The sequence below is a fragment of the Pleurodeles waltl genome, chromosome 1_2, assembly GCF_031143425.1.
Source record: "Pleurodeles waltl isolate 20211129_DDA chromosome 1_2, aPleWal1.hap1.20221129, whole genome shotgun sequence".
Lineage (NCBI taxonomy): Eukaryota > Metazoa > Chordata > Amphibia > Caudata > Salamandridae > Pleurodeles > Pleurodeles waltl.
In genome coordinates this window covers 1,223,683,964-1,223,805,859 of record NC_090437.1, presented here as the reverse complement: position 1 = coordinate 1,223,805,859, position 121,896 = coordinate 1,223,683,964, and the positions used below count along the sequence as shown (strand labels likewise).

At 45.0% G+C, this 121,896-nt stretch overlaps 1 protein-coding gene across 2 annotated transcripts; it reads right to left on the bottom strand.

Moving 5' to 3' along the window:
- Positions 1–1,732: 1,732 nt before the first annotated feature.
- Positions 1,733–87,767, bottom strand: SPON2 (spondin 2). 2 transcript variants are annotated; one of them, XM_069204180.1, is made up of 6 exons: positions 87,679–87,767; positions 53,002–53,228; positions 52,397–52,620; positions 23,765–23,956; positions 19,342–19,516; positions 1,733–6,216 (listed from the first exon to the last, which is right to left on the bottom strand). In XM_069204180.1, exons 1-6 carry the CDS (start codon positions 87,699–87,701, stop codon positions 6,038–6,040), a joined length of 1,020 nt encoding a protein of 339 aa, XP_069060281.1. In that variant the 5' UTR covers positions 87,702–87,767; the 3' UTR covers positions 1,733–6,037. The 2 variants fall into 2 exon arrangements, with proteins under 2 accessions (XP_069060281.1, XP_069060287.1); XM_069204186.1 differs by lacking the exon at positions 87,679–87,767 and adding an exon at positions 54,029–54,154.
- Between the last annotated feature and the right edge of the window lie 34,129 nt (positions 87,768–121,896).

Here is a 121,896-nt window from a genome sequence, read left to right as displayed (position 1 = left end):
AGAGACTTGAGAGACTGTGGCTTTGCACTCCCCAGGATGGTACAGTGGGCAACCCACCCACTGTAGAGACTTGAGAGACTGTGGCTTTGCACTCCCCATTATGGTACAGTGGGCAACCCACCCACTGTAGAGACTTGAGAGACTGTGGCTTTGTACTCCCCAGGATATGGCAGTGGGCAACCCACCCACTGTAGAGACTTGAGAGACTGTGGCTTTGCACTCCCCAGGATAATGCAGTGGGCAACCCACCCACTTGTGAGACTTGAGAGACTGTGGCTTTGCATTCCCCAGGATGGTACAGTGGGCAACCCACCCACTGTAGAGACTTGAGAGACTGTGGCTTTGCACTCCCCAGGATACATCAATGGGCATGGAGCCCCGTCGTGCATGTGGCGTGGTGCTGTAATCTGGCTGAGGTGCCCCCCCTTCCCTTCGCCCTGAGGTGCCTGTTGTATTTCTCTCTGATGCCCCTGCAGTGTTCTCTCCGTTTGTGGACAGGTATCTTGTGTGGGCCTCGCCCATGCATTTTTGGCCCAGTGGTGCACGGACATTGATATGTGCATATCTGCACTACTTCTCGTAATGTATATACTTTTGAATGTGTTTATATATATCTGTATATATTTTGTACATGTATTTTGATACATTACAATGTTTGGACTGATTTCCTTTTGTCTTTGCATTCTTCCGGGGGGGTTGTGGGTTGTTACTATGATGTTTGGAAATGCATCGGTGTGTCTGTTGTAGTGTGCGAGGGTGGGGGTGGGGGTGTTGCGTGTGTCCCCCCCTGACTTTTGCCTCCCCCTCCCCTATGTCGTAGGTAAGTACTCACCGTTGTCTTCGCCGCCGCTGGTGTTCGTAGATGAGTAGGAAGACAAGGGCAGGGAGGATTTGTAATTCCGGCTCCATGGTGGCCTCCTTCCTCGTGGGATGTGTAGAGGTGAGCGTTTTCCCATTGCAAAAGCTGTTTCCGCCGTGTTTTTATCCACGGTGAATCCACCCCGGAAAAGGTGGCGGATTGGCGGGTTGTGATACTGTGGGTGGTACATTGTCTTCCTCCTGTCTGTTGGCGGTGACCGCCGCGCTGCTTGTCTGTACCGCTGTGGCGGTCGGAGTGTTAAAGTGGCTGTCTTTGTTGGCGGTTTCCGCCACGGTCATAATTCCCTTTTTTTTGTCCTCCGGCCTGTTTGCAGTATTACCGCACCTTTAACACCGTCCGCCAGGGTTGAAATGACCCCCATAAGTGTTAAACTGCAACAAATAGTATTGTTATTAAAATTGGTATGTTTGTTCATTTTAACTATTTTAGCAACATGAATCTTCTTCTATTAAAACAATGTATGCCCCTGTAATCTTCGGTTGACCCATTATTAGCAAAAGTTGTACATCAGCTTTTTGTCAACTGACTCAAATTGGGTCACAGCAATTGTGAACGGTTCATTGATGGAAGGTATCGTTCAGAATACATTAAAAATATCTTTGCTATCTCTGCTACTAAAGAAGACTGGTATAAACCCAGAGATACTTTCAAACTACAGACCAGTCTCTCAACTGCATTTCCTAAGCAAAATCCTGGAAAAGCCAGTATTTCATCAAATACCTGCCTATGTGACTGCAAATAATCTCTTGCACCCAGATGGAATGGGATTTGGAGAAGAGCATAGCATGAAACTGATGATTGTAAAGCGCTGGACGAGCTAAAGTGTATGGCAAATAGTGATACACAGGCTGCTTTGATACTGCTTGATTTAATGACAACGTTTGATATCGCTGATCGTACTATTCTCCTTACCACTCTTGAAAAGATTGGGATAAGAGGAACAGTCTTACAATGGTTTAAAGACTTTTGGATCAAACATTTTTCTTCAAGTTAGATAAACACCTTACACATCTTTACTTAGACAAAAACTTTTGTTTGGCAAGGTTTACCGGTTCCAGCTGATCTATTATAGTAACTTTATCACGTTTTGGAGGTAAGGCACCCATGTGCCTCTTCAAACATGGCGATTATATGGTGTACCAAAATGTTGCTATAGTCTTTATAAAATTTGACAGCCCGCTACTTCCAGGAGCTTTGCTTCCAGTCATATCCGCTTTTGACAGCTTGATATCCTACATAATTACAGACTGTGATATGACCTCACACTTCCCATCTTCAAGCCAAGTCATTGTAACCCTATAAAGGAAAGCAGACATTTCAGCTGCTCATGCGGTGGACTTTCAAATGTACAACTAACTGACCTTTCTAGTCTGTGAATGCCACTACGTTGTCTAAAGTGCCATATTTTGCCTCTCCTTTCCTAAGTATAATCTCTGTCACCTCATTAGCTACCCCTTGAGGTTGGATAAGACTTGATAGGTCCTGTGGTGTTGTGTTCATACTATCTAGCTACCACATATTTATCTATGTAACTTATTTTATGATCATCTTCCTCATGTTATTTAAGAAAAGTGGCATACAACTTTCCAGTTGTGGCCTTTTCATGCCCATCTGCATATTTATCCTCTGATTCCATGACTGATTGATCCAGGCAAGCTAGCCTGTTGCAGCTTGATTTGAGTACTCCTGTGTGTTTTGCAATGCAAATGCCTCTGATGAAGGTTTTAAAAGCTCCAGTGCCATTCCAGATTTTGTCACTGACTCCATATTGAATCTAAAATGCTCCTTTACATCTTGTTGTACCTCCGTCCTAGACACTGTATTTTGCAGGATATCTGATAGGAAGCACTACTTGCCCCTTCTGGAAGTCCAAAGGGGAGTTTAACCTCCATCAGCTGCTAATCATGGGAAACTGGATTTAAATTTAATCCTCGGCTTAGCGTACTATGAATCCACAAAATCTCTGTTAGACTTGACATTCTTGGTGTACTTTTCCCACAAATATTTTGCTTCTCTACTCGTTTTGCTGAATTTGTTTTTGTTGGCTATAGAACTTTGCACACTTTACCACTGCTAACCAGTGTTAAAGTGCTTGTGGTCTCTCCTCTAAACACAGTAAAATTGGATTACACCATGATGGTACATTTAATTTATATGTAAATCCCTAGTAAAGTGGTACTGCATGTACCAAGGGCCTGTAAATTAAATGATACTGGTGTACTGGCAGTACTTATTGTGCCACCCGCTCAAGTAACCCTGCCATTTGCAGCCTCTGTCCAGTTTAAACAAAACCTTTCTCTTCAGTACATTTAAATCACCCCAAAGGTAGGGCCTGAACATCTCATAAGGCAGAGTGCATTTTATTTAAAATGTTGGGCATGTACTTTTAAGTTTTACATTTCCTGGCAGTAAAACACTCCTAAATATTTTTGTTCAACTACTGCAAAGCCGAATTCTCCCACAGAACACTGGATTACCTTTTATATTTAATAAGTGATCACTTTTGCTTGGGAACAGGTAGAAATGTCACGTGTGGTCTCTAAAGAATTATAATTTTAAATCCTCTCTAATAGTAAAGTCGGATTTTAAGTCACAATTCTGAAAATGCCACTTTTAGAAAGTTAAAATGTTCTTGTCCTACCCATTTGGTACCTGCAACATGTATCCTGAGTCACATGACTAGGTGTAGTTGACAGTTGGCCTTTGTGTATTCTCCCCATCAGTATCACAAACGGGGGTGGGCCATCCTGTCCAAATGGGTGCACCGTAGCTGTCACCTGCCACACTTATACTATAAAAGGACGTCCTCAGCACACACACACAAAGAACTTCAGACTAGCCTTTTGTGACTCCAGACATCATGGGACCAGGGTAGGGGAAGGGAAGAAATTCCAGAACTAGATGTGGGAAAGTTTCTCCCACATCAAAGCTGGAACCAGGTATCAATATTGAACACTCAGACAAACTTCAGTCCACTCCTGGCTCTGTGAACACTGCAGAGGAAGGACTGCCCTGCTGCCAGAGGGCTGCCCTGCTGCTTGAACCCTGCCCTCAGAGAATGGAGACTGAACCTGCTCCCTTCATCGCAGGCTACCTGAGCGATCAAAGGATGAGCTGGCTGACCTCTTTGTCTGATCTAAAGGGGCACAACCAGCTCCATAGGTCTCCCTGCAACTAGCCAGCTGACTTGCTGCACTGGACCTGCAACAGGACCTATATGAGCCCTGCTGACCTCTGCTAAAGTGAGTCCCTGATCACCAAGAGGCACCTCCCCACATCCTGGGCCCTTGGTTGGCATATGAGTGCACTCCTCTGAATTCAGAGGGAGCAGTCCTGAGGCTTTGGTCTCTTTGCAAATGTGAACGGGCCTGTTTGCTCCAAGATATTTCTGCTTGCACCGACTGCCAATGAGAAGATTCAGTGACCCCGAGGTGCTAAAGCGGCCGCCAGCGACGACTATCAACACAAGATCTGCACCTCATGCTACAACATTGACAGCCTAACTGCCAATGAAAAAGCTCCAGCCACGACCGTCCGCGGTGCCTCACAGGATCTTCCAGCTACAGTGACAAACTTCCACGATGCCCAGCCTGCACTGCAATGCTCTTTTTGCTCCTCACGGCTTCCTCCACTGTGAACTGGACTCTTTGCGCTGGACTTTGAGAAAGACACAATTTCTGCGGAACTAACCTGGTCCTTGTATCTGGCCCACGCTCTATAGTGGTCAGCCTGAACTGTGACTTTCACCCGGTCTAGCAGGGCCAGATGACTGTGAGTGGCCCTTAGAGCTTCTAGACGCTATACTCACCTTAAATCTTTTAAGTTGCATATCTCTGGTTCTACTGATTGAATTTTTGTCACTTTGGTGTTTAAATATTTTAGTACATTTTACTCTATTTAAATAGGTGTGGGATTTTTTGTGTTGTGTTTTCACTTTGGTACAGTTTGTGTGCTGAATGAATACTTTACACATTACTTCTAAGTTAAGCCCAACTGTTTTTGTACCAAGCTACGAGACAGTTAAGCACAGGTTAATTTAGTGACTTTTCTGTTTCACCTCTTCCAGGATTGTGGTGGTTTCTTGAGTAGTTCCATTCCCCACTATCAATAACCCAGTTTCTCACAATTTCTATGTGCCAAAAAAAAAATGCGTAACAGTCTGTGTCAGCCCTGAAGCAAGGTGCTCATTATCTAAAGCTGTCAAAAATAAAATGTGAACTCTGCCTGTAACTCAAATCTAATCCTCCCAGAATAAAGGACAAACCAGCTTTGAGTTCAGAAATGGATGCCCGTTTAGTGGCTAAATTGCACAGTGTGAGACTGGAAATAAATGGGAACAATCCTGTCTTCTCTGATTGCCCAAACTGTGTGATCGTTGCCAAATACTTTATTTCACAAGCCTATTTTTTGTTCATTGTCACTTATGAGAGCACCTTCAAAAATGTGAGCTTGGGATGTGCGCTGTACCAAAAAACTTCTCTTGTGTTTGGACTGTGTAAGATTTAAGGTAGACATGGCCACTGAGTTACCTGTTAGTTCACTATTGGCATTGTCATCCAGGTGGGAGCAGGTATGTTTCTCAGTTCATGTTTAAAAATTCTCCCTTTTAATACATACTTTTCAAATATTCTGATGTACTAAAATGAAGCGTTTATGCCTGTTAAAGAAATACTCTCTTGAAGTTTGAAGGGACCCTTCATTTTAACATGATGTTGGTTGCATGATTTACAAGCCAAATATTTTCAGGGCTTGGCTCTTGCATGTACTCTTGGCTCGGCTTTCTCTGTTTGTTTCCTGGCTCGCCCATTTGTACTGCTAATAACTTCTTAAATGTGCAAGTTTTCACGACCTCTGGGTTTTATGACTGAACCTGTACTACGAAGATTAAATGCGTGTACAAAACATCCCGATAGCTGCCACAGGAGGTCGCCACGTGAATTAGTTGTTATGACAATTGAACAGTTTATTATTTGGAGGCACTATGGTGTACAAAATCGTGAACAAGAGGGAACACTTTTGATGTAAACAACAGATCATTCATTTATACAAAAAAGTATTTTTGTTCAGTATTGCAAAATGACTAAGGATGACTGGCTGAAGTATGAAGGATGTAGATGATGTGTTGAAATCAGCAGTTTCTGTTATAGTTGTTGGTGTTTAGACGCAGTTATCCTGGACGCATTCTGTTTCTTCTTCAAGACTGGGACAAGGTGCTCCACTGGTTGATGGTTTGAAATGTATGTACCGAGTTCTGATTTTGGTAGCCCGAGTGCCGCAGCTGCCCCTACAGAGACCCCACGAAGACCATAAGGACACCTCGCAGTCCAGTGGTGTTTCTGCAATAAAGAGAGCACACGTTAGTATAAAGAATAGGAAACTGAAAACAACTCTCCATAAATTCTTACTCGCATAGAGAGCCCTGTTAATTCACAGTAGATTTCGGCTATCTTTCTTTAACCTATGGCATTTTCTTAAATGGCATGCGGTAATTCATCGAGTACTCATGGTAATCTACATTTCTCCCATTACACTGCCTTTCCTTAGTAAATGAGTGGTGTCTACCTAATCGAGGCATCAGGGGAAGTATTTTTATATAAAGTGCAATGGGCATGCGTGCTAGTTTTCTGCACTACTGGGGCACTTTCATAGTACAGAAGGGGCACAGGCACTTGCATGGCCATTTCTGTAATATGGATAGTCTGGTGCATATGCAGCACCAGCGGTATTCCCTCATTTGCATGGAGATGTAGGCCCCTGCAAATGAGGGTAACACTTTGGCTTTGCGCCTGTGCCATATTATGGATGCACTGCTACGCTCTGCAAAAAGGTGGCGCATAGTCAGTGTGACTTCCCCTCCCCCAAGAGCGCTCCCCTCTTAAGGGGTAAAGGTGGGGTCCTATGGACGCCCTATAAATTCCTCCTGCAGGTGGGTCAAATCACTCACTGCATCCATCTGCAAGGAGGTTTCTGTCCCCTTTTAAAATGCAGACCGAATGCCTCCTGCACTGTGAAAGAGGCACTGGCTGCTTTAATAAGTTTCTACGGCTTTCATAAGTTTACTGCTGCCGCAGTATCAGTAATAGCGTGCACTGTCCTTGTATGCGCCTGTAGTGTTGGGGGCCCTAGGCCGTCATGCTACTAAATGAGGTGATGCAGACACATAGTAGTAGGTTCGTATAACTGGCCCTTTTTATTAGCAGGGTCACCTGACTGGTGACGCCTGTGATGGATAAGTTTGGGGGTGAGTGTGGAAGCCAGGCCTCAGCAGTGTGGCTGGTGGAAACATTAGAACGTGCCCAGCAGGACACTACATTCCTCCCAAACTTTATTGAAAAGCAAACAACCAAGTCGAACCTGTGGGAGAGAAAACAAAAATAGCTGAGTCTCTTCAGGCGGCCTGCCGGACATGCTGCATGGAAGAGGTACAGCTGCGCACTCGGTATCATGACATGCCTCTGTAATTTAACCAGACTGCTCTAGACACAAATGGCATTGTGGATGAAGTCCATGTACTTCAGTCGCCTGTCCACAACATCACAGTTTGCTTGGGGACTGTCGGTCCTGTCCCGCCTGGGCTCACAGTGTAGGAGACTATATACACAGTTTGATGCTGGTGCATCAGGAGCAGTGGGGAGTCCACTTAAGGGATCTCTGGATTGCATTCTGGCTCCAGGGATGAGACACCTCCAAAGACTGCAGATGTCCTGGATGAAGAAGCGTTGTTTTTGAAAGCCTTGGTGCACTTTACGTCCATTGGTAGAGCAGCTGCAAGCTTCCCTCTCATGCCAGAACTCCCTCGGACAGGAGTCTCATCGAGGCCCTTTGGCGGGCTGCCACAGGACCGTGTGGACTGTGCCGGGGCCAAGCGAAGGCATTGCTGAGGAACTGCTCACAGGACCACAACCCAGTTGCGTATGAAGCCACAAGATTGTTTGTCGCAGGGTTGGCGTGCTCAGGCCGTCAGGACTCAGGTGCTCAGGCCTTAATGCAATAGACTTTGGGTGACCAGTCTCTGTCTGTGACCTCCGTGCTTCCCGGTGCCTGACGCAGAGCTGCCTCAGACATCTCTCGTGGTGGGATTCCTCTCGCACCGGAATTCCCTTGAGGCCCTTGCCCCTGGATTGCCACGGGGCCATGCCCAAGCCTTGTGCAACCCCAAGGGTGGGTGATCCAAATGGTCTGGTCTGCTCTTGTCGGCAGGTGTCCGGTTCACGGGGGATCATGGCAGGTATTTGGGTGATCAGCCTCCCACGGTGCCGGGATGCATTGTCAACTTCAGATCTTGCTGCTGACTTTGGCTCCACTCGGGTGGTCCTGTGCTCCTCAGGTGTTTTGGGTGATGTACCTCGTAAAGATGATGATCTTGCTACATTTTGCAGAAGATCAAAACGTGGTAGTATCTTCCATGGCAAAAGGATGACTTGAGGGACTTCATGGCCACTTATGGTTCTTGCCCGGCGTGTGCAGTTGGCAAAAGGTCAAGCAGCCAGTGACAGGTGACAGGATGGTCAAGCTGGGACGCATGGGGCCTTTACGCAGTTCGCGTATGCTGGTGGCTTACAGTTGGTCCACTCTTTCTATGTCCGCCCTTTATGAAGTTTTATTAATGATGGGTGCCAGCCAGTGTTAATATGTAAAAAAAAGAAGAAAAAAAAGTGCCATGGCCCAAGATATTTCACAGATGTCCTCTGCATTTGACACCACCCACACTCATGCTGTTATTCTGCTGAACATGTGAAAATGCTAATGTAGGAAAGTAGCCTCTTTCTAGCTTGGTTACCCCCACTTTTGGCCTGTTTGTCAGTGTGTTTGACTGTCTACTGGTAACCTGGTAACCAGGACCCCAGTAGTTATGCTCTCTCCCTTAAATTAGATTGTTAGTTACTGTTACCACAGTCCTTCACCCACAATTGGCATACTGGTGCCCCCCTATAAGTCCCTAGTATATGGTATCTAGGTACCCAGGGCATTAGGGTTCCAAGGGATACCTATGGGCTGCAGCAGTTATTCTGCCACCCATTGGGAGCCCATGCAGAGGGTTCTGCAGGCCTGCCATTGCAGACTGTGTGAACCGGGTGCATGCACCCATTTTCACTATAGGTCTCTACACCAGGTCAATATAAGTCACCCCTATGGTTGGCCCTCTCAGCCCAGAGGGCAGGGTGCATGTACCTGTGTGTGAGGGCACCCGTGCACCAGCAGAGGTTCCCCCACAAACTCCAGACCCACTTTGCTGGACTTTGTGAGTGCAGGGATTACCTAGGTCACTACATATGTCTAGCTATATAATGGTAACTCCCAAACCTAAGCATGTTTGGTATCAAACATGTTGGAATCATACCCAATACGTTTGAAAGTATTGGTTGTATGATTTCATGCACTCTGGGGGCTTACAGCCTTCTGAGGCTTTTCAGGCAGCCCCATCTGCTGCCACCTCACAGACAGGTTCCTGCCCTCCTGTTGCTCGAGCAGCTTGAGCCTAGGAAGGCAGAACAAAGGATTTCCTTTGGGAGAGAGGTGTTACACCCTCTCCCTTTGGAAATAGGTGTTACAGGCTTGGGAGGGGTAGCCTTCCCAAGCCACTGGCAATACTTTGAAGGGCACATTTGGTGCCCTCCTTGCATAAACCAGTCTACACCGGTTCAGGGACCCCCAGTCCCTGCTTTGGCACGAAACTGGACAAAGGAAAGGGGAGCGACCACTCCCCTGTCCATCACCACCCCAGGGGTGGTGCTCAGAGCTCCTCCAGAGGGTCCCTGGGTTTTGCCATCTTTGATTCAAGGTTGGCAGGGAACTCTGGGAGCATCTGAGTGGCCAGTGCCAGCAGGTGACATCAGAGCCCCCTCCTGATAGGTGGTCACTCAGCAAGGTAACCAATCCCCCTTTCAGGGCTATTTAGGGTCTCTCATTTGGGTGGTTCCTCAGATACGTATTGCAAGACTCCAGCAGGAATCCTCTGCATCCTCCACTTTGACTTCTCACTGCATCTGGACCCTCCAGAAAGCTACAAGCTACAACAAAGAAGCATGACACCTCCTGCAACATTGTATCTCCGCCTCCTTCCAGCAACTGCAACAGTTTCCCGGTTGTGCATCCTCTGAGGACAGCCCGGTTGTGCATCCTCTGAGGAAGAAGGAATCTCCCTTGGGGTGAAGGAGTCACTCCCCTGCTTCTGCAGGCACCAACTGCGATGACGACTGGCTGCATTGATCCCCTCTCCTGCTGAGCTGCATGGATCCTGCATCACGGGTGGTGGACTAAAGTGGTCCAGACTGTCCTCTCTTCCAGCTGTCCCACTTTGGTGGAGGTAAGACCTTGCCTCCCCACACAATACAGTACCCCTGTGTATCATGTAATTTGCAGCTGCCAAGGCTTGTTGGCATCCTTCCTCGAAGGTCTTCCAGCATCTTGTAGCTCTGGCCCCCAGCACTCTATCCTGCAACGCTCAACTTCCTGAGTGGTTTTCCAGCGGCGAGGGAGCCTTTGTGTAGTGCTGTGTGGGCCTCTTCTGCAAGTTTCTTGTCCCCGTGCTGTGGGACTCCTGTGTGCGCTGCCTGGTCTTCTGTGGGCTCTCTGAGTTTCTGACAGCCCCCTCTAATTCCCCCTCCTGGGTAGAGTCCACCTGGTCCTTCCTGGTCCCAGGCAGCGCCATTTACCGGTAACTGCAAGCTTTGCGTGTGCCAAGGCTTATTGGCGGACTCCGACGACACATACCCGACTGCAATCCTCCATCTGACGCGGGAAATCTCTTGCAACCTCCTGGAACCTGACTTCATCTTCCTGGGTGCAGTGCTTACTTTTCTTCTTCACTGGAGGTTCACCTTTTGCACCTTCATCCGAGTTAGCAGGGGCTCCTGCTGTTCCGGAACGCTTCTGGCAATCCCCAGGGGACCCTTGTCCCCCGTGCTGGAAATTGGGGTGGTGAGCGTGACTCCTGTCTTTTGTAAGACAGGAGTCATGCGGTATGGTAGGTTTAGCGTCAAGAAATGATACTAGGTTGGTTAGAGTCATCTTTTTTTACTCTAACCAGCCTAACAACATTTTTTGTTACCCCCTTCTCCTATACCGCCACCCCAACCCGGGTAACGTCATTTTCCATGACGTTAGCCCACCCTTTGCGCAGGATTGCGCCATTCCATAAATAAGACGCCCGGCCTGCGTCTTGGAATGTCGCTAGCCGGTGGTAAACGTTTTCACTCAAAACTGCATTAGTGCAGTTTTGCATGAAAAAGTATAAATATGGGCCTGAGTGTTTTCTTTCATGTGTGTCAGTGCTAAGTGTGACTACAGTGGTATTGCATGAGCTTTGCATTTCTCCTAGATAAGCCCTGGCTGCTCATCCACAGCTACCTCTAGAGAGCCTGGCTTCTAGACACTGCCTAGACTATACTTATAAGGGATAACTGGACCTGGTATACCATAGGTACCCACTACACACCAGGCCAGCCTCCTACAGCTAATAACTCAGGTTGCTAATGTCGAATGCCAGCACCAGCATTTACCTACTACTGATCACATTGAAACAAGTGTGGCATTTTGAGCTATTGCAGGTCACCTCAAATTATAGGGGTGACCAGGACCTCCTAGCTCTATCATTTGTGCATTAAACAGTTAAATCTTTCACTGATGTGTCCGTCTAAAAATAAAGCGACAGCGAAACTCTGAAAAATGTGTGTTTGTAATCTGTAGTAAATGCCAGTGCTGAGCATTAGAAAAGAGTGGCAGAAAATAAGCAGTGGTGCCAGCCATTCGGCTTGATTTAGTGATATCCATAACCCTTCTAGGCTATGGAATTTTCAGATGTTCGGGCTTTGCCAGAAACAATAGCTAAATTCACTTTTAGGACAGTAAAATCAGCCCATAAAGCATGGTCACATGCACTCATTCTTACTGACTCTTGTGTAGGTAAACTGACGGAAATGTCTTTATTGTGTAAAAGAATCCCTGATTTCAAAGTCTATTTTGATCGAAACCCTCTTGGCTGTGCGCTTGTATGTCAAATTATTCTTTGGCATACTGCCTCTACCTACCTTCACATCCTCATGGGGATCCTCTAACCGGCTACTCCAAAGATTGTTCTCCTTGTTATACTCTGAAGAAACAAAGGCTATCTTTGTGGTGTGTTTTGCCCCTTTGTACAGAAAGCTATACAAAAGATGGCTACTTGTAGTAAATACTCTTCACATCGCAGTTGTAGATAAAGCGATCTCCTTTATTTCGCCTACTATGAAAACTCTGCATTCCCTCCTACCAGCCATGATCAACTGACAGCCCAAGAACACCCGCTTCCCAACATTCTTCCCAACATTTTTTATTACGTGCTTACAACTCTAACAACTACACTACTCCAGCTCATCTGTCATTTTTGAGTATTATCTGCTTTCGGTGTGTATAAATCAGACACCTTGAAACACTTGCTGTATCGAATCTCCAGGTATCTGTTGTTTGCTGGGAAGAGTAGGACTAGAACTCTGATATTGGCAACCTCCTTCTTCGAAGCCAAGGTTGTTCTGTGACGGGACATGTGGAAACTCATCCTTTGTTATCTGCTGCAACTCACACTCTTCCTGTCTATCACTGAGCACTTCTTCAATTATTGCTGGGGAGCACAAATGTTTCTAATTCATGATCTAGAGTGGTTATATGAATTCTTAATAACACAACAAAGAGTACACTGTTCCAAGGGGAACTAAGGGAACCTAAAAGTTTAGGAGCAAGAGGAAAATATACCTTCCCAAGGAGCCTAATCTCACTGCTGTGGATGGTAAGCTCGTTAGTTTCCATTACCTTACATTATGGTCTTCATCCAGTGTGTTCACTTTTTTGGCACGGGTTGCGTTTGAATACACACTACCCACATGTTTGCTTTGATTTAATTACCTTTTTTCCTTACAGGGCAACCCTTTTTGTTTAGTTGACTGGACAGACAGCATACTTGAATGTAAGTGACTGTGTTTGAATTTTTTGCTCCCAGATAGACCTATCAGCGTCTATATATTTTTTGTGCTTCAGGAGAAGTTTCTTTTTGTTTTTTGGTCCTGACAAAGCGTCATTGGATCCGTTTGGACCGCTGGACGCGAAACATGTTGACCTGTGTTTAGAGGCAATGTGATATTTTCCTTGTCCTCCCCCATTAATAGAAAGTGGCTGAGCATTTTCTCTCATATTATCACTTTCATGTTGCTTTTAATCTTGGTCTAATCCTCTTACTTTTTGACAAATTAAATGGTGATGTTTGCTGAGGTTTAGAACCAATTTTAGTATTCTCTCTCCTGCTTGATTAGTGTCTGCCCGTAGGCACCACCACTGTACATTCTACCACAGCAGTCACCAAAAAGATCTCCGGCAAAGAACCCCCTCACGGGGAGCCCGTCAGACATTGCAGTGCCGGTCTGACGATGAGCACCCCGATGATGAAGCATGACATCCGCAAGGATGTGTGAGGGCTCTTGCTCCTAAACTCTTAGGTTCCCTTAGTTCCCCTTGGAACAGTGTACTCTTTGTTGTGTTATTAATATATTGGGAAACAGTACACTGGACCATCAAACTCCCTGTCCATCTTTGTTGATGTTGATATATGAATTCTTAATCATGAAATTTAATGTTCATATTTCTCAATTTATTCTTGGTTATGGTGTTCCAATGCATTGCAGATCTTTTTATTTATATAGAATTTAAACATTTTGGGCCTGATTTAGATACTGATGGAGGAGTTACTTGGTCAAAACGGTGACACATATCCTGTCTGCCGAAATCTAAAGCCCATAGGATATAATTGAGTTCAGAATTCGACGGACGGGATATCGGTCACCATTGTGACCGAGTAACCCCTCCACAAATAGTCAGAGATAGTTAGATCTATATTTTGGTTATTACCTGCACTGGGGACAAGTACTACATTTACACAAGAAAGGTGTGCAGAGGTGCAATTCTAAAATGAATAGCCTGCCATTAATTCACAGAGAATGTGTGAACATGTATGCGTTCTCATTCTGATCTTGATTGAAATCTAAAATAAGTGTCTGTCTCAAGTTACACAGAGAGTCTGCATGATGTATGCACCTCCTACAACCAAGCGAGGCTGTTCAAAACCAAGGGCCTTATTCAAGGTTGGCGGGCTGACTGTTGGCCCACCAGCCCCGTGGAGAGGCTGATTACAAGGTTTCCACTTGACTGACAGGCGGAAACTTCTGAAATCAGAGGTTTCCGCCAGTCAGTTCAGTGGAAACCATGCAGTGGCATTGGCCTTGGATACTCATGGAGCTGAGACCAATGTCATTGCACATAGGGTGCTGGGTGTGGGGGGCCCTGCACTGCCCATGGTCATGCCCAGCACTGGGTTTCCACCAGCCTTTTCATGGCAGGATCCCCACCATGAAAAGGCTGGTGGAAACTGAACTTGTGATCAGCATGGATACACTGAAATCAGCGCCCCGTGGCTGAGCACCACTCCGACTGCTGCCACCCTACAGAGAACCTTGTTCTTGGTGGTGTTCGCGGTCCCCTGGCGGTCTGATCGCTAGGGTTGTATTGTGGCAGTCAGACTGCCTGGAGTGTGGCAGTCTGACCGCCACTACTAGGCCGTCTCTCTCAAGACCGTCAGCCTCGTAATGAAGCCCTAAGTAAGGATCTCAGGGGAAGGTATTAGCGGATTAAGATAAGACAAAGTGTGTTCTTTATCTGAATTAATAGTCATTACCCAGAATTCAGTGAAAGGATGCATGAAACTAGAAATTCCTAAAGGAAAAATGAGAATTCTGCCAATAACATAATTGGGCCGACTAGGTATTCACCACTAAGTTAACTGCTTATGAAAATGTTATGCGTTTTGGTTAAAAGATTAATTAGCTGGTGCTGTTATACTGCTGAACAGGTGAAAATGCTAATAACTCAGGTTGACTTACCTTGGCTGCGGCCATAGAGCAAGACTCCCCATCTGTGATATTTGGTACAGTTCAAGAAACACACATACCTTAATAGCAACACAAATTAGGCTGATGCAATGTCTGCCCTTTTTCAAGCACCCGTTGAACGCTCACCTTGTGGCCAATGTATCCCAAGTAACTCAGTTTTTCTCATTGCCTGTTCTGAACTCTTATCTATTTCCTAATTCCAATGAATTTTTAATCTGCTCTGTTCATCATGTACTCTACTGTTTTATGGACCACTGCCAGTGCATGTATCAGAACACACCTGTCCTTTTCATTTCAATACAGTTACCTTGTGATCTACTGTTTATTTCCACATGTGTGGATCATTTTTCATGTTTCTTCCATAGTGCTTTGGTGCTCCCTGTATCTCGGCCCAGCCTACATTTTATAAAACCTCTACTAAATAAGTGATTAAACAATCTACTTCTGACCAAAAGGCTTCTGCTCTTCAAGACAAGCATACATGAGCTGGTAGTATATGACCATGGTCACGTTCCCAACTTAAGTATGTCTGTGAACCATTGCCGTTTCCATTTTTCCACCCTTTTTCCAGACATCCCTTGCACTCATTGTTTCTAAACCATACACCCCTATATACCACACAGTAGTAAAAACAATATAGGTATAAAACAAATGAGGTAATGCCTGACAATGTTGTACAAATGATGCAGTGGTTGGCAATGGGGTGGTGTGTGAAACAATAATATAGCTCCGCCTTAATAGCTCGTCAGCATGACTGGTCATGTTGTTTGGTGGTCCATACTGGAACCATTCAGGAGGTCAAGGAATTCCTGAATCTGCCCTTCGTAACCTATTCTGGGACATGGCTGTTGAACCACTGGAGAGCCCCGCATTAGCTGGAGGCAGAAGTACTGCAAATCTCCTGTGATACCAGATCCCCATGGACTTCTTACATCAGAGTTATTACTATTGAGTTCACCTAAGACCACGAGCCTGAAAGGTAGCAGAAAGCCATGTTCTCAGCAAACTATAGAGCCTTCTATAATAATGAATCAGTGTTCTCTCAATCTAACCATGAGTTGGGGAAGGAGAATGAAAAATAAGACATTTTTGGAGACCATAATATTGGGAGACATAAAGAGCACAAGTTTTAGACATTTCTCAGTAACATAAATATGTACATAACCTTCCATGTACAGTATATTTTTAGGTTTCACCCCCCCACACAAACACAGCCCCATTTTACTGTTTTAAATCTGAAAACTAACTGTGTGCACACCTGGAATGAATAAAAGTAACCTCTGCTTTTGTAAAATACCACTCAAGCCAACCTGGAATGAATGAAAGAAACCCCTGCTTTTATTCATTCTATGTTGGCTTGGATGGCATTTTAGCAATCCAATGCTGTACTACTGTGCCTGGAGTAGTAAAAGGCGTTTGTAATTTTTCAGCATGGTGTGGATGGCACTAGCTAATCCTATGCTTAAAGACATTGTTGTAAAAATGGCAAAATATTTGACACTTTTTAGCATAGCTTGGATGGCACTGTGCTAATCCTATGCTTAAAAACTCTGCTAGAGAAACACATTTGAGGTGAGCAGATTCAGAGTGTCTGTGGAGCTGTACAGTGCTACAGTAGGAGCTGCTCTCCACCTAAACCTTGGGAACTACCCAGAGTTCCCTTCTTCCTTTTTTGCATAAGTTATGCATCGGTCTAAGCCTGGAAGGGTATGTCCTGATATATATATGAATACATATATATAACCTACTTGCTGTTGCCAGTAGGTAGTTCTAGTTAAGACCATAGAAAAAGCATTTTTTGTTTTGCCAATCACTTTGGCACCGTTTGACGATTCTTCCCGACATTTTCAAAACTAATAAGACTGTCAGTTCAGCTACTGCCTTCAAAATTTCAGGGAATCTGTGAGGCAGGGGCCAAAAAAAAAGGGGGGTCCCAAAACACTTTTTCCCCATTCATTTTCCCATAAGGTCTTTAGACACGTCTCCAACTGGAACTGCTGGATGGAATTACACCAAATTTGGCAGAAATTTATTTGGTGTAAATCTTTTGAGTAGCTTAGGACTTATTAAAGGTTGAAAACTATAGATATCTAGGGATGCGGAACCTCCGAGGAGCCAACAGTCCCTATGGTGAAATCTGATTGGCTGCCAACACTTCAACCAGGGAGTGATGGCAGTCTTTTTTGGGGCTCAGCTTCAGCCGAGTCCCAAAAAAGGCAAATGAAAAGAAAAGGAGGCATAGTAGGCATACCCTAACCCCCTTGCCTTTTGTCCTGGGGTTCCCCTGGAACTCCCCCAAGGCTGAAATGTTTTTTTTAAACATTCTTGGAAACATTTGTGGGTGAATCCACAGATTGTTAAAAAATTATTTTAAAAAAAGCACAGTCTCCCGCACTCTAAGCCATTTTGCCTGCTGGTGAGCCAAGTCCAGGGTCTTAAAGCCAATCTAATGGAGAAGGAGGGGGGCACCCGAGGCACTCCTACTATGGCTTTGGAGACCACCAACTCACCAGGCAACAAATTTCAATTATGAGGGGGGCCCCAAGGACCACCATCTCCCTGGGGCTATATTTTAAAAGTAAATGGGGGCTGTGCAGACTCCTCCATTCCCCAGGGACAACCACCTCCCCAGAGCTATAACCATTTTTAAAATCCTGGAGGGGCCATATACGGCCCTGGGGACCACCATCTCCCCGGTGCTGGCTGGTACAGAAAAAAGGAGTGGGTTGTGTGGCCTCCCTCCTGCAGCCATATATGGCCCTGGGGACCGCCACCCCCCTGGGCCAGTTCCTGCTACCTCCTGAGGTGCTCACCCTTGGGAGGTAGCTGTTTGCTTTTGCTTGGTGGGAGCTGTGACAGCTCACACCAACCAAAAGCATACATAACTCAGCTCTTAGCAAGCAGGAGAGTTAAAACAGCTTCCGTTTGCTGGGAGTGGAGTTTTCATCTCTTTCCCTGCCCCCTGTCATGCGGGCAAAGAAAATGATGAAAAGATTGCTCCCGCACGCATGGAGCTGCCCTTTCCGGAGCTTCCTGCGTGCATGCAGGATCGATGCGGGGAGCCGGCTGGGACATGCGGGTCTTGAGGCTCCCCCCGCAGTTCCTTCCATCACCACCAAACAAAGAATCACTTACTTCTGTGAAGTACAAATCATCCAAGTGTGTTTTCTTTGCAGTTCTATCTTGCTGACTTATCTGATGGAGAGGCTCCAGGAACAATCACATTGGCACACAAGGAAACTGGAGACATTACCTCTGCATTCTTTTCACAGCTGTAGTGTAGGAGATGCACTATACGTTTACCCAATGAGGTAGCACTTGCTAATTAGCCAGTAGAAAGTACTCCAGTTGGGTAGACATTCTGCAGAAAACGTGGCCCCTTCTTCGATAAATATGCAGTGCAGGATTCATTCTGGCACAATGCTCTTTTCACAGAAAATAAACCTCAACAGGATGAAGCTCCTTACTTCTGTAAAATACTAATCATCCTAACTTCGTGTGCATGGCCACGGGAAAGCAAGTGTGTTTTCTCTGCATTTCCACCCTGAAACTGTTATCAGTAAACTTTAAAGGAGGTGTTTGCATCCTTGTTTTTTTGAGTACAATATCTCATTTAGTGGCTGTGGGAAGTGGGATCTTTCTTGTCATCTGCTGCTGAGAACAGATATTGTGTTATCCCATTTTCAAGGAAGATGGACAGTTTACTAAAAGGACCTCCCGAACGCGTTTCCCACTGATTTTGGAGATACATTATTGATGAACAGGAATATGATCACAACTCCGACAAATAGAGTGCCGTGGGCCAACCCCTACCGTGAGTGGGATAGGGTTGGGTGGTTATAGGTGATTGTCTGCAGGGCCTCCGCCATACACAGCCAAAGGCGTTACGGAGCAGTGTTTGGATTAACGTATAGCAATTTAAATCACTATGCGTTAATAAAATGAAGAAATTCACTGAAACAACCAAGTGTTACAGGTACATTATAGTTAGGAAATAAAATTTTAAAAAAATAGAAATTCAACAAAAAAACAAAAGTTACATGTACGTTATAGTTGGTCTCACATTTTAAACATACAAAATCATTACCTGCCATAGTTAGAGTTATTTCAAGTGTGCCCTAAGGTAACTATAACTCACTCCCTTGCCATGCACTGCTAATTACCCCAGATATTACAGCACTCATGACAACTTTTATAACATCATTGATAATTTCACTGTAACATTTTCAGTAACATTACTGATGAGAAAACTGTGCATGGCAAGGGCACGAGTTATAATTACCTTATGGCACAAGGATGTTGGACAATAGCTATGCACAGTGGCAATTGTACAATTATGTCTGGCAGTTTGTCCATTTATCAGAAAATTGAGATATGTGAGGTGCTTATTCTATCTAAGATATTATTTTATTTTGTAATTTGTTCTGTTCATTCAGCCCCTCTCTCTATTTTGCCTATTCATTCTTTTTCTTATAACCATAATTAGTTCCATTTTCAGCACATCAAAGATAATAAATACATTGGTAAAGTATTATTTTGGAGACTTACCTAAGACAGAGTCATTTATCTCATTCCCTGCAGTGGTTAGGTCAGCATTGGTAGGTGAAAGAACAGCTTGTTTCCCTTTAAGCTTAGTTAAGGTCACTTTGGCAAGTGGGGGCAGGTGTTTTAGCCTGGGGTAAAAGAAGGAGTTTGCTGGATGGCTTGGGGAAGATGATGTTATCTAAGGATAGAAAGAAGTTTACAATGTTTTCTTAGCATGTCTAGGAATAAGGGGATTCATCAACATTTTGTTATCACATAGTACTGTAACGGCACAATAATTTTTGTGTATGAATTTTATTCCATTCATCTCTCACTTTTTCAATTTTGTCATTACAATTCAAGATGATGCTTCAGGAGCACATACAGTAGACCATGTTGCAATCATATAATTTGGTGCATGCTCTTTAAACAGAAAACACACTCAAAACATGTAGACTGGCTGTAAAACAAGAATAAATATTGCCACACCATCAAAGCCAGGGAGTGCAGTGCCAAGGACTGCTTAAGTAATAGTGATGGCAGTACCAAATTCCTCACAACTCCTCCTCTTATCCTCTCTCATCATAGTCAGTTGCAACCTCAATACCCACCACACCGAGGCATGCACCCTATTGTTTTTGGAGTTATATATTGATTAGAAAAGTAGTGTTTCATCAAGAAAAACACTGTTCATAGGTCAGTTAAGGTATAGGTGAAATATATTTTCCATACAAAACAGAAGTTGACCAGCAAAATGTAAAATTGTGTATCAAAATGTAACTCATGTTATTTTATGCAGCTACCTATGGAGTCAATGTAGGAATCATAATATCTGGAGAAGCTGATGAGCACACACATTTTTAGTATTACATTCTTATCATTATTTACTATAACCTATACTATTTTTTCTCTTTACAGTCATAGTGTAAGTCAATTTCTAGGTACAGTTGTCCTCCCACCAGTGATTTTATTCTACACACCTGTATGATTGCAAAGGATTCCTTCTGTCTAGCCGGGGACATCTAGAAATTGCACTGGATAATAATGTAAATTTGAAAACTCGTTTTATCTCATTAATGTGCATAGCTCTCTTCTTGATGAATCATAGACTTGTACCAGAACATTCTTACCTGAAGAATTATGGATTATGGATGCGAAAACCAAAACTGCCTGTTTACCAAATATGGGCTATCACTGTAGATAAAACCTCTCCTTTGAAAAAGTTACTTCCATCAGATAAGTCCCCAACTTGACCCACAATGCTAGGCACATGATGCTGGGGGGTTGTCTAGGAATCATTTGAAGCAGGCAGAGCAGGCCCCAATGCTGCTAGGATACACCTCAGAAGGAGAGGAATTGTACAGAATAGATGCAAGGATGTCAGAGAAAGAAGCAGGATGAGGTGGCACGAGTTGGGAGCTCCGCTAATGGCATCTGCCATCTTTGACACCCCCCAGGCGAACAACTATCTTTATTGATTTTCAAGTGATAAAACAAAGAACATTCCTCAGCTTTCAATACTTTAGTTCTTCAGATAGTGCCACAAAAAAATAACAACATTTCACAAGATCATCAAAAATATTGTGGTGCCACTTTTTCCAGGAAAATGTTGCCTAAAACATTGTTACTCACATGCACAAAAACACACAATGTAGTCCTCCAGAGAGTCCTAATGCCTGTTTTAGAGTTTGGTGGATGGAATACTCCATCAAGATATGGCAGATAAACATTGGCTGTGTTACAAGTGGCATAGGCATAATGCAGTTGTAATATAGCAGACAGGACATTGGCCACGTTTGTGATAGAGGGCCTTATTTAGATTTCGGTGGACGGGTTACTCCGTCACAATAGTGACAGATACCCTATCTGCCGAAATATAAATCCCATAGGAAATAATTGGATTTATATTTCAGCCGATGGGATATCTGTCAGCGGTGTAACCCGTCCGCCGAAATCTAAATCAGGCCTATATCCACCAAACTTTAAATTAGACCCCTAATGACCTTTATGCCCCCACTCTTCTCAGTAGGGAAGATGTTGCATGCACCATGATAGGATTTAGTAAGGGAATCCAACTTTTTAGAGAGCTTCCAACAAAAGAGCTAATAGGGAGAAGTTCAAAGATGTAGTGCGAAAAGCAACAGGGTTACAAGGAAAAAAGACTGAGGCATGTGGGTAAGACAGCTGAAAGCAACACTGGGACCATTACTCTTAATATAGGGGTGGCAAGATCAATTATAGCCAAAAGGAGGAAATGTTCTCCCTGTATGTCTGAATGTGTCTCATTTGAAGTCCTATAAACATTTAGTTTTTCCCTTCTGCAGCAAATAAATGCTCCTTTCAGGAATTAGTAGCTTTTGAGAGGGTGAGGCAAAACTCAGGGAAGACAAGCTAACAGAGCTCTGCTCCACGTGGCAAAGAGGTTAACCTGGAACCCTTGTGGCTTTCTGATCTAGAGACCCCCTGGTATTTGTCATAATTTAAGGGTTTCCTTTGAACCTTCAAGGCTTTGCAGAAAACACTCTCAATTCGCTTTTTCCAGCAGCTGTCCTTTGTTGTCCCTCAGTAATTGCAAAATGCAAGGCTGCATGTCCCAGAACTACTGTCATAGTTCTCTGTTCCTGCTGTGCATTTATAGTATTACAGTGCCTGCTGTGCCCACCAGGGTCAGTCATAGTGTTTTCTTTTCTCTTCTTCAGGGGTCATAGCTGGAGCAATTGACACCTCAGATGACGCAGCCCTATCTGTGTTTCACCATTCTGTGAACTTTGCACCTCTCTTTGTACCTTGGGACACTCCAGTGATTTACTTAAATGGTTATACTTCTCAAAGTTAAGGGCCCAACAGGAAGTATTTACCTCAATTCAAGGCAGCAGTTTTGCTGTTTTCATTGTTTCTACATTATGTTTACACCGTTCAGGAAAGGTGGCAAAGCATACATTACCCACTTATTCCCTTGCCACAGCTAGCCTCAAAGCTTCTCCCAGCTACACTCTGCATCATCTTGGTATCTCCTGTCTCAATTTCTGTGTGGGCCAGTGCCTAAAAGGTGTGATTCTCTCAGCATCATCTACAACTGGAGTTCCTCTCTCTCCTCACACACAGAGAATCTCCAGTAGTAAGGTAAACCTAGGTTTTTCCCTCTCCAGTTGGTTCAAGGTCTGATAGGAAGGTGGCACTTGTGTGCTTTTCAGCTGCCGTGAATACTGGTATAGATTCTTTGTTACAGCCTGGTCCAGGTGCGATTCATATGTTTTCACTCTTATGAACAGGAATCAGTAATCTATCACTATAAAGAATACTCTTAGACTGAGTACCCTCCCCTAAGAAGTCCATGCACACCCTTCACAAAATATTTTCAGTGCGCTATTAATGTGGTCTATTAGTCAATAGAGAAGGTCTTACTTTGTTCTTTTTGAGCAGATCTCCTTTAATGGAATGGTTAGGCATGGTATTTCCTCCTCTTTAAAGGGTGGAGGCCTTTTTTTCTGCAGTTTTTATATATGGCACCTCGACATGAAGGTATTGGAGCACTTTGCATGAGCACCTTTACATTACACAAGGACACTTTCATTTACGTTAGGGACTGGGAGAACAAGTGATTTCGCAGGAATCACAGGATGTTGAGCAGATGATGAGACTTGAACCTGGTACCCCAGCTCCAAAATCAGCAACTCTACCCATTACGTCACATCCTCTCCCCTTTTATCAGACCTGGTCTCATTTCCACTCTCCACCTCCCACCACAGTATTGTGGTTCCATAGAGAGGTACGTGGCTTATTTGCCTTGTGTGTTCATGTTGTTCCATGGGTTCAGATTCGAAATGTGAACTTCCTCTTGTAATCCATTAGAGATTGGAGACCAAATTTAACTCAGCCAGTAGTTCAGGAAATCTGCAGTAACCTCTTGTGGTGGCCACAGGAGATCAGCCTCTCGGTTTTCTCCATTTTCTCAACCTTAAAAGTTCAGGACACAAAGCCATACAGAGATCAGTTGCTTTATGTCTGTCAGCTACTCGCATAGATTGGTGGTCTCTCTAGCCTCTCCACTTCTGCTTCTGAAATTGATCCCTAATAAACTCTTTCAACGATTTATATCTATGTAATGCATGCCCCCTAGAATACAGATACAGTGATCAAATTGAACTCCAGTAAGCAGAATGGTAGTTGGTATGGTATTCAGAGCAGCAAAAAGATCATTTGAGTGGTCCATGAGTGACTGCTGGTATTTGGTTTAATGGTGATATTGCACCAACATTATTAACATATTGCACATTATTTTCTGACAAAACAATGACATCATTGGAAGCTGAAGGACCTGTGTACCATTCATTTAAAAAGAATGCAGAGAGGGGACACAATTTGAAACTTGCATTATTGCTGAAGAAGGTTGAAGCTGCAGATGATTGGGCTCCTCATCTAACAGTTCGTTGCTTTGGTGGCTTACCTGTGTCACAGTACTCTGAGGGATGGTAGCATAGTTTGGTGAAGAGAATGTAAATCCACTGTCTGTCCCGGCATCGTAGGGGTACAACTCTAGTGACATCTGTTCTTTCCAGTGGTTGCCGTTGCATAGGTTTAAACTATCAACGCCAACAAACCAGTCGGGACTGGGAACAATACGGACTATGAAGGAAACCTAGGAAACAAGAAAGAAATGCTAGTTAAGCACAGTACCAGTCCTTCAAAAATGACTATTTCCTCTACCGCCGCTAAATAATTTCAAACCTACTTCCTTACGTATAATCTATGCATGAAGTGTTATTTTCAAATATATTGTCTTCAAAAGAGTCGTGGAATGAAAAGCTGCTCCCTAATGGCATAATAATTTGATCAACAAAAAGTTTCATAATTTGTATCCCTAATCTATTCCCTAGTGTATAATTATTTTAAAACAGAAAATGTTTACAATGACACTGATACATTAAAAACATCATGAGGTTCAGATATTGAAAAAGCCTACTATAATTGAAGGTGCTGTATTTTTACAAATGAAAAAATATTAATTTTGAAGTAAATCTATATGATAATTAGCAGATTGGTCGTTGAATCTAAAATATTTTATCTGTTTGATTAAAAATGTGTAATTATTGTCGTCCTTTTCTTCCAGTCAATGCAGGTTTTCTATTGATGATTGTGTGATGCTTCATTGGAAACTCTTTTAAGAGTATTCTTTCTATATTTATAATGTGGAACTTATTGGCAATAAGTGAACTAGTTGGGAAAAGCACGAGTGGAGCCTCTTCACAAAGACATTTGTGAATACATAAAGTAGAACTCCTCTAGCACTCTTATGTACTCTTACACGCCGTTGAGACTTACCTACAATGCAAATGTTCGGGGACTAATCATATACAATCAGTACACATATGTAGGACTGCACCCTCGTTGCACTTTTACTAAGAGGGAGTTGAACATTCTGGGGATGATTTATAAAAGCATATGTAAAGGAGAAGTCCTGTATTACTACATGCCGTACTTATCTGTGTGTTTGTTTGCCTGCACATAACCTTCAAGTTAAGCAGAGATCTCAGCAGCGAGTACTTGAATGAGTGAATTCTTACTATACCAAATTGAGGCCTATCCGCAAACACATGCTCATAGGGAGGGAATATGAAAGCCCCACTAAGGAATAATGCTAAAAGAGCAGTGCCTGGATTCATTGTCAGAGGAAACGTGTACACCAACCAACTTTGTTTTCTGGAATGGTCTTATCACTCCTGATATTAGGAAATACAAAACTGGGATGACGACCAGTTGTTGAAGGCAAGAACCTTGCTCTCCAGTAAAGTTTATGATATCATTAACAGGTCTATGGCTTTCCTCCAGTTTGTTGATTACTGGATCTGAGTATCTGTTTTGAAAGTAAATCCACCTCGTTGTGGGGTTACCAATGCATTCTCAACTGGGGCAGTGCTATTCTAGCACATGTAGTCATGGTTACAGTGATGCATGTCTCCATGGTTGAGTCCATGCAAGTAATTGTAGCTTGGGCCTTCCCATACTGCCATTCACTTTCTGCTATGATAGGGGGCGTCATGTATGGAAACAACATTATTATCTTCTACACATGTAGCTCTTATGAAAGTGCAGGTGAAAGTATACATAATTTAGGAACAAGAGTGGACAACTGTGTCCTATTGTATAACTTTCAAATGCATGAAGGACGAGCAGAAACTTTTTCTTTACTGTCCTACTCAGTCGCGGCTCACCCCTATTTAAAGGGGCAGGGCGGGTGTGGCGCGTGGGGAATGGGAGGGATGGGGCGGAACAGTTAATAAAAGAGACGGCCGGTCAAACACACATATGCTCTGGGGGGAGTGCTCTGTGCACTCCCCTCCATGGCTGTCATCCCCAGTGCCCCCCCCCCCCTTTCAACACGAAGGGATAATAAACATAGTTTATTATCCCTTCGTGTTGAAAGAGTTGCAACTTCTGCTGCTGGCTGGGGGTGACGCTCCTCCACCCTAATGGAAGAGCTGCCCCTGGCTACTGTATCTATATACTGTGCGCCAACAGCACACACAAGGGCCAGAAATATAATATTACATACCCTTAATATACTCAAACATTGTTCACTTTCATTGTGACAACTTTTAATAAGATTAATTTAGGCCACAAGGAGAGTTGATAAAAATCTGTGTAATTCTATCTCGAGTTTCTAATCCTTTTTCTAAGAGCAAGTTTTGGTGAGTGTTGAAAATATACTATTTTCCAGCCATTGGAGTCACAACACTCTTGAAAGCCCCTTTCACCACAGAAAAAGTCAAAACGCAAGGAATAATACTGGCTAAATAGCTGTTGCTTAAACCACAGATCAATAGAGTTTCTAGACCAAGACATCTTGACAAGATTCTTCCATCTGAAGCACACCTGCAAATAGTTTTGGCGTACATTTTATCCAGAGCTGATTATTGCAACATATTATATCTTGAACTTGGTAGCTCTATTTGAGCCACGTTGTAAAGAATCCAGAACTTTGTCCACAAGACAGATGCACACCTCAGAAGATATGAGCATGCCTCTCAAGCCAGAACCTAACTCCAGTGACTCCTGATCAAGCCAATATCCTTTTGCATAAGATTTTTTATGACGCTCAGAAATTGTTGCTACATCTATATAACAGGAAGAACTCTGGCTCCATCTCCAACATCTGGTTGATTGCACCTCGATTTAAAAGGTCGCAAACTGCAGGGAGTTCCCTCACCCACGTGGACCCTCAACAGTGGAGCTTATCTTTATACCCTGCATCGAATTGCACAAAAAAATGGGAGCCAGAGCATCGTCTGAAAATCACTTTAATTGTCACAATGGCAATCTTTTTCTGTTGTTTTAGCATAGATTTACTAAAAAACTAAACTAAAATATAGGCAGTCGAAAGTACACTGACAAGTTGTGGTGCTGAGGAGACACCTCACAGGAGCAACAGGAGAACAAAAGAAGCTTACAAGCTACTCTGTCCCGGGCTTCTCTTCATTGGTGCTTTCTTACTGGTGCCTACCACTGAATAACCCTCACTCTCATTTGTATGTGAATGGAGTCAGATACATAAGATTATGGTGCGTGAGTTATAATAGAATTATAATAGAGATGAATGAAAAAATTCAGGGAGAAACCTGTTACTTTTAAAGTAAGTTGCATCCCTACTAAGGCCCTCATTATGACCTTGGCGGGCGGCTACAGCCGTCCGCCAAGATTTGACCGCCGGGCGGCCGCCAATGCGGCCGCACCCCCGCCGCAGTCATTTTGAGATCCCCGCTGGCCCGGCGAGCGGAAACCTGGTTTCCGCCTGCCGGCCCAGCGGGGTCTCAGTCACAACATAGGAGCTGGCTCCAAATGGAGCCGGCGGTGTTACGGCCGTGCGACGGGTGCAGTTGCATCCGTCGCGCTTTTCACTGTCTGCATAGCAGACAGTGAAAAGCTGCATGGGGCCCTGTCAGGGGGCCCCTGCACTGCCCATGCCAGTGGCATCCCCGTACCGCCAGCCTTTTCCTGGCGGTTCAAACCGCCAAGAAAATGCTGGTGGTAGGGGGACTCGTAATCCCCTGGGCAGCGCTGCGGATTACTACCGCCGGGGCCATTGTGGCGGGAAACCGCCAGCCCCGGCGGTGTGACCGCGGCGCTTCCGCCGCAGTCGTAATGACCAGAGAAGCACCGCCAACCTGTTGGCGGTGCTTCCGTCATTTCTGCCCTGGCGGTCTTGTACCGCTAGGGTTGTAATGACCCCCAAAGTATTAGAAAACTAAGGATATTTTATTATCCGTAGTTATGAAAGGTGCCTGCACTGACTACCAATGTTTTATTCCTCTCCTCAATTAGCTTTTTATTGCTGAGCATGGTTTTGTCATGAGGCCTGTGCATGGACTCACTATAGTTATGCCTCATTTCATAAAACTCTAGGCCCATATTTATACTTTTTTAGTGCCTCATTTGAGACATTTTTTGACGCAAAAGCGGTGCAAACTTACAAAATACATTTATATTTTTTAAGTTTGCACCGCTTTTGCGTAAAACAATTATGCAAATGTGGTGCTAAAAATGTATAAATATGGGCCTAGAAATCATGATGTCTTTGCCTTGCATTGGTGTACATTGCAATTTTTTTGTTTTGTGCCATCGTTTTGAAACACACTGTAATTTCACTTGCTGTGCATCTACTTTCCTGAGATTCTGTCTGTACATTCTCCGACTGCTCAGTGGGTCCAGCAAGTCCCAGGAGTTTTTTTCTGTCCGTCCAGCAATCATTCTTAGTCTTCTATAGACATAACACAGTAGCTTTTCACTGTATCAAGCTAAAGTTATGAATTAGGTCCAGTAGTTCTTATTTTAAGAGAAGAGGGTTCTAGCAGAGCTGACACGTCTGAAGAACTGATGCCCTCCGGGGCATGCAGCTTCTATAAACTGGGTTTACACTTCCCTATGAGGACCACTTGAATATGCAAACAGGGGTTTGGGGATCACAGCTCCCAGAGGTCACTAATAATGATAACAAGTCTTCCTGCGCATACAATCACAGGGTAGGCTCAGGCCACTAGATTTGGACTATTTGTGTTAGACAGTTTTCTAACTGCTATTCTGATTTGTATAATTATTGCCAGTATTGTAATAACATCTAATTTGCTTCATAGATGACTATGTTAGTTGCAATAAATATATTGTGTACTTTCATTAAGTCTTTTTTACTTCTGCTATGGCTATGACTGAGATAATGAATGAAAAGGACTGACTTGTTTTCCACTGTTCCTTGAGAAAGGGGACTAGAGTAGCGTGCCTTATGAGTTGCCCCAATTACTTGTCACTTTGTAAAGTTAGGAGGGCAAGTAAGGCACTGTGAGCTAGTCAGGTAGTTTGGTAAGACAATGCTGATTTGGCAGAAGTGGAGCAGCCCCTGCATTCTGAAGTTCTGTTGTTGCAAGGCACAGTTCTGCAAAAGCAGACTCCCTGCAATTATTTTATATATCAACAAATTATAGTCTTGTGTTCTTGATGCCGAGATGGCTTGCACAAGGTGAAGCTCACACTCTACACATAATAATTCCAATCAAATCAGTGTAACGAGCATTGGCAAAGGCGACTGTATTTGCTTTACAATTTCGTGTTCAGTTGCAACAACAAAGATGGCTGTACGTTGCTCTTGGCTTTGTCAGTGCTTGAACAATTGCAGCTCAAGCATTAACAGTCCCAATAGAGTTTCACATCCATCTAAGATTTGTATTTTGTATGCATAATTTATTATTGGTATAATGTTCCAGTATGGTCATTATGTTGCATACAGACAGCACGTCTTCATGCATTATCGTGGACCGATTTAACAGTGATAAATATGCAACAAAATGCAGTTCCAAGATGTATGCCTGACTCTATTGGTTTTTCCAGTGCTTACATTGCCATTGGAAAAGTACTGGAAAAGCCAATGCAGGTAGTGGAATTAGGCTGCCATGTCTGTTATGTCCAAGCCCCAACAAGGAGCTTGGATACATGGGAAAGTGGAGGATGCGGGATAGCAGTATTCAGACACAGAACGAATAGTAATGAGAGAAAGAACATGAATCTAGAGAAAGAGAGTGAACAGAGTATCAGCAGCAAGCCATATGGATAGAAAAATGAGAGGCAAGTGAAAAGGCATCGCACTTGGAGTGCAAAAAGTCTAACACCATAGCAAAAAACAAAACGAAAAATGAATCCCTGACATCAGCAGAGGTAGGATATACTGATCCTATCCAAAAGAGGGTGAAACCAAATTACTCCAGAGGTGAGACAAACAGAAGTGTAGGAAGGAAAGTCTTCCAATCAGGAGAGTGAATTGGAAAAGACACCAAAGACATCCATGGGGCCCTGAATATAAGTTTGGCGGGCTGAAAAGCCCACCTGCCAAACTCCCACGGTCGGGTTACCACCTATGCGGCAGCCCTCCCGCACCCCTATTACGGGTTTCCCGCTAGGCCAGCGGAAAAGAGCCCACAACATTGACGCATGCTCGTAATCGAGCCAGCGGCAGTGTTGCACTGCGTCGGGTGGTGCATCCCCCATTGCGCTTTTCAGTGTCTGCTAAGCAGACAGTGAAAAGCGTGGCAGGCTTGTCCATTGGGGTCTCTGTACTGCCCATGCCCCCGGCACCCTGTCTCCACCAGCTTTAACATGGCATGTAACTGCCATGTAAAAGCTGGCGGAGAGGGAACTTGTAATCCCCAGGGCAGCACTGCTTGCAGCGCTGCCCTGGTGGATTAAGACCGCTGGCACCATTGAAAAAGGGGCAGTGGCAGCGATCCTACCGTGGCGCTTTCGCTATGGTCATAATGTGGAGGCTGAACCACCGCATTGGCTGAAGTCCGACTGCCAGACTTGTACTGAGGGCCCCAGTCATGAACAAAGGCCTGACACAAAGCAAACTCTAACTATTAAAGTATTGATTAAAATGCTGCCTGTGGCCCAAAGAATTGGCAAGAGAATAGTGTTTGAATGCAAATTGTTTTCGAAATTCAATGTAATTACGCCAGATAGTCATGATTTCTTTTTTTTAAGCAGGATGAGACTTGACACTGACACCGGAGGCCATAGCCATTTTACATAGGTACAAAAAATAGGTCGTGTCAGTTTCATACAAAGACTTGGAGCTATTTTGTAAAGACAGTATAAGTTACATTCTATTTGGGAAGACAGAGCGCCTTATTATGATAGTATCACATGCCACACTACTGAAAAAGGAGGACATATGCACTAAGAGGAAAATCCCTTATTTGGTTGTTTAGCATCCTGAAATATAAAATAACCAAATGGTATATTTCACATATTAAGTAACTTACCTGCCTGACAAGCTGTGTTGCTCGCATAAGCACCAGCTAGACTGATACTGCTTACTGGACAGCACTGAAATGCTCTCCTCCGTATATTCTCTGATACTTTCGACAAAGGTAAGGGATATTTTAACAGCTAGTTTTTATTACACCATATGCTAATGCCGCATGGTAATATACGTCCTAGAATGGAGTATTATTCATTCTATCATTCTCTCTGCCAGAGTGCAGTAATTATCCATTCCAATGAAAACCCAGGCGAAATGAGAGCTCCTATGGGTTGGACCGTTGTTATATATTAAGCTACTGGTTGAGGGGGATGAAACCCTATTCAAGACACAATGATTACTTTTAGGGTGAAACCACAAGCAACCCCCAAATTAACCTGTGCTTAACCCTTTGATAGTTTGGCACAAAGCAGCCAGGCTTAACTTCGAGGCAATGTGTAAAGTATTATTCAGCATTGCACACTGTAATATAATATCACTCAATCAAAAAAATGTATAGAGCGCGCTACTCACCCGTGAGGGTCTCAAGGCGCTTTGGGGGGGGGATAAAGGAGGGGGCAGGGAAGGTCACTGTTCGAACAACCATGTCTTGAGGTTCTTTCTGAAGAGCAGGAGGTCTTTGGTTTTGCGAAGGTTGGTAGGGAGGGAGTTCCAGGTTTTGGGGGGGAGGTAGGAGAAGGACCTGCCTCCTGTGGTGGTGCGTTGGATGCGGGGGACTGTGGGTAGGGCGAGTTCGGCTGATTGGAGGTTGCGTGTGGGAGTGTGGAAGTTCACTCTTTCGTTGAGGTAGGTTGGGCCGGTGTTGTGGAGGGATTTGTGTGCGTGGATGAGGATCTTGAATGTGATTCTCTTGTCTATGGGGAGCCAGTGAAGGGATTTGAGGTGTGGTGAGATTCGTTCGTGGCAGGGGAGGCCAAGGACGAGGCGTGCGGCTGTGTTCTGGATTCTCTGAGTTTGCGTTTGAGTGTGGTGCCGGCATAGAGGGCGTTACCGTAGTAAAGTCTGCGGCTGATGAGTGCGTGGGTGAATGTCTTCCTGGTCTCTGGGGGAATCCATTTGAAGGATTTTTTTAGAGTACGGAGTGTGTGGAAGCAGGAGGAGGTTAGAGCATTGATTTGCTGTGTCATGGAGAGGGAGGGGTCCAGGATGATGCTGAGGTTGCGTGCGTGGTTTGTGGGGGTGGGTGCGGGGCCTAGGGCGGTGGGCCACCAGGAGTCGTCCCATGTGGTTTTGTTGGGGCCGAAGATGATGATCTCGGTTTTGTTGGAGTTGAGCTTGAGGTGGTTAGTGGTCATCCACATGGCGGTGTCGAGGAGAGCAGAGTGTAGGTTGGTTTTGGCGGTGGTGGGGTTGCGGGTGAGGGAAAGGATGAGTTGGGTCTCATCTGCGTAGGAGAGGATAGTGATTCCGTGTGCTCGAAAGATGTTGGCTAGGGGATCATGTAGATGTTGAACAGTGTGGGGCTGAGGGAGGAACCTTGGGGTGCAGGTGATCTTGGTAGTGTTGGAGTGGAAGGGTGGAAGGCGGACTCTCTGGGTCCAGTCGGTGAGGAAGGAGGTGAGCCAGTTTAAGGCTTTGTGGCGAATTCCTATGTTGTGGAGACGTGTGCGGAGTGTTTGGTGGCAGACGGTGTCAAAGGCTGCGGAGAGGTCTAGGAGGATGAGTGCGACGGTCTCACCTTTGTTGACTTTGGTCCTGATGTCGTCAGTGCAAGCGATGAGGGCGGTTTCCGTGCTGTGGTTCTTGCGGAACCCGGATTGTGAGGGGTCAAAGTGTTTTTTGCTTCGAAGAAGTGGGATAGGCGGGCGTTGACTAGTTTCTCGGCAACCTTGGCGGTGAAAGGGAGGAGGGAGATGGGGCGGTAGTTGGAGAGTATCTCCGGGTCGGCTTGTTTTTTTTTAGGAGAGCAGTGATTTCTGCGTGCTTCCAGGGGTCTGGGTAGGCGGCGGAGTCGAAGGAGGAGTTGATTATGTCGCGGAGTATGGGGGCGATGGTTGGGCTGGCTTTGTTGTAGAGCAACAACAAAAAAATCCCACATTAATTTAGAAAAATTTAATAAATTATTTGACACTACAATGACAAAAATCCATTAAGTAGAAACGGAGATATGCAATTTTAAAGATATAAATGAAAATAGTGCTTAGGAGCACAAAGCGCCAATTGTGATTATCTTTCATACCAGGCAAGGACAGGGTCACAAGTCAAGGCTGACAGCAATGGAGCATGTGCCAGATACAGTGACTGGGTTAGGCCTGCTGAACAAAGTACCTTGAATTCTGGTTGGAAAGCGTTGTGAGATGCTATGTTGAGGATGCCCCTCGCAGCGACTGTTCCAAGGAAATGTGAGGCTGTGATGTGAGGTCCTGTGTCATCATTGAGGATGCTGTCAATGAGGGACTTGCGATGGGAAGTCCTGCGTCAAAGGTGCGTCGCACACTGATGGTTCTGAAGAAGCTGAGCGGTTGCATTGTGGAGTCCCTCATCGTCTTTCGAGGATGCCATAGACGAGGGGCTTGCAATGCAAAGGCCTGCATTGAGATTGCGTTGCACTGCATCAGTTCTGCCCACATGACCACAGCTGAGCTGGCAGAGCACCTTCAGGCCCACTTCCAAGGGTAAACAACTGGGGTGGCACCAATTGTGAGGCAGGACTTACAGCAGACCAAGTGCTGAGGTCAGGGTGTTTGAAGCCTTTTCTGTCCCTGAGGCTCTGATCAGAAGGCCAGCCAACTAGCCATTGGAGTCACTGTGGTGGTTCTGGGATCAAGATGCTGGTCCAGTCCTTTCACTCAGGTGGCAGGGAAGCAAGGCAACTGAGTAGCAGAACAGTCCTTCTGAGTCTTCCACAGGTCCAGGGGTATACTGAATAGTTGGGTCTGAGGGTCCAACATTTATACCTGGTGCCGAGTTTGAAGTAGGAGAAGGTTCTAGAGGATTTCCCCCCCAGAGGTGTTTGGAATTCCCTGCCTTTGTGCCATGGTCCCTGCGTGTCTGGGGTCCCAGTAGACTAGTGTAAAACAATTTGTGAGTGTGCTCAGTCACAGCCTTTATGATATGCAAGTGTGGTAGGTGACAGATCCTCTCACTCATCAAGTCAGAGATGGCCCATCCTGCAAACACCTATCTTTCCTTTATCTCACGGTCTGGGGGCAGCACACAAAGTCCAACTTCCAGCTATACCTAGTCAAGTTATCCAGAATACAGGCAGCAGACACCAAATACTTGGGACCAGAAAATCTGTGCCAACTCCAGTTGTGAATGGTAGAAAGCTATACATAGTGGAGGCGTTGGCTGAATATTTTCAGAGAACCTTAGAAATTCATACAAAAACGAAGATTAAATAGATATTATAGTCAGTTATTGGTAATATTTGCTTGCTTAACATTAATAAATCCCCAAAATTCACTGTAAAAACAAAAGGTTAAAGTGACGTTACAGTTAGGTACGGTAATAAGATCTTAGCTCTTTTTTAAAAAAGACCCTGTATAGTCACTAAAAAGAACAAAGATCAAAGTAAAGTTATAGTTAGGTGTTAAAATGAGTTAAAAACTAATGCTTGAAAACCATTAATTTTTAACTCATTTTCACTGTTACTTTATATTTATATAAACATTTATTATTCACTGCTCCGGCAAGAGCACCCTATAATGCTCTGCAAGGGCTTTTTTGGCATATGTTGTGATCGTGGTGGTGCCCCTGGAAGGGGCAGGGGTGCCTCCATGTATTATTTTAATTTCTGGATGGCTACAAGGAGCAGAGTTGTATGTTCTTCAGTTGGAGTTCAAGGACCACTCATGGTTGGTTCTATGTCTCCACTTTATAGCCTGAAAAATGTTAAGAAAAGACTCAAAGACATTTTTTATGTTTTTATTTATTGAAACCATGTTGTAATTATGACTATTATTAGACATTGCAGTGTGTACATTTATAAAATATACATTTGATTATAGTTATTTATGACTTTTTGACAAAGCCAACAGGTATGCTTTACGTATGTTGATGTGCTGACCCTTGATTAAGCCAGTAGGCACTCAGCTATTTATATTTTGGTGTTTTGACCCTTTGACAAAACCGCTAGGTCTGCCTCACTTAAAATGACACTGTTTATCGCCCGCGGGAGGCATGGTGCCAGAGCAGAAGACACAGATAAGTGACCATTGACACACAAAACTATAGAAATTAAATTATGTAAAGGTGTGAGAAAACCATGAGGTTGTTAGCTCAAATAAACTCTTTCTTAACAAACCACAAAAACAGACAATTACATTTCAAAAGAACTCCATAAAAAGTCATCATATAGTTGATGTCTGCAGATCGACCACTGAGTACACCCTGTGTACTTCACAAGCCCGTTATGCTTCATAGAGATATCAAAGCAGGGGAATTCTCAGTGCTGTTCACTGTACCATTGGTGATCCTGGAAACATGTTGCCTATTTTCCTTTGGATTATTTAGCAGACGTGTTTCTGTTCACTAGCAGTTCAAAAACATTCAGAAGTGATACTATGGAACTGAAGAGGAAGATGGCTATTTAACTGCATGGGAGAACAGGGGACGGTTTTAAAGCATATAAAAACTGCATGTGTGAGTGTGTGTTTGTGTGTGTGCTCAAGCACGCAGGTGTTGAAAAAGCAGTTTTAATTATGAAACTATCAGTTTCTTGCTATATCACCAGAATTCCTTCTGGTACCCTTGCAGGTCTGCTTAATAGCACAAGGGTTTAAAGTGTATGAAACATATATTTACATATTTTTGCTTGCAAGAAGGTGTTGTGTTATTGGTGGACAGTTGGTAGCGCCTGCAAGGGTGGGGGGCCTTTACCAAAAGATCCCGTACCACAGACAAGAAGATGAAATTGAATAACAAGAATGGAGAATGTACAGGACTCGACTGACACTATACAAGCTGAGTTTGAGCACCCAGTGCTCACTTATAACTAAATTACTCGCCCCTCACCCTGTGTACTATATTATTGCTTACAATTTTTTTTTGCTGATGCCAAATTTTGAGCACTGTCTACTATAGGTGGTCAGAGAAACCCATGCCTGATTTTATTTCGAATTTCTTGGTAGACCCTTTTCCATGTCCACCAGGAGTTGAAAGACCTTCAGATACAGCTAAGGAAATAAGGCCCATATTTATGAAAAATGGCGCGCAACTGCGCTAACTCAGTTGTGAGTCATTTTTTATAGCAAGAGCTAACGCCATTCCATAGCACCATCCGTGCACCATATTTAAGTAGTGACGTATCAGGGCGCTAAGGAATGGATAGCGTAAAAAAAGATGCTAGCCAGGGGAGATGGGGTTAGGGGAATAGCACTAGTGGGGCAGAAATGACGTCAGGCTGGTTAGCTGCAAAATTTCTGCAGCTAATCAGCTTAGCGTCATTTTCTGATGCACAAGAAGCCAAAAAATGACTCCTGTCTAATTTGAACAAGAGTCATGCCCACCACCCCAATGCCCACCACAGGGAAGCAGTGTCCCCTGGGCAAGCCCAAACTACCCAGAGCCAGGCTGGGGGCCCCATGTAAGTGGCCCCCAATGGCACACCACACACCACACACATGCACAAACACCTGCAACTTACATGGTATGTACAAGAGTCCTCTTGTAGTGTCCCCGTGGTGTGGGTGGTGGTGTTGCTGGGGGTTGAGTTGGGCATATTTGTGCCCATTCCATGGTGTCCATGGTGTTCTGCACTCTAACGTCTGGTCTGACCCAGGCATTAAATAATGGTGCTAAGCTGGCTTAGCGCCATTATTTAGATCTGCCTCCTTTGTGCGCGACATTTCTGCGCCAGGAGGTTAATATGGCGCTGGGGTTTAGCGTTGTGTTTAGTACAGGAATGCCTACTTTCCATCTCTTTGACGCAAGGTGGGTTCGCTCATCCTAAACATGGCTTTAACTCCAATATTTTGACAATCTAGCGTCAAATATAAATATGGATTTAGGTTAGCACCGTTTTAGCACTAAAATAAATGATGCTAAAGCGACTCTAACCATCCATAAATATGCGCCTAATAGTATAATAGTCAGTGGGCATTACAGAAAGATTGTGGACCGGTATTAATTTAAGAAACCACATTACAAATATTTGTGTATTTTTAGGCCATTGTGAAAAAAATGTAAGGGACTGATTTATTTACTTTTTCATGCAACACAGTGGAGCAACTATGGATTCTGTGTTGTGTGAAAGGGAGAGAGCAGACTAGTGCCATATCTACAAAGATATGTATGTGTGCTGTACATTACAAGTCCTAAAAAAACAGAACTTTTCTCACAAACGATGCCTACCTCAAGGAGGTGTAATGTTATGACGTAATCACTGCCTACTTATTTAGTATATAAAAATTTGTAGCAAACATCATAGGTGACTCCAGTGGAACGTCCATGTGCCTCATATTGTAGGCCCCCTAGAAACAAAGTACCCCAATGTAGTGCATAGCATGGCTTTTGTACTATTTTCCAGCACAAGAAAAGAGTGGTGCAAATCTGGTGCTAAATTTTAGTAAATCTGGGCCTAAATGTCTGATGTATACGTCTAGCTCAGAGAATGACTACTATAATTCCGAAGACCAGTTGGAAAGCCTGCTGCATGGCTAATATACAGGTGGCCTCCACAAAAATCCCACTCTATATTAGCTGTGGCATACCATGCATTCATTTTACTGTTATACACATTTTATTTATAATTGACTCCAATAATTGTCTGCTGCATCTTAGCTTTCTGAGCACGTCAGCTGCACTTGAATTCTCAGAAGAGGCCTGTTCCATCTCATGATAACTGTATGAGAATTCAATTACAATCTGTATGACTATGGTCCCTACTCATAGGGGTGCTTGAGAGATATGGGTACATGTTTGTAATCTCCTAAAGACCTTTTGTTTAGTTGGTTAAAATTCGAAAGGTTTAGGACTAAGATTAGCCAATATGCCAACCGAGACTTTCCTGCAAATTTGTATTTCAAGATATTTAAACGGAGTCAGCCTTTTTGATGTTTGCTGACCAAGATTATTAACTGGAGCTCATCTCTAAAAAGCCATAATCTCCGGTGCTACGCATGCTCAGTGTGTGATTAGAGCAAACAGTTTGCCCGACTTAATTTCTTGCAAATGATAATGCCAGGAAATACTGAGACAATGATAAAGCTAAGCAGTATTGTATGTCATCCTTCCAAATACCGATAGATCAAAACTAAGGGCCTCCCAAGTGGCACCTCTACACCTGTAACACAAGTGTGTGTGTTTTATTTGAGAATAGAAGCTACAGCAGTTAAATATAGTTTAATTTATTATTGATAAAATGCAAACAGGCCAAATATAATTAGCTTCAAGGTGCATATTCAAGTTACTAAATAGAACGTTCTTTCTGTTCAAATAATTCCTTAATTAGAACATCATTCTTCATTCAAAATAAAGAACCATGACAATAATAAACTCCACAACTAAATTGCCCAAAATCATAACGCCCACAATACCCAATGACAAATAAAATAAATACTTCCAAAACCTCCCCAGTACTCTGAAAATGTAAATTATCAGGGAATAAAAACTCTTTAAAAGACTCCCACCCCCAAGTAAAAAATAAACTCAGCTGCTGTGCACGCTTTAACAGACATGCACACTCAAATCCGTCAGACAAGATTTCTATTGCAATACAGCAACTTGATTTTAGAAAGATCAGGACATCTCAAAAGCGTTTTGCCAGGGCACCCCGCAGCTTTGCAGAGGAAACCTCAACTTATCTGCCACCCTGTTTTTCTCTGAGATAGCTAGTAGCTAAAAGATTCAAGGAGAAGTAATTTCTCAATTTCATCAAATAATTAGGGGTAAAAGTCATGATAAATGTCCTCATTATAAACACCACTTTGAAATTCTGCTTGTCGGGAATAGTCAAACATACTAATTGCTGGAATTGTCAAATGGAAATATTTTATAGAGTTAAAATGATCCTGTTATCTGTGTTCTGTAATTTGAATAAATAGGACAACAATGGCTCTGTAATGTCCAAATAGATAGCCCTCCAATATTGTAATTAGGACAGAACAATGGTCTGTTCTAGTAATCATATTTATTCCATTGTTAACAATGATCAGGCTTTAAAGAGGCAGGGGAGAGTTTAGTGAGTAGTTTGTACTTCTACCCTAATCTAAAGATTGAAGGCAAGTCTACTATTAACGTCCAATAGAGATGGTACTCAGGTCATCAGGCGAGCTACATTGTCCTGTTACCAGCTCTGCACAACAGAGAAGCAGGACCTCAGTTTTCTCACCATTTCTTTAAAACAAACTGTCACGCACCCACGTCTGCACCACTGCAGGATCTCAAGATCCCCCGGAGATCTGTCAGAGGCTGGGCATTGTCTACATCACACAGATACCCAAAACCAGGCCCTTGAGACACACCACTTGTTACTGGTTGATGGGGAAACAATGACTGAGATGGAATTGCTGGGCTTTGCCCAAAAGAACGGAAAACCGCTTTCCGATTGGGCTGGAATTCCCATCACCTGTCACAGGCAATCTAGAAAAACAGCATGGTCAGGGAGAGTGAAGTTAGAGAGAAAGCGATCCAAGAGGGAAAAGAGAGAAAGAAGAGAAGAGGAAGATTCATGCAGACAAATCTAAAAAGTTAAATGTAGCATGCCTCCTTCTGTCTCTCAGATCAAAGCATTTCTCCCCCATGCCTAGCATGCCCTCTTTGGTCCCCAGGAGGGAAAAACTGATAAAGAGACAATAGCATATATTCTTCTTTAGCTACACTTCTAAATGGGCAGTGACCTCAGCTCAGGGCCAGACTGGGGAACCAAAGGCAGCCCTTGCAAAAATGTTCAAATCAGCTCCACTCCCTTTGTCTCCTCTCAGTCCATCCATCCATCCATCCATTTTCTCTCTCTCTATCCCTCTCTCCTTTTCTCCACTCACTTTTCTCCCTCTTGGATCACTTTCTGCTTTCACTCTCCTTCTCTCAGCCTCCCTGTGCCTGCTGCAATTAACCTCTGTGAGCTGGGTGACAGAGGCACCAGGAGCAGCCCTGAGCTTTCAAAAGAGGTCTCTTCAGGCTCCAACACAATGGAATAAAAGGTCTGTCTGACCCTTTCAGTGTATTTAGACAAATTAATTTGAGAGTCAATATTGGCTTAGTACTTGCTGAATTTGTAGAATTTCATTAAGACATTTTTATCAAAGGCAACACAATAGTTTGAATAAAAGCAGAGCAATAAAAGGTTCTCTCAGTCAATCAATCTACCAGGATTTCTAAAGCGTGGCTAATCACCCAACCGGTTATCCCGGCTGTCAGAAACGAAAAGTTAACTGCTACATTCAGGTCTTCAGCCAGAGTATCAAAATCAGCTGGTACGTTATCTAAGCAGGACAGAGATAATTTCTTCATCCATACCTGATTAGTGATAACGTTATTATATTATAATATTTTGAAAAATGTAATCGATAGACAGTTGACTAATTTAGTTGGCAGAAGTCAAAACTTCCCTATAGATTTTGCTATCAACATTGTTGAACAAAGAAGCCGGCAAGTGATCCACATGATTCTTGAACAGAATTTACTATCTCATTTTCATTCATCTGGGTATTTTAACTTTAACAGTAACGTTTTTTGGCTGTTATATATTTTTATGTCCCTTATTGTGGTTCTTGCATAGTGCAAAGACAGAGGTTTCTACCTTAACTAGTATCATGAGGCTTGAGGTAACACTGCAGAGGTTCCATAGACAAAACCTCCAGGTCAAACCTGGAGGCCTCCCTCTGCCAAGGTTCCACCAAGCACCTCCCAGCCACCAGTTACAAGTAGAACATTGGGACTGCAATACCACCAATTACAAGTAGACCATTGAGATTCCAAAACCACTAATCAGGTACCTCCATCAGCACGCTAAACACCCCCATTATCAAAATAAGGTTCCGGTCCTCAAAGCTTGAGTATAATATGGTATAGCATGGAAGAACAGTGGTGGTATAGCAGTAAATAACGCATTCTTGTACTGTGTCTCTCCCTTCCCCCTGGTGCAGCTAAGAGAAGAAGAGTTTAGCTCACCCCATAGTTTTCCTTAGTTTTACGTTCCTTCGTGTGTGCCCCAGGAAAAAGGGAAACCCAGAGATGCACACTATGGCCCGTATTTAAGAAACATGACGCACAACTGCACTATCGCTAACACCATCCATGTGCCGTATTTAAGAAATGAAGCACAATGGCGGTAAAGAATGGCTAGTGTCTCAAAAAAAGACGCTAGCACGTGATGGATGACATTAGGGGAAATGGCGCTAGTGGGTCAAAATATCTGCCATTAGTCAGCCCAGCGTCATTTTTTTATGCACAAGCAGCCAAAAAATGACTCCTGTCTAAGTAGAGACAGGAGTCATTACCACTACCCCAAGGCCCACCACAGATGACTAGTGTCTCCAGGGCAAGCCGAATATACCCAGTGCCAACCAGGGGGCCCCTTGTAAGGGGCCCCTAGTGGCACACCACACTTACGCACGTACACTTACCTGCAACTTACCTGGGATGGGCTCCATCCTCCTGTAATGTCCCTGTGGTGTCGGTGGTTGTGATGCCAGGGGTTAGGGTGGGCATCTTTGTGCCTATTCCATGATGTTTCCCCATGGAAATGGGTCTACCAGCACATTAACTCCTGGTCTGACCAGGCGTTAAATAATGACGCTAATCTGGCTTAGCGCCATAATTTAGGTCTGCCTCCTAGTTGCGCGTCATTTCAGCGTTGGGATTTAAATATGGCACTGGGGGGCTAGCGTAATTTTTAGGAAGGGAACACCTACCTTGCATCTCATTGACGCAAGGTGGGTTCGTGCTTCCTAGAAATGGAGCTAACTCCAATATTTTGATGCTAGACAAGTCTAGCATCAAAATATGAATATGGAGTAAAGTTAGCGCCGCTTTAGTGTCAAAATAAATGACGGTAAGGCAACACTAACTTTCCTTAAATATGGGCCTATATATATATATTAAATGGAATTTCTGGAGTTACACTTTTGGTTGGTGTTTTGGTAGTCCATGGAAAGAGGTTCTCCCAGCCCCTGACGAATCCGGGGAGGACCAGAAACAGCAGCAGGGAGGACTTCCTTTTTCTGTCACACACTGTCTACTCCTGTAATTATGAGGAAATATCTGTAGCTGTCGTGGGAAATATGACTCCGGTGTTTTGGATTAGGTATAGGTGTTTTTTGGTGTCTCAAAGGTCTAAATCTAGAGCCCAGTCATTCAACTTAACAAAATAGTGCATTAAGAGCATGCTTATGAACACATTTTGCAATCATTTTTTTCAGTAATGAAGTAGTGAGTGCATCATACAGAAGCAGTTGTTCCTTTTTATTAGAATCAAGGTTTTGAAATATTTCCACGTTTCTGTAGGTTACTCTAAAATTCTCTTAAAGTTCAATTTACTGTTAAAATAATTGAAATGTCTTAATTGGAATGAGGATGTCAGCCTGCTTCCGTTCTTCAAACTAAAGACAAACTGACTGATTAGACATATAAAAATGCAATATTGAAAAATAAGGATCTTACTGTTGTCAGCTGCAGTCTATGTTTATACCCACAAAAGTTTACATTTCACAAGAGGATTTTTACTGATTCACAAAATATGAGCAAATGATTTCCTTGTGTTTGCATTGGTTGTCAGTTGCGCATTTTCTAATGTGGGGCAAATTTAAAATGAAACTGCACAAATTACAAAAATAATATTTTGTATAGTTCTTAGGTTTCCTAACAGAATGACTGCCATTACTATTGCCCTGCATTTCGGTGCTTTACGTAGGGTGAAAAAGGCAGTGGCTCTTAAAGAGGTGATACATATAGAGCGTAAATATGAACGCTTCATGAAAGCTGTTGCCAGTGTGACTAAGGTTTGGCCTAATGCATGGGAAATAAAATCCTACGATTGATAGATTAATACAGTCTTACCAAACAAAAAATAATCGAAATCAGCAGTCAGCAAAATATGTTTTCATCCATTTGTATAGAACCATTCTCCTTGGCTATAAGCAATCAAAGACCTGACAACATAAATCTAAATAAAGGCCTTGCCTGCTTGCTATTGGTATCCTTTAGTAAAGCGGTGAAAGGGAATAACTTGGCTATTTATTTGAAAATAAATAGTATCTTAGGGCCAGATGTATCTAAATGCAATTTTATATTTCCTAAATAGCAACTCCATCAAAATTGATATTTAGGGAATGCAAATTGATAAGCATGAAATTGCTGATTTCCTAATAGCGATTCCTACCAGGTAGGAATCGCTATTAGCAAATCGCAAATAAGAAATCCCATGCAATTTGCCACAATGGGCCGGTTTAGCATTTCCAAAAAAGTGATTTCCTATTAGCAAATCACTATTTTGGAAATGCAAAACCAAGGATGACTATAGGCAAAAGGTCCCCGTGATGCACCCCAAAAATAGGGGTGCACATGTAGAGCACACGTATGCCCTAGGGTCATGTGTGTGCTCTATCGCACTTTAAAAAATCATTTTTGGTTTCTTTTTTTTTAAAGTGCACATTGTTACCATCGACTTGAAGTCAATGGTAATTGCATTTCCTAAATGTCCAATTCGTATTTAGGAAATTCTTTGTGCATGTGAATAGGAATCACAAATAGGTAATCCCTAGTTTGGATTTCATATTTATTGGATCGCAAATTGCGATTTCTTCTCGGTCTCACACACCCTGCACTCATAGGGGCCAGGCAACCACCTTGCACTCAGTGGGCCAGTGCATACACCAGGCTGTCCCAGGACCAAGGCCCAGGTATCACACAACTCCCTCAGTTTCATATTTGGAAATAACATGGGCATAAGATGGAGATGAACAGGTTTAACTAATTTGTTTCATGAAAAGACGTTCGCATATTTCAACAACAACATTGAGTTTTCATGCTGAAAGCGCACCGATTACAATGATAGTTTTAATGTTCACAGAATCACTAGGATGGCAAAATCTATAGTGAGACTATAACTGGGACTTTAAAACTATAAACAACACAGGTTAAAATGGCAGCGCTCATAGCCAAGTGATTTATGGATGAACTGAAGTCCGTTCTCAGTGATGACTAATATGAACAATGAAGGGAAACTATTTAAACAGATGAATACGAGTGTCTTTTTATTTTGCTGGCATTTGAGAAAGTCATTTAGCCGAAACGCGTCATGCTGGGCAAATGAACTTAGCTGCAAACCTTGAGAGTGCTCCTTTATGGCTTTAAAGTGAAGCCATTTTTGCTGGTATGTTTATGTGTATGCCACTTCCACGGAGGAGGCACCCATCGTTAAGTGCTCGGCATTGTCAGTGGCATTTGGAGAAACATATATCTATATATATATATATATATATATATATATATATATATATATATATATATATATTATTATTTTTTTATATATTTTTTTTATTTTTCAACTTGAAAAAAACAAAGGTTACAGGGACGTTATAGTTAGGCTCACATTTTAAACATACAAAACCACAGAAATTCACCTCTTATAGTTAGAGTTATCTCATGTAACTATAATTCATGCCCTAAGGTAATTATAACTTGGGCACCCCTGGACATAGCAGGAGCCGGCCCGGGTGGGGGGTGGCGGTCCCCAGGGCCATTATTGGCTCTACAAGGGGGTCGCGGCATCCCCCTTCACCATTAAAGTTAGCCTCAGGAGGTGGTGGTCTCCGGGGCTCAGGGACTGCAGCGAACCCTCGTCACTATGTTTTTTTTCAGCCCATGGGAGGTCGCCATCCCCAAGGCTGTGGGGGTGCGGCCCCCCTTATTGTGAATAAATTGCCCCAAGGCTGTGGCGGTACCCCCGTATGCAAATTCCATTTAGCACATGGGAGATGGCAGTCCCTGAGGCTCTGGGGCAGTACATACAGGCCTCCTCAATTGTTTTGACCTGGGGAAATGCCTGCTGCATATTTCTCAGTGATCATCCGGGGAGGTGGTGGTCCCCAGGGCTGTTGGGGGGCTGCACGATTCCCCCCGCATTCAGATTTCATTTAGCCCCTGAGAGGTGGCTGTCCACAGGGCTCTGGGAGAGGCCATATTGGCCTCCTCCACCTCAAAATATTGTTTTTCCCGAGGAGGTGGTGGTCTCCGAGGTGGGGGCCGCGTGGACTCCCGCATATTTCTCAGTGATCGTCCCAGGGAGGTGGCGGCTCCCCGGGCTGTGAGGGGGAGCACTCAGTCCCCTCCCCACATTCAGATTTCATTTAGCCCAGAGAGGTGGCGGTCTCCAGGCATCTGGGGAGGCAACACGGGCCTCCCCATATCAAGTTATTGTTTTGCCCTAGGAACGTGGTGGTTCCTGGGTTGCAGGTGGCCAAACGCCCCCCCTGCATTTTTGTCTCTGATTGCTCCAAGGAGGTGGTGGTCCCAGCGGCTAATACAAGCTCCAGGAGGGGAGTCAAGTGCACCGCCTCCTTTTAAAAGCTCCCAAAGCCTCCGGGACCTGGCTCCCCAGGGGCAAAATAAAAGAAATAGGGCAGGAAACTGGCCTTTTAGAATAAAAATAAATGTGAAAATCCGCAGATCCCGATCCGTGGATTTTTGCTGACATTTAAAAAAAATGCTTTTTAGCCTTGGCAGAGTCTGTGAGACCAAGACTAGGGACTCAGGGCGACCCTACCCTGGCCCCTTTTCTTCTCACTTTTTTGAGGGACCTGGCTTCACAACACTTCCTTGTTGAAGTGTAAGCAACCAATCAGAAATAAGCACAGGGACAGTTTGATCAGCTGAGGATCCATGTCCCTGGCGATCTATATTTTTGAAACTTGAATATCTCCGAAACTACCGAAGGGATTTACACCAAAATATAAAAAGCACACTTTCTAGACCAATAGCTAGCTTTCTGCCAAATTTGGTGTAATTGCGTTCAGTGGTTTGGGCTGTAATCATGTTAAAAAATCTGAAAAATCCCATTGACAGAGAATGGGGGAAAAAGTGTTTTGGGACCCAACCATTTTTGTTGGCCCCTGCTTGACAGATCACCCTGAAACTTTCAAAACAGCAGCTGTACTGACCAAAGTGAAGACTCATCAAACAGCACCAAAGTTTTGGGCAAAACAAAAAACACTCTATCGAAAAAATAGTTATTTTGCTTCTCTGTCGCCATGTTGATTGTATATGGAAGGAGGAATCCATTTGACGCTGTGAGCCCTGAAGAAGTCCTGAGGGACGAAACGCGTTGGCTGTGGCATTGTTTTTATTGCAAATAGAGTTTTATACAGACGTTTATAAATGAATCAATAAAAGTTTTTCATGACTAAAGAAGATTTGACTGATGGAATAACGTATACACACAATATTTCCCAAGGATGGATTGATATTTAAGGAGGTCTTTCTTTGCCTACATTTGGGATTAAGTTTGTGCTGAGTCTTAGTTCATTATATATATGTATATATTCACTGAACCAAACAATGGTTACTGGGACATTATAGTTAGGATCTGAATTTACTCGTACAAATCCACAGAAATTCTGCAGTTATAGTTAGAGGTATTTCAAGTAACTATATCTCGCGCCCTAAGGTAACTATAACTCATGCCCTCTAACTATAAGTGCTGAATTTCTAAGGTTTTGTATGAGTAACTTCAGACCCTAACTATAATGTCACAGTAACCATTGATTTTTTCAGTGAATTTCTATGTTTCTTTAAGGTTAAGTAATTTTAATTACTGTACATTAATCCAACCACTGGAGCGCACAACCTTTGGCCGTGCAAGGTGGGGGTTGGCTTCAGCAGCCAAGCGATTATAACCATGCAACCCTGCCCCGTGCACGGCCTTTGGTTGTGCCTAACGGGGGTTGGCCACAGGACCTGTCTCTGTCAGAGGATCTGTGAGTGGGTGCATGAGTGTCTGAGTGGGTCTGAAAGTGGCTGTGTGAGTCTATGAGTGGATCTGAGTGGGTGTGTGAGTGGCGCATAAGTCTCTCAGTGCATGCATGAGTGAGTGAATTAGTGTATGAATGAGTCTGTGAATGTTTTTTTTTTTAATTTTTCTTGTATATGCGAGAATATCTTTGGATATTCAAGAATATCAGGAATGGTGAAGAAAAATAATTTTAAACGCATAATTTGACCCTCAAAAACCTATATATCACACCCCTGAGGTCAGGGTATCTCCAACCTGACCCCTTATACCACTTATCATTCTTATTTACAGCCCCCTGGACCCTCTCTCATAACCTAAAATGGCTGTTGCAACATTTTAGTCAGGTTGTGACCAGCCAATTACAGAGCTTCTATTCATGTGCACATTCGCAAATAGTCAGGATTTATTCACAGCCAGAGATATACAAATTTAGATTTTCCTTAATTTCTCATAAACTACTGAACAGATTTACACCAAATATCTTAAAAAGAAATATGTGTACTGAAAGCTACCTTTCTGCCACATTTGGTGTAAGTCCTTCCAGCGGTTCGGGCTGTAGTCGTGTTCAAAACTCTTATGGGAATTAACATGGGAAAACGCATATTTTTTTACCCTCCCCCTTTCTCAGCCCCCGCTTGGCAGATCACCTGAAACTTTCCATGTGCAACAAGAATCACTGACACACGTTTTTTGGGGAAACTTTTGTGAAGATTTGTTAAACAGTGCCTAAGATGTAAAAAACGCTTTTTCAATGGAAATATGGTCTTAACAATAACTACCTACTGGCAATCGCCAGTAGGTAATAAACATATTGTTAGAAATGGGGTCTCTGGTTGGCAGTCAGTATGTACTCTGTCCAAGCAGGGACCCTCACTCTAGTCAGGGTAAGGGAGATACACACCTAGGATAACCCCTGCTCACTCCCTTGGTAACTTGGCACAAGCAGTCAGGCTTATGTCAGAGGCAATGTGTAAAGTATTTGTACCAACACACACAGTAACGCAGTGAAAACACCACAAAAGAACTCAACAGCAGGTTAGAAAAATAACCAAAAATGATCTTGCTAAAAAAAAGACCAAAACAACAAAAATCCAACTTACAAAAGTCAAGTTATGAATTTTTAAAGATCAAACTTCAATATAGCACTTTAGAAACACAAGTGCTTCCATTTGGTGATATCACAGCTTTATGATGGAGTCTTTCCCAACAATCCACGGAGCCCCGGACCCCCAGGTACAGTACCTTGTGTAAATGAGGAAACAAGTCAATTCAAAGAGTCGGGGATCAAGGGGTCGCTGAATCCAGTACGCGTCGGTTCCGGTGCTGTGTGGCGAAGGAGCGGAGGTGTTGCGAAGAGGCGTCGGGTCCTTGCAGCAGAGCGGTGGAGGTGAGGCGGCATCAGTGCGAAGCTTTGGATCTGAGCATTTCCGGCAGAGTTGACATCCTGCGGTCACGGCGTGGTGCAGCGAAGTCAGGTGTCACGGACGTCGGTGACACAGCACTTCGAGACTCACGGGGTCGTGGATTTCAGCAAGGCTGTTTGCGGCGTCAGGCCTGCAGGGTCATCGCACTCCAGTGGGACCACGGCTTCAGTTGCAGGCGGCATTGTGGAATGCGATAGTCCGGGGTTGTCCGAAGTCAGTGCACTTGGTTCTTCTTGGTTTTCCACCAACTTCTCCTTTCAAGAGCCCAGGGACTGCATTAGACACCACTGGGCAGGGCAGGAGCCTCAGCAGAGAGTCCAGGTGCTGGCACAGGGAGTCTTTGATGGCCCTGAGACTTCAGAACAGGGGGCAAGCTCAATCCAAGCCCTTGGAGATACCTCTCAAGCAGGAATATACCACAAAGTCCAGTCTTTGTCCCCCTTGTCAGGCAGAAGCAGTAACTGCAGGATAGCCCAACAAAGCACAGTCACAGGCAGGGGCAGCACTTCTCCTTCGGCTCTTCTCCTGGCAGAGGTACCTCTTAAATCCTTGAAGTGATCTAAAGTCTGGGGTTTTGTGTCCAATACTTATACCCCTTTCTGCCTTTGAAGTTGCCCAACTTCAAAGAAAAGTCTCTATTGTTTACAGGATCCTGTCTTGCCCAGGCCTGGCCCCAGACGCACACCATGGGGTTGGAGACTGCTTTGTGTGAGGCAGGCACAGACCTTTCAGGTGTACGTGGCCACTCCTCCCTCCACTCTAGCCCAGATGCCCCATCAGGATATGCAGGTTACACCCCAGCACCCTGTGTGTCACTTTCTTGTGGAGATGCACATACAGCCCAACTGTCAGTCTGACCCAGACAAGGAATCCACAAACAGGCAGAGTCATAGAATGGTTTAAGCAAGAAAATGCCTACTTTCTAAAAGTGGCATTTTCAAACTAACAATCCAAAAACCAAATTCACTAAAAGGTGTATTTTTAAATTGTGAGTTCAGAGATCCCAAACTCCCTATTTCTATCTGCTTTCAAAGGGAAACTACACTTTAAGGATATTTAAAGGCGGCTCCCATGTTAACCTATGAGAGAGATAGGCCTTGCAACAGTGAAACCGAATTTGTCAGTATTTCACTGTTAGGACGTGTAAAACACATCAGTACATGTCCCACATTTAATATACACCTCACCCTGCCCATGGGGCTACCTAGGGCCTACCTCAGGGATGCCTTACATGTATAACAAGCATTTGCAATTAAATGGGTCTTGCGTTTACTCGAGTCAGAGCTATTAGCATTTTAAACTCCTAACTGGACTTTTCTTGCCACATGAACTGAAAAGGAAATCAGTTTCACATAAGCGAGCCGACTGCCGCCATGAGCGCGAAGCAGACACACAAAAGGAAACAGAAGTTTGCTTGCAGTGAAACATATCGGCAAAGTGCAATTATCCATGTAACCGGCAAAACTGCAATTATCCATGTAACAGGGTTGATGGCATGCAAAGTGCTTTATTACTGCCCAGCTAGATCACGCTGATTAAGAAATAAAAAGAAAAAGTAGCCAAGAAACCATACAGAAAAAATAGAACCTCAAATGTTTTCAGTAGTTGGCCGATGCTCTTGAGGAGGGCTAAACACCGGAAAAGACATGACGTGTGCATGTCTTTCACTAATGAAATCAAGTGAATTTTAAAAGGCAAGCGCATGAACCAACCAAACTGATGGGCATGACATGGGTGTGGTTAAAAACCCATAGAAGGATTACATCCGGAACAGTGCGCTTTGCGCGCCCGACCCTAAGAAGGGAAGGTTTGGGCCTGGCAAGTGAGTACACTTGCCAAGTCTAATTGTCAGTTTAAAAACTGCACACACAGATAATGCAGTGGCATGTCTGCGCCATGTTTACAGGGCTACTCATGTGGGTGGCACAATAAGTGCCGCAGGCCCACTAGTGGCATTTGATTTACAGGCCCTAGGCACCTCTAGTGCATTTTACTAGGGACTTACCAGTAAGTAAAATCTGTCAGTTATGGAAAAGCCAATTACACATACAGTTTCACATAGGGAGCACTTGCACATTAGCGCTGGTCAGCAGTGGAAAAGTGCCCAGAGTAACAAAAACAGCAAAAACAGAGTCCAGCACACAGCAACAATCTGGGAAGTAGAGGCAAAAAGTTAGGGGAGACCACACCAAGGATACCAGGTCTAACACATATATAGTTAGGATGTATATATATATATATATATATATATATTTATATATATATATATTAGTCACTATTAGGTAGTTATAGTTAGGACCTAGTTTCTATAGAGAGGGCGTTATAGTTAGGACCTAGTTTCTATAGAGAGGGCATTTTTTGTTTTGCTAATAACTTGGGCGCCGTTTGATGAATCTTTTGTAATTTTCCCATAGAATACAATGCTCACTTCAGCATCTGTCTGGAAAGTTTTGGAATGATCTGTCTAGCAGGGGAAGAGAAAAAGGGAGGGTCCCAAAAAGCTTTTTCCCCAATGCATTTTTCCATGGGGATTTTGAACAGCAATAGTGCCCAAACCACTGAACGGAATTACCTGAAATTTGGCAGAAAGGTAGCTCTTGGTCCAAAAAGTGCCCTTTTTATTATTTGGTGTAAATCCATTTAGTAGTTTTTGAGAAAATAAAGAAAATCCAAGTTTGTATATATAGGGACACAAAGGCTCCGCAAACCCTCCTGATCTTGTGCTGAGATCTGATTGGCTGCCAACCCTCAAACAAGGAAGTGTTGGCAGCCATGTTGGGACCCGGCTTCAACCGAGTTAGAAAAAAAGATTAAACAAAAGAAAAGATGCCAGGGTAGGAATACCAGGGGTAAATGCGAGGAGGCCACCCGGCCCTCCGCAGCCCCGGGGACCACTATCTCCCCAGGGCTTATGTCTGTGGTCCCACAGACCACTGCCTGCTCTTAAAAAATGAAAAGAAAACTTTTCATTTTTTTATTTCGAAATGCACCCTTTAAGGAAAACCTGCTACATTTCAGAAAAAAATTGCTTTATTTGAAAAGCAATCACAGACTTGGTGGTCTGCTACCCCCAGTAGGCCACCATCCCTGTGAGTGCAGGCCATTCCCAATGGGTCGCAAATTGCGACCTGCCTCATGAATATTGATGAGGGAGGTTCTTTGCAACCCATTGGGGAATCACAGACAGTGTTTAAGTTACTGTTGTACATCGCATTTTGCGAGTTCCTAATGGCGAGTTGCAAAAAGTCACAATTAGGAACTTGCTAAATATTGCGATGATAAGTGTGGTCCTATACTTATACCAGTAAATAACAATTCCTAAATGGAAATTTTAATTAAATCACCATACATATAAATATTTTGTTGATTAAGGCTGAAGGCATAGGCATTGAAGCCAGTGTGTGAGTTATGATATGGAAAACTTTTGTGCGGTTGTGGTCCTAACCACAGCTTGCGTATTTCAGTTTCAATTCAAAACCATAACTGTACTTTAACTGTTCTTAGGAGGCTATTGCAGAGCCAATCATAATGCCACTTTAACCTTTGCTTGATATATGTCCAAACAAATTGTGCATGAGGAATTTTGGCCACTTACAAGGGCACTTTGCACCTGTTGCATTGTACACTTTTTACTTCTTGAACCTGTCCAGGAGTCCATGCACAGACCTATCATAGGTCTTTGCCAGTAAGGCATGATCATATTCTTCTAACATGTTTAGCACATATAACACCTTCCAGATTCATTTTGAGTTCAGAAAACCTTTGCGCGGGCAGTGTAGCAGTTTTACTCCACAGCAGATGTACAATAATTGTGTCTAAAGATGTACGCTCAGGGCCAGGCCAATTGCTGCGCCCTTCATCTAAACTGCTATGTTGAATAAAACCTTGATTTCTACGAGATCAAGATTAGTCAATGATGTGCCTTGGTAACTCATTTGAAGGTTCTTAGCTTTGTCCAGTTCTAAAGAAGCTTGTCTCATTGTTCACCACTAATCTCATGAACAATAATGCACAGAACACATGAAAAGTCAAAGCTGTTTGAAGAGACAGGCACATCAAAGACTCAGGAAAGATGGGTAGCCATAGCAACAAGAAGGAAGTGACACACAAAGCTTGTCTAGAGAAGTCAAGGACTCCCGTCCTCCCATAAAGAAGAGGGCCCCAGTTTCCTTTAGGCAGGAGTACCAAATAGCAAGAAGACCTATGCACTGTAGCATTTCCCAGTTGTTTTCGGATTGCTGAGGTTTTGATCGGGCTCAGACAGGACTCTTACTTAGTAGATGGAAGGTTAAGCACAGGCACGCATTTAAAGGGTTATGTAGACAAGGCATATAATATAGAATGATTGTAATTAATTCCAGTGTATGGTGTTCCTGCTTCATCACTTTGCTCGCTCCAGGTTTTGCAGAAAACATTACTCGGAGTTCCATATGTTCATGCTGATGTACTAAATGTACTTACCAACGAGTGCCTGGAATGAACTTCCAGCTCTGCTGAGGTCTGCCCTGTCCCGCTAGAGATGGCGTCTGCTGAAAAGATCCCATGAACACTTTGGATTTTCTCTCCAGCAGCTTCGATTTCCCTCATCAGTGACCACGCCTCACCCTTTTCAGCAAACTCCCGCACTCCATTGCTGGCGTATTCACCCTTCTGCCACATGTGGTAGTCGGAGCTATGCGTAGCGCCTGTGGGATTGGTGGGGAATAACATCAGCGATAAATGCATGAGAGCAGCAGGAATCGTTATTTGAATCTACTTATTAGATAGTGCATTCTATTTTCAGAAATAATAATTTTACAATTTTGCCAATAATCAGATGTTTATATTATATTGCATTACAAATCGTAAAATGTATTAAAACTTGTAGCATTCGTATACCTGTTAACAATGATGTCAAAACTACCAGAATTGTTTTTTAAAAGTTTATATGTGGAAAATATTGAATTCTGCTTATTTTTGTTTTTAAGTACACGGCGAGAAACCTGGTTTGATCGTGATACTACATGCTATACACATTCTTCATTTTTGACGTGTTTTATTATTTACTTTATAAGCATTTTACTTACCGAGCAGTGACGACCACTGAGCTGGGGGTCTGTACAGGGGATACTGCTTAGGGAAAGCCACCTGGCTCCATTTCCCCGTAAAGACGATGCTGTATCGTGCCAGTTCTTCTGCTGTGCAAAGGAAGTCCTCGCCCACAGGCAGACAGCTGGCACAGGTGAAAGCTGCTGAGAGGATAGCCCAGAAAACCTCACAGGATCTGCAGCACAGCATTAGGCTTTCCATTTCCCTGTCCACGGAAAGAGAACAGTGACCGGCCACGCACATGAGTCAGTATGGATGTACCAGATGGAGGACTCCAGCCTGCACAAATTACATCATTTCTGCCTGACATGAAGAGTAGACCCGCTGGACCTTACCGTGGAGCACAAACAGTGCTTTACATTCCTCAGCTCTCCTTAGGATACGCCGCCTACAATGCACACATTTCTGCACGGCACACATTTGCTCGCATACCTGCAGTCATTTTAAGTAAGATTTCCATTCGTACTATTTGTAGGCTAATATTTACAGATATTTTACAGTAACCTTTAAACGTTTCATGCAGACTTATGATGTTCAGTGGGACCTGGCTGATTTAAATTTGAGACGGTGTACAGCGCTAGGAGTTATGCAACCTTTTGTTTTTTACGAGAGAACATACCTTACAATCTTAGCCTCCGCTCTTCCAAGAACCGCATGTTGAAATGATTATATTTCATCATGCTTGGTCAGGAAATTAATGTTATATTGTTCGCTTCCACACTACATGCTGAATTTAGTTTACGTTCGAAATACGGTTTTCCTAGAAAAAAAAACATCGGCAGTCTGTTCTACTGGAATTGTTTCTCGGAAGATGGAATTTACCGCTTGAGAACATATTTCAAACTCAACACGGGCGCTACTTTCTGAAGGCGCTCTACATTTAACATGCATGCACCCATCACCTTGAAGTGCATATTACGTGCTACATGCTCTCCGCTCTGGGCAGCAGGTAAATTATTAGATCTAAATCTGAGAACGAGCAGTGGTCACAGTTCGGCTACTCACTGGTCTGGCAGCTGGAGTTCAGTCTTAGAGGGAGCACCTGCTTGCTGCTGGCAGCTGGGCTGGACTGCAAGAGAGAACACCAGCAGCCTTTGCTATTTATGCCCGAGGAGAGCCCCCTTTGTCCAACAGTGATTTTCACCCCAGCACCTTACACTTTACCAGAATGCAGAGCATCCCCCTGCGCCAGGAATCTGGAACAAATCTCAGAGGCGCTGCATGGCACTTTAGCAGGTTCCTATAAAAGCAAATCTTTGCTGCTGAGCAGACTCCGCGCTCATTTAACTGCCCCAGGTCATTATTGTCTTTCTCAAAACTCGCCAAGCAGTTTAGAGACCCTGGTGACGTAGCAGCTCTCTGGTTTTAATAATTTCATAATGTCTTGTATAAACTTGCTCTGGCTGCTTTGGAGACATACGCCTCCAGCAGGATAGAGGTATGGGCTTGGGTGGATAACTGAGCAGAATATTCAGTCTTTCTTCTTTTTTTTTTCGTTTCAGGATATTTTGTATATATCCTTTGTACATGATGTATAAAGCATAATATGGGTATCAACATAAATTAACACACAGCACAGGGGCACACACAAATATATACACACGAAGCGCATATGTTCAGAAAAGAAAAGGTTTATTGCAGCCAAAGAGTGGATAAGAAGAATTTTGCTTCCAAGACAGTTAATAAAAATATGAGTGCTATGGATACATGCCTTTTGTTTCCTGGCACTGAAGACTGCCGCTGCTTTTCATCACTGCTGCACTAAAAATTCAACTCACCAACAAGCAGCACCCAAAGGCAAAGGATGTTTTCAGAAATGGCGTGATCCTTCTTTTAAATTTTAGAAATCCCTTAACATGAACATCAAGTGATACTATTGGATGTCCATATTTAAGTAACGCAAATGCAAAACAGTGACTGGTGATGTACACGCGAAAAAAGATTCATTTCAACACTGAAAAGGTTATGCCCCCCACCTCCTTGTGAACAAAGCACTTACTGCTGGTGGGTTGCAGCCAGAAGTGTTCTTCAGTCTTAGGGAATGCACCTCTTCAGGAATGGGTGCTATTTCAGAAGACGCACATTCAACACAGGAACCCACCTAATTAGTATTGTGACAAGCCACCCACCATGCTGGAAATTTTAACTTGGCCATACGGATGTTGCTATTATGGAACATGCACAGGGCTCATACACCACCCGGAGGAATGAGAGAATGTAGGACTCCATTGAGGTTCTGTATATTTTGGACTGCATTCTATTCCTTGCCCGAGTTTGGGTGTTTGGGAGTTTCACTCCATTGAGAAGGCTTGGCCTTCTTTAACAGTCAGACGTGTGATCTTTTAGCCAGCCAGTGCAGCTAAAGAACTAAAGCCGCTGCCCCCACTAAGCCAACACATTTGTTGGAAAGTCATGGGAGCCTCTACTGATTGCCTTCAGTCAGATGAACTTAGTGGTGTAGACTGCGTAAGACCCCCTACATAAAGATGCAGCTTTGCTGCTGGGTTCAGACGTTCCTTGTGTTGATACAGGTTGTGGCAAGAAGGTTGAGTTTAGGATTTTGGTACTTTTGTTTGTTCAGCAATCTCTTTGGACATTCTCCTTCGTCTCAAGTACCCTACGAGCACCTTGTTGAGGGTAGCTATGTAGCAAGATTAGTCTTCTAACCAAATTCTTTTAGAATTTGTTGTCACATATGACATTTGCAACATTTTCCACCTGGCTAGAATTACTTCCCAACACTGAAATAATAGAAGAATTTCCACACTGAATTGAAAATAATAACCACCGGCTGGTAGTTCTGTCCTCCTAGGAACTTGCAAAAATTGTATCTGCTTGTTGGTTCTTAGGAAAGCAAGCTTCTTTCTTCTTTCCAGAAACATAAATCTCTGCACAACTTCATGAATCGATCACTTTCAGCACACAGAGGATTTGTTTTGAAATACACTCACATTCCTTCAAACGTGTGGTATCCAAGCACCAAGATGTGACTCTGTCTGTATTTCACACTTGCAAATTGAATTAATCCCCCTCTAATACAATTGGCCGGCTAAATACTGATCCTTTCCCAAATATGGTGAACTTTTTATGGCTGATCGGTTGACAGTCAGTTTTTGGGAAGAACAGACCATCTGGAGGTGCCCCTGAAATAATGTAAAATCCATACAAACAGCAGAAGCAATACCGACTGTATCTAGATTGCACCTGACCTTTACCCAGCACATCTGAGCCCCTATGTCAAATCAGAGGTATCAACACTTTTTAAGCATAATTGTTTGTTTAACAAAGTGCTCTGAAATTCATGCAAGGTAACAAATGTGACCTTATAGAACATTCCTAATGAATGAATACGGTACTATGTGCTTCCTTACCATCTTTCCACCTATTATATTTTGCCTCTGCAACATTACATTTGATCAAGGCCTCTGTTAAAAGGTTCCCCATATATGTATTGTGTGTGCTCCTTTAACGAAGACGCTGATAGAGGCTTGTACCAATGCCACTCCATCGCTAACCCGTCCCTGCATTTCCAAATAAAACACTGACTTATTTGTGCCTTTGACACTGATGACTACAATCACAGGATTCCCTCATGACATATGAGGAATGAGGTGTGGGAAGCTGGCCTGGTGTGTTATGGGTGCCTAAGGTACTTACACCTTATACCAGGTCCAGATATTCCCCTATTAGTGTATTGTAGGCAGTGTCTAGAAGCCAGGCTCTCTAGAGGTAGCTGTGGATGAGCAGCCAAGGCTTATCTAGAAGATATGCAAAGCTCATGCAATACCACTGTAATCACACAGCCCTTACACACATGAAAGTAAACACTAAGGGGGTCATTCTGACCCTGGCGGTAAAATCCGCCAGGGCCAACGACCGCGGGAGCACTGCCAACAGGCTGGCGGTGCTCCCATGGGCATTCTGACCGCGGCGGTACAGCCGCGGTCAGAAACGGAAAACCGGCGGTGTACCGCCGGTTTCCCGCTGCCCTGGGGAATCCTCCATGGGATTCCGACCGCCATCCTGTTCCTGTCGGTTTTGGCCGCCAGGAACAGGATGGCGGTATGGGGTGTCGTGGGGCCCCCGTAACAGGGCCCCACAAAGATTTTCAGTGTCTGCCATGCAGACACTGAAAATCGCGACGGGTGCAACTGCACCCGTCGCACCCCTTCCACTCCGCCGGCTCCATTCGGAGCCGGCATCCTCATGGAAGGGTGTTTCCCGCTGGGCTGGCGGGCGGCCTTCTGGCGGTCGCCCGCCAGCCCAGCGGGAAACCCAGAATACCTGCGGCGGTCTTTTGACCGCGCATTGGTATTCTGGCGGTTCCAGCCAGGCCGGCGGCTTTCACCGCCGGCCGGGGTCAGAATGACCCCCTAAGTGTTACAAAAATTAAGGTACTTTATTTTAATGACACAATACCACAAACTACTAGAGAGGCAACCCTCCAATAGGAGGTAAGTAACAAACACTATGGGGGTCATTCTGACCCTGGCGGTACTTACCGCCATGGCGGAGGTCGGCGGTAGCACCGCCAACAGGCTGGCGGTGCTCCGCCAGGCATTCTGACCGCGGCGGTACAGCCGCGGCCAGAAGCGGAAAGCCGGCGGTGTACCGCCGACTTTCCGCTGCCCATGGGAATCCGGCTGCGCCGCCATGGGGATTCTGACAGCCCATACCGCCATCCTGTTCCTGGCGGTTCACCCGCCAGGAACAGGATGGCGGTATGGGGTGTCGTGGGGCCCCTGGGGGCCCCTGCAGTGCCCATGCCAATGGCATGGGCACTGCAGGGGCCCCCGTAAGAGGGCCCCACAAAGAATTTCAGTGTCTGCTTTGCAGACACTGAAATTCGCGACGGGTGCAACTGCACCCGTCGCACCTTCCCACTCCGCCGGCTCCATTCTGAGCCGGCTTCCTCGTGGGAAGGGTGTTTCCCGCTGGGCTGGCAGGCGGACTTTCGGCGCTCGCCCGCCAGCCCAGTGGGAAAGCCAGAATGACCGCCGCGGTCTTTCGGCGGGAACTGCTTGGCGGGCGGCGACCGCCGTCCGCCGCAGTCAGAATCACCCCCATATATGCATATATATATATATATATATATATATATATATATATATATATATATATATAAATATATCTCTGCACTAGTTACCAGAAATAGGCATATAAATTGATAGAAAACAGTGCAAATGCAGTTTGACAATAGTGACCCTAGGGGGAGTCCAAACCATATACTAAAAAAATAGTAATGCAAACACAGGACGCCCACCTAGGTAAGTGGAATGTGTAGAGAGAAGCTGAGGGTACTAGAAAACACCAAAGGTAAGTACCACAGTGCCCCCTAGCGCCCAGGAGAAAAGGAGTAAGTTAGTGGATTTTCTCCAAACCACCCAAAAGGAAGGAAAAGAAGAAAATACAACACCCAGACAAGAGTGCAAGAAACAATCATTTGATTACTAAAGAGAAAGACCTGTGGAAGAAGGGGGCCGGGTCCAGAAGTCACTGAGGTGACCAAGAGGAGTAGGAGCTACTACCCACCCAGATGTGGATGCAGGAGTTGGTTGATGGTGGTGTGAAGAACGTCAGCACTCCAGCCCTGGAGTTGGTGAAGAGTTCCTGAGGGATGCAGATGATGTCCCACACTCGAAGAAGGGTTGCAGTCATGTGTTGGTGTAGGAATTCCACCAAAAAGCCTTGGCAAAGACAAATGTCGCCATTGGTGAAAAGTGGAGCTGCCGTGGACCAGCAAGGCCAAGGAGTACTCAACCCAGGAGGGGGAGTCAGAGGTGACCTTCAGCATCACAGAGAGCTCACAGCAGCAGTGGCAGCACCCACAGGAGGGGGACACAGGAGTTGCAGAAGAGCCCATGCAGCACAACTGAAGACCCACGCTGCAGGAGAACCATGCAGAGGGCTGTGTGTGACAGGAAAGAGTGCTGGGGACTGGAGCTACACGTAGCCAGAAGATCCCTTTGAGAAGAAGGCAAACAAGCCTTGGCAGCTGCAAGAGACGCAGCGCTTGGGGGTACTGTCCTGCATGGGAAGGTAAGGGCTTACCTCCATTAAAGTTGGACAGCTGGCAGAGAGGACCATGGGAACTACTCTGGACTACCACTCATGATGCAGGATGCACGTAGCTCAGGATGAGAGCAGATCCACACAGCCAGTTGTTGTTGCAGTAGATGCCTGCGGATTCAGGGGAGTGACTCCTTCACTCCAAGGGAGATTCCTTCTTTTTCTTTCTCATCCAGGCTGAAGACTTGCTACCCTGAGAGGATGCACAGCCGGGGAAATGTTGCAGAAGCTGGAAGGAGCCGTGGAAATAATGTTGCAAGAAGACTCTTTGTGGATGCAGATTGTCGGCTCCTGGAGGGTTCCAGTGGCTAGAAGTTGAAGTGGAGGTTGTAGAGGAGTCCTGCTGGAATTTTGCAAGCTGAATCTGAGGACCCACCCAATAGAGAGATCCTAAATAGCCCTGAGAGGGGGATTGGTCACGTAGCCAGGTGACCACCTATCAGGAGGGGGCTCTGACGTCACCTCCCTGGCCTGGCCACCCAGATGCTCCCAGAGGTCCCTGTCAACCTTGGATTCAAGATGGCAGTACCTATGGACCCTCTGGAGGAGCTCTGAGCACCATCCCTGGGTTGGTGATGGACAGGGGAGTGGTCACTCCTCTTTCCATTGTCCAGTTTCGCACCAGAGCAGGGACCAGAGGTCCCTGAGCTGGTGTACACTGATTTATGCATGGAGGGCTCCAAATGAGCCTTTCAAAGCATACCAGTGGCTTGGGGAGGCTACCCCTCCGAAGCCATGTAACATCTATTTCCAAAGGGAGAGGGTGTTACCCACCTCTCCCAAAGGAAATCCTTCGTTCTGCCTTCCTGGGCTTGAGCTGTTCAAGCAGCAGGAGGGCAGAAACCTGTCTGAGGGGTGGCAGCAGCTTGGGCTGCCTGGAAAGCCCTGGAAGACTGGTAAGAGCAAGGCTGGGGGTCCTCTAAGGAGCACCCAGAGTGCATGGAATCATCCTTCCAATACTGGCAACATTATTAGGGTATGATTCCGACACGTTTGATACCAAACATGCCTATGTTCGGAGTTAACATTATGCAGCTGGACATAGGTAGTGACCTATGTCCAGTACACGCATAAAATGGCGTCCTAGCACTCACGGAGTCCATGAAAATGACCTGGAGTTCGTGGGGGCACCTCTGCTAGTGCAGGGGTGCCCTCACACACAGTTCCTTGCACCCTGCCCTCTGTCTAGGATGGCCTGCCATAGGGGTGACGTATAGTGACCTGGTGCAGGGACCTAAGGTGAAAAAGGGTGCATGCACCCTTTGCTGCAGGCTGCAATGGCAGGCATGAGGAACACTTTGGATGGGCTCCCCGTGGGTGGCATAATACACGCTTCAGCCCATGGGGATCCCCTGGTGCCCCAATGCCCTGGGTACCTATGTACCATATACTAGGGACTTACATTGGGGTACCAGTATGCCAAATGTGGGTTGAAAGTGGTACAAGTTACCAAGTAAGACGGGAGCGAGCATCATCCCTGGTGTCCTGGTTAGCAGGATCCCAGTGAACACGGTCAAACACTCTGACAACAGGCAGAAAATGGGGGTAACCATGCCAAGAAAGAGGCTACTTTCCTACATGAGGCTTAAGAGAGTTTATCTGTACGGCGTTTGCTATCCATCTCTTTTAATCTCATTTGAGTTTAAGTTTTAGAAATAGTCTTTAATGCTTCGTAGGGATTACTTACCCTAACCTATGAAATCTCACTTTTCTTCCCTAGCCAAAGGAAAATATCCCATACTTTCAGATGCTCCATTGTGGTTAACCTTAATCCCTATACGTCTAGAGGTCACTATACTGTAGCAGGATTTTGGTCCAAGTTTTTTTCTTACTTTTCAGTTCAATGGAAGTCGTGTTCTTTGATAAATGCTTCACTGCCACTGCCCTTGCAGTGTAGCTGCTCATTTTCACTGTTTAGGTTGTCTTGACACATGGGTAGTTCCTTCATTTTTGCTAGGATATCTCTAGTGAATACTTAACAGTAAGTGAGTCGGTGTGAATCCACCTGCGCTTTTCATCATTCTTTGTTGCTCTTTTTTGTATTCCTTGTTTTTAACTTAAAAACATCCTGAGCCTTTTAAATCATTGATGGAGAATTAATATGGTTAGTATTATCCTGTTTCCTATCTAGACCTGTGCTAACTACTGAATTATATGATGTGGGCCAGGATGCCACTTTGACCTATTGTGCCATCCTATTAAACTCATTTAATGTCATTGACGAAGTCATGTGTTCTAGCACTGCACTTTCTTCCAAGGTTTACTAATACTTTGTGTCGGATTTGTATTAATTTTGCAAAACAAACCAGAGGCAAAGTATTCTGGTGATATTTAATTTCCAAGGTGAATTTGCATTGGAAAGCTGCCCAAAGTAATGCAAAGTAGTGCAATAGGCTGCTTTGCGTCACTTTGCCTCAAGGGGGGCATATCATGGGTGGCACATGGATGTTACTATGCAACTACCCATGGGTTTTGATGGAAATCCCTATATACTAACATTGGTAGACAGAGATTTGCATCAGAAACTCACACCTCCTCGGACTAGAAGTGTGGAGCAAGTTTTAAAGCTCTCCACATTTTTCCATATACTGTAAAGTGAGAAAAAATATTAAAGCATAGTTTTTGTACCGGAATTGTCCTCTGCCTGACTGAATGCTTTCAACCTTGCACCAAAGTGCACTGGTTTATTCATTGGCACATGCCAGCCTAAGGTGCACCAGCACAGCGAGGGAGTACAATAGCACCATATCGTAATAGACATGATGCTGTGCTGCTCTATCACTTTCACAGAGTGCAGGAACTTTGGTTGCTACGCTGCATTGCGTGAAAAGTTAGTAAATCTGCCCCTCTATCTCTGCGCATTCCCACCAATTGTTTGTACACAATCAATATAAAAGTCTGCTTGACCATTAATGCCACTTTAATATTAGTTAACAAGCATTACTGGTTCTAAATAATTTACAGTACTAATATCCGTTTTAAAGCTAATGTATATGCAGTGATGTGCATTATCACGCTGATGACGTTCTTTTGTTAGCACTTTCGCTGTCTTTTATTTAGTTGCCAAACCGAGGTTTCGGAATATGATAACTAAAATGGCATCTTCTGAGATGTGAGTACGTCATTGCGCTGTTAGATTTATTAAAGAAGTCTTTCAATAAATACAAACGTCAGCGGGAGAGAAAACAAATATAACTATCAAACTATCAGGTTTCCGAAAAATGCATTAGTTTTACAGAATATACTGGTGATTTAAGCTGTTTTGACAAATAAATAGGAAAGAATAGCCATCCAGATCATGCTGTTTTTATTGACTATTCAATAGCCTGTGACCAAGTTGACAGACAGACTCTTTGCCCAGCAGGGACTGCCAGTGGTCTGTTGACGTTGCTGGATGCCCTATATTCCAATACCATACACATGGTCTGAAGGGGGCTGAGAGGGCTTTCAGGAAAATGGGTTATAGCATTAAAAAAGAGGCCTTTCTTGCACCCACATTGTTTTCGTAGGCTTAACTTCCTTCTTTGCTAGAGTAAAATGTTTCCTCTGAGAGTAGGCAATTCGGATATTAATGTGCTACCTTATGTGGACGATATAGTTCTGTTCAAACCCACATCAGTCTACAATAGGGTTTAAAGTGTTCCCACTTCATTTTCACAGAGACACTTTTTTTCAAGCTCACAACCAAAGTAGTTGCATTCAGGAAATCTACAAAGAAAGTGGATTTCGTTTGGAAGACATGGAATGATGGCTTTGAGAGGGTGTTAGGGTTTACATTTATGAATAATGTTGACTCAATACTTAAGTAGCAATTGCCTGTCCCTAGTTTAGCAGCAAATACTCTTTCTCACAATGGTGTTGTAAATAGTTTTTTCACTGCTATGAACAGAAGACATGTCTCCTCTAGGACTAAACTGCCCATAACACCACTGTATTATTCTGAAATCCAGAAATGCGAAAGTATTAAGTGATTGGATAAAAGTGAACAGGAAGTTTCTCAAAAGGTTGTTTAGGTGAAGGTGTTAGTTCAGTCTACTACAGTAGAACTGCAGCACAGCTCATTAAGGGGGTTATTCTAACTTTGGAGGAGTGTTAATCCGTCCCAAAAGTGACGGTAAAGTGACGGATATACCACCAGCCGTATTACGAGTTCCATAGGATATAATGGACTCGTAATATGGCTGGTGGTAAATCCGTCACTTTTCCGTCACTTTTGGGACGGATTAACACCTCCTCCAAAGTTAGAATAACCCCCTAAGTGTTGAGGATTTTACCACCCTCAGCTGAGCCCTTGTTAGGTTTGCTGTTTTTATATGTATAATTTACTTTCTTAAAGGGGCTTTCAGCCACCAATGTTCATACATTGGTGTGTTGTGTCATTAACATTTTGCTTCCACCCACAACACCTTATAGCTTGGGGAAAGGGGTCAGCCTACTTCAGCCACTGGTTAACTTCACATTGAGGGACAGCATTTTGATGTTTCACAATGAGTACATGTGCACACAAGGCAGTTCCCATCAGTGCTGGTGTTTTTTAGGTCGAGCCTAGGTAGCGTGCATGTGCTATCTGCAAGACATGCTGTATTCAGTCTATGGGCTTTAACCACGCCCACTATTCCAATTTGTTATTTGTTGTGCTTGTCTTAAATGCTTCCTTTTTAATGGTGCATTTTTTAAATGCCCCTCCTATGTGTGCTACATTCACGCTTCCTCCTGTTACAGCGCGTGATGGCCCCTCCTCCACCTGCCCATCTGAGCATTGCAGCCTTAGTGTTCTTTTGGTTGCCCATAGCGATGTGTTCACGCCACACCAGTGAAAAGACCATGTTTAGAAAGACACCAAAGGTTTCAGGTTTAGTTTGTTCTTGTGCCTCTGCTCTGGTATACTTAATTGATGTTTTCCAAGCCAATTTATCCTTCACTACTGTTTTAAAAATAATTGGCTCTGTGTGCATGTTTTGCACAGGCAGACACACACTCATCCACTTTCAGTCTCATTTTAAAGTCCTTTAAACAGTGCTGCTAGCTGCTTCTCTAGCTGCCTCTCTGGTCCCAGTAGTAATTCATCTAGACAGTGCTTCTAGCTGCTTCCCAGGTCCCACTAGTAATGTCTCAATCTCAGTCCTGAAGACAATGCTGTACTAAGTACGGGGTCTCTGGTCCCAGAGGTAATTCCTCCTTCTAAGTCCTCTAGACAATGATGAAGCTGCTTCTCTGGTCCCAGTGGTAAACCCTCATTCTTAATCCTATAGGCAGTGCTGCTAGCTGCGTCTCTGGTCCCAGTGGTAATTCTTCATTTTTAGTCCTGTAGGCAATGCTAAAGCTGCTTCTCTGGTTTCAGTGGTAATTCCTAATTTTTAGCCCTCTAGCCAGCTGCTTCTCTGTCCCAGTTGTACATCCTCATTCTTAATCCTATAGGCAGTGCTGCTTGCTGCTTCTCTGGTCCAGTCGGTAATTCCTCATTCTAAATCCTCTAGACAATGCTGCAAGCTGCTTCTCTGGTCTCAGTGATAATTCCTCAGTCTTAGTCCTGAAGGCAATGCTGCAGCTGCTCCTCTGGTCCCATTGGCATTTCCTCATTCCAAGTCCTCCAGAGAGTGTGCAGCTGCTTCTCTGGTCCCAGTGGAAATTCCTCATTCTTAGTCCTCTAGAAAGTGCTGCTAGCTGCTTCTTTGGTCCCATCGGTAATTCCTCATTCTAAGTCCTCATTCTAAGTCCTCAAGCAGGTGCTGCTAGCTGCTTCTCTGGTCCCAGTGATAATTCCTAATTCTAAGTCCTCTAGACAGTGCTGCTAGCTGTTTCTCTGGTCCCAGTAGTAATTCCTCATTCTTATTCCAGTAGACAATGTTGTAAGCTGCTTCTCTAGTCCCTTCGGTAATTCCTCATTCTAAGTCCTCTAGGCAGTGCTGCTAGCTGCTTCTCTGGTCCCAATGATAGTTCCTCATTCTAAGTCCTCCAGACAGTGCTGCTAGCTGCTTCTCTAGTCCCAGTGGCAATTCCTCATTCTATGTCCTCTAGACAGTGCTGTTAGCTGCATCTCTAGACCCGTCGGTCATTCCTCATTCTAAGTCCTCTAGACAATGTTGTAAGCTGCTTCTCTAGTCCCTTCAGTAATTCCTCATTCTAAGTCCTCTAGGCAGTGCTGCTAGCTGCTTCTTTGGTCCCAATGATAGTTCCTCATTCTAAGTCCTCCAGACAGTGCTGCTAGCTGCTTCTCTAGCCCCAGTGGCAATTCCTCATTCTAAGTCCTCCAGACAGTGCTGTTAGCTGCTTTTCTAGTCCTGTCTGTAATTCCACATTCTAACTCCTCCAGACAATGCTGCAAGCTGCCTCTCTGGTCCCATTGGTAATTCCTCATTCTAAGTCCTCTAGGCCTTGCTGCTAGCTGCTTCTCTGGTACCAGTGTAATTCCTCATTGTAAGTCCTCTAGACAGTGCCTCTAGCTGCTTCCCTGGTTCCAGTGGTAATTCTTCATTTTTAGTCCTGTAGACAATGCTGCAGCTGCTTCTCTGGTCCCAGTGGAAATGACTCATTCTAAGCCCTCTAGACAGTGCTGCAGCTGCTTCTCTGGTTCCAGTGGCAATTCCTCATTCTTAGTCCCCTATTAAGTACTGCTAACTGCTTCTCTGGTCCCGTCAGTAATTCCTCGTTCCAAGTCCTCAAGGCAGTGCTGCTAGTTGCTTCTCTGGTCTCATTGGTAATTACTCTTTCAAAGTCCTCTAGGAGGTGCTGCTAGCTGCTTCTCTGGTCCCAATGGTAATTCCTCATTATAAGTCCTCCAGACAGTGCTGCTAGCTGCTTCTCTGGTCCCGTCAGTAACTCCCCCATTCTACGTCCTTTAGGCTGTTATGCAGCTGTGCCTCTAGTCACAGTGGTAATTCCTTATTCTTAGTCATCTAGGCAGTGCTGCTAGCTACTGCTTTGGTCCCGTCTTTAACTCCTCCATTCTAAATCTTCTGTGGAGTGCTCCAGCTGTCTCTTTGTTCCCAGTGGCAATTCCACATTCTTAGCTGTCTAGACAGTGCTGCGAGCTTATTCTCCGGCCAGGTCAGTAACTCCACCATTCTAAGTCCTCTAGACAGTGCTGCAGCTGCTTCTCTGTTCCCATCAGTAACTCCCCCATTCTAAGTCGTCTAGGCAGTACTGCAGCCGTGTCTCTGTTTCCAGTGGTAATTCCTCATTCTTAGTCCCTCTCGACAATGTTGCAGCTGCTTCTCTGGTCCTGTTGGTAACTCGTCCATTCTAAGACTTCTAGGCCAGTGGTTCCCAACCTTTTGACTTCTGTGGACCCCCGATTTTATCAGTACTTGAGCCCGGGGACCCCCACTGAATCATTATTGGAACCCGAGGACCCCCACTGAGTCATTTCTGATAGCTGGGACCTAATATTATTATATTTTTTAAGCAGTCGCGGACCCCCTGAGGAGGCTTTGCGGACCCCCAGGGGTCCCCGGCCCACAGGTTGGGAACCATTGTTCTAGGCAGTGCTGCAGCTGTGTCTCTGTTTCCAGTGGTAATTCCCCATTCTAAGTCCTCTAGACAGTGCTGCAGCAGTGTTTCTGTTCATAAAAGACATGGGTGGTCATTATGACCCTGGCGGTATTATAACCGCAGGGCCAAAACGACGGGAGCACTGCCAACAGGCTGGCTGTGCCTCCCGGCGTATTTTCGCGGTCGCACCGCCGGGGCCGGCGGTTTACCACCACAATGGCCCCGGCGGATGTAATCCGCCAGGGCAGCGCTGCAAGCAGCGCTGCCCTGGGGATTATGACATCCCTACCGCCAGCCTGTTTCTGGCGGTTTGCACCGCCAGGAAGAGGCTGGCGGTAAGGGGTGTCCTGGGGCCCCTGGGCGCCCCTGCACTGCCCATGCCACTGGCATGGGCAGTGCAGCGGCTCCCTAACAGGGCCCCGGCCAGCTTTTCACTGTCTGCACAGCAGACAGTGAAAAGCGCGACGGGTGCAACTGCACCCGTCGCACGGCCGCAACACCGCCGGCTCCATTAGGAGCCGGCTCCTATGTTGCGGCCTCATCCCCGCTGGGCCGGCGGGCGCATACTTGGTTTGCGCCCGCTGGCCCAGCGGGCATGTCGTGATGGGGGTGGCGGGACTGCGGGCGCATTGGCTGCCGCACGGCGGTTACTGCTTGGCGGGTGGCGGTAGCTGCCCGCCAATGCCGTAATGACCCCCATTGTCATTTACAACGCCAATAGCTCTAACTCTCAAATGCGAGAACTATTGCATTCTAAATGCTTGTTTAACTTTATAATTACTTTAGTTTTGCCTTTGTGTTTAGAGCCTGAGATGAAATAAGGCCACTTTCTACCAGATGGGAGCACAAGCCACATTCCATCTTTATCAATTTGTGTCTCTTGCCAATGGTGTTGTAAATTCCTTTTGAAATGTCTTTTGTTTGTCTTACTGCTGCTACTTCACAGCATAACGGGCTGCACCCATTTGAACCAGTTCTACGTTAAGTTGTTCTCTTTTTTTAGCATGTATGCAGTACACAAACCAAAAGATTCAATTTTATACATGTACATTCATGAGCAGACAATTCTTTAGAACATTTTTTCTGAACTCAATTTCACCAATGGCTCCTTAATAAATTTTGCACAGGAAGACAATCACCCTTTATTGTGAATAATTTGCAGCACTGTCTCTGTTCCTTTCCTTCTTTCTTTGTTTCTTTCCTCCTTTACTCCTTCTTTTCATTTGCCTTCTTTCTTTTTCTTTCTCCCTAGTTTTCTTTTTTCTTTCTGTCCTTCCTTTATCCCTTCTTTCCAGCTTTCTTTCCTTCTTTTGTTCCTTTCTTTTTCTCTTTTGTTGTCTTTCTTTTTTCTTCTTTCTTTCCACCATTCTTGCCTTCCTTCCTTCTTTCTTGCTTTCTTTTCTTCTTTTTGTTTTTTCCTGCTTTCATTCTTGCCTCCCTTCTTTATTTTTTACAGTCTTGCCTTATTCTTTGTCTTCTTTCTTTTTTGTTGTTGTTTGTTTCTTTCTTTCTCAAAGGCACGAGGTTGGCGGCCAGTGACAGAAGGATTGGCATTTCAGGTCTGTGTTAGCCAATATATTTTGTATTTTACTAAAATTATATGTATGGCATAGTTACTTATAGGGGTTTTCAGTCACACTTCATCCATTTGTGTGCGGTTGCATCATTCACATTTTTCTCCAACCCACTCAAGCATGCATCAAAGGGTAATGCATCAGCCCACTTTAGCCATTAGCTGACTTCACTATGAGTTATGGCATGCTGCCCTTTCACAATGAGCCCATTGATACACAAACTATTTCCCTTCAGTGCCTAGAAATACTACAGTAATGTGTGTTTTTTTTAAGATCGTAAACATTTTGCCTTTAGTCAATGTGTATTTTTACTTGACAAACAGCCAGGAGGTTCCTCAACAATAATGTTTTGCAAAAAACATGAAAAAAACAAACAAGAATTGCCAAAGGGATGGCAGAGGACACCAGACTTATTTGCTTTGCCTAAGTTCGTGTGATATTTCCAGCAGTTTGTGCTTAAACCTTCTTAACCTCATTTTCCTCAAAATATATCAAAGCCAAATTAGCACACAATACAACAAAGCCATCATCTGAACTGTGGTTTATAATGATTTTTCATTGCATACTGACCATGTATCGATTGATATGGTAAAATATAATGGATGAAATGGGTATAAAAGAAACCTAATAATTTGTTAAATGTGCCAGACTTGTGAGTTTATGAGTAGTGGTTATATGTACAACTCTGAATTTGGAGGTACACATAATACCATGCAACTCTGGGGGAATTTTGCAAAATGTGTTCATTCCTGCACACTGGCTTATGTTGGAAGCCGAAAAACCTGAGAAATTCACTTGATAGCACATGAGTTACCATTCTGTGTTTCTACACTTCTCCAGATACCTCACTTGTGTAGATAATAGCCACCAAAAGAAAAAGGTCCAAATGCAAGAAGGAAACATCAAGATTTTCCGTCAAAGTTATTCATTCTAGCAAATGGACTCAGCCAGGCCAGCACCCAGAAAAACCTACTAAACCCATACATTTCTTAGAACTAGACACAAGGGGAGTCCTGGTGGATCCTACTACAACTTCATACCAGGAATGTCCTTCAAACACCAAACACCAAACGTTGGCTAATTCACTGATTTTCCTCATATTTTTGTGAAGGAAAGTTTCAGTACCTTTGGGGATCCACAATTTTGTTTTATCACCCAGCCTTCCCACACTCCTTCCAATAAAAAGGGTACCCTATGTTTGTGAGTGGGGCAATCATCCATAGCAGGTACCTGTCAAAATATGGACTGTATGAAATCAATCTGCTGTTAATGGGAGACAGTGTTTCAATCAGATGCAGAGTGAGAAGGAGGGATGGTAAGACATTGGCCACTGGCTTGAAGTGCCTATGTTTTGTATCATATAAATATTTGGAGACATAGATCCTCATTACAACCCTGGCGGTCGGTGATAAAGCGGCAGTAATACTGCCAACAGGCCGGCAGTAACAAAATTGGAATTATGACCACAGCGGAAACGTCTCAGACAAACAGCCACTTTAACACACTGACCGCCACGGCTGAATATACAAGCACCACGGCGGTAACCGCCAACAGCTAGGCTGAAGACAATGTAACGCCGACACTATTATGACCTGCCAATCCACCACTTTTTCCGGGGCGGTACCAACGACATCAAAAGCCTGATGGAAACAGATCTCAGAAGTTAAAGGACTCACCTGCGGACACTCAGGGAAAAACCACGACTCCATGGAGCCCGAGTTGCACATATTCCCCATACTCGTCTACCTTCTGCTGCATTATGAACATCCGCACCTGGCGAAGACGACCACGGTGAGTAATGCCGCCTAGCACACAGGGGAGGGGGGAGGAAAAAGAGAGTGACACAGACACGCAACATGCAACACCCCCAACACCATACACACAAACAGATGCAGTAACATTACATATTCTCGCCGTACCCCCCAGGAATAATGCAAGGATAAAATGATTTGAAGAAAGTGAGTGTAATACGAAAAAATACTAGGAATAAGTGCATCAAAACGTATATACATATTTACAAATGTAGGAACACTGCCCAGTCCTCAATGTCTGTGGGCCACGGGGCCACATCACTTAGGCCAAGGCCCCACCTCACTCCTGCAACAACACAGAGAGAACACTGCAGGGGCATCAGGTCGAAAATACACAGGCACCTCAGGGGTATGGGGAATGGGGGGCACCTCAGCTGGAAGATGGTACAACGCCACTGGTTCTGGATGGGGCTACATGCCCACTGCTTGGTCCTGGGGAGTGCAAGGCAACAATCTCTCAAGTGGGTGGTTTGCCCACTGCTTTGTCCTGGGGAGTGCAAGGCCACAGTCTCTCACGTGGGTGGTTTGCCCACTGCTTGGTCCTGGGAGAGCAAGGCCACAGTCTCTCAAGTGGGTAGTTTGCCCACATGCTCTGGAGGGGGCAACATGCCCTGTGGTTGGTCCTGGGGAGTGCAAGGCCACAGTCTCTCAAGTGGGTGGTTTGCCCACTGCTTGGTTCTGGGGAGTGCAAGGCCACAGTCTCTCAAGTGGGTGGTTTGCTCACTGCTTGGTCCTGGGGAGTGCTTTTCCACTGGTTCTGGAGGGGGCATTATGCCCAGTGTACTTCAACCTGGGAAGGATGTGGTGAGTGGATGGTTTCTTCCACTGGTTCTGGAGGGGGCATTGTGCCCAGTGTGCTTCATCCTGGGAATGATGGGGTGAGTGGATGGCTTCTTCCACTGGTCCTGGAGGGGGCATTGTGCCCAGTGTGCTCCGTCCTGGGAAGGATGGGATGAGCGGATGGCTTCTCCCACTGGTTCTGGAGGGGGCATTGTGCCCAGTGAGCTTCATCCTGTGGAGGATGGGGTGAGTGGATGACTTCTTCCCCTGGTTCTGGAGGGGACATTGTTCCCAGTGATGCAGATCTTGGGGAGTGCAAGGTCACAGTCTCTCAACAGGGTGTCAGACCCACAGGATTTGCAGGACCCAGGCCGCACAGCAGCCCATGGATGCAGGACTACACACTGCCCGCCGGTGGTGGCGGCAGCTGCTCAGTGGTGGCAGTGGCGGTGCAGGTGTCGGTGCTGGCAGTGGTGGGGGTAGCCTCCAGCCCTTCCCTTGCAGCCTCGGACAGCTGCCCACTGGGGCTGCTGCTGCTGGTGACGGTGCAGGTGTCGGTGCTGGCAGTGGTGGGGGGAGGCTCCAGCCCTTACCCTGCAGCCTTCGACGGCTGCCCACTACGGCTGCTGCTGCTGGCGGCGGTGCTGGTGGCAGTGCTGGAAGTGGTGAGGAGAGGCTCCAGCCCTTCCCCTGCAGCCTCGGATGGCTGCCCACTGGGGCTGCTGGCGGCGGTGCTGGTGGCAGTGCTGGCAATGGTGGGGGGAGGCTCCAGTCCTTCCCCTGCAGCCTTGGACGGCTGCGCACTGGGGCTGCTGCTGCTGGCACTGGTGCTGGTGGCGGTGCTGGCAGTGGTGGATGGAGGTTCCAGACCTTCCCCTACAGCCTTGGGCGGCTGCCCACTGGGGCTGCTGCTGCTGGCGGCGGTGCTGGTAGTGGTGGGGGGGAGGCTCCAGCCCTTCCCCTGCAGTCTCGCACGGCTGCCCACTGGGGCTGCTGCTGCTGGCGGCAGTGCTGGCCGCGGTGCTGGCTGCTGTGCTGGTGGCGGTGTTGGCTGTGGTGGGGGGAGGCTCCAGCCCTTCCCCTGCAGCCTCGAACGTCTAAACCACCATGGTCCCAGCACCAGGCCTCTTATCCTTTTTCCCTGCTGGTGCAGGCCCCTTGCCCTTCCTGTCAACAGCTGGGGATTCCCCCTTGTCCTTCCCATTAGCAGCTGGGGGTGCCTCCTTGCCCTTCTCTGTAGCAGCTGGGGTGCCTCCTTGCCCTTCCCTGTAGCAGCTGGTGGTGCCTCCTTGCCCTTCCTAGACGCAGCTGGTGGTGCCTCCTTGCCCTTCCTGGTGCAGGCATCCTTTCAGTGTGGCTGCCTGGTGCCGGGGTCCTCTCCCACCTGCAGTAGCTGTCGACACTACTGTGGCCGTGGACTGGGTGGCTGAGGTACTTGTCCGGGTTCTGACCACACTGGCCCGATGTGAAGGACGGGGGGGATGGGGGTGGTAAGGAAGAGGTCAACGGTGAAGAGGAAAAGCTTCTTATGGACATTGGGGCAGGAAGTGGGTGAAGGTTTGGGAGTGGAGGAAGAGGAAGTGGTTGTAGGAGGTGTCTGTCTGCTGATTTTGGGTGCAGGTGCATAGGTTGGATGCTGTTGTGAGGTGGATGGCTGTTGGGTGTCTGAGTGCTTGTGTTTGTGTACTTTGGGAGGAGGGGCACAGACACAGTGGGAGAAGACACAGGGGACGTGTGCATGGATATGGAGGTAGTGACTGCCAGTGAGGGGCGTGTAGTGATAGGCGTGATGGTGGTAGTGGATGAGGATGTGGTGCATGCAGGTGTGAGTGTAGACGCTACTGAGAGGGAGGTGGATGACGAGGAGGGGGGGACACAGTGGAGGCAGTGGATGTTGGTATGTCTGATTCTGGATGGTGTTTGTGTGAGTGCCTGTGGGATGATGTTTGGTGCTTGTGTTTACCTGAACCACTCCTGTGTGTTGTCCTGTGTGCATGCTGGTCTGCCTGTGTGCTTGGGATAGGTTAGGGTTGAGGGGAATGGGATTGGGTAGAGGAAGTTGGAGGGGGGAGGCTAGAAACAGGGACAATGGCTGCCATCAGAGAGGAGGCCAGAGCCTGGATTGATCTCTGTTGGGCCCCCATGTCAGAGTGAATGCCCTCGAGGGATGCATTAGTCTGTTGCAAATGGGCTGCCAGCCCCTGGATGGCATTCACAATGGTTGATTGCCTAACAGAGATGGATCGCAGGAGGTCAATAGCCTCCTCACTCAGGGCAGCAGGGCTAACTGGGGCAGGGCCTGAGGTGCCTGGGGCGAAGGAGATGCCCACCCTCCTGGGCAAGCGGGCACAGGAAACACACTGAGGGGCTGCTGGGAGGGCGGTGCTGGTACGGGGGTGGTGGCTGTACCTGTAGTTGCGTTGGGCAAATAGGTGTCCGACACCACCAGGGAGCTTCCATCGGTGGAGGTATCACTGTCCGAACTGTCCCCTCCGGTCTCCTCCGTGGTGCCCCCCTTGCCATCTGTCCCACTGGTGCCCTCACCGTCGTTGGATTCAGCCTCTTGGGCCCTGTGGGATGCAGCTCTCCCCGTCACCGGTGCCTCTGCTCCTCCGCCAGATGATGCTAATGCACATAAGGACAGGGTGACAAAACAAAAGGAGGGGGGGAGAGACAAAGGATACACTTTGTCAATGGTGGCAACAACACCTGCGTTGGCGTACACAGCACACTCACACAGGGAACAGCCCACGCACTAGGCAATGTACTAACAGTCACAATGCTAGTCACCAGCCCATGGACAGGGACATCTAACGCCAAATGCAGCATACCTGAGACCCACAGACCCCTGCCAAGTAGTGGATGTCTACTAGCTTGGTGGGAGGTATTTTAAATCAGACCCCCGCCCAAATTGTGACCTACCCTGCAATGTCCAGGCTGGCCTAGGGGCACCCACAGGCCCACATTCCCCACCCGGATGCCACTCCACCACGCGCAAGTAGTAATTGGGGCACTGTACTCACCCCCTTGTGGTTGCTGTGATGCCCTCAAGCGCCCATCCAGCTCCGGATAGGCCACCGCCAGTATGCCGGCCATCAGGGGGGTCAGGGTTTGATGGGCACCCCTTCCTCGTTAGGGGGCCATCCCCAGGTGGGCCTCCGCCGTCTTCCGTGCCCAGTGTCTCAGGTCCTCCCACTGTTTCCGACAGTAGGTGCTCCCCCTGCCGTAGACCCACAGGGTCCGCACGTCCTTGGCGATGGCACTCCATATGCCCTTTTTCTGATGGGCGCTGACCTGCAGAGAAATACACATAGGAAAAGGTATCAGTCAGACCGTCCTGCCTGTTACACTCATGGCCCACCATAGCCCACACTTCCCCTTACGCACAGACATGGCCCACCATACATGCAGCACGCTGCCCATTGCCCTTCCACCAACCCCCCCACATGAGGCCTTCACACACACCACTCCATGCATTCATGCCCCATGCATCGTGCTCATAGTGTACACACCTGCTGGTCTGGAGGCCCATATAGCATTCAGTACTGGGGTAGGACCCCATCCACCAGTTGCTCCAACTCCGCTGCGATGAAGGCAGGGGCCCTTTCCACAGTGATACGAGCCATGGTAGGTTACAGACACAGGTCACAACAGCACATGCAGTGTAGGTCCTCTCCTGTTGAAGGTCAGGTAGCAAGTGAGTGAACAGATAGAAAATGGCGGTCACGTCCGCGGCGGTGCGTACCGTCACCGCCGGGGTACATCACCATTGGCCACTGTAACCCATAGGGCCCAATGTTAACCAATGAGGAGTTGCACAGTGGTTTTCGACCGCCTCCCGCAATGGCGCACAACGTCTGCAGAATTACCTCATTTCCACATGTCCCTCCTAACAGGACACGCGGACGCCATTTCATGTGGGGGTGCAGGCCATGGCACCTAACTGTGTCGCAGTACACATAAGCACAATTTGGGCCTATCCAACAATATACTGTTACAGTCACAACATACAATGAGGTGTAGTGTTTGGAAATATGGGATAGTGACCAGCTACTCACAGTTTAGCCCCCTAGATTGCAACCGCTGTGGATGAATAGAAGATGGAAACGTCCCCCCCGTGTACATGCCTCTGGTGGACTTTGCAGCAATGGATTACAGGCACATTATCCTCACCTATAGACTGGACAGGGCCACAATCACAGAGCTGTGCGCCCAATTAGAGCCTGACCTGATATCTGCTATCCATCACCCCACCGGGATCCCCCCCTCTTGTACAAGTGCTATCAGTGCTCCATTTCTTGGCAACTGGTTCTTTCCAAGTGACAGTGGGCTTGGCAGCAGGAATGTCACAGCCAATGTTCTCAATAGTGCTGACCAGAGTGTTGTCTGCCCTGATTAAACACATGTGCAGCTACATCGTTTTCCCCCAGGTGGAGGATTTGGCCACAGTGAAAGCTGATTTCTATGCAATTGGACATATCAACATTATTGGGGCTATTGATGGTACACATATTGCATTTCCCCTCCCCTCGGAGAAATGAACACATGTTCAGAAATCGAAAGAGCTTTCACTCTATGAATGTGCAGAAAGTGTGCCTGGCGGACCAGTACATCGCCTATGTCAATGCAAAGTATTCTGAGTCTGTGCATGATGATGCCTTTATCCTGAGGAAAAGCAGCATCCCATATGTGATGACTCAACTCCAGAGGCACAGGGTATGGCTAATAGGTGAGCCCTGGTTCCCACCCAGTGGATGTTGGTGTATGGGTATATTGTGGGCCCTAAGGCTGAGTGTGTGGCTAACAGCTGTCTCTCGATATTTGCAGGTGACTCTGGTGACCCCACCCTCTCATGGCTACTGACCCTAGTGAGGAATCACAGGACAAGGGCAGAGGAACGTTATAGTGAGGCACATGGGCGAACAAGAAGAATCATAGAGAGGACATTTGGCCTCCTAAAGGCTAGGTTTCATTGCCTCCATCTGACAGGTGGATCCCTGTGCTACTCACCCAAGAAGGTCTGCCAGATCATCGTGGCATGCTGTATGTTGCACAACCGTGCCTTACGTCGCCAGGTGCCTTTTCTGCAGGAGGATGAGGCTGGAGATGGCTGTGTGTCAGCAGTGGACCCTGTGAACAGATGAGGAGGCAGAGGATGAGGATGAGGACAACAGAAGTGCAGTAATTGGACAATACTTCAAATGACACACAGGTAATACAGGGTAACTTCACATTTAAATGACTGTTTTGTGTTTGACATTGTCACTGGCAGGCTGATTTTCCCATTTCTATGGCTACTCACTGTACCCTTTGGCATCTCTATTTGCAGATATTTGTGCCCCACTATCACTCCTGGTGTGTTGACTGCAGCCAACTACAGGTCTTTCTTATGTATACATTACTGTACAATTTGTATTGCAGCGTTTAAAGCTTGTTAAACGAATACCTAGTTCAATCATTTGACAGACTCCATTTTATTTTTCAAATGGTGTTTATTTAAGCGCAAATAAGTAGAGGGGAATGTGCAATGGGCTGGGTTGATGATGGAGGAAAGTCCAGGATAGAGTCCAGTCTATGTGGATCACAGGTGCATTGTCCAAGGGGGCATATGAAGTGGAGCAATGGCAGTTCAAGGTGGACAGGGTGACAGGGTGGGACACAAGGGTGACAATCAGGAGAGTCTTATCTCCTGGCGGGGGTCTTGGCAATAGTCTCTGGCTTCTGCCTGGATCACAGGGACTGTTTGCTGGGTGGCTCTCCTTCCGCAGGGGGAGGGGTGCTGGTGGCCTGTTGGTCCTGTGGCGGGGCCTCCTGCCCACTAGCAGCAGCAGAGGTGGAGGGCTGGTCATCGGTTTGGCTAGTGGTAGGGGCCCGGTGGGGTGCCACTGCCTCCCTCATAGTGTTGGCCATGTCTGCCAGCACCCCTGCAATGGAGACCAGGGTGCTGTTATCAGACTTAAAGTCCTCCCTGATCCCCAGGTACTGTCCCCCCTGCAGCCCCTGGTTCTCCTGCAACTTGTCCAGGATCTAGCCCATCGTCTCCTGGGAATAGTGGTATGCTCCCAGGATCTTGGTGAGTGCCTCCTGGAGAGTTGGTTCCCTGGGTCTGTCCTCCCTCTGTCACACAGCAGTCCTCCCAGCTTCCCTGTTGTCCTGTGCCTCTGTCCCCTGAACCGTATGCCCACTGCCACTGACCCCAGGTCCCTGATCGTTCTGTGTTTGTGGGGTGACCTGGGGACCCTGTAGTGGTGGACACACTGGTGATTGACGTGTCCTGGGAACAGAGGTATGGGCCTGCTGGGTGGATACTGTGGTGGTGTTTCCTGAGGGGGGGAGGCTCTGTGGTGGTATGGGACTGTGCCTGGGTAACCGACTGTCTGGAGATCCCTGTTGGGCCAGGTTGGTCATCCAGATCCAGGCGTCCAGAGCTGCTGTCATCACTGTGGGCCTCTTCTGGTGGGGGGGACTGGATGTTGCTAGCACCTCCTCTCCGGTGACGTTGGCTGGGGGACCTGTGGGGATGTAAATGCAGTGTTATATTTTCTGCATGTGACATCTTGTGCATGGGTGTGTTGCCCTCTAAGGTTGTTATTGCCCTGTCAGCTTTGCCTTGTGTGAGTAGTTATTTGATGGGCTTGCTGTTTCTCTCTTGTGTGCGTGCTTTAGTGATAGGTGGCCATGCAGGTCTGTGATGGGGTCCATGCATTGGTGTTGTATGCAGGGCTTGGTATTGGGAGGGGTGGGTTGTGATGGTGTGGTGTGCAGGAGGTGGTTGAGTGATGGGAGTGTGGGTAAGGGTGGGGGTTTGTGATGGCATGCAGGTAGGGGGGGTGATAGTAGTAAAGAGTTGACTTAACAGAGTCAAGTCCTCCTCCTTGTGGGGGAGGAGGAGGGGGTCCACCACCAGTCCACTGTACAGCTATTTGGTGTCTTGCTGCTGTGGAAATCACCTTCACCCGTAGGTCGTTCCACCTCTTCCTGATGTCATCCCTTGTTCTGGGGGTGCTGTCCCACGGCATTGGCCCTGTCCACGATTCTCCGCCATAGCTCCATCTTCCTAGCAATGGATGTCTGCTGCACCTGTGATCCGAATAGCTGTGGCTCTACCTGGATGATTTCCCCCACCATGACCCACAGCTCCTCTTCAGAGAATCTGGAGTGTGGTTGTGGTGCCATGGGTGTAGTGTGAGTGGTGTGGGTGAGGGTGTGTGGGATGATGTGTTGGGGTGTGTGATGTAAGGTGCGTGGATGGTGTATAGGTAATGGTGGTGTGTGGCTGTGGTCTTGTCTGGGTTCTTGCTATCTCTCTTGTGGCACCTGTTTGTATTCATAAAGGGTTGTGAGTACTGTGGGTGTGTGTTTTATAGTGGTGTGGTGTGTATGTGTGTCAGGTGTGTGTAGTTTGAATTGTCCAATGTGGTGTTGTTTTGTATGCGGTGATTCGTGAGTCATAATGTTATGGGCGTAGTTCTGTTGGCGTAATGGTGTGGGTTTTGCTACCGCCAGTTTATCACTGACCTTTGGGCTGGCGGACTTGTGTGTGTGGCTGTATATTGACGGATTGCTATGTGTGTGTCATTAGATGGGTAGCGGTGATACACCGTGGCGGCCGTATGTTGGCGGTAGTCAGCATTGCAGTAAGCAGTACTTACCGTCAATTTCATAATGAGAGCCATAGTCTTTTTTCACCCCTATTTTGACATTTGCAAGGCGTTTTTAGTAAGAAGACATACTGGGATCCAAGCAAGTCACACCACCCTGGACCTGCTCAAGTTTAAGGGTTTCAGAAATACCCAGGGTTGGTAGGCTTCCCTGGTTGCTAGCTAACCTAGAGCCTGAATACTACAGCAATACACCATGGCAAGGTAAATGAAATTGGGGTATCTTTTTGAGTAGCTTTCACACATGGGCCAGCCTATTCTACCTTCCCTACAGGCAGAAATACTGTCTGGTAACCAGGGGTGGGGTCTGATGCTAAGATGGACCAATTCCCCACTCAATACCTTTTCTCACTTTTATCACCTACCTGCCCATCCAAGGGTAGGGGTAGAGGGGTGGCAGAAAGCTCACCTTGTCATCATGGTAAAAAGTGATGATCAGAATGGGTGCAAGATTTGCCTATCCTGAACTTGCACTGTCGGCCACACCCCGGGGCACCAGACAGCCTTCCAGCCACCAGGAGCCAGAATGGGGGTACTAATCTCCTTTCAGCTGGCCAAACGTTAAACATATACCTAAAAGAATCAAAATTTCTTCTCACTTGACATGGAAATGTCTGCAATATTCAGACAGTAGGCTCCGTAAGGGTCAGAAAGACTGGTGGGCTTTAGGAGTGGGAGATATGGCTCATCACCCCATTAGTTATACTAAGACTAAATCTACCTCTGGTGATTGGCGGGCATTCTGCTTCCCAGAGGGGGGAAAGGCATATCCACAGGGGGAATAGGGGGCCATGGGTGTGGGGCGCAGCTTGATACAAGGATGGAACATCCTCACCACATTCATTTTTTCCTGGTAAGTAGTGTGTGTCCCTAATGAGGGGATGGCACAACAGACAGCAGACATAAAACAAATGGCAAAAGTTACCTTGAGGGCAAGCAGGTCATCTAGCCCAACCTCCACAGCCTAAACTGATTTTCCCTCCCTGAGGGTGGGGGTGATCAGCACGTTGGTCCCTTTTTAGGACTCCAAAGATGGTTAAGCCCCATTGGACAACAAGGAGTCTACTAGTGGGGAGATTGGCCTTGCCTGTCCCAGAGATCCACTCCAGCCAACACCTGCATACTTTCCCCTCCTCCTGAGGGATCAGAGGTGGGACAGCTCCAGGAGCTTAGGCTGTCAGGGAAAGAGCAAAGTCCATTAGGCACCAGCCCCAGAAATGCAGGGGGTGCGTAGAAGCCAAAAAGTGGCATGCTTTGTGCCAGGAACCCCAGCTTTCTAAAGCACATCCTTCTTTTTTGTTACACCAAAAGTTACCTCTTGAGTTCAGATGGCATTTCATGGCAGCTGAGGGGTGCAAATTTTGATGACAAAGTGGTTAGATATGTTGGGGTAGCTGGCCTTTTACAGGCCCACTCTATCTCTTGTCAGGGTGTATGCCTCTTCCCCACTGGCACCAGAATTTCTGATCTCTGTGACCGAGCTATTGCTACAATTTCACACTGGACGCTGGGTTTTAGCAGGTATCCTTAATGGTGTGGATGACCTGTCGCTGGATAGCAAGATGTACTCGAGGACGTGGACAGGCCAGACACTCCTAACCAAATTCCTGACATTTATGTGTTTCACAGATACGTGGCGACATAACCCACCCAGTTTAGATGGGGTTCACTTTCTTCTCTGGTTTCAACAAAGTTCATAAGGCCACACTGGGGGAGGAATTTGTAGGTAGCAAATGGGCAAAAATTGGAGAACCAATGGGACGTTTGATACCTTGAGACTCGTGTCCTTGAGTTGGAATCACAATATCTGCTTTCACAGGATCCAGGTACTCTTTGAGATTCACTACACATGCAATATAGATTTCTCAACAAACTCTGTTAAACAATGTAAAGACAGTGTGGCTAGCCACACAGAGTCAGGTTTATCAATAGAGGGACAAACCCAGCAGAACAATACATTGCCTCTGCTCCAATGCCATGTCTTGAAGTCCAATCTCTTACATTCATAATAAACAAGGGAATATAATCACCAGTGACCTTATCTGAACAGATCCACAGCCTATGACTCTAACCTTTACACATAGCCTGACCTGCAACCCCTGGAGGGAATGGCAGCCTTTACTGCAGATGTCCCCACTCGCAAAGTGTCCCACCAGCACTGCGCACTCCTAGGTGAGGAGACTATGGTGGAGTAATTGGGTGAGTCGCTTGGGAAACTGCAACCAGGCAAGAACCCTGGCCCTAATGGGTTCCCAGCAGAGTTCTATAAGCCTGCATGGTTCCACCATAAGAGTGCTGCTCTTGGGGGTGTTCCAGGAGGCATTAGGTGTGGAGGACTCTGTAGATTTATGCACAGTAGACATAGCAGTGATCCCTAAACCCGGTCTCCCCACAGATTACTTTCCCTCCTATCCCTCATATCTCTCCTCAGTATTGAAGTGATGGTCTGAGTTAAAACCTTGGCAAAACATTCACTAACGGTGTTGCCTTTGCTCATCCATTCTGACCAGTCAGGCTTTATGCTCAAAAGTGCCACCAGACGTAATGTGTTGTGACTCTATAATGCCCTCCCCCGTCCCACCCACTAGCGGGCCATCAGGCTCTGCTGCTAATCGATTTCTACAAGGCATTTGATACAGTGGGTTGGGGCTATCTCTTTGCTCTGCTGGAGAAAATGAAATATGGCCCCCTCTACATCAGCTACAATAGACAACTCTACACAGAGTTGACTGTATGTTTTTGGATAGGTAATAAAGTATCTAGAGTTTTTCTAGTTGTTTGACTTGGCCCTCTCTGCAGGGTCACCCCCAAACATTTTGCCTTCACCCTCCTGTTTTAGGAACCCGTTTCTTTTGGCCTTGAGGACACTATGCACTTTACCACTGCTAACCAGTGTTAAAGTGCTTGTACTCTCTCCTTTGAACATGGTAGAATTGGCTTACACCCAATTGGCACATTTAAATTACTTGTAAGTCCCTAGTAAAGTGGTACTGCATGTGCCCAGAGCCTGTACATTAAATTATACTACTGGGACTGCAGCACTTATTGTGCAACCCACTTAAGTAGCCCTTTTGAAACATATCTCAAGCTTGCCATTGCAGCCTGTATGTGCAGTTTTAAACTGCCATTTCGACCTGGCAAAATGAAGCTGTTAGCAGGCCTAAGCCTTCCTTTATAATACATATCGTTCCCCCCTAGGTTAGAGCCCAAACAGCCCAAAGGCAGGATGCAGTGTATTTAAAAAGTTGGGCATTTACTAGTAGCTTTAACGTGTATTGGCAGTAAAACTACTCTTAAATTTGCTTTTCACTACTGCGAGGCCCACCTCTCCCACAGGATAACATTGAGTTAACTTATTACATTTAATAAGTGATAACCTTCCACTAATCATTTGAGACCCAGACAAGCTGGGGCCAGGTCAGAGAGGCAGACACCTCTAGCAGTGAAAACCTCCACAACCTTCTCCTACTTCAAAGATGCCACCAGGAATAAATGTTGGACCCTCAAGCCCAACTCTTCAGTACACCTCTGGCCCTGTTGAAGACTCAGCATGACTGCTGTGCTGCAAGAAGAACTGCTACTTTGCTATCTTGCTACTCTGCTGCCCTGCTCTCTGCTACCTGAGTTAAATGGACTGGACCTGCATCTTCAACACAGAACCAAAAGAGTGACTCCAAAGGCTAGTTGACTGGCATCCTGATCAAAACCTCAGGGATAGAGAAGGCATCAGCCTTCTTGAACCCAGCCTCTGGACTCTTCCTGCTGTGTCTCTTGTCCTCCTAAGTGGTGCCATTCCAGTCCTGGATCCTTGAAAGTGGGCCTGAAGGTGCTCTGCCAGACTAGCTGGGGTTGAAGCAGAACAGATGCAGCAAGAACACATCGCCTCGCAGCTCTGCATCAGAACCATTCAGGTGTGACTCATCCCTGACACAGTACACCACAGCTCTTCAGACCAACTGCACTCCACAGCTCTTTGGACCTACTGCACTCCACCTCACATTCCAAGCCTGCAACTCCTCAGAACTGCTGCTGGCAACGCAGCCTTGACTCAGGACCTTGCATCGCAGCCCCGCAGCTCTCCAGAATCACCACTGTGCAACACATCCTCAACGCAGACCCTCGCATTGCTGCCAGCAGCCTATTGGAACTGCCGCTGTGCAACTCATCCTCCACGCTGGATCTCACAATGCTCTGCAACCCGGATTAAGGGTACTTTGTTTATCAGGCTAACTTGGTCTCTGTATCCAGCCCGCACTCCATCGCAGTCGGTCTGCACTTGTGACTTTTTCCCAGACTTTTTCCCAGTCCGGTGTGAGCAGATTACCACAGTTGGCATGTTGTGCTTTTAGGCGCTATTTTAAATTAAATTGGGTTTTATGATTGGAGTTTTGTCATTTTGGTCTCATATAATGTATTACATTTAACTCTTTTTTTCTAAATTGGTGTTGTATTTTCACTCTACTGCTTTTTTAGGTGCTGCATACATACCTTACACATTGCCTCTAAGTTAAGCCTGACTGCTTTGTGCCAAGCTACCAGAGGAATAAGCACAGGTTAATTTGGGGTTTGCTTGTGACTTCACCCTGACAGAAATTGTGGTCGCTGCTTGTGTAGGGTTTCACCCACCCCCCTTAACCTGTAATTCAATTTATTACACTAGTGCAGCAAGGCACTCGACAGGGGTGCCCATAACTACCCTTGCTCTTTGCTCTGCCCATTGAACCCTTAGCAGTGTTGCTCAAAGTGGACGCTCTGATTCTGGGGGTTGAATGGACAGACAGAGTGGCTTTCAATGTCATAATATACGCAGATGCTGTCTTAATCTTTTCGAAAAAGCCTTAATGTTTATGCCATGATCATTCCACAGATTCTGTGTGTGTTTGAGGAGGTATTCAGGTTTCAAATGAACTGAACCAAGTTTTCTATCTTTGCAATAGGATCATGCCCTCCAACATGGCTTGGTAGGGGAGATTCATATTCTCTGTGGGGGATTTTGCTATTTTGGGGAGTATGTCATGCAAGGCAGCACACCCAGATATGAACCTACAACCACTAACCAGAAAACTGACCGCAGAATTCTGGCTTTGGTCCCCCCCACCTTCATGGGCAAATTCGCAATTTTTTAAGATGGTTGAATTGCCACACCTCCGATACCAACTTCAAAATAACACTTACTCTAGCCACAGACCTTTCTTTGCCCTTATTGATACTATTCATTGGGGCTTATTATGAAATCAACATCCCTCAGAATTGTGTTAAACAAAAGTTTCAAATCCACCTTAGAGGGAGGCATAGTGACGCCAGACAAATTTCATATTAAAGTTGAAGCTCTTAATGAGTGGTGGTTTGATGGGGCCACTGACCAGACTGACGCCTCTCACATGTGGGAAATACAGGGGACCCAACTCCCTGACCTCCTATATGGGAAGGCACCACGGTAATCTCTCCCACTTGCCACAATTGTTATGCTGGAGACCTGGTGTGAGACTCTCAGGGCTCCGGAGTGGTCAGGACACACAATCAAAGACTGTCTGCTCTAGAGAGGCACCCGTCTCCCAGATGTGGCAAATGTAGATTATTTTCGAGCCTTAGACCTCATTGAAATTTCACATTTGGGAGACTTGATGAGGGGAAGTAATCTTAAATTGAGTTCTAACTTGCAACAGGAATACCATCTTCAGAGTCAATTATACAGGTGTTTGCAGATCCGGCATACCCTTTTGTCCTACATATTGGGCCTAGACAGCATTCTGGATCACACACCCTTGGAAGCCAGTGTGTGGTTACAGTAGCCCAAGACCACGAGCTTTCCGTCATCTACAAATTCCTTATAGTTAACTCCCCAGATACTTTTAGAGAGCTATGCGTGGCTAGTACCCGAGACCTTGGGCCTCTTAAAATTGAAAAACGTCAGGGTGCCCTGTCTTCTGGGAAAGGCTGCCATGACCACCCAGTTCCGAGCTATACAATTCAAGAATCTGCATTGGGTCTGTTGTACAAGACACAAGCTATGGAAGATGGGGTGAATGGATTTGGTCACTGTCTGCACTGTTACACAGAAAAGGTGATTTTCTACACACCATCTGGTCTTGCCACGTGCTGGTCCAATTCTGGGACCGACTACTTGCTTCCTGGTGGAGGTGCTAGCGGTGGAGGCTCCTCATAGACCCTTCATTAGTGGTGCTCCATTTTGCAGATGATACAAGTAGTGATAGACACCAGAGGACCTTTCTGTGACTTGGCTTGACTGTGGCTAAGTCAGACATTGCTAGGGCCTGGAAATTGACTGACGCCCTTCTCCGTGGAGACCTGGAGTAACGGACTGGGCCACTGTATGAGCATGGAGAAGTACGGTTTACCCCCCAAACATGTCAGTATCTGGTGGCGACTAGGCTCCTTACAGAGGGATTCGGTGGAAACCATTTCCAGACAATCACTGGATGATCAGATAGATCATTTCTAACCACAGGGGGAGGGAGGCAGTGACAAAATTTAATGGAAAAGATGTAGTGGTCAGACTGGCTTGTACTGCAGTTTGGGTTACCTGTTTGGTATCTGTATTGTGTGCTATGCACATGGGGTGTGCAAATGCGGTGCACTTGACTGTAGCTCTAATTTTCTCCCTTTGTTTCTGTTTTTATTATAAAATGCCAATACAATGTCTCATTAAAAAAATAAAAATAGGAAGTGTTTACCACACATGGTGAATACCTTATTATTTATTTTTGGGGAAGCTGCCCGTTCCTAATCAATGTAAAAAACGAATTGGCTAAAGGCAAAAATATTTTTTGGTCTCAAAAAACTACATTACCACAGTTATCCCTGGCACTGAAGGGAACCCCTTTGTGATTGTATGTGCTCCTTGTGAAAGGGCATCATGCCATAACCTTCAGTGAAGTCAGTTGTGGGCTGATGTTGGCTGATCCATTGCTCCATGATGCATACTGGAGTTGGTGGAAGAAAAATGTGAGCGACCCAACAACAGACTAATAAATGAAGTCTGTCTGACAACCCCTAAAAATAACCATGTAATACACATAAAGTTAGTAACAACAAAAGTGTCCCGGCTAACCATCAGACCTAAAAAAAACTATTGTTTTGTTGTTATATTGTTTTAGCCTTTTGCCTTTGATAATGTTATTTTGTAATATTTTTGTAAACTTCTATATTACAAATAGTGTAGGGCGGGTTCAAAAAAATAGGTAAATAGAAAGGCTTGCAAAGACAAATAGGGATAGATAGATAGATAGATAGATAAATAGATAGATAGATAGATAGATAGATAGATAGATAGATAGATAGATAGATAGATAGATAGATAGATAGATGGATCAGCAATGTTTCAGTCATTAATATAATAGTTAAATTTCAATACAAGCATGGCATACAAGAGCATTGGAATCAAACTAAAAACCCATTCAAGCAGGACAAACTAAATATGCTTGGAAGTATAAAAGCAGTCCTCACTTGAAATACATGCCACTGTGACATGGAGGAGTAGGGATATAAACCCACTTGATTGCGTGCATACTAAAAATATGATATCTTAATAATAAACAGTTTCAAATGGACACAATCTGGTATGCTTTGAAATAACAGCAGTCAGAAAATCAAAGGCTACTCCAAAAGGAATTTAAACATTAGCCAGAGGCAGGAACTGATAAACTGTAAAGTGTCTGTGCTCACATGATATGCAGGTAGAACGTGTTTTTATATTACTAAGGCAACACAAAAGTAATGCTGAAGGATAAAGAAATCACGCTTCCGAAGGGAACTTCAATGTGGATGTGCTTCTTGTAAAAGAGCAAAATGCAGTCACTTAAAGTGAAGTTAGCCAGTGGGTATAGTAGGCTGAGCCATAGCCCTCTGATGTGGTGGGAGGAAGCAAAATGTGAATGACACAAGAAAAGACCAGTGGATGAAGAGAACCCCCTTATGTAAGTATGATATAAATATTATTTTAGTACAATCAAAAGGTCTTGGCGAACGCCAGACCTAAAGAAAGGTTTGCACTGGTGGGGGTGTAGAGGACTTAAGTGTCTTGAGGTAATCTACTTGCAAGGTGCATTTGACTAAAATGGAATTAGTTCAAGTACTTAGAGCATCAGCTCTGCCATGTGTAAAGTTACGTATTAGGGTATTGTACTGTACCATTATACCTAGGACAAGTTCTTGAAACTCATATTAGATATTCATATTATTTTCTCTTCCAACTTGAGTTTCTTTACTCATGTAAAGACTGCGCTTGTGCCTCAGCTCTGCTAACATGCCTTCTCTCCCTTAGGGGCATATTTATACTCCGTTTGCGCCGGAATTGCGTCGTTTTTTTTTACGCAATTCCGACGCAAAACTAACTCCATATTTATACTTTGGCGTTAGACGCGTCTAGCGCCAAAGTCCATGGAGTTTGCATCATTTTTTAGCGTGGACACCTACTTTGCGTTAATGAGATGCAAGGTAGGCGTTCCCGTCTAAAAAATTGACTCCGAGGCATGTGCGCCGTATTTACACTCCCGGGCAAAATTCACGCCCGGGAGTGGGCGGGTCAAAAAAAATGACGTCCGGCCGCTTTTGCGCCATTTTTTAGCGCCTGGAAAAGGCAGGCGTTAAGGGACCTGTGGGCTCTGAAGGAGCCCAGAGGTGCCCTCCCATGCCCCCAGGGACACCCCCTGTCACCCTTGCCCACCCCAGGAGGACACCCAAGGCTGGAGGGACCCATCCCAGGGACATTAAGGTAAGTTCAGGTAAGTCATTTTTTTATTTTTATTTTGGGCATAGGGGGGCCTGATTTGTGCCCCCCTACATGCCACTATGCCCAATGACCATGCCCAGGGGACAGAAGTCCCTGGGCATGGCCATTGGGCAAGGGGGCATGACTCCTGTCTTTGCTAAGACAGGAGTCATTTCTATGGGGGTTGGGAGTCGTAAAAAATGGCGCAAATCGGGTTGAGGCGAAAAATTTGCCTCAGCCTGACTTGCCCCATTTTTTGGCGCCCAAGCTCCATATTCCCCTACGCCGGCGCTGCCGGCTAACGCCGGCTACCGTCATTGATTAAATACGGCGCCCGCATGGCGCTTCAGAATGGCGTTAGCCGGCGCTAATTTTTTTGACGCAAAACTGCGTTAGCGCAGTTTTGCGTCAAAAAGTATAAATATGGCCCTTAGTGTCCAAAAGAGATGACACTCGAGAGCACTTAAATATCAGCCTAAGAAGTATTTTTTCCTAAAGCTTAGCACCAGCGCTCAGAGCAGAATAACAAAACGTTTACCTGATGGGCTGACTCCCAAGCATCCCCTCAGAAATATGGAACCCTGTCTGTGAGGACAGCTCGAAATGTTCCTACTTCGTCAGCTCTCTGTTGCCAGTATAAATTGAACCTCTGGATGGTAAAAGCAGGTTTTCTTTAACATCTTTCGCGAACTAACATCGTGAATTCTGGGAATTCAGAGGCCGTGCCCGGTAGAACCCCCAGATTGCGTCATGAAGCTCCAGGCCTCGGAGGCAGCCGGCGGGTAATCTTGGACAGCGTTTGAAAGACATCATTTTACTGATTCAGAAGTAACAGAAGGTCTAACATATGCTGTGGTTGTTTAAACAGCTTTCTCGCATTAGGTAATTTCTAAATAGAGACAGGCTTCTTAGAGGGTTTTCTATGGCAGAGAGTGTTCAGTTTATAAACTGACTCTCATAGAGCAGACTGGCTCTTTTATCAAGGGCATGGCATTTCGCTCCTTTTGTGCAGCATATGCTTATGTGTGTTAAGCTCAGGCGAGCGACACGTAAGTTTCTCTCTGTTTCCAGTGGGACAGGAGGAAAGATTGCCATCAGTGTTCAGGATACACAATGCACGGTTTGTGCATGCAGTGCCATTGTAACGATATTTGGTTTACCGGTTCGGACATATTTTAGGATCTCTAAATCTGGACAACTTTTAATTCATTACTTATTTTTTGCTAATTCAGGCACTCATTACTGAGTTATAAATTTAAATTTCAGAAATGATGGCATGCGATAATAAACAGCACTGTCTTAAGATCTCTCCGTTCAATTATATTGTGGCATTGAAACTGTGTATTTAGTGATGTGACAAGCCCTTCTCTCATGGTCATTGTAGTTCTCAAGTACAGTGCTGTGATATTTGTTCAAGCTTAGATATCCCTTCTGACCTTGTCCGGGAAATCTGCTCTTTTCTGCTAAAAAAGAAACATAGAAATTGACATTTGGCTGGACTCCTACTACAAATCCCACGCATACGGAAAACGAGATCCAGCAGTCGAACCTTCTCCTACATCACCTCTAAAGCGTAGCACGACCTGCTGCTACACATAAGAGCCTCCTCTTCATTTCTTGAAGTACAAAAGAAGCTGGAGACCTGTTTTTTTAGGAGTCCCAGTAGTCTTAGGTGTGCCTGGAGTCACATATCCTCAGCGCCGGGATATACACCTTCAGTATTTGCATAAAATCATTGCAAAATAATCAGCAAAGGATGAGGGATCATCCTCCAATATTGCCACCATGATGGGGAATAGCACGCTGGCCTAAAGAGTTGCAGTTGATCTCTATTTTATCCGTTGTTGTTAGTGACTGCATAAGCATGAAGTGGGTCAGAGTCAGGCAGACCCCGTCTCAGCTTTCCACCTTCATTGTTGGTGTGCTCTTAACTGGGAAGCTCCATTCTCAGCATATTGCTGTTTTAATTGTAAGACTTCCAAATGAGTGGAAAGGCCAAATATTATATTGTCTTTGAAATGACCCTAAGGCAGTGTATCACAAATGGCCCTCTACGGTGCTGAGCTTAAGCCTGGGTAGAAATATAATTCTGCTTGCTAAGTCGATGTGTGCCGGGGTTATATTTCTGTTGGCACACACAAGACTTGTTTGCATGACAACATTTGTCACCCACTGGCGAGCGCACACGAGATTTGCTGCCCGCTTGCTCAGCTTCTGGTTGCCGTGGAGCCTTCCGATACCAGTTTTGTGATGCTGGCGAGTGTGAGCAGCCGTGGCTAGTTCTCTAGCATAGTCTGTACTCAAAGAGCAACTAAATCTACTCAAAATACATTTTCGCGTGAATATTCGACTCCATTGGACCGTTCAGGTTGTTTTCTAGTGTGGAAAGCATTTTTTTATCGTACTTTTTAAAGTTTGATTTTCGTTTTTGGCATAGATGAATTAATGGTGGTGTTTTCTTCATTATTACCATGCCTCCTTTGTCTGGCCAGTATGTGTGTGTTTGCTATAGGCCACCATTTTCTCTGTTCTCTATGCTGTGTGGCCAGGGGCTATTTTGTGTAGTCAGTGTCCATAGGCCTGCATAAGTTCTTTGTTGTCCATGCCTCCTTGCTTGTTGTCTGACCACGCCTTGCGTGTGACCATTTTGTGTAGCCAGCCAGTGTGCTTTTGCCATAGGCCTGCTTCAGTTCTTTGTTCTCCTATGCTTCCTTCCTTGCTATTATTGTTTGACCATGTGGCGATGGGCAGTTTGCGTAGGCAGTCAGTGTGCTTTTGCCATAGACCTGCATGTGTTCTTCGTTCCTCAATGGCCCCTTGCTTGCTGTTGTTGTTGTTGAACAATGAGGCCGGCAGCCATTTTGCGTAGGTAGCCAGTGTGCTTTTTTTATAGGCCTGCTTGTGTTCTTTGATGTGTCCATGCCTCCTTGCTTGTTGTTGGTTGACAATGCGACTGGCAGCCATTCTGTGAAGCCTGCCAGCGTGCTCGCACCATAGGTCTCCATGTGTTCTTCCTTGTTATCCATGCGTCCTTGCTTGTTTTTTGACTATGTGGCCGGTGTCCATTTTGTGCAACCAACGAGTATGCATTTTTCATAGGCCTGCATGTGCTCTTTGTTGTCCATGTCTCCTTGCTTGTTGTTGGTTGACCATGTGGCCTTGGCCATTTTGTGTAGCCAGCTAGTGTTCTTTGGCCATAGGCCTGCATGTGTTATTTGCTGTGCCCATGCCTCCTTTATTGTTTTTGTTGGTTGACCATGTGGCTGGCAGCCATTTTGTGCAGCCAGAGCGTAAATCCTTTTTTTCGAGTTTTCAATGCAGTTTTCCATGGATATGGATAGGAGAGGGCTATGCTTTTTTGTTCATTTCTTTTAGTTTTCTCTGATATCAGTTTAATATGCTTGAGGATCACTGTAGTAAATGTATGGACAGTGTTTAATAATATATGCATTTTTTCAATTTTCCCCCCTCACCTCCTTGCCTCTCTTTGGGTTTCTCATAGTCCCCTAATACACCAGCATTTTTTATTTATTTATCTTTTATCTCTCTATGTATTTATTTGTGTTTTACCTTTTAAAAAAAACAATTTATTTGTTTTAAAATGTCTTTATTATTTTTTTAACACTTCCGCTCCATCCACCCCATGCCTCAAAATGGATGCCTGCCGCACACTAGCATTAATTTTTTAAGGATTGTCATTACTCATTTTCCCCTGGACCCCCTGCCTGACAAAGATGCACAGCTGCACACCAGCATTACTTTTTTAAGGATTATTCAATATTTTCCTGGACCCCCCTGCCTGTTGTAGGTGCACACCATAATAAATTTTTAATGATTACTCCATTTTCCTCTGGACCCCCTTGCCTGCCATAGGGGCACACCAGTATTCATTTTTAATGATTATGCCATTTTCTCCTGGACCCCGTACCTGCCACAGGCACACACCAGCATTTATTTTTTAACGATTATTCATTTTTTCCCTGGACCTCCCTGCGTGCCACAAGTGTCTCCCCTTAGTTGCACATAAAGCAAACAGTAACATCAGTATGCTGTTATCCTGACCGAAAATTAAATATTATGTTATGGTGGTATGGTTTGGGTGTGGAATGGATACACTATTGTTGTTAATTAGTTAGGATAATAAGTAACCACACTAAATTATATTATCTGTACTATGAATTTTCCAAACTGCAAAAATGCCACGTTTCACTAAACGTTTTTCTTGCTTGTTTGGTTTTAGGTGCACAAGAGACATTATCCACAGTACTTCTGGTAGAAGGCCGGCACAAAGTGACGTGACCACATAACGTGAGCCCTCCAGTCTTTTTCGCTTGTGCGGCTAAGTGACACTGCCAACTGACAGAGCTTGAAGATGGCCCCAAAGAAATGTGCTGCCAAGAAAGTGGCCAGTGAGGAGGAGAAGAAGAAGCTGATTTCTACCACTGATGTGCGCCCCAAACCTTTTTCAGGAACATGTGCCTGCCACACTGTCCTCCAGACACCAAGCTGGGAGCAGCACTCCTGCATCAACGGCACCTCTCTAGCCTAAGCCCAAGGCCATGTCTCTCAGTGAGGTATCTACTGCTGTCTTAGCAACTATCAGTGAGCCTGAAATGGATTTGTCTCAGCTGCAAACTAGTACTCAATCATCACAGTTAACTGAGCAAAGTGGACAACAGCAGCCAAAGCCAGTAATATTAGATCTTCTTGAAGTAGGACAGAACAGGAGGTTGAGCTTCCTGCTGAGCAAGATGACCCTCTTCTTCCGCTATTGGCTTCCTGATCTCCAGCAAGAAAAAGGAAGGGTACTCCACCATCTTCTCCAAGCCCCCCTTCTGATCTGAACATGCACTGGACCTCGGCTGAGTCCGAGACCCACCATGAGAAACAAGGAAAAAGGTAATTTCTGAAAGTCTTGCAATTATGGAGGGGGATGAGGAGGACACGTCAGTCTTTGTCATGGAAGCTGGCTCAGAGGACACCAACAGTACCCCTACTATTCAAACTATTCTGAGGGATGTGGCACTGGTACCACCTCTGCCCCCAAATTCGATATTTGTAGGGCACCTGCTGAGACCTGCATCCACCACTACCTCAGTCAAAGTACGCACTGCAGAGAGGAAATTTGTCGACACACCCACCTATTCCCAGTTCTTTGGTCATTGGCAGTGGCAACAGTGGCCCACTAAAAAAGTTCTCCTCCCGAGTTTAGGACTTCTTTACAATTAGCAAGCAGGAGAATAACATTGAAATATGCCCCGTTTGCCACGCGACTGATCGTCGAGGTAAGCCTGGTCGCACCTCTCCGGTTAGGCCTACGACTAACTGATAATAAATGCTGGTTTAACTTGGATACTGTCTGTGCTGGACTTATTTCTTTTTCAGGCAGTATCCTTTTAAGCATCTACAAAACTGACATTATGGTACTGGAGGCAAACGAGCCATATGAAAAAAATCATGCAATCAGGTGGGTGGGAGCACTTTAAAAAAATTGCTGCAGTTGAAGATCACACAGCATACAGTGACAGCCCAAAGATGCACACTCTCACCTCCTAGTTCTCTTTGGAGGTTGCTTGTGTCATTGACACCAGAAAAGAAAAAAATCCAGGCTACTAATATGGGCATGTGAAGGCAGGAGGGGCCCTACGAACATAACCACCCAACAACACATTTGAACAACGGTGTAGGAAGCTGGCTATTTTTATAGTGGACCAAACTGAGGTACACTGCGCAACGAGTTCAATCAATCCCCAGAAGTATCATAGAGGCACAAATACCATCCCAATTCTCTCTTTTTGGGTAGTGTGGTTGAACAGTTAAGCATATCAGAGGGTAGTGCTAAGCATTTAAAGCACACACTCATGCAGTAAGTAAGACACACACTAGATAAAGAAATACAACACCAATTTTTGAGTTATGATTTTTTATAGTTTTCAAAAGTTGACACTGTGCAATTTTTGTAGCGGTAATGTTATGCTATGGGGGAAAACATATACTGGGACTTAGCAATGACTTACAGGACAAATCTTTTGGAATTAAGGTAAGTACAGGGCAGGGTCCAAAGCAACACCAACAGGTCACTTTGGGTGGCACAGAGGCATCCGGGTGCAGAGGTGCTTTTCAGCCTCGGATGGCCAATGTTATCCTATGGGGAAAAACAGACACTGCATACGGGCACTCAGCAATGGCTTACAGGAGAGCTTCTTTTGGACTTGGGGTGAGTATGGGGCAGGGTCCTAGGCCACACCAGCAGGTCACATTGGGGAGCTCTGGTGCATCCAGGTGCAAATGTGTGTTACAGTGTCGGTGCCCCATTCAACTCTATGGGAATCAATCAGGTTGCAAAGTCACTGCAGGGGTCGACTGGAAGGACAGTCCAGAGAGCCCACAGGAGGACTTGACTCTTGAGGTCCTTGGGCATGTTGGGACACTATCGGTTCACTCTTGGGTTGTAGGGCATGGGCGCAGGGGTGTCTTCTGATGAAGGGTCCAGAAATGGAGTTCCTCGCAGTTACAGGAGGGCCCACAGAACCACTCTACAGGCATGGAGTCGAGGTACAGTCTGACCAAGCCAACAAGTGAGCTCGGTCTCACAAGGTGAGGAGACGTAGGATTTTGTAAGTGTATTTTTCACTGTTCTAATAAATTAAATACTAAGTCTCCATTGCTCAGACGAAGTTACTACTGCTAGTTTTTGTTATAAGACCAGGTCTGTGTGTCATGGTGGCAGTCTGATCTCAGTCTTTGAAAAGTTATGATATAAATAAATAACCCACTAACTCTGTGTTTTCTTTCTAATTGCCTGTGATGGATAATCTTTCTGATTAGTCCTACAGTTAGGTGGAAGTGGAACGTCGGTTGTGATATCTTCCCTGTTAGCACGCTAGCCTGCTACTACCACCACCATAAAGAAGGCACCTTGGGAAAACATGCTATAAGGTTCTGGGAGATTGAGAGAGGTAGAAGCCATTGCTTCATCCACTCAGGTAAAAGAACTATGGAGTTAAGTGAACTAGCTTAGTTGGTAACTAACTGAAGATTAAGGTTTTTAGAATAGGTGGTTGTAGGCAATATAGGCATACCCTGTTGTGGTCAATAAAGCTATGGAGGGTAGTAGGACAAGGGTATAACTAACTGGTTTATGCTTTGATAAATGAATTAAAAAACAGGCTGTGCTAAACGACAGCAGTGCAAAGTAAAACACAAAAGACAGGCTTCCAGCATAAACAATTTCCCTTTAATTTTTACCAATAAAATCCCACCCTTTTCACCCACAACAGGCCCGCCCTCTCTCCAAACACATAAATAAATCACCCACAACCAAAGTCCAAAGAAAGAGAAACTAAAGTCTAAAGTCCAACTGTCCTTCCGAATTCCCACCCTTCCCACCTACACCAAACATCCCTCCCACCAAAGCAAATAATAAAAAAAGGGCATTAGAGGACATCATCAATCTGGGCGTTAAGGCATGCCACCTCTTGGCAAAGCAGCGTTAGCTTGCGTAGTACGTGGCATTGGAAGCTGTCTGGTATAATGATGGGTGGTAGCAGTGGTGGATCCCAGCTGCTGGTGGTGCTGCTGATGGTGTGACTGGGATGGAGGTGCTGGTGGCTGGCTGGAGGTACTGGGGCTCAGGGCAGTGGAAGATGTCTCTACCTCCTCTTCCAGAGGTAAGAAAAAAAAAAAAGAAAAGACAAATTGTAAATAATGCTCAATGCAGACATGTGTTTATATAGTGGCACAGTAGTACTACGTTGCTGGTCCCCTAGAGACATTGACATTTTTGAAGTGATTAGTCACAAGGCCAAGTTTTCCCCACACATGTATCACGAAAAAGCACTAACTGGCTGCAAGGAATAAAGCCAGTATACTAACTGATTAAAACAAAGTGTTTTTTTCTTTTAAAGGATTTCCTAGTGAAAAATCTAAATAGACATTTTGAGTGTAACAAGAAAAATAGGTTACCTCTCATTAATGAGTAAGGCATTGTGTTACACAATTAATAGAATTCCTGTTGTGCAACATTAATGGAGGGATGCTAGTGTTGGGTACTATTTTGCTACTCTCTGCAGTCTGTAGCAAGGGCAGCTGTAATGGACAGTTTATTATCTAGCTTTAGTTCCAATGTCCTTGTTCTTCACCGACTGCCTTTCAATTCTAATCTGACTCCAAAGAGGCAGATGAATAATAATAATAATAATATTTTCATGTCGTGTATAAAATGCAGATATCCTGTCTGCCGTGAGTAGACAGTGGAAAAAATGATGCATGACAGTACAGGGAAGAAAACGGGATATAGATTTTATTTGTCACGTTTGTCACAGAGAATACTATCCTGCAAACTGTAAATCAGACACTTAGTCCCACTTCTCTCCATGGTCTCGCCCTCCACCACAAATTATTTTCAACAAATAACTTTGCTTGGCAGTAAGGTAAGTTACTCTATTGCAGGGTAAGTTAGAGGAATTAGGCTAGTTAGAGGTTTTGCTGTAGAATGGTGGGGTGTCATTGATCATAGTGCTAAGCTCAGCTTAGTCAGTCACTGTAATTGACGAATGACAAAAGGGAAGAATTCGACCCAGAGTAAATCCAGTATAGAAGCAATGAAATTATATATACATAAATCACTTTGGGACAGAATTTAGGAAGGAATAATAGAATGAAGTACTGAGGTGACTGAGTGGGCACTAGAAAACACACCTTGTTTTCGGTTTTTAATGCACTGAAAACTTTGTCATGCCTCATTAACTGAAGCAGACACACACTGCACAGCCAACACTGCAGTGTCGAATCGAAACATGCTGCTATATTGTCATGAGTAGCAAAATTCCATGGGCAGGGAGATGATGAATGATGATGGGTGGGATATCTCCCCTGCTTAAAAAATACAGTACACATAATAATTTGTCAATAAGCATACAATGTGACTTACCACCATCCTTCAATGTCACTGGTGGGACTCCCCCTGCAACCACCTCTTGGGCCGCCTCCATGCATTAGCGCTGCTGACCCTGGCAGTGGTGGTCTGTGCGGCTATGGAAAATATTATACATTTTAGGTGCCAGATTCATCTCCTAAGTTTTTTAAAAAATCAACCACATTACCTCACTACAGTTCAGTTAGCAGTATCTTCTATATAAACTATCACCTTGGGAGGTTTGTTAGTTAACAATGTTAGAAAAGCCAGGCAGTCAAGCCAACCAAAAACTTTTTGTAATGGATTGGCAGAGCTATGATGAATCTGAGTCATTAAAGTGAAATGAAGGAGTGGAATGGTCAATGAAGGATGTATGGGCTAGGCACAGAGAAGAGAACGCTAACTCGCTGATATACTACTGTTATCTTACTGACAGGACAGAAGAGTCTGCATGACTTCTTAAGAATCAGCCTGAGCACCTTGCTATCTCAAGCTTGATCAGATATTGTTTGTAGCATAAATGTAACTTACCTCTGAGTGTAAGCTGCATGCTATTTGAAAACAAAATTAACATTTTTAGAAAACAAAAAATAAATATTTACACACCAAGCTCTGCAACTTCAACACCCAGCAGAACGAGCTGGTCCTAGCAGATCTGCGCAGCAGTGCGTCAGCTGCTGTGTCGTACGCTGCAGCCCAGTTCACTGGGGGTGCAATCTCTCCCAGAACAGCTGACGCTTCTACAGGACGAACCCTCTCCCAGGCCTGCAACCTGGTACCAGCATGGAGGTGAGGTAGTGTTGCACAAGAAAAAAACAAGCATGTTGACCTCTGCTTCTAAAGAAATGGGGAGGGCTGCACCCCGTGGCAGCACCAGAATTTGCAAGGTGTGGGGCATGTTGCCGCCGCACTAGTGACTGCCTGTTCAGACATGACGCTGGGGCAAAAAAAAGAGGGAAGTAAGAAAAACAGAAAGGAAGAACTAAAGGAGGTAGAAAACAAGGAAGAAAGGGAAAACAAAAAAGTACAAAAAGTCACAGAAGAAAATAAAAAAAAAGACAAAAGGGTAAAATACGCACACAGAAAGACACACACTGATAGAAAAGGTAAATGATGGGTGGATGAGTGACATGGGGGGGGGAATGGAAGAGATTAAAACCAGATTGAAAAAGTCAGCCCAACGGCATGCATAGAACAGAAAGCAGGTGAAACAAAATGGCTGCGCTACACAGACCACATGGTGCCATTCGCACTGATTTTTCAAAGCGGAACGCGCTACTGGCCTGTAAAACTAGCATGAACAGGCACACAGGCATTCTACCAACCGCCTGCGGAGTTTACTTTGGAACTTCACTGAATTCTGTGGACCAAAATTCTGCAAGTTCCACCCGGGCCTAGCTTAGCCCAGAATGTTCGGAGAGCTGCTGTGTCCCTTTTCCACATTTTGTATCACTTTGTAAAGGTAAAGATTGTGAAACAAAATTGCCATGTTTTGGAAAATTTGGAATGCACACTTGAAAGTTCTCTTTTTGCCCAGAAAAAGAGTAACAGTTTAAGAAATCACCTGGTCACTGCCCACACCACAAAAGACACACAGGTCCAAAAAATCAATGTGAAATATCAAACCTAGCACAACATAAGGCCACCAGAAATGTGACTCGTGTTCTATTTGTGAGCAAACCATTATGGGTACCATATTCAAGCACAACGACTTTAAATGGACTCACACTTCTCAATCTGTAAAACAAAAAAATGTGGAACGTGGAATCCTATGTCCATGTGACAAACTATACATTGGCAAGACATGCGAGAAATAAGACTGCAGATATGCCAATTTAACTCACGGATCCACGGCACCATTAGTTAGTCACTTTCTAGGCCACAGTCATAGGGCCAATAATATCCGATGAACCATTCTAGAGGGAATCACCCCAATCCAAGAGGAAGCAATTTGGAATCACTGCTCCTAAGAAAAGAACAAGCCTTATTCTAAGGTGTATACTGTATGTACACAGCAGAACAGATCTTCCAAACTCCAGAATTTTTAAAAGGTCTCATTTCGTTGTTTTTATAACACTAAAACCTTAAATACATCACAGCTTGGATGTTTGAACTGGGTGGCTCCCTCTAGCCTGCAGTTCGGACTCCATTACCCACTGAGCACTGCATAATACCACACACCACAGGGTTCAGATGTGATAATCACGGATTAGAAATAAACTGACACTGAATGAATACTGCCCCAAAGGAACAGTCCTGCCCTGCGTAGAAAATCGATACAAAGACACATAGCGCACTATCCAAGGTAAACATTTTCCTGCTAGCAGAATGTCACGAGGACATGAAATGGAATGAACTGCAACTAATGGTAGGTATTCATTCTTTACACCATATTGTTAGCCCCTCCCATTAACAAGTGAGCCTCCATGATGATGCCTGTGGTACAGATAGAGGTGTTATATACAACACCGCAACGCTAATCCAGATAGTTTCAGGCAAATTATTCGAACGATCTTTTTATACATTTCCAAACCTTTAACAAGCCATTTGGGTGGCACAGCCATTGCAGCACTTATCCAAACACCTTCATTATTATAATTTTAACAACACGCCCCACAGTTACCAATCCTGAGGAGACCCTGAACTAAAAAGGGTCAACAGATTCCTGGGCCCCGCAGGCATCAGACGAATTGCAGAAGCCATTAACAGCCAGCTTTCATGCAAACCTTCTGCCAAGAGCCTTGGCTTGTTTGGTAAAGTACTATACGGAGCGAATAAGTAACAAGGACAATTACAGAGCTATATGTACAGAAAAACTGTAACTCCATTTTGATTTATCATCCTATGAATTATTGTTGTTGTTTGTTTTGTTCTCCTTTGGTTCATTTTTGACCAACTTTTGATGACGGAATACACCACTGAGGAACTTTTTCATCAATGTCTTGTGTCTTGAATACCTAATTAAAATGACTATGTATGATCATACTTTTCAAATATGTTTGTATGCTTCTTTCGAGAAAAAGTAATGAAATAATCCCAAAAATATAACTGCTGAATGGATTGACTAACAGTTGTGATCGCGTGTGAACATGGTTCTGTAAAAGACTGTCAGGGGTGGTAGCCTTTGTGTCTGTTTATCAGCTCTTCTCCTTTGCCATTGATCCACAACATCATACATTAGTGACAATATTCTGCAGCAGACCCCTCCTTGTTTTTGAGCCAACTTCACCAGCGTAGGGATGGCCACTGGTTTGTTTTACTCCTCTTCCAAAGTGCCCTTTGTGTTATGGTATTGTTAGAAATGGGGTCTTTGGTTGACAGTCAGGTTACCCCCTGTTCAAGCAAGTACCCTCACTCTAGTCAGGGTAGAAGAGAATCACCCTCAGCTAACCCCTGCTTACCCCCTTGGTAGCTTGGCAGAGCAGTAGGTTTAACTTCAGATTCGTAGGTGTAAAGTGTTTGTACCAACACACACAGTAACTCAATGAAAACACTACAAAATGAAACATCACCAGTTTAAAAAAATAGGAAATATCTATCTAAACAAAACAAGACCAAAAACGACAAAAATCCGACATACACAAGTCAAGTTATGAATTTTTAAAGATTAAACTCAAAAATAGCGCTTAGATGTTAACACGGCGTCATGACGGAGTCGTTCCCAACAAGCCGACACCAGCGGTGCCAGACACGGAGTCGCGTAGACCCCCAAGTACAGTACCTTTGGTGAAGAGTGAAAACAAGCCGATGCGCGAAGTCGGGGATCGCGGCGTCTGTGTGAAACGTTGAATCCGCGCACTTCGAGCGGAATTGGTCACAACGTGGTGCGGCGACTTCCACAGAGTCGCGGACTTCAGCGGGGCTGCAGCAGCGTCAGGCCTGCGAAGGTCGTCGCGTTCCAGCAAAGATCACAGAGTCAGTTGCAGGCGGCGTCACCAGATTCAGCAGCGGCGCCGGTCCGAAGTCGTCCGAAGTCGATTACCTTGGATTTCCACCAGCTTTCCTTTCAAGGGCCCAGGAACTGGATAGGGCTCCACTTGTCAGAGCAGGAGTCTCTCCAGAGACTCCAGGTGCTGGCAGAGAGAAGTCTTTGGTGTCCCTGAGACTTCAAACAACAGGAGGCAAGCTCTAAATCAAGCCCTTGGAGATTTCTTCACAAGATGGAAGGCACACAAAGTCCAGTCTTTGCCCTCTTACTCTGGCAGAAGCAGCAACTGCAGGATAGCTCCACAAATCACTGTCACAGGCAGGGCAGCACTTCGCCTCAGCTCTTCAGCTCTTCTCCAGGCAGAGGTTCCTCTTGTTTCCAGAAGTGTTCTAAAGTCTGTGGTTTTGGGTGCCCTTCTTATACCCAATTTCTCCTTTGAAGTAGGCCTACTTCAAAGTAAAGTCTCTTTTGAATGTGAAATCCTGCCTTGCCCAGGCCAGGCCCTAGACACTCACCAGGGGATCGGAGGCTGCATTGTGTGAGGACAGACACAGCCCTTTCAGGTGTAAGTGACCACTCCTCCCCACCCTACTAGCACAGGCAGCTCATCAGGAAATGCAGACTACCCCAGCTCCCTTTGTGTCACTGTCTAGTGTGATGTGCAACCAGCCCAACTGTCAAACTGACCCAGACAGGGAATCCACAAACAGGCAGAGTCACAGAAATGGTATAAGCAAGAAAATGCTCACTTTCTAAAAGTGGCATTTTCAAACACACAATCTTAAAATCAACTTTACTAAAAGATGTATTTTTAAATTGTGAGCTCAGAGACCCCAAACTCTACATGTCCATCCACTCCCAAAGGGAATTTACACTTTAATCAGATTTAAAGGTAGCCGCCATGTTAACCTATGAGAGGGACAGGCCTTGCAACAGTGAAAAGCGAATTTAGCAATATGTCACTGTTAGGGCATATAAAACACATCACTATATGTCCTACCTTAACCATGCACTGCACCCTGCCCGTGGGGCTACCTAAGGCCTACCTTAGGGGTGTCTGACATGTGGGAAAAGGGAAGGTTTAAGCCTGGCAAGTGTGTACACTTGCCAAGCCGAATTTACAGTTAACACCGCACACACAGACACTGCAGTGGCACGTCTGAGACATGATTACAGAGCTACTTATGTGGGTGGCACAACCAGTGCTGCAGGCCCACACAGCATTTAATTTACAGGCCCAGGCACCTCTAGTGCACTTTACTAGGGACTTACTAGTAAACCAATCAACAATACAATTTACACAGAGAACTTATGCACTTTAGCACTGGTTAGCAGTGGTAAAGTGCTCAGAGTTAAAAAACCAACAGCAATAGGTCAGAAAAAAATAGGAAGCAGGAGGCAAAAAGATTAGGGATGACCCTGCATAAGGAAAAAAATCCAACAGGTATCCTCTACAGTATTTCATCAGAGAAGGTTACACACTTGTCAAAGTGAGTTATCCTGTTTTTTGCAATACTATGCCTCACTGCCCTAGTAACAGTCAACCCTAGGACTACTTAATAGACTATCAACTTATTGTCCAGCTCTACTCAGCCAGAAGACATATCCCGGAAAAGAAAAAATCCTTAGATTATTTAATCCGATAGTTAATGTTAGGATTACAATGAGTGGAAAGTGAGTGTCAATGATCTGTTAGAACCACTACATTCTACTGCTACACCAGATGTTCTGAAAATGTTAGCCTAACAGAAATGCCAGAAACAGCGGAAGTGACATCACATGCCCTTTGACCTTTAATTTCACTCACACACACAACTTTACACACACAAACACATTCACACTTACACACCCACTCTGATAGAAGCACACACTCACCCGCAAGCATGCATACAACATACATTTAAAAGCATTTTTTTCCTTATCCCAGCTGCCAGGGAAGGTAATATTCCAGATAATTGTACTCCATTTTTATTACACAAAAAACTGAGGAGAAAAAAAGAAAGTGGAGCCCTAATCGATGTTCATAAGAATGAGCTGCCACTGTGTTCCTGATACTGATTTTACCACCTCTAAGGCCAGGGGTTGCAAGGGCAAGTGACCGACCCCTAAATGACATCTATGCCTGACTCGGGTGAACAGCAAAGAAGGACTCAAAAGCAAACCAGGTAACTTAAATGGGAATTTAGGGACAACTGCATTAATGTCCTTCATGTTGGACCATTCTGGCACTCTGCTTCCCCTTTTAAACGAACAACTCAATACAATACAGAGCATTCAAAATACAACTCTACTTCTGTTACATTGAAGGAACGAAGTTAAGCATTATCAACACCCTTACTGACATGAGTGTGACTATGGTGCAAGCTATTAGCAATCTGCTAAAGTAACAAGGCAGGTGTTGTTAAATTCCTACATGAGATGTTGGTTACTATGAAGTCAATAATGAAGGCGCTGCTCTTTCAGCCTCACAACATCTGTCTACATGGGACTGCTAATGGTCAGAGAACGAAAACTTAGTTGATGCATGTAATGGAATTGACATATTAAGGTCTCAGTCTAACACAAGTGCTAAAGGTGCCCACACAGGAGAAAAGGAAACCCCTGGTTCAGCAATCCTGGCAGAGAGTTGAATGGTGACAGGTTGTGGCAACTTAACATTGTATAAGTCGCTTCTCCTGATAACCCTGCATTAGAAAATATACAATAGTAGGGCCCCAGTTTATCGAAGAGCTAGGCCTCGATTTTTAAGAAAGATAGGATGGCAAAGAAAACCACGAAAACCCACCCAAATATGAAATCCACAAGCGTTTGTAGAAAGAAAAACGCCATTACACCTGCGCTGCGGACAGTGAGTGCATCTAGTGGATCACCATCCCCAATCAACTTAAATTTCGCCAGTTCTAACGATATCTTTAAACGCAGCTTCCAAAATTTCTTTAAACTCCCCTGTGTCAAATTACTTTAATAAAAACGATGTTAAAACCAATGTACGAGCAGTGGGGAACCTGGCTATGAATGCTCTTACACCCCCTACACCTAGTGGCGAATGGACAACAGCAAAGAGACACAGTAGCTCTTTATAATGCAAGGGCAGGGCACCACTGCCACTTATATGATTAAAAAACCTAAAGACAGCAGCACTCATTTGTATTCCAATAACCGCGGCTCCCAGTGATTCGTGGAAAAGTATTATAGACCGCCATCACCATCGAAATTAAAGAAAACTTGAGGCCTTACAAAGTTACATTGCTCTCAGGGAACATAGCTTGCATGACTAGACTGGAGTCTAATGAGGTGTTTCTAGGCATTTCAACAAGCAATTGTGTAACATGCCTTCAGGGAATCTGGTATAAACAGATTTCACAATAGCTATGTTTGAAATATTTTACTGAAGTCCAGACAAAGAAAAGTACAATGGGCCTTACTAACACATCCTTAGAGCTTTGCCTGTCAGAGGACCAAAGATACCCATAGAAAGTGTTAGCTAGAGCGGGTAAAGGGCCTGACTCAAGTAAGTGAGTACCAATCTGTTATGTAAGGTTATCTGGTTTCAAGCAGTGCCAAAAGTAATTATCTAAAACAAGATTACATTCTTATTTCTCAGTTAACTGATCGGTTAGGTAACACCCCTGCAATCAGCGTTGGTAATCTGAATAACAACTTATTCCTCAACAAGTCATCTGATTTTAGCTTCCCTGTATGTGACTTTATCAACGGCCTCTCTCCTTCAAACTTTAATCCAAGGGATACATTGATACAGGAACTTAAACAGTAAGGCTCGAGAAAGTGTGATTCAAGTGGAACCAAAGCAACTGAGTGATTGCCAAAAGGGCTGCTCAGGAAATTTGAAGGACGTATGTATCGCCTAGGATTAAAGACGAGTCTCTCTGCCTTAGACTATTTATCTGCTCAAACTAAACAGAGTGTAACATGCAAAAGGAAAAAGGAAACTTAGATCAAAAGATAAGATCAGACTCTAAGGGCCAGATGTAGGAAGAAATGGGATTGCGATTCGCAAATTGCGAGTCGGAGGGACTCGCAACTTGCGAATCGCAATCCCATATGCAGGATGGTGTCCCTGACACCATCTGCAAATCGCAAGGGGGTCGCAAAGACCCACCTCATTAATATTAATGAGGTGGGTCACAATTTGCGACCCCCTTGCGATTCCCTGCACTCACAGGGATGGTGGCCTGCTGGAGACAGCAGACCTCCTGCCTGTGACTGCTTTGTTAATAAAGCAGTTTTTTTTTTGGTATTGCAGCCTGTTTTCCTTAAAGGAAAACGAGTTGCAATACACTCGAGAAAATGAAACCATAGGACCACTGCCTACTCTGAAAAAATATTTTTTAGAGCCATTCACAAGGGTGCTAACTGCGAATCGCTTTTACTGGGCAAGGTGAAAAAATGGACGTTAAGCTACACGGGCTCTGCCTTACACAGAGAGATATGGGTCCATGTACTGACAAGCATAAAAGGCTTCCTGGCACAAAACAACACAAACGATGTCTAAAAAAAGTATTAATTCGAGCTCCCTGTTTTTTAAATTTGTATATGGGCACGCTAGGCATTTATGGTATCCACTCAGAGAAGTGAGTTCATACACCCAAGTTAGTTTATGCCTATGATATTGAGAGAGCGTAGTTTAAATATTACATATTATAGACGTGAAATGCTTATGTCTAACAATGCTGTATTAATACAATATTCATTGAAGCGTATTCATAAACGTGGAGAATTGTTCATATGTATAAACTAATGTCAACTGTAAGAAATAATCGTTTATAGTTTGCCTAACTGAGCACATTAACACGTATAAAACTGCATTCATTGGAACCATATATCCTAAGTTAGCGTGAGTCGAGAACTAGCTGTGTAACTCTCATATTAAAGCATATTTTTCTGTTTCTCCAGTGTGCTGACTTGCAAAAGACCATGACCCAGCGATTGTTCTTTTCCCTTACTAGTTTGCAACAACACCCAACTTTCCCATCCGCATGCTAGTAGCTTTCATATAAAAGATATGTGCTTCGAAACAATAATAGACACTTCCAAGGACGGTGAAGCGAGAAGAAGAGAACTTTTGACCTGATATGTACAAAGACGATGAAGTAACCCCGGATGTGCCACCTACGAAAAACGTCAATTATCAAGACCAATTAGGAATTAGGGAATTATCATGAAATGACAAATGCATTACTTGATGAATAATTTAATAGGCTACCGATAGTGGAGTGTAGTGACTGACCAATAGAATTTTGGGGGAATGTATTACGAAAAAGGTTTAAAAACCCATGACACAAGAGACAAAGAGCATTAGGTAGGGAATGATATCGATTGCATCCAGAAACTCTGTCACTTTATTTGGTGATTTGAGACTTAGACAAAACCATCCTCGCCCATAGACTGCCCCATTACACTTTCCTCCTTATGAGGAGAGTGTCCCTTGCCTCTAACTTAGATAGACTGACGGTGAACTAACTGATGTCCTGAAGACGAAGACTGATTCTGTACGCTGTCCTATTCTGAGGAGGGTAAATATAATCATTGATAATGGAAATGCATTCATTTGCCTTTTCTTTCTAGGTACCAACTGCTGTATGTTTTTGATTAGACACCTTAGTTAGATGTTTTCCAAATTGGTGTTCAAAATTGTTTTGCATGAAGCCCACATGCCAATGCTAATTAGAGGTTAGATGAGACATTTTTCCCGACTGACAACCTGACGTGACTGACATAGTGCTAGGCTGAACTAATATCTCTAGAAGGTTCTATGTACTACGATCTGCTTATAGTCATCTGATTGTCTATGCTTCTGATCTTTGCATTATTGAAAGCGTATTATGATTGTCATCTTGTGATTATGTTTATTTGCTTCTTGCTTTTGATGCATTTGCTATTAGATTGTAATCAATAGGGAATAAAATTCATAAAACTCCATTAAGGTGTGGTTATTCGTGACTGAAAGGTCATGATTGCGCCGAAGGTTTATTAATGACTAAAGTAAGATATATTTTGGTGTTAACTATTGACAATGTTATTGACATATTGATTGATATATTGATCAGTTATCTCGTCCTACGGTGTCTCACCACTGAGCCCAAAGATTCATCGGCCTAAAACGAGTCCTGATGTGTATAAATTAATATAGACGGACGCGTTAACAATATTACACTCCGACAGCCATTGCCCCTCAAGAGTAATGGCCTCATTATGTGAATATATAACAAAGTGAATTAATTACTCATGTATCATTCCAAATCTAAATTAGTGTTTTTCTGTGCTGAATAAAATAAGTGAATTGGCTCGCTGATGGATGCATACTTGATTTAACTACTCAGTATAAATACCCAGATGTCATTTTTTATTGCACCCTAAATTGAAAACCCCATCTTAAGGAACTTCTGCCTAAAGTGGAACGATGCTACAGTGGGCTGCCATGCTTTAAAATAATTGTTTCTACCCTGATGAGCTGAAGAGAAGTTCAAGATGCTCCTCTTTGAAAAACAGTACATCACAATGCAAAAACAGCCCACAAACTATCTCTTCCGTCACTTGGTGACTTTATGCTGTGCCTTTGAATGTGTACAGAACTCAGTTGCCTTTTGGCTAGGTTCATCCTATACAAATACCACATACATCCATTTGAACTTGGGGTATTTCAAATGTGTTGCATTTAGCAATAAATACAATTGAAAACTTGATTGCAAGTTATTGTGTAAACTAATTAATGTCCGTTCAATGACACAAAGGGCCAAACACATTTTTGACTGGTGCTATTTTATGTCCTTAGTGATAAGTTGAGGCAGTACTTGCTCCAAACACCTTTTAGCACCTTATTATGAAACAATATTCTGAATGTGGTAATTTGTGAAAAGAACATCTGTGGACATTTCTTGCATGGCATTTTGTTGTGGTGGTGATGTACTCTATTGTTTTTGTGCTGCATTATTGTCAATATGATTTTGTTGTGTTCTACTGCAGTTGTTATACTGCATTCTTTTTTGATGTAATGTGGCCTTGTGACAAAATGGATTATTAGTTGGGGTGGATGGTAGTCCACCACAAGTAGAAAGGTCACTATTCTTGTGAGTTCAATTAAACGTTTCAGTAATTTAACCCTGAGTTCAACCCTTGGTAGCTATGGCACAGAGCAGACAAGCTTAACTTAAGAAAAAGTGTAAAGCATTTGGAATTATCAAAACACAACACAATAAAATTGCTGCCCTAATTTATAAAAATAGAGAATACTTTACTGAACAAAATGACAACAAAACAACACAAATTCAATAAGGAGATTTGAAGCTATGTTTTTTTAAATGTTCAAATTAAAATAATGTCAAACAGCATTAAGTGCTAACCATAGTCATCTGGTTGACCAGGATCTAGGAACAATTTAAAGCTGACCACTATGGAGTGGGGGCTGGATACCAAAACCGGGTTTGGCCCAATTGGAAATTTTCCTTTCTGACTTAGGGCCTGATTAGACCTTGGCAGACTGGTTACACTGTCACTACGGTGAAGGATGTACCATCCGCCAAAATTGTATTCTATCCAATTGGATTTAAATTTCGGTAGACGGGACATCCGTCACCCTTGTGATGGAGTAACCCACCCACCAAGTTCTAAATCAGGCCCTTAGTTTCTAAAATTGAAGTCAATAAAATCTCAGCAGGACAAGGCAGAAGACTGTGGCCAAGAAAGTCTCCATGAGGCTGGTTAGCCATCTGCCAAGGTTTTGGTGATGCTGCTCACTTTTGTCAGGAAAGCTACGAGCGGGGGAATTTCAAAATCCACACCCAAGCAAGCTCTCTTCCTGGCTGGATATTTTGGGTGCCTTCTCCTGATAGAGATTTCTATGTTCAGATGTAGTTACTTTTTTGGAGCTCAGGTCCCTCCAGCAGGGCAATGCTGCAAGTTGTAGGTGAACAGGGCTCAAGGAGGCTAGATACCTTCTCTGCAACCTTCCCCGAACCGGAGTTGCTACTGCTTAAAAGCTCCAAGCAGCAGTAACCTGATTCTTTGGCACAGCCTCAACTCACCTCCTTCAGATTGACTTGGTAGGCTTGTCCTGGTCCCTCATAGATCTTTAAAACCAAAAGGTTTCTAAGTCCCAGGTTCTTCAGGATGTTAGGAGGACTACACTTTGACACAGTCAAGAGTCCCAGGACTGTGCACTTTTGCAAATGAGTGTGCGAATCCTGGGGTCATGATTTACCAACCCTTTGTGCTGAGTTAGTATTACATTTGTAAAGCAAAACCTGGTGCAAAGTGTTATACTGGGATTTACTGTCCAAGGCAAATCAGATTTGTATTGGATAGCTTCCCAAAGTATTGCAAAATTGATCTATGCCCTGCTTTGCATTATTTTGCATCAAAGGGGTGTTCCATGGGTGGTACATGGGCATTCTCATATACTCACCCATAGGTTTTGACACAAACCTACAAACATTCATCGACAGAGATATGCACCAAAATCGAATGCCTCCTCGAGGGAGACATAACGAGAAGAAATCTCTTAATTTCTCCTTGTTTTTCAGGTCAAGCCTAAATAGCACTTGCGCTGTCTCTTCGAGACAAGTTGTATATAGTTTGTGGGCTTACATCCTGCCTGTTATCTTTTTATTTGTCACTTCCATTGTCCTTTAAAAAATGCTTACTTGCTGTTGGTGAACCCTCCTTCTTTGTCCCTCATTTTTGTGTTTTGTTTCCTCCCATTCAGCACTGTCAAACTACTGGTATCTTTACACTTTGGGGCTTAAGTGTTTGTTCTTTTAGACTATTTTTTCTTTCTTTCCTGCTTGGGTTTGTGCAAGCTTTGCTTTAATGCTTGTTCTGTCCACAAATCACCCCCTCCCGCGTCACTGCTTTAAACCTCCATTAGCCTTCGATGTCCAGCATTGTTATTAGTGTTTTGAACCGCCTGGCCCCTCGGGATCCTTTCCAAGTCTATATGCAGACACGTTCACAGAGTCAGAGGGGTTTTATGTTTTTCAGCCTAAAAAGACATTGTGTTTCTCTCGTCCTTAGCTTGTGTCCTTTCTGGTGTTTATAGGTCTGTATTTCGACTCTGAGACACAGAACGCAAAAGAAACAGAGGGATTGGTGAACTACTTGTGACTGCTAGGAGACTGGGGCTTATTGTGTTACCAATCAGGAAGACCTCTCGGAGGGTTCAGTGTTGGTGGGCTCCATGAATCTCATGAGGGGTGTGTCGGACTCACTGGAGCATCAACTTCTCATTGCTGCCCTGCATGGTTGGGGTAGGTGGCTTTGGAGCGGGTGGGAGGCTGCCCCACCTACAGGAGTCCCAAAAGGTCATATAAAGCTCTCATTGGGCCGGCAGTCAGTCTTATGGTGGGCAGGAGCATTACTTCTGATGAGTTAGGCATGGATACTAACAGCACAGGAACTACAAGTAGATGTACACCGATCAGCCTCACACCCAGTGGAGGAAAGTGATCCCAGGTAGGAGTCAGAGAATTAAAAACAGCTCATGTAAGACTCTGTGTAGCTCCATTTTTATTCAGCTTCTGCTGTTCACACGTTGTTGAGAGAAGTTTTTTAAAATGTTTTTGTACTAATTCACAATGGTTAAAAGGTGCTAGTGATGCATTTATTGTGTTTATGGCGTTTGCCAGGTTTTTCTGAAAAGTCACTGGTTCTTGGGAAAAGAGGTCAGCTATGGTAATCATTATGTCATCCTCAGGGCAACATACAAAACAAACCCTGAGGTATTTTGCTGGGGAGTAAGTCCAAACAGTGCAGCAGGTGTACTTGCACCTGGGCCCCGGAGTGTGAGCACCCACGGCACCTTGATTTTGTCTGCCTTTTATTATCCAGCCAGTGTGTTAGAGGGAGCTGCATTATGGCCCACAAAGCCCTTTGCTATGCTGCAATGGGCTTATTTAGAGCTTTTGTTAAAACACTTCTGAGGTGCAGAACAGACCATCTTTGTGATTAGCTATTCAGCTGTTCATTCATCAGGGTCAGTCAGTGTTGAAAATGTGCATGAAGGCTTAGTTTGAATTGGGATGCAAACAAACCGCTTTCTCATCTCAACGTTCTGAGTGTTTTTACAGATACTTTGCGCTACTTGATTAGCTCCCCAAGACCTTGGCTTTCCTCATGCGTTTCGGTAGTTGTAGTTTTTAGAGGTGGCGAGCCAGCAAATAACAGGAGGAGCTGAGCCAAATGTCCTCCTTGTCTTTAAGAGCCATAACGCAAGTGAGTTGACAACACATCTAGCATGTACATTGAGCAAACTCCATCACTTCCTCGTCTCAGAATTCACCGGAACCATGGCTTTGAGAGTCGTCTCACAGCTACTGCGAACTTGCAGATGCCACTTTCAAAAGGGCTGTCTAAAACAGTGCTTGAATAGCACTTTTTCCTGTTTGAAGATGCCCCACGTAAAAAACGCCCCACAGTCACTGTCACAGGTGCAGAACGCTTCCCCATCACCCTCTGGAGTCCTGTGTATAATATCACGGCCAGTCTGTAGGAATGAGACAAAAACACTTCTAAGATGGTGGCCTTGTTGTGTCCTCTCTTCTGCAGTGACAGGCATGGAAGAATTGCTGTGGCACCTGGCATACATCCACTACACTCCAAACCAAAACACATTGTCACCTACAATCTCAACGGCTCTAACTCTCACAAATGCGATAGCCATTGCATTGCAAATGCTCACTCAAGTTAATTCTACATAAGCATTTGCAGGAGTTTAGTTCTTATCCATGCTTCTAAATGACTTGGTTATTGTACTCTCCATCCCCAGTAGTCATTAAACAAACATACCTTTCAGTTTATCAAGAATTCTGTCTTCTTCTCTGAGAATTCAGTGGTAGTGGCAAAGTAATTCTTGCATAAAGCCATGTACACCCAAGCTTCATCAGGTACAATGTTGTTAGCCTTGAATAATTTTAAAGTGCATCATTTTACTATTTACAAACAAATAGTGCTCTAAAAGCACTATTTCTTCCTTTGAATAGTAAGAACATTTCTTGTTTTAGGACATTTTAAAATACAGAGAATTTTTCTCTTAGTAAACTAGTATGCAATACTTGAGCCCTAATTATCAAACAGGCATGGGCGTCATACCAGGGCTAGCGGAAGTGACATCACATGCCATTTGACATTTTCTGTGACTCACATGCACATGCTTACACATACACACACATTCACGCACTCTCTCACATGAACACAGTCTCACCCGCAAGTATGCATATCACATACTTTTGAAAGCGTTTTTACTTACATTGACTGCCAGATAGTCATATTCTAGCAAATTGTACTTCATATTTAATTACACAAATAGTGAATAATGTTATTCACTATTTGTGTACATTAGGACAAGCTACCCCTATGTTCCAGGCACTGATTTTGCCACCCCTATGGACAGGGGTTTCAAAGGCACTGCCACGGGTCGCAAAGGGCAAGCCAGGGTCCACAGCTGCGCCCGCTGCCAAACCCTAAATGACATCCATGCAAACAGGTATTAAAATAGAACTCTAGAAGTACATCCATGTATCTGTGCAGATTGCTGAGTTTTTACTACCCACCAGGAGTATGTTTTCAGGCATACTACTCGACATGTCCAAAGGGTCTTTCTCTTTGTGCTGAGCTTTACATATTGTCTAGTTCGTCACAAGGGGAATGGAGCCCTGTTCAAATACATTATTTTTGTTATCCTGTGGGAAGAATATTTTCCCCATCAAATCTCTGGCCATTTCCATGGTTGCAAGGGTTCAAACTGGACTGTGGGAGTGCTCATCATCATGCATGTCCCAGAACATCTGATGCTAACTAATAGACCTGACATCCTTAGGGTGGTCATCTTCCAACTTTTTGCTTGCCTCACTTCTTTTTTCAGGCCCTGTGTTTGTTGGTTTTAGTACTCTACACACGTTACCACTGCTGACCAGTGCTAAAGTGCATATGCTCTCTCCCCTAAACATGGTAGCGCTGGTTCCTACCAAAGTAGCATATTTAATCTACTTCAAAATCCTTAGTAAAGAGCACTACATGTGCCCTGGGCCTGTAAATTAAATGCTACTAGGGACCCCTGCAGCACTGATTGTGCCACCCACATAAGTAGCCCCTTAACAATGTCTCAAGCTTGCCATTGCAACATCTGTGTGCAATTTCACTACCACTTCGACTTGGCATTTGAAACTACTTGCCAAGTATTAAAATCCCCTTTTTCTACATATAAGTATCCATTAGGTAGGCCCTAGGTAACCCATAGGGCAGGGTGCTAGGTAGGTAAAAGACAGGACATGTACTTATGTGTTTTACATGTCCTGGTAGTAAGAAACTTACAAATTCGTTTTCCACTAGTGTGAGGCCTGCTCCTCTCATAGACTAGCATTAGAACTGCTGTCAAATACTTTTAAGTGGTAGATTCTGATCCGGAAGGAGTAGCCCCGTCATGTTTAGTATTGCCAGAATGGTAATAGAAAACCCTGCTTACTAGTGAAGTTGGATTTAATATTACTATTTAGAAATGCCACTTTTAGAAAGTGGGCTTTTCTCTGCACGTACTGCCATCTGTGCCTTGAAGCCCTGTCTCCAATCCATGTCTGATCTGTGCTGGTTGACAGCGCCACTTGTGCTTTCCACCCACACAACCATAAACGAAGAAAACTCAGTCACATCTGAATTCATCTGGGCAGAAAGGGTGGAGGGGCTCTCTCTTACACTTCAGAGCCAGTGGTCTGCCAGTGGCCTTCCCTCACACAAAGAACTGATAACCCCCCACAGGGATCCTGGCAGACAGGACTGGGCTGAAAGGGAATATTGTGCACCTCACAACCACTCTTTGAGGTTTCCCACACCTAAAAGGCATTTTGGGGTACATAAACTGGGTCTCTGACCCTACTAAATCATACACTTCTGGACCTACACCTGGACTGTGTCAGAGAAACTGCCTGGCTGCCCAAAGGAATCACCTGGACTGCTTTGCTGAAGGACTGCTTTCCTGCTTGTTGCCCTGCTGCCTGGTGCTCCTGACTCTGCTGGAAGGACTCTGCCTTCCTCCTAAAGTGCTCTCCAGGGGCTTGGATTGAGCTTGTCTCCTGTTTCTGAAGTTTCAGGGGCCAAAAAAGACTCCTTTAGGAAATCTTCATGCATCAGAAAATCGATGCAATGCATGCAGAAATCAACGTGACATCTGCCTTGCGGCTGGAAAATCAATGCACCGCCGACTGGAATGATGCAGCGTCAGACCCGCACCTGGAAATTAGCACTGAAATTTTGCTGCATCACCTACCGGATCGACGCAGTGCCTGCTCCTTCTATAACCGCATCAATGATTTTCAACGCATCGTCCCTGTGTGTCAAAATATCACCACATCACAGTAAGGAACCAAGGCTGCGGTCCTGAAATTTGACACATCACCTTGCAGTGTGAAAAGAAACGACTCATCGTCTGAAAATCCAACACAACAGCTTATTTTTCCACGCATCTCTTCCTCTTCGGCCCCTGTGAGTCTTTATTTTTGATGCACCCGAGGTAGTGCGTGATACAAAGTTACAACCATTGATTACTGAGGATCAATATTCTTTTAAAGCCTTAAAAAGTATTATTTCCGCTTGTGCTTATTGGATTTTTTGTTTTTGATCTTATTTTATTCAGATAAATATTATCTATTTTTCTAAACCTATGTGGTGTATTTTTGTGGTGCTTTTACTTTGTTATTGTATGAGTTAATGCACAAATACTTTACGCATTGCCTTCCAAGTTAAGCCTACCTGTTCTATGCCAAGCTACCAGAGAGTGAGCACAGGATCATTTGGGTTGTGTTGTGACTTGCCCTGAATAGGATTGTTTTCCTTGCTTGGACAAGGGTGTATGGCTCTACCAGCTAGATACCCGATTTCTAACACTAACCATGTTTTGGAGTGCCAGTTCCACCCCTTCCATGGCATTTAAGATCGCAAATGGATGAACTGTCATCTATACAGTACGACAGCTACTTTAAAAGGAAGTGTCCCAGCAATAGCCATCAAAGACAAACATTACATGGACCTTCAATCCAAATATCAAAAGTGTGCCTGGTAAGGTATCTTTCATTAATCAAGCAAGCCTTTATCTGTGCCATCCCTTTTCCTGAGTCTGAGGGCCAAGTGCCACTAAAAGAGGAAAGTCTTCAGCCCCTTTTTGAACATGGCTTCCTAGTTGATCTTTCTCAGTTTTTAGTTCAAACTGAAAGATTTATTCTGTTTGAAGAGAACCCGATCTTTCTCAGTTCCAACAACAGCTCATTCCACAGCTTTGCTCCCAGTAGCAAGAAGGAACTGTAACCCCTCCTGGTTTGCAAACTCCGGGAATGCTAATTAGAAGAGTTAATAACTCTGGTGGGAGCATATTCATAAAATCTGTTACTGAGATAAAGGGCCCTCTCTTGTTGATGGCTCTAAAAGTGACCATTAAGGCCTTACAGCGATCATTTTACTGACTGACAGCCAGTAAAGTTGCTTAAGGCACGGGCAGATGGACTGCCTCCTAATGCAGTTAAGAATCAGACGTGCAGCAGCATTTTGAACCATCTGAAATCTATTTATCAAACCGGCAGGGACCCCTGGATTTAGCAACTTGGTGTAATATAGTCTATAGATCACTAGAGCATGTATAATCTTTTTCCGTGTATGAGCTGTTAAGAACTCTAGGGTTTCTTTTAAGGATTTTGGTATGGCAAACCTTGTCACTGTGATTGCCTGGATTAGGAGTTTAAACAGCGATTCTGATCACATCTTATGCATAGGTCAGGGAAGGCTCCTCCATGAGGGCGGAGAAGCATTGAGCCCCACCCCCGCCAGCAGCAGCAGCTGCAAACTTTTTCCCAAAACACGATCATAAACTGCGTTTATGATCATTGTTGGAGAAAAGGGGCAGGGCCACAGAGTGACACGCACTGAGGGGGAGGCCCCATCCCTGCGCTTGTATGTTTGGCCGCCGTCTCGGGCCGGCCAAACACACATGCGCACAGGGCTCTCTCCAGCCCAGCAACACAGCTGGCGAGAGCCTGCACAGGCTCCCAGTCTGCCTTGAGCAGTGTCACGATTGGTCACAGGGCAGGCTGGGGGCCTGTGTCTGCAGTCGACGAGGGATATAGGAGCGGCACACAGCGGAATAGTCAGTTACTTTTTTTTTTTAAACTATTTTTTATTTAATGTCATTCCCCCGACACCCTTTCCCTGTGTACTGCTGCTTAGCGCGAGCTGTGACTGGCATGGGTTAATCACCACTGTGAAGGGAGTATGTGGTTCCCCAGGATCTTTTGGCCACTATCTCAGTAGGTCAAGAAGGGAGTAGTTGCCTTAGCAGAGTTCACCTTCAGGCAACTCGACTTCACTCAACCCGCCACTTCGGGGAGGCAACATTGGAACTTATTCAGAAGTGAATTATTAGCCTGCTAGAAAGAAAGCATTAGTTGAGTGTCATCCACATATAACACTATTTTAGGGGCACGGCGCCTACGGAGCATTTTAACCTGTTGCACCCAGCCCTTTCGAGGTAGCGCTACATCCAGGTAGAGGAGCCACAGGGGTACAGAGGGGCCCTCCAATTGATGCCAGTGCTCATCCCTGGAGCCTGCTGGACTTTCAACGCTGCCCCTATTGAGACCGGACCTAGGACCCTGTATAATGGTAGGTGGGTGCTGGTGCTGGCTGATTATTGCTATGATGCACATTAACTGGGTCATATAACTACCTGCAGAGATTGGAGGGGCACCCCTGTGTGTGTCCCACCTTTCCCTGTAAACTGCAGTGCCGACACCAGTGGCTGCCCTTTGATGGAGAGGCTTGTGAGACTTTTCTACCCTGGGAACTCTGCTGGGTGTGGACCCTGGTGAAAGTGCTTACAGAGGGTGATGGACTGTGGATAGTGCCACAGGTCAGCCAGTGACTTAAAGGGGGGCAGGCTTGACTGTGGGGGCACAGCCAGGACTGGTGTTTCTATTGCACTGCTGAAATCCCAGCATGAATATTGATCTCACCAACAGCACCATATATTGTTCCCCCCAGGGAGAGGGCACCAAAACGAAACAATGGACAAATACACAAATAAAAAGGAAGTGTGTGAACTTGGCCCTCCCAGAATTTCATCCCCTCTCGCATGGAGGTGGGGGACCTTGAGTGCTGGGGCTGCAGCAGGGAATCGCCCTGAGGCCACCTTGGACACTACAATACAGGCCATCACTTCCTCAGGAATGCGCCAGAGCTGAGAATTGACACAGTGGTGACAGATCTGGGGGTCCTGAGGGACGATCACCAGAGGTTGGCTCTAAGGGTCACCACAACAGAGCGCCACTTGGAAGACAAAACCCCCAAATGACGTCCATGGGGGAATGGATGTGACACATGGAAGGCAGAATAAAAACATTAGAGTGAAGGAATAACATTCAAATCATAGGGCTGCCGGAACGTATAGAAGGTCCTAATGTGAACATGACCCAATTCCTGGAAAAATGGATCAAGATGAAGTGTCTCCGGAATGGCTCTCCTTATTTTATGCCCTGGAGCAAGCTCATTGTGTACCAGCTCGTCCGCCGCTGCCTGGGGCACCACCATGGCTGGTGGTGGCCAAGCTTTTACATTACAAAGATCATGACCATCTTTTGACCTAGGCCCGGCTCAAGGGAAATATAAAGATTATTAAAAAAAAGTAATGAAGTGTCTGGATTTTACCTGAGATGTTCAGAAGTCGAAGGGCCTCTTTCATAGAGGCCCTCAACTTCTGAACAACAAGCCCTGGGAATAGCCTTTGCCATGCTATTTCCTGTCAGACTCTGAGTCATGCATGGGGACGATGTACAATTCTTTACGTCACCTCCACAACTGTGGAACTAGGTTGACTGCCTCCCCCAGAACATGAGCAACACCACCAGCCTGATTTCCTCCAAGAAAGAGAGTGATGGGGAAACCTGGTGGGGTTCCCCTCTCGCTCACAGCTGTGACAGGAACAACAGAAAGTGGTGGAGAAGGTGGCGGCACTCAGTGGAGCAGGCCCTGGTCCTCTTTCTGTAATCAGAGAACATGATGAGGGGGACTTTGATTCAGATCGGGCTTCCGTCTCCACCCACAATTCAGAGGAATCCCTACCGCATATTACACCTGGCACATCCAATGTCATTATTTAATGAAGAGATTATTGGTTGTAAAAGGTGATGCCCTGTTGGAAGTATGCCTGTATTTGTGTGCAGTGCCAGGACTGCAGCTCTGGGACCTCTTTATAGTTAGTAGGCACATGTATCCTGATTGCAGTTTGGATGGTGTGAAGTGAGGCTGGGAGGCGACCCGGCTGGCGCAATCCCCTGCACTTAGTTGTATGTGTGATGATTGTATGTGTGATGATTTAGTTGCTTCTGGTTTGGATGGAGAGTCGTTTTCTTCTTGTCCTGGGGCTGAGGAGTTGAACTATTGGCTGTTCTGTTGAAGGGTTTGTTTGTTGGGTTGCTTCTGCCAGTCCTGCTATGCTCCTTTCCCAGTGGCCCTGGTCTTCTGCCTTCTCTCGACTAATGGGTTCCTGACTTAGTACCTATGGCACTGCCCTGCCCCCCTCCCATTGCGCCCTCTCAGGGGCTCGCAAAAGGATGGCCAAGAGATATAAGATGTACACTTATCTGAAATGGCAAGGGGTACACATAGTCTTCTTGCAAGAAACCCACCTTACCATTACAGAAGGGGATTCCCTAAAGAAGAGATGGCAAGGGCAACTATACACCACTACACATCCAGCCATTGCTGGGGAGATTACTATGGATCCGCACAGGGGTGCCTCTTCAGAAAAATAGCAAATTAATCGACCCTACTGGGACATGTGTAGTGGTATTGGACTACCTTGAAGTCTGAGACTTGACACTAACGGGAATGTTTGCCCCTAACACTGATCAGACTGGCTTCTTTGCAAAGTTATCTAGGGTCCTTGCACCATATATGACACAGAACATTATGCTAGGAGATGATTATAACAGTATCACTGACCCAATCCTAGACCAATTCCATTTCCCACTGTTCGATTCCCCTATTCGGCATCTTTTATAGGTATTCTCAGACTGCCGGACCGGCAGTGGGGGCTGGTGTACTCCTGGCATTGATTGCACCCTGGAGTCAAGATTATTCTTTTTTCTCTAGGTTGCATGAGCTGAACACATGCCTCAGCACGTTTCTCTCTGTGTGAGGGATCCCTGGGTCGGTCCACAATGTGGAATACCTATGTTGAACGGTCTCTGACCACAACCTAGCATTCCTCATGTTAGACTGGCATAGAGAGCGTCCTCATTTACCCGATTGGCATCTGCGAGTAAAAACCCCAGATGATCTTGCATTTTGGCTCTTCATTGTAAGGCTATTCTGGAATACTTCTCAGATAAGTATTCCCACGCCACGCCTCTGGTTGAGTCGGACGACTTTAAGGCTCTTAAGAGAGGGCCATGTATTGCTGAGATGGTGGGGGTACGACGCACTCTTGCGAGGGATATCGAAACCCAGGAGAAGGTGGTGAGAGGCTTGGAGCTTGCCAGACCTCGGAAACCAGAGTTGATACAACAACTCTTAGATACAAAAGAACAAATGGCAGTTTGCACTGAGAAACTCCTCTGCTTTGACTTCTGCAAATACATGGTCTGGGCCCACACTGAAAGTGACAAAGCAGGGTCACTACGGCATGGCTCGTCAGCCCTACACTTAGGAGATCTCTGATCTTTGAAATTGAAATAGACTCTTAAGAGTGCTGAGTGCCTCTGTCGCCAAGACAACATCAGCAATAGGTTTGCAGAGTACTATTAGATGCTGTATGCTCTGCCCGATTGTGCCCTCCTGGACCCTTGATGACTTTTTAGGGCTTGCAGTCTTATCAACTCTGGGAGATGTCAAGGCGGAGGGTCTTGGTAGGGAGATCACAGAATCAGAGGTGAGGACCACGATCAAAGCAATTGCTTGAGATAAAGCCCCAGGGACAGATGGCCCACCAATGGAGTTTTATGCCACATATGCTGAAAATCTGGCAGCAAGATTAGTCACTTTGTACGCGACAGCTAGAGAGGTGGGTCATTTACCAGCCTCAACCTGCGAGGAGCTGGTGGTCCTGCTGCTTAAACCAGGTCTCCCCGCCGGAGATTTGCGAGCATACTGTCCATTGTCCATGCCTAATATGGACAATGAGATCCTTAGCAGAATATTAGCCCCCGCCTCTTACTTCATATACCCACTTTGATCCATGCTGACCAAGCTAGGCTTGTCCTGGGGTGAAACATAGCACTGAACCTCCGCAGGCTTCTTTTAATACTGGACAGATTTCTTGGAGAAACATATGGCAGCAGGAGAGGCGATTGATAATGAGAAAGCATTTGACTGCTTATGCTGGGACTTTCTGTATCAAGTAATGCTAACGATGTGACTGGAACTGAGCTTCTTTATTCGGCACCCACATTGCGAGTCTGGACAGGGAAAACTATCTCTGAATCCTATGTTGTAGGACATGGGACAAGGGTTTAGACATACACTGAACTTTGCACTATGCTGCCTTGTAAGCTGATAATATGCTCTTGTTTCTGCTTGACATAGAGGTAGATTTGCTGAAAGCGATAACATTATTAGAACAATTTGGTGAAGCGTCTGGCCTCCACATAAACTGGAAGGTCGCACCTATTTCCACTCTGTAGGGATGTGCCCCAGCTGCGAGATCTGCATAGACGTACCTGGGATGGGACCTGCATGAAATACCTTGGTGTTTAGATCTATCATATAAAGAATGACCTTCTTATGGCATTATAATGTGCCTTGATCCAAGCACTCCAGTCAAGTGTCGACTTCTGGAAGTCGCTGCCACTCTAAGTGGCAGGAAGAATTACAGTAGCTGAAATGGTGAAGCTCCCTCGACTGCTGTATTCTTTATCCACTTTGCTGCTTCTCATTCCCCGACACTTATTTCAGGACCTGAATGCGCTGATGCCTGATCTAATTTGCAGGATGGTTAGATGGAGGATGGCAATGTCTAAGCTGCAGCTCCCAACAGTGGAGGGTGGATAAGCAGGGCTGGACTTGGAAGCATACCACTTGATGGTGCAGCTCTAATGGTTCAACCAGTGGTTACATTCCCGAATGGGTCAAGGCCAGGGATAATTCTGCTCCAAACTACAGTGCATTGTTTTAGGTTTTACTGAACCCCAGACTGCCAGTTCATGGAAATGCAGTGGACCTGCAGATTTTTTGTCACTGCTGGCAGCATTGCTTTTAGAGAACTCGGATCCAGTTACCTTTATCGCAAGATATCCCCGTGCTGGGATTGGAGATATTAGCTAGCGGGAGGGCTCTGCTGTGACTAGCAGAGTGGGCAACTTGCAGGGTGACCCGAGTAGGTGACCTTGATAGAGACAGCTAGCTGTTAGAGTTCGAGGACTTCTCAATGACTTTTAAGATGCCTAGAGGACAATTCTTACTGCACAGAAAGGTAGTGGCGATGTTGCATATTCATTGGAGGGTGGGATGAATACTCCTACTCACCAGTGCTGCTAGCTTCTCTGCACCATGACCGGTCACACCAAAGCATTGACTAACCTCTATCAGGCCTTGAGAACCAACATTATTACAACCATAGTAGACTTGTGAGAGAAATGGGACGAGGATCGGGCGATACCATTCACTGACGCGGAATGGGAAACAATACTTGCCACTACATATGAAGTGTCCCGTAAGGCTAGTTTCAAATTAATTAACATCTGCTTCCTCCATAGGACATAGCTCAGCCATGGTAGGATCATTAGGATCTTCCACACAGCTGAAGCCTCCTGCCCCAGATGTGGGGAACATGGTGCTGAAATGATACACATGGTATGGTCTTGCCCTACACTACTGGATTTCTTGAAAGAGGTGTTTGTGTGCCTAAATGTGTTTACCCAGAGAAGGATCATGTGCACTTCCCTGGTCTGTCTCTTGGGCAGATTCCCACGCCCTACCAGACATGAGATTACAACCTGATTTGTTAACCTGGCCCTGGTCGTGGCGAAACGTGAAATTACATTACATCAGAAAGTCAACTAGGGGCCCTAGATTGACTAAATGGAGGGAGAAATTATCTTATGGGTGGGCAAAGAAGGTGCAGTATTATTCCAGGAATTGAGACGAGGACAGGGTTTGATAGACCAGGCCTGAGCATGGGACTACCTGGTGGATTGTCTCAAAGAGACGGAAAAGGGGTCCCCTGTCAGTTGCCCTTTAGCTGCAACCGCCTCCCAGGGTGCAACCTGACTGATACAGTGAATGGAAACAGGTACAAACTATTGTCCTGATAAACAACCACATAGGCCACTGGATGAGTGTTCAACAATTTATAATGTAGAACCACTTCGGCAGAAGCTAGGTAGGTTGGGTGTGGGGGTGTGTGGATGGGAGAGTAATAATGTTTAGGTGCTGATGGGATAACCTTGCACACAAAATATATAACATTGGACAAGACTGTTCCTCAAAGCTGCTGCTCGAATAAGGAGCTCACCATAATGCATATATGAACATATGAGATAATAAGTACTGTACCCGCACCAGAATGTTTGTAATGCTGAAACTATCAATAACATTTGTTTATAAAAAAGAGACTTGAGGGACACCGTCTTTAAGTTCTTTGTAGCTTGAAGTATTGAGGGAAGGTAAACGTCCTGTGCACGATCTGATAGAAAGGATTGTAGCTATTGCTTGGCTCTGCCCCCCTCTCCAACTGCCTCCAAACACTCCAGCAAGTTAGTGTGGGAAACAATGTCAAAAGCCGCAGAGAGATCTAGAAGAATAATCACTGCTTTCTTCCCTTGGTCTAGGTTAAATTTAATTTTGTGTTCAATGCAGAAACTTGTTATTCTCAATAAACTGGAAAAGTTGTTTGTTCATCAGTTTCTCCAGCATATTTTCAGGAT

Excerpts from the sequence above, each read along its gene's own strand:
- SPON2 (XM_069204180.1), bottom strand. The coding sequence starts at position 87,701 with ATGCTTGGGAGTCAGCCCATCAG. Across the intron at positions 53,229-87,678 it reads CTTGGGAGTCAGCCCATCAG|GGAAATGGAAAGCCTAATGC; the intron begins GTAAACGTTTTG and ends TTCCGTGGACAG. Across the intron at positions 52,621-53,001 it reads TCAGTGGTCGTCACTGCTCG|GCGCTACGCATAGCTCCGAC; the intron begins GTAAGTAAAATG and ends CCAATCCCACAG.